Below are 144,179 nucleotides of genomic sequence, written 5' to 3'. Positions count from 1 at the left end.
AATTGATACAATTATTAGACATTTCTGACTTAACATAACCTAACTTGCCACTAGATACCAAATATTGAACTTTAGAACAAAAAATATGTCCTAACTTATAGCGCCAAAGGAAAAAAGATCAAAGATTTTGAACAACATAAACTAATAAGGATTTTTACACGAAAGGATGATCAAATTGACTAAAAGGATGATGTGACACTTGAAGTTTTCTAAAACAAATAATCTTCCAATTTTATGGCTTGTCCCATCCACTTTCTCCGTTAAGCAATCATACACCACGCAACCACAAGAGTGAAAAATGACATTAAAACCTTGATCACATAATTGACCAATAGATAGCAAATTCATGGAAAGTGATGGAACCAAAAGAACATTATAAAAAAAAAAACATTTTGAGAACATGAGACATAGCCAATATGAGTAACAGACATATTTGAACCATTAATAGTATGAATAGAAAGTGAACAAGCAATAAGACTTGAAGAGTTAATGATAGAATTATCAAAAGTCATATGATTAAAAGCTCAAAAATCAATGATCCAATCATTAAAATTAGTACATGTAGTAGTTAACAATGCATATGTAGAAAAATTATTACATATAAAGTTCTTACTCATTCTAGAAATAACCTATTGAATAATTTTTTAAGTTTGATCTGTAGTGGAATGAAAGTTAACATTAAAAGTTTTTGTAGATGACGTTGTAATAGCAACTCGGCCCATTTTATTCAAGCCAAATTTCTTTTTTAATTCTAAAAAATTATGCTTTGTATGTCCCAACTCGTGATAGTAATAATATTCAATCTTAGAAGAATCTTTTTGTTGAAATGAGCTAAATGAATTGGAGATAAAATTTTTCGAACATGCAGTAGCTAGTAAAACAATATCATCCCCTCCTTTAGATTTATTGAGGTTGCCTCTCCTAGTTTCTTCAACCATCAATTCTAACAAAACAACATTAACAAAAGGAAAAAGGGTCATGATGTAGAATAGAAGCACAAATGGACTCAAAATCATCTTGAAATGCCATTATGAATTGTGTAAGATGACTTTCTTCTCTGTATCGATAATATAATTCTGTGTCAATGGTCCATTTAGGTTCCATAAGAGCTAATTGATCCTAAATAATCAACATTTCAGAATAAAAATAAAAAATTGATTGTCCCTTTCTCTGGTTCAAAATAGCAAGATCCTTATCAAGTTTATATCTTTGAGCAAAATCAATTTAACATAATGTAATTCAAGAAAATCTTAAAACTTCTTAGTAAGGCCATATTTCTAAAGTTGCACACTAAATGATGGAGCAACAATATTAGCAAATGAAGTAACAATTTCGCTATTATTAATTTCCTATTGTTCATATTCAAACACAAAATTTTCTAATCTATCAAAAGCTCTCAGACACTTTTTATCACCTGTAACATATTTCCAAAGTCTTTTTCCTTTTACAAAGTTTCATATCAAATAAGACCAATTAGTGTAGTTCGTTCCATCTAATTTCATTGTAATGGGTTGTAATAATTCTGAGAGAGCCATAAGAAAAAACAATTCAAAGTCAATACACTGATCAACCCATAACAAGCCAATAAACTGATCAATTCATAAAAATTGAAATAGACAAGCCAATTTCATAGGTGAACAATCCAGAACGAATAAAGTATTTAGTCAACCCATAGCCAATAAATAAAAATAGGAAAAGACAAAGACAATTCCAATTTCACAAAATCCAAGCTGTAGTCAATGGCACAAAAACTAATTCCACGTAATTTCACAAAATGACAAAACAAAAAAAATATAAATGCAACAGTCACTTATCAAAGAAAAAAAGGTCAAACAATAGCAAATCAAAGTAATCTGAAACAAAGAGAAATAACAGACACCAAAAACTTTGATACTATGATGACTTGAAGAGTGAAAAGCCATTATTATTTCTAGAATTATAAAATACATATATACAAATGTATAAATAAGTTTAAAGCCCATGAGATATATCCAAAATAAAGCTCAACCTTATAAGTCAACTAAACATAATATACATTTTAACAGTAAGAACTTGTTTCAGAGTAAAAATCTAATAACTTATAGTCACAAATAAAATATTTTAAATTTATGCTTTTTTTTAATTCTTATGCATCACATGTAAGTTGACAAAACTTTACAAATGAATTTCAAAGTATAAAAAATGGAATTAAATACAATTTTATTGTAATACTAATCAACAAATTAAAGAAAAGTCTTATTAAAACAAAAATGACAATATAGATATTATACTATTGTGATTGCAATTTTTAGAAATCTTACTAAAAAACTGAAATTTTGTTAAATTACTAAATAAAAAGTAGTTTTGTAAAAAAATTGACATTAATTTGCAAAAAAATTGATATTAATTGCAATTATGATTAAAAACAATTATCAAGAATTCACCCTAAATTAGATCTAACAATTTATGTATTTATGTCATATAAAATATTAATAATTTATGTATTTGTACCCTATTTTATACGAAAATTATGTCGTAACGGTTTTGTGTCCGCCCGACGAACAAAATAAAAAATAACGGAGTCGCCACCAATCTTTTTTGGCTAGGTGTGATTGGCCACCTATTAAAACATATCCTTTTAATGAAATCTTAAAATTAATTAAAATTTATTAAAAAGATAATTTTACGGTCTGCGAAACAGTCTGGGTTCAGGAGTCGGTTACGCGTAGGGAAGGATTAGCACCCCCACAACACCCGTTAAAAACGGTACTAATTAACAACATGTTATCCTTTGATTTTGATAAAAACAGTATTATTTTCAGTATTTGAAAAATAATTTCCTTGATTTTTTATTTATTAAAAAAAATTATTCTCGAGAAAAATAAGTTAAAACCTTTTTATTGAAATAATTCTTAAAATATTTCAGTACGTTGGTAACATTAAAAGAACTCTTTCTCACCTAGAGATTTCTTAAAGCATCTCTACTCGGAATACTTTTAGAATCTCATCTTTGGAGGCTCGAATTTATTTTTCGTAAGAAAATATCATGTTAAAAAAATTTATTCTCGAGAAAAATAAATTAAAACCTTTTTATTGAAATAATTCTTAAAATGTTCCAGCACGTTGGTAACATTAAAAGAACTCTTTCTCACCTAGAGATTTCTTAAAGCATTTCTACACGGAATATTTTTAGAATCTTATCTTTGGGAGGTCTAAATTTACTTTTCGTAAAAAATTATGTCATGTATGCAATGCAAATAATAACATGTTGATGCACACATTTTATTCTTTTTCAAAAATTTTATTAATTGTTTTATTAATTTTTTTGATTTTAATTAAAATTTTGAAAAAAAAGGAATTTAATTATATTGAAGATTTTCTATAAATATTCCAATACGCTGGTAATATTTTACAAAAAATCTTCTCACCTAGAGATTTCTTAAAGCATCTCTATTCAGAATATTTTTAGAATCCCATCATTGGATTAAATTTCTTTCCTTCCTATTTTTATTACATATATTTTTAATTTATTAACCAATTTTTATTTATTATTTAAAAAAAAGAAAATCTTTATTGTATTGAAAATTTTTTTTTAAATACTCCAATACACTGGTAGTATTTTAAAAAAATCTTTTCACTTAGAGATTTCGTAAGCATCACTACTCGGAATACCTTTGAATCTCATCGTCGGATAAAAAATTTTTTTTCTTTCATTTTTTATTACTTTAGTATTATTATTAAATTTATTTTTATATTATTGTTTTTAAAGTTTATTCTAAAAATTAACATAATTATATAAAAAAAATTTAACCACAATTTCATCATTTAATCTAACAAATATAATATTTTAATATGCATAAATATTAATAAAATAATATATAAAACATAAGAAAAATTCAAAAAAAAAAATTTTTTTTACCTGAACCAGATCGGTCAACGGTCCGATCAACGCACGGTTCAGTTCAGCGGTTCGCCCGACGGTTTGGATCGATCTGGGTGGTTCAGTACCGGTTCGGTTCAGTCTGGACAGTTCGGTTTCGATCCAGTCAGACCGGTCAGAGGCTGATTGAGGAAGCGGGTCGTCGGGTTGGGTGTACGGACCCCGGGTCAGGTCACGGGTCGACGCGCGGATCCTCCTTAGTCGAAACGACGTCATTTTGACCCTATGCTCAAAACGACGTCATTTTGCTTTTAATGATTTCTATAAATAACTGAAATTTTTTTTTTTGCTCATTCTTTCGGTTTTTCAAAAAAAAAAAGAAAAGAGAGCTTTGGGGTGAGCTCGTCAGTCGGTTGTCGGACCACCGTGCAGGCCGCCGTCTGGGTCGCAGCCGACAGTCATTGTCAATTGTTTCTGGTCACCGAAAAAGGTGAAAATTCTTTTGAAAGTTCTTTTCGACGTGATCTTTCCAGATCCGGTGTCCTTTTTACCGAAAACAACCCCGATCGACGTAGATCGGGGCTCAAAGTTTCGGTCTCCTTTCCTTTTTTTATTTTTTTTTGGACAGAATCGACAGATCTCTTTTTTTTTTTTAGGTGGCTTTCTGGCACTGGGTTCCCCGTTCCAGGGGACTGTTGTATTTTTTTTTTGCCGTTCTTTTTCGGTTCTCCTTCCGATCCTCCGTTTGCAAATAACAAGCTCTATTTATAGAGCTTGTTGGGATTCAAATCCTAGATCTTCTGGGATTCGAATCTCATTTTTCAACTAAAAAATCACGCTTGCCATTCGTGATTGGCGGCTTGTCGGTCGGCCGTTGACGACTAGCGGCAGTGATTTTGGACTTTAGGGATTGTGCATTTAATGCACTAGATTTGAATCGGATGAGGATGAAGAAGAAGGAAAAAGAAAGAAAGAAGAAGACAAACACAGAAACGGGAAGAAAAGAAAGAGAAGAAGAAAAAAAAAGAGAAAAAGAAAAAAAAATAATAATAATTATAATTAAAAAAATGGTGTTTACAAATTACATGCCACAATTCATATTGTTACGAAAACATGAAAAATATTTTTTCGTTATGTTAAACATATTTATGATTTTTGTTAAAATTTTATACCGTCTTAACTTTATATATTTTATTCATATTGTTTTTGTATCTTATCATCATATTGTATTTGAGATTGTTAGGTTTAACTTACACATATGAAGTTAATAAGAGATTATGGTGTAAAAGCACATATTTAACAATTTGGCATTGTGGAATTATTGTGGTAAGAGAACGAAATATTTAAAATGTTTAAATTAAAATACATTTTAATCAAGTAATTTGATTAAAAAAATTCACATAAAAGGTACTTATCTTAATCACAATTACGTAAAAGATAAAAATATTTATTTTAATATATTGAAAGGTAGGCAACTATTTTCTGCCTCACTAATTAATTTACTTATTTAACTATATATTCTCATATTTTATTTATTTTAACCGACTGTTTTTCTTATTTACTAACAATTAGAAAAAATCAAATTTGTTATAACATACATTGCAAAATTTGTATAACTAAAGAAAATTAATGCAATGTACTTAATTTATACTAAGCCAATGAAATAAAAATTTGGATGAATTGATAGAAAATGATGTGTATTGTTGTTCAAACATTTTCTTTTAATCCACAGGTTAGGTAAAGAATAGAAAATTGTTTGAAGCCTCTTTTCAAATTTTTTTTTCAGTTCGCAGAATTTTTTTTCTTGTTGTGGCCTGAAAGGGGGTAAGGGGTTACAAACAAGGGACAAGTTTAATTAAATGTGGAAATCAAATTTTTCAACATGACTTACCTGAGTAATATAATTGAAAAAAAAATTATGAAATCGTTACTTCACGTTAACATATATATATATATATATATGTATATTTCATTTAAATTATTACGTGTAAGTAATTGATGACTAAACCACATTGATTCATTCATTCATTTTCATAGAAATTAATATTTATCCTATTTGCAAAATTTAAAGCAAATGTTCTTTTTTGATAATTAATCTTCTGCTAGAAAATTTTAAATAAGATTTTAAATAATGACAATGTTATAGTTGATAGAACCATAAGAAATATATACAATTTGGCTCTTGTTTCTATGCACCCCTACTGCTACTTGTATATACAAAAGATTTAAATATGGCTTGAATTAGTGAATTGATTGGCCAAAAAAATTAGTGAAGTCAATTCTTTCTACATTCTTACTATTAAGTTGGAGGAGAAGAAAAAGAAAAAGAATTATATGTTCTCACTTAGTTCTCATGCAGATGCTTATATATCTCCCTTTTTTTATATTATTTCACTTCTTTCATTTCAAAACAAATATTCATATTTAATTTAACATGAAATAGGCCTTTTGTACTTTAATTTTAAGAAATTTTCCAATATTGATTTTAATATTTATAACATCATAATGTAAAGAAATAAAAAAATTAATACTACAAAATATTAGAAAAAAAACTCTACATGTTTGAAAAGAAAATGGTTTATTCTTTTGAAATGTAGAAAAATCAAAGATCATATGAACTTTAATTTTTTAAAATTAATGTAGTATTGTAGAGGATCTTGATCAATATTTTTTTTTTAAAAAAAATGAGATTTTATTTTGACCTTTCAATATGCTAAAATTCGAATTCTGATTCCTAGACATCTTTATCATTTATATCATGAACATTCTAGCATACAAGGTTGAGTTGGTGGTCAATCCCCCCTTTGAAATGGCCTTTTCAAATGAGTTGGTCAACAGACATGGCAATCTCACACAAAATTTACCAGTTAATTAGATTGAAAGCACTTATATTGTAAAACAACTGATAAAAAAAGTTGCAAGATTCAAGCAGAAACCAGGTCAAAAGGCCAAATTATTGCAAGTAGAACCATGCATGATACAGTTATGGAGTTTTGCAGATTCAGGTATGAGTTCCAAAAAAACAAAAGTTGTAAAACCATGTGCTTCTTTTAGGCCATGTAGCATCCGGAAGAGATACTAAAGGGATCAAGGGACCCAATTGTCTTTCCCTTAGCCATAATCCAGGGCCATGAATAATGACACAACACAAACTTTTTCATTCACACACCAAACCATCATTTTCCTTTTACTTTAATAGTTTTATTTACAAACAATAACACTAGGAAAATCACATATATACTGAAGTAAGATTAGAATTCCCGTTGAAAAGAGTTGAAGGCTAATTAAAAAAGTAACGCTGTTTTGTTTGAGCCAAGAGCCAGAAATCCTTGTGCAGCTTAGTGGTGATCAAATAACCGCCAAGTTTTTTGCTTTTCCTTCTCACTGCAACTACCATACAACTGGCATTCTGGATACAGTAGTCGACAAATCCACCAGTTACCCGGTTCCCTGCACCAGTAAGTAGCCAAGAAATATGGAAAAGAGAAACAAATTATTTAAAAATGAAAGGCTCTGACAGCATGTCAAGGATCACCCAATTTAAAAACTTGAATTGATACATAATTAGGAGCCAAAAATGGCTGGTAAGAACTGTGTGTTGTACATTGATCACACCATTTTTTAAAACTGTTTCTCACTTATTATGAATATTTTACCATCTTGGACGCTAATAGAAACAGCTACTGCGTTAAAAACTTTAGGCATCACTCTGTAGAGAATGAAGCATTACTTGAAGTCCATGTTGTGGCTGAAGCATAAGTTGAGGAAATGGCGCATGAATATAGGCTGGGGACAGAGTAATAGTGTAGCGTTGTAGGATCATTGAGAGAGCAGTCTTTGTTTCTGTGGCTGCAAAGCTCATACCCACGCAAGATAGAGGTCCCAATGAGAATGGAATGAATGCAGCCGCTTTGTATTTGGTAGCTTTGGCAATGCCTTCTGCGAATCTCTCTGGTTTGAAAAGATGCACATCATCACCCCATAGTGGAGAGTCATGGTGAAGTGCTTTGATCGGGAACATAACCTCCTAATTAAAAGGAAATAATGAGCCTTACCAATTGAACATCTCTTGCAACATTTCTAGACATGGCAGATACAGGAGGATACAATCGCAGGGTTTCATTGATGATCATGATCATCTGCGAGCAAAATAAATTTATAATTTATTAAATGCTGGTAATGCACGCTATTGAAATGGTCAGAGATTGCGGTTTTGCTTACAGTTTTTAGCTTGGAAATACCGTCAGAATGAGGATTTTTGTCACCAAATACCTCGATCACCTCTCGTCTTGCTTTCTCTTGCCAATCTGTATGGATTGATAAAAGCAGGACTGTCCATGCGAGCAAGGAATTAGTGGTTTCTTGCCCTGCAAACTAGAATGTTTTGAACACATCTACCAAGTCTTCTACGGAGAGCCTGTTTTTCTCATCCGAATCATGAAAAGTATTTACAAGTAATCCTAGAAAATCACTGCCGAAACTGTCAGCTTCTCCAGTCACTATTTTCTCTTCCCTTTTCTTAACCATTTCCATCACGCATTCATGCATTCCTTTAGCAAGCTTTTCTGATTCTATTTCATCAGTAGTTTTCCAAATCTTGCTGCAAAAGCAAACAAAGGTATAAGCCGTATACATGGAGAAAAGGAGAAAAACTAAATCCTTTGGGAACTTATTTCAGATTTTGCACTCAAGTGACTTCTAGGTATTTCCTTTCTATTTGGAAATCAGGGGCAAACTCCAGAGTCTAGATTAATCAAGTGAAGACCACACCTAACCAAGATATTACTCAATTTGACTCGGAAGTTTGGTGATTGTATCTCACAAAAACTTATGAATTTAAATATTTGCATATATCATAGCAGATCTTTATAATGTCTCGACGTGAGGTTAGAACATTGCAGATTAACTTACCTGATGCCAGGAATCCGAGATTTATGAAGATTTCTGGTAGGAAGTATTGATAATTTAGTCATCATTTGAAAAATCTTCTCCCCTTCCAAGTAACAGCTACCAAAAGCTGTTCTAGATATAACTTCTGAAGTCAGTAACCTGAATTGTTCAAACACTTCAATCTCTTTCCCTTCTCGGCCTTTCCACTTCTCTAGCATTGTATCAACAGCAGCAATTATTGCTGGATTCGTGCTCTGCCAAACACGACCATCCATTCTGTAAGAAACTAATTCATAACTCTCAAATGTCAGTACAAAATAGACTTTGTTCGAAGTTTTACTTTTAAGCTCTCCCTATGAAAAGCATGATTTGCCAACGACCTTTTCCTGGCCCATTTTTCACCTTCGGTTGTCACAAGCCCGTCCCCGAGTATCTTATAGATAAAGTTTCAGCCTTCTTTTTCGGAAAAGATCCTCCAATATTTTTCAGAAGGTCTTTGACTAGCTCTGGTTCTGAAATTACCAGTTGAGCTTGAGTTCCTTCCCAGGTAAGATAATTCTTCCCTAATAAAAGAACAAAAAAAGGGTTCATTTTTTTATTTGAAGTTAGAAACATATTCCAAGTGAAAAACATCGGAATCATCTCACCATATATGTTGATCCAGGAGTAAAACTGAGGCAGCACCCTGGGAAATATATCATGAGTCAAGGCAGCCATAGGTTTGCTTAATGCTTCTTTTCTGAATTGGACTGTTGCTTTGTTGTTTCCATGGATGAATTCATATGGAGGTCCCTTGATTCCCTGTAAACCCAGTGCGTACTGTATGCGGAAAGGTATCCACCAATATTTGTGAAGGAATTTGAATAGAGTTATGAGGAGAAACAGGCACAAAAAACTTGAGAGAAGGATTAAAAGCTTTGCTGTGGAATTCATTTTCGTCTCTTAACAATGAATTCAGATGTTTTTATGTACTAAACATTAAGCTTTTATGGGCTGAAGACTAATGCTTTAGAAGCCCGCTTTTGGCTTCATTTGGATATTTTTGATAGAATTGTATAATAAATTTAAGCAGAAAGGAATCAGAAGGAAACAAGAAAAGAAAATTAAATTAAACTCAAAATTTTCTTGCATTGGTATCATTTTTAGAATCTTGTCAGCCGATTCTATTAATTAGATAATATTTTAGAAGTTGATACATACATAATGCACATGTAATTTTTATCTTTAGAAATTTATGTTAATAAATGATTTTTATATACTATAATAATAATAATAAATACTAATAATTTAATTTAAATTTTGATATAATATAAGTAAATTTTGATAACTTTTGATAAATTTTTGGTAACTTGAAAACAATTTTGGTAACTTATGATATAATTTCGGTAACTATTAATATAATTTTGATAATCATTTATACAATTTTGATAATTTTTGACAATTTTAATAACCTTTTGATGTCATTTCTAGAATCTTGTCAGCCAATTAAATAAATTAGATTATATTTTAGAACGTGATACGTGCATAATGCACAAGTAATTCTTATCTTTAGAAATTCATGTCAATAAATAATTTTTTATACTATAATAATAATAATAAATACTAATAATTCAATTTTAATTTTGATATAATATAAGTAAAATTTGATAACTTTTGAAAAATTTTTGGTAACTTCAATAAAATTTTGGTAACTTATGATATAATTTGGGTAATTGTTGATACAATTTTGGTAACCATTGATATAATTTTAATAATCTTTGACAATATTTTAATAACCTCTTGATATAATTTTAGTTATTTTTTAGTAACTTATGATATATTTTTTGTAACTATTAATAAAATTTATGTCATCATATATTTAACAATAGATTCTAGTAGGAAAGTATGAGTTTAGTTTTAGTATAAGATAATTTTCTTTTTATATAATAACATTATTGTTTTATTCAAATTTATAATTTTTTTATTAAATTTTTTTATTAAATAAATTTATGGTAGGTTTATCTTAACCTCCAAAGATGAAATTTTTAGTTCCGCTTCTGTTGGTAACAGAGATCAATTCTTGCCAACTTTAAGTATAAAAAATTTATTAATAATTAATAATTAAGTTATTATTGATTTATTACTATGTTATCAATAATTTACTACTATGCTATAAATGATATACAGCTAAATTATCAACGATTTATTACTAAATTAATATTAATTTACTACTAATTTATGAATGATTTATTACTAATTTATAATTAGTTTATTATTAAATTATTAATGATTTACTATTAAATTATTGATGATTTGTTATAAAGTTATAACTGATTTACTATTAATTTATCGATAATTTACGATAAAATTACCAATGATTAATTAATTTACGATTATCATTGATTTACAACTAAATTATTAGTAATTTACTATTAAGTTATCCTTGATTTACTATTTAATTTTTTTTATTATTTACTAAAAAATCACCATAGATTTATTTCTAAATTAACCATGATTTATTATCAAGTTATAACTAATTTATATTAAATTATCTATAATTTACTATTAAGTTATTATTGATTAACTATTAAGTTATTGATGATTAACTACTACTAAATTATATTAATTTACTTTTAAGTTTCAGTGATTAATAACACAATTATTATTGATTTATTACTATGTTATTTATTATTTACTACTAAGTTTATTAATTAATTACTTTTAAACTGAAATTGATTGACTATTACATTATCACCAATTTACTATTAAGTTATCATTAATTTATTATTAAGTTATCAATTATTAACTACCAAGTTATCACTTATTTTTTACTAACCTATTATTCATTTACTAATATGTTGTTAGACATTTATAACTATGAAATGTGAAATTTAAAAATCCACTAATAATATATGAGATAATGTTCTTTTTATATAATAATATTATTATTTTGTTCAAGTTTAAAAATTTTTCACTAATTTTTTTTTGAACAGATTCATAATAAGTTTATCCTAACTCCAAAATAAAAGTTTTGGTTTCATTTCTGCTAATAATCAAGGTTTATTCTCTAGTAAGTTTAAAAATAAAAGAAAGTTATTAATGATTAAAATTATAAGTTATTTACTACTAAATTATCAATTATTTACTATTAATTTATCAATTATTTACTACTAATTTATGAATGATTTGCTGTTAAGTTATGAATGATTTACCATTAAATTATTAGTGATTTACTACTAACTTTACTGATTATTTACTAAAAAGTTATTAATGATTAACTAATTTACTACATAATTGTCAATAGTTTATAACAAGTTATTATTAATTTACTATTGCGTTACTAATGATTTACTACTAAGTTATCAATTTACTACTACATTATCCAAGATTTACTATTATATTTTTATGTATTTAGTATTATGTTATCATTAATTTACTACTTAATTTTTAATTATTTATTACAAAATTATCACCAATTTACCATTAAATTATCAATGATTCACTATCAAATTATTATTGATTAATATTAAATTATGCATGATTTACTATTAAGTTATCATTAATTAACTATTCTGTTATCAACGATTTACTATTAAGTTATACTGATTTACTTTTAAATTTTCAATGGTTAGCTACTAAATTATCAATTATTTACTGCTAATTTATAATTGATTTACTGGTAATTTGTTTATGATTTACTACTATAAATTAATTACTATTAAACTAAAATTGATTTACTATTAAATTATCACTAATTTACTATTGAGTTATCATTGATTTATTATTAACTTTTCAATAATTAACTACTAAGTTAGCATTTATTTTTTATTAAGTTATCATTGATCTAGTACTATGTTGTTATGCATTTACAACTTTATTATAATTAATTTACCATTATGGTATTGTGCATTTATTATTGTATTATTATTGATTTACTAAAAAGCTATGGATTATTGACTATTAAATCATCATTCATCTACTATTAAGTTATCACTAATTTACTACTAAGTTATTGATAATTATTATTAAGTTATACTCATTACATTTAAGTTTTCAATAATTAATTACTAAGCAATTAATTATTTATTACTATATTATCATGGATTTGTGTATATCCAAAAAAAAATAATCACAATGTATTTTAGAAAATGTAATTTGTAAATGAAATAAAGAAAGAAGAAAAAGTTAAAGTATAAATAACTTAAAAAATATGAATAAATGTTTTTACTTTACTATCAATGATTTAGCAAGTAATAATAAGTTAAAATAATAATTTTTTATATTAATGCAAATATTAAAACAAAATTAAATAAATATATACAAATATATATTAAGTAAATATTTTTAAAATATTCTTTAAATTTTTTAGTTCATGATAAAACAGTATACATTAAGATAAGTTTTATTGATGATTTCATTAAATTATTAGTGTATGTGTTTTCTAAACTGTTAACAAAGTACAATTACATATAAAATATTAAAACTTTTAAAATGTTCTTTCACTAATGGAAATAATAAATTTTGCCTTATGTTTCTATCTTTAAATATATAATTTTATATAAAAATTTTGTTAAATATATGATAAAAGTAATGAAAACAAATGTACTAAATAAAATTTATAAAAATTAAATAGACAATAATTTTAAAATATTCAATTCACAATAATTATCTTCGCATTCTTCATAAAAAATTTCTTCTAATAAACAAAATATAGTATATTTTTAATTATTACTTCATTCCTATTACCATCATTCAAAATGACTTTTTTAATATTTTGATACTAATGAACTTCTCTATTCGAAAAAACTAAAAAAATATTGTAAGGGGTCATAACAATCTAACTAATATTTAAAGCTATGTTGTCTTCCTAAATAAGTATGAATTACAATTTCTCTTTCACATGAAATGTTTGAATTGTTTTCCTCATTCCATTTAGCAACAACTTGATCAACAAATAAGCAATTATAAATTCGTTGATTTAGATTAATATTTTTGCAATATGAATTTAAAACCCTCAAAAGATTATATATTTTTTAATCTTTATTAGAGTTGAACATAAAAATTTTCTTCTTAAATTATTTTTAGTATCTCCATCATTTTTGCACTTAATTAAATTTTCATTGTATTGTACTTTCATTCTATTTTGAAATTTATTATCGATGTCATAAAAATATAGTTAAAAGAATATGAATTAATCATTCAAAATTCAAATTGAGTATAAATAAATTTTTACTCATTTTAAATTTTAATTTAATTAAAAATAATAGAATATACATAATTATAAAAATGAACTAATTTAACTCAATTTCAATTGATTTTAAAAAGTAACAACTTAATATTTATTTAAAACCCAAAATGATTGAACATAACCATAATCCAAATTGATATAGTAACCCAATAAAAATCCAATTTTTCTTATTCATCTTTTGTAACAATTTAAAAGTTATTTATTTAAGTGTTTTTTTTCCATTCATCTTCAATGTCTTATTTTTATTGTTTTTGTGGTTGAATTAGTTAAAGTATACACCAATTATTAAGTCAAATTTGCATAGTTGCATAAATGAATAATTGAGTACTCTATGAATAAAAGTATATAATAAAACTTGACTCAACCTAATTGGTTGTCGATCCTATATCTAAAATCTAACTTGAAAGAATGAAAAGTCAAAATTCAAAATTATTGAAGTACTAAATAAAGATTTATCAAATGAATTTTACTACTAAATGCTCTTATATCACTTTTATGTTTTGTTACATTTTAATTTATAATAATATTTTTATAGTAAATGTAATGTGATAATTAATTTGATGAAATTCAATTCTTTTGAACAAATATTACCTAATATGACAATCTTAAAATTTTGTATATCACAATGAATATTCTTCAACTAACATAAAAGATAAAATAAAGGAGTATACAATGTTTTTCTAAATAAAAGAGTTTCACATTAATCCTAAAGAAATTTGAAATTAATACATTTGTGTATTTTTTATTTAAACATCATATAATACTAATTTTCTTTGTCATATGAAAAAGATAGAGTTATGCATAATCAATCAATCTTTTTTATTTCATTTTTCTACTTAGGATAATTTTGGATTGGTGCTTCCATCAATTGAATGTAATTGTACATTCTATCAATTGAAAGCATAATTTTTTTATTTAAAAATTTTTATTATGCATAAATTTTTATTAAATAAAAATATTAAAAATACATAATTTTTAAAATTAACAACATAGATGCATACTTATTATGTAATACTTATACAATTTATAATGATTTCATTGTCAGTATTAACAATATAAATTTTTATAAATGAATGTAACTTTGACATAAACACATTCAAAAGCTAATTCCAATGAATTTTGTTGAAATAATTCTTCAAAAACAATTAATTTTACTTCACTTGATAATTTTTTATTTAAAATAATTCACATTAAGTCGTTCAATTACTTGGATTACAAAAAAAGTGAGTAATTTAATATAATTAAGAAACATTAAATAATCTTGAGATATCAATCTTGAGATATAAATTAATCATACATATACATATTAAGATAAAAGTTAAGAGAAAATTAAATTAATTATTATTTTGATCATGATAAATAATTCTTATAGCAATTTGATGAAACTAATCGTGAGTTACTTGTAATTCCATCACCTCCTGAATCATCCATCTAATTTTACAAGTGGAAAGTTTAATAAAAAAGTTCAATGAATCACATATTGCTAATTATTAGTGGAGGGATAAAATTTATTTGCTTTTAATTTAATATTATTTTTATTCTTAGGAATAACAATTACAAAATTCTAGAGAAAAAAAAGAAAAATTAATTATAGGGGTCAAACTAAACTGTAACAATAATATGTTAAAAAAATTAATTTAAAGAACTAAAAAGATTTAATTATGTTATCAATGATCAAATGATCAATTCATAAAACATATAAATAATAAAATCATTAACATACATATATAATTAATATATTAAAACAAAAAAATTGAAAGGCAAAAAATAAAAAATAAAAATACTTAATGACTTATTTATGATTATCTTTAATGAATTTATTTATCAACATTAACTACCTATAGAATTATTTTTACAGCAACTAAAACTACCAATTCCATATAATAGCTTTATTCTTATGCATATTAAAATTTGATCTCATTCTATTTTTATCTTTATTTGATGTGAAAAATTATTATACTTATAAAAAAAGGAGGTAATTAAAAAAAAGTCATTTAAATTAAAATTTATAAAAAATTACTAATGATATTGTTATCAATCTTTTTTAATATTTTGAGAATTAAAATCATCTATATATATTATTGTTAATCAATCATTTTTGACACCTTTTTAGTCTAATAATAAAAAGAGTTTATAATAAAAAAATACATTTAAATTAAAATTTATAAAAACATTTACTAAAGATATTTTAGCTAATCACTTTTAACACTTTTGAAATTAAAATTTTAAGTTATTTAATTTCACATAAACTCTATTTTTAATTTTAGTTGATTTAAACTAAACTTAAACAAATTGATAAAAAAATATATATTTAAAGATAAATTTGTTAATTTAAAAATTTATAGAAATATTTAAGTCAATAACTATTAATACTTTTGAAGTTCATATTTTTATATATAGATGATATAATCAACCAAAATCTATCTGTAAAAGAAGTCATAATCATACCCAATTCATGGAACAAGAAAAGAAAGTAAAAAATTAGTCATATCTTCCAATCACCTGGAAAATGTCCTGCATCAAAAGGTTATAAGACAAACAATAATCAACATTTGACTATTCATACTTAACCTTAATATAATCTTTTAATCACCATCAATCCATTTCTTGCTTTTTGTTTAGAGTTTCTAAGGATCCATTGATAAGATGCACATGATAATGCAATGAAAGTCTCCTTATCGAACTCCCAAATGAACTGTTAACCCTTGACTTGTCACAGCTTGCATCATTATGACATGGATAAATGTTTCATCCATATTGTAGAAAGGCATAAAAATGTAGCATAATAATTGTCATAACATATGGATCTGTTGACCTATCTCTAGACATTGACTTAAGAAGTCCCCACCAATCTTTTTTATTTAGGTGTGATTGGCCACCTAAGAAATCTATCCTTTCAAAGAACATCTAAGCTGAAATATCCCTAAAAGAATAGGTTCTAGTCTATTAACCAAAACAAGGTTCGAAAGTTTGGTTACAAGTGAGGAAGGTTATAGCACCCTTACAACGCCCATCGAAAGATGGTACCAGCTTCATTTTATGTTATCCAATAAGACTTAAAAATTTTACCAAGTAATTAATTATTAAAAATTATTTTTAATTAACTCCAATACTTTTGGCAAAAAATTAAAAAAATTTCCTCACCTCAAGAGTATGCAAGAAAACTACTATTTCACTTGCAGAGACTCCATCGTCGGATTACTTAATATTAAAAAAATCTCAAGAAAAGAAAGAAATAAAATAAAAAAAAAAGAATAATGATTCAACTTTTGATATAAATCCTTTTTTTCATTTTATAAAAAAAAAACTCATTTGCTTTTGTATAAGAAAAATTGATACTTTCAACTTTTCCTTAAAATGTTTTTCTTGATAATTTTTATTTTTAAGAAAAATTGGTACTTTCAACTTTTCCTTAAAATGTTTTTTTGATGATTTTTATTTTAAAAATTTTATTTTCAAGGAAAATTGATACTTTCAACTTTTTTTAAAAAAAATATTTTTTAAATCTTTTTATTTTCAAGGAAAATTGATATTTTCAACTTTCTCTCAAAATGCTTTTGAAAATTTTTATTTTAGAAATTTATTTTTTAAGAAAAATTGATACTTTCAACTTTTCCTCAAAAATATATATTTTTAAACTTTTTTATTTTCAAGAGAAATTGATATTTTCAACTTTCCCCCAAAATGCTTTTGAAAATTTCTATTTAAGAAATTTTATTTTTAAGAAAAATTGATACTTTCAATTTTTCCTCAAAAATATTTTTTGGGAATTTTTATTTTAGAAAAATAAAATAAAATAAAATAACAAAATTAAGGAATACCAAATAATTCTAATTTGGAAATAACAACAACAACAACAATAACAATAATACTAATAATACTAATAAATAAATAAATTTAAAAAAAAGTAAAAAAAAAACCTTGGAACAGTTCAGCTCGGCTTGGATTTGGCTCGACTTGAGAGACAGAAGTGGCTCAAAAGTGCTGCTCGACGGGAAACGACTCGGTTTGGCTCGGTTGGAGCCCAGGTAGAGACACGGGTAACTAGTTCAGGTCGGATTACGGATCGGGTCGGATCTTCACAAAAAACGCAAATCTTGGGTTTATTAATGCCCAAAACGACGTCATTTTTTGAAGGTATATAAAGTTTAAATCGATTTTCTCTTTAGATTTCCTTTCCCCTTTCTCTCTCTTCCCTTTATTTTTTCTCCTCCTTCTTTCTAGAAAAACCCAGATTATGGTTGAATGTTTTACCGAAATATGGAAAAAATCATCAAAAACTAGAAATATTGGCCAAAAAATTCAAAATTGACCGAAATCTTCATCGAAAAATTAATCAGATTCTAGATTTTTCAAAAAATTTTCAAAAAAAAAACCCAAAAATTTGAAAAAAATTCCTAAAATTCTAAAACTATCTCAACCCTCCAGAATCTTTTTTTTTTTTTGCTTTTGTTCTCTTTCGTTTTCTTTTCTTTCGTATCCCTCATGTGTTTATGATCTGTGTGTATTTATAGGGATTCAATCTCAGAGTCCCTAACCAATCCAAATTCTTTTTCTGATTAGGTTTTTGATCACTGAATTTATCTAATACATGGTTTAATCCAACCATGATTCCCTACTGCCCTTATTCATGGCAAAATCCATTCCCATTTTAATTATTATCTCCTAACTGAAAATTAATCTAGAAAAGAAAAAGAAAAAAATCTAGAAGAAAAACAAATCAATAAGTTGATAAATCACAAAAAACAAAAAATAAAATAAAAAAATAAAAAATAAAAAATATATATAAACCTAAATCTTTGGGTTTGTCTGACTCCATTTGAACCAGGCCCAATTGATCTGGGCCTAGACCAAATTAGGTATCTATAGTTGCCCCTCTTTGCACGTTTTCTGTGAAACAGGAATTGTGCCAAGACGTAGACACCCATTCAAGACTCAACTCGATACTTTTTCTTTTTTACTTTTTTTATTTTTTTTTGTTTTGGTTAAAATTTCGATCAAAGCTCTTCTAAGCATAGGGGTGTAATCGAGCAGAGTCGAGCCAATATAGTGAAAAGCTCGAGATCGAGTTTGACTCACAACTCGCTGCTCGATACTCGTCTCGAACTCGATCGAGTTTTATTTTTCAAGCTCGAGCTTGATTCGTGATCGAATTTGAGCTACTCAAGCTCGCTCGATTAAGCTCAATTAATATGTAAAAATAAGCTTGATTCGTATACTCGATAAGAGTTCGATTATTTATGCTCGAACTCGAATTCAAAATATTTTATTAATTAAAATAATAAAAATATATTTAAATATAAAAACTCGATTAGGCTCGCGAGCTACTTGAATCGAATATAAGAATGTTCGAATTTAGCTCGATCGATAAGTTGAGCTACTCGAGCTTGAGCTCGAGCTCGACTCGATAATAATCGAATCGAATTCGAGTTTTCTTCGAATCAAACCTAAGTAGCTTGCGAGTACTAATGTATCATTTACACCCTTATCTAAGCAGAGGCTCAGTAACTTTGGAAAAATAAACAAAGCTCCTCTAAACAGAGGCTCAACGACTTTGGAAAAATAAGTAAAGCTCATATAAATAGAGGTTCAATGATTTTGAAAAAATAAATAAAGCTCCTCTAAACAAAGGTAACAGAACTTTGGGAGAATAAATAAGGTTTTTTGACAATCATGTCTAGAGGAGTCAAAAATCGTGTTTGAAAAAATTTCAGGAGATTATGCCCAAAGGCTTTACAAATCGATCATGATACCGAGAAATATCCTTTTTCAAGGATTAGAATCTTACCTCACAAGCTTTTTCTCAAATTTAAAACTTTTACATCGAAAAGTCTTCACATTTATATTTTCCATGTGAGAATCTAGAATACCCCTGCTTTTGAATTTATGCACTATACTTTCTTAAATGCAGTATATGCTATGCGGAATACAATGCATGCTATGCAAATACTTGCTAATTAATTCTCATTTAGTTGTGGTACTCAAGTTTCTCAAGCTATTTTCTTGGGCCTCAAACCCTTTATTCTTTAAAGATCAAGTCAATGTAACTCTTAATCATCTCTTTCATTTGATTCTCACATTGTTTCTGTAAGAAATCCCTTTTCAAATTCAATGCCTTTATAAAAAATTGAACATCTCGAATTTGCCTTTATCACTCTCGATTTTTCCAATGTAATGTAGAAATCTTTCATGCTATTATTTATTTATCAATCATTATTTCAAACTCAAAAAGTAAGAATGCATTCACACATTTCTTCCATTGTAAGGTATTAAGGAGAAAAGAATAGGAATGGTTAGGAAATAGTCAACAAAAGCGACATACAAAAAATAAAGTAGAATGTCTTTTATTAGCAAAAAATATTGACAAACTTTGGCCAAGAAAGAATTACAAAGATAGGTATGGGGAAACAATGCCCAAAAATGAACAATCGGACAATCATGATACCACATCTCAAAGTCCTTTTCAAAAAACTCAACTACCCGATGCCTTTAACAACTTAGAGTTTCTCAGAATATGATGGCCTCCATGCTAATGAATTTCTAGATTTGATGCTGTATTCTCCTTATCTAAGTTACATTTTTAGGTTTTCAATTTAGATAAACCCCCTTTGACTCAAACCGCCCTCTTGGAGTTTTTGCCTTGAGTTTTCTTTTTTTATTTTTTTTAATTTTTTTAATTTTTTCAAGCATAATACTTCTTTACAGCATCGGAATTTATAGGATATGACAAATCATTTCCATCCATCTCAGTTAATATTAACGTTCCACTCGAGAAAGCCTATTTCATGACATATGACCCTTTCCAATTTGGAGTCCACTTTCTTTTATTATCATGCTAGCTTGGGAGAATTCCTTTTAAGATCAACTCTCTCTCTCGAAAACACCAAGGTCTAACATTTTTATCATGAGTCTTCATCATTTTTTTTTGATATAGCTAACCATGGCACAACGCTGTCAATCTTTTTTTCTCACTGAAATTTAACTATTCATAGCGTTCTGGAATCCATTCAACCTCTCCAGTTTAACTTCTTTCAGAATCATCAAGGATGGGATCTCTACTTCTATTGACAATACAGCTTCCATCCCATAAGCCAAAGAAAATGAAGTTGCCCCAGTAGAGGTACGCACTGATGTTCGATATACATACAGTGCAAATGGTAATTTCTCATGCCAATCTTTATAGGTCTCGATCATCTTCTCAAGAATTCTTTTTATATTTTTATTAGCTGCCTCAACTGCCTTATTCATTTTTGAATGATATGACATCGAATTATGATGCTTGATCTTGTATTAGGTACATATTTCTTACATCATCTTGCTATTCAGATTCTTAGCATTGTTCGAAATGATTCTCTCTAGAAGTCTATATCTATAAATGATATCTTTTTTTATGAACTTACAAATCACAGATTGTGTTACATTTGCATATGATGTTGCCTCTACCCATTTTGTGAAGTAATATATCATCACAAAAATAAACCTATGCCCATCAAAAGCCTTTGGGATAATAAGACAAATAATATCCATGCCCCGTATCGAGAATGACCAAGATGGTGCCAAAACATGTAAAGCAGATGATGGAGCATGGATCTTATCAGCATATATCTAGTATTTATGACATTTATAAGCATAATTAATGCAATTACTCTCCATTGTCAACCAATAGTACCCTGCTCTCATGATTTGTCTTGCCATCATATGTACATTAACATGTGCCTCATATATTCCATCATGCACCTCTTCAATGATTTTTTTTACCTTAGACTTACTTACGCATCTCAGCAATACTTGATCATGGCTCTTTTTATATAGAACTTCTCATCCAGGAAAAAGTTCATAGCTAATTTTTAGATGATCTTTTTATCGTTCTCTATTACTTAGATTAGGTATTGTTGGTTTTTAAAGTACTGTAATATATCATAAAACCAAGGCTTGCCATCATCCTTTTCTTCTACATTGGAGTAATGAGTTGGCATATCCTTAACATCTAACTTGATAGGCTAAATGTCAGTATTATCACTAATTCAGATCATTACAGCCAAAGTAACCAAGGCATCGGTAATCAGGTTCTCTTATCGAGGCAAATAATCAAACTAAACATCTTCAAATTGCTTTATCAACTTTAAAATATACTTATGATATGGAATGATTTTTGAATCCCTCGTCTCTTATTTTCCTTTCAATTGATAGATAACTAGAGCTGAGTCCCTAAACACTTTTAATGCTTTAACTTTTCTATCTATAGCAACTTGTAAACCCATGACATATGCCTCATATTCAGTGATGTTATTTGTGCAATTAAAATTTAACGTTGCTGTTATAGGGTAGTATTATTCTTTTAGAGAAATTAGAATTGCCTCAATTCCATGTCCTAAGGCATTGGCAGCTCTATCAAAATACATTTTCCAACACTTTACTTTATGCCCCCCTGTCCTAATTGGGAAATAGTTATCAGATCTTCATCGAGAAACTCTAATCTCATTAGTTCATATTTTTCAGTAGCACGATCTGTGAGAAACTCAGCTATAGTACTCTTTTTTATTACCTTTTGGCTTATATATATGATATCATATTTCGAGAGCATTACTTTTCACCTAGCAATTCTCTCAAACAAAAAAAGCTTCTCAAAGATGTATTTAATTGGAATTCAGTTTTGCTATAAGCTAAGTAGTGTGATAGAGCATGTATTGTCTGAGTCTTTTGGTAGTCTAAGCTAATGCACAACACATTTTTTTTCAAGGAAAAATACTTGGACTCATATTTTGTGATTTGTTACTCAGATAATAAATAGCTCTCACTTTTCGACCATACTCATCTTGCTACCCAGTACACATCTCATTAAATTTTCACACACTGTCAGGTATAAAATTAAAGGTTTCCTTGGAATAGGTGGCACAAACACTGAAGGATTTGACAAGTGTTGCTTAATTTTATCAAAAGCCACTTGGAATTCTTCATTCCATTCTCCAAGGTTATTCTCATAGAGAAGCTTAAAAATGATATCATATTTATAAATAAGTTGAGATATAAACAGCGAATTGTAGTTTAACCTTCCCAGAAAACCTCGAACTTCTTTTAGTGTACTCGGAGGTGACAAATTTTGAATAGCTCGTATTTTCTCTGGATCGACTTCAATCCCTCTTTCACTAACCACAAAGCCTAGTAACTTCCCTGACTTTGCATCGAAGGTGCACTTGGTTGGGTTCAACTTGAGTTGAAATTTTTTTAACCTCTCAAATAACTTTTTGAGGTTGGTGACATGATCTTCATTTTTACAAGATTTTGCAATCATATCGTCCACATACACCCTAATCTCTTTGTGCATCATGTCATGAAATAGCGTCACCATGGCTCTTTGGTATGTTGCCCTAGCATTTTTTAACCCAAAAGGCATAACTTTGTAGCAAAAAGTCCCTTACATGGTTACGAAAATGGTATTTTCTATATCATCTACAGTCATTTTTTTTTTATTATACCCTGACAATCCATCTTTAAAGGAGAACATTGAATGCTTAGCCGTGCTATCTACCAGTGTATCGATATAAGGCAAAGGAAAGTTATTCTTTAAGTGAGCCCTATTCAAATCATGATAGTCTACACATATTCATACCTTCCCATCTTTTTTAAAAATTAGTACTATATTAGCTATCCACTCTGGATACTTAACCACTTGTAAGAAACCTACATCAAACTGTTTTTTCATCTCTTCTTTGATCTTTAGTAGCATTTCAAGCTTCATTCACCTCAGTTTTTGTTGGATTGGCTTACATTCTGGCTTCAAGGGTAATCTATGCTCTACTATTTTCATATTCAGCCCTGACATATCCTGATAAAACCAAGTAAATACATCTACGAATTCTTGAAGTAGATCTTTTAAATGTTGCCTATCTCCTGATGAAAGTGAAGTGCCAATTTTGACTTTTTTATTATTCTCTTTATCTCTTAGATTCACCAAGTCAGTTATCTCCTGATGAAGCTCAATTGACTTACTTTCTTATTCAATCAATGTCATTAGGTCCAGAGATATAACGTACTGTTTAGAATCATCTTCATTGTCAAGTTCATCAGTGTTAATTGAATTCTCAAAACTAACCTCTTGATTGTTATCATAATTATCTTCTTGTTCATTTAAAGACCTGAAATTAAATAAAATGGGATATGTTAGCAAGATACGTTTGGAAAAATGAAAAAATGACAATAATAAAGGCACAAGAAAAAATGAGTGAAAATGCATCCTTCATAATCTTTATTAAAATAATAAAAGATAAATGATCCAAACAAAAAAGAACACCCTAATACCTTGGGCAATAGCTATTAGGATGTATAATTACATTGAATTAGTCTCAAGGGTAAAAGGTATTTCAAGTGTACTCTAATTGTTCAGCTCATAATCTGAAGGATAAAGATAGACCCACCCTTCTTGTTTAAGCCTTGTTTCATGTTCAATAGCATGGATGGTCAGTTGGGCGAATACTTTTTCCATACTTTGTTTATAATTTTCTTCTGTATTTGGGTACATGAATCTTTCAGGTTTGAAAGTCTCATACAAGTATAAGATAACCATTAATCTTATTGTTTTACCTACTGGTCTTCTTTTGATCTTCCATTCTTCTGTTTCATAACCTAAGCCTAGCCTTTCACTGTTGTCCACCACTATTGTGGGCTCTCTTATTCCCTGTAAGTTCTTACCCAGCCATACTCCTAGATATCAGCCCTTATTGATAACTTGGCACATTACTATCTTTGAAAATGGTTGATTTTTAGGTCTTTCATCCACAGAGTTGACTAACTCAAAAGTTCGATAAGAGCATTCCATTGCTTCTTCAGTAGTTTCCATATATGAGACATTCAATGGCTGAGTTACCAACATGTCTTCTTCTCCAAACACTACTACTAACTGACCTTTCATTGAACTTAATTTTTTGGTATAGGGTAGAAGGAACAGCCTTTGTCATGTGAATCTATGGCCTTCCCAACAGACAGCTATAAGATGAAAAAATGTCCATTACTTGAAACTTCACATTAAAAGTACACGACCTAATTTGTAAGAGCATCTCAATATCTTTTAAGACTTTTCGTCTAGTCCCATCAAAAGCTCACATAACTATTTGACTATCTTTCATATAAGGTAGTCAATAAGTAGCCAAAGTTGGCATAGGCATGACATTGATAGCAGAGCCATTATCAATAAGGACCTTGGCTATGATATGGCTTTTACATTTGACCGTGATATGCAGAGCCTTGGCACTTCCCTTTTCCTCTAGGAAAATTTCATCATCACTGAATGATATATAATTTGGCATGACCAGGTTTCTAGCTAAATGGTTTACATATTCAACAGACACATTATGCACCACATATGCCTCGTTTAACACCTTCAACAAAGCATTTCAGTGTGGTTCTGAGTTTAACAGTAATGATAATAATGAGATTCGTGTTGGTATTTTGTTCAACTGTTCAACAATTGAATATTCATTATGTTTTACCAGCTTTAAAAATTCACTTTTTTTTACACCAGCTTCGGACGATCTTCTTCAGGTTCCACTTCGGGATCATTTCATTTCTCTCCTACCTTAGCTTTCTTTCTTCTAGCCTTCTTCAATATTTTTGAAGTGTAACATTTTTCACTTCAGGTAATGCCTCTTACACCAGTTATATTGGAGGTGTCAGTCTTAGAGGTATTCTCCTCTTGCCCTTGAATTACTATATCGCAGTCATATTTTTAGGGTACAGCTTTATCATCTTTATATGGCAATGGAGTCAAAACTTTAAAAGTTATCGGCCTGGAAATGAGTTTGTCTGTGACTGACTTTGACTTATTCCTACAGTGAATTATTACCGACTTTGGAAATAATTTTGTAGGCTTTTCATTCATGTATACTTCAACACTTTTTGAGTTTTCTCTCTCTTTATAGACTTCCATCTAGTATGAATCTAAGAGCTTTTGTACCTCTTGATGAAACTAGTCACAAGTTTTAATAGAGTGGCCAATTACCCCACTATGATATTTACAACTAGTGCCTGCTATATATGCCCCATGATAACAGTACAAACTTATTGGTTGTATCATGTCAACTTTTCATAAAGCATCAAATAGTTGATTGAGAGGTGTCTTAATATCTGTAACTTTTCTCTTCAGATGACGCTCATGTTTCTCACTTAGAGGATTCACATTGTGATTAGGTAAAAGATTGTCACTAATGTTTGGTGAGTTACCCCTCTTGTATCAAAGTTAATCATCTTATCCTTGATTAACCATTGCACTTTGTGTTTTAAGGCAGTGTAGTTTTCAGTGAAATGACTAGCAATCCCGTAGTGATAGTCACAATGGGCTGTGGGATCATACCACTTAGGGTAAGACGACTTGAGTGGCTCTAATTTGCTAAGAGCAATCAGATGACTATTGTAAAGCTCACGATATAACTTTGTATAGGTCATGAAAATTGAGTCGAATATAAGCTTTTCACGAGTAGTTTGTTGCTTTCGTGATCCACCCATTGGACTAGCTGGACGGGTCTGAGGTCTTGAGACAAGTTGAGTGTTAGGACTGTATGGGGTATTTTAAGGCTTAAAAAAAAGTTGATATGTTTGAGGGTAAAATGACTGTGGGATTGGTTGGCATGGGTAAGAGGAAGTGTTATTCACAGCAGGATAATATGAAGGATATCCTTGTGGTAGGTAGGGTTAATAACCCTTAAATTATTGCCTATCAAAGCTCACAGCTTGAGTTTCAATCTCTTTTTCTTTTGGGGCTCTTTTACTTGATGCCTCCCCTACATCTAACTTGTCATTCTTGATGGCACTCTCAATAATTTCTCCTGAAATTATCATGGCGATGAAATTTTTAGTTGCATTCTCTATCATCTTTTTATAATAGAGAGATTTCAGAGTGTTGATGAACAGCACTGTAGTTTCCTTTTCGATTAGAGGAGGTTACACTTGAGAAGCTACATCTTTTTATCTCTGAGCGTATTCCTTAAAAGACTTATTTACCTTTTTTTTAAAGTTTTGTAAAGACAAACGATCAGAAGCCAGATCCATAATATACCGATATTGACTAATAAAGTCATAGGCTATATCGCTCTAAGAATAGATGCAAGTTTTATCTAGCTGGACATACCACCTAGCAGCAGAGCCTATAAGGCTATTTTAAAAAACATGCATTAATAGTTTCTCATTATGAGCATGGGCTACCATCTTCCGATATTACATAGTGATATGAGTCTTTGGGCATTTTGTACCATCATTTTTCTCAAATTTTGGTACTTTCAACTTTGTTGGAATGACTACATCTGAGATTAAGCATAGTCTAACAGCATTGACAGAACCATAAAACCTAATTTTTTCTACAGCTTTTAACCTTTATTCAAGCATACTAATCTTTGAATCTTCTTAAGATTTTACCATATTTGTCTTTTCTTTCTTCTTCTCTTTCAAGTCATCTAGATAAAAAATTTGGATCGGTACTACTATCCTTTTAGTAAAGACAAAATTCACATAGCTATGGTAATGCCTTGGGTTCGAAGCTAATGGCATTCCAGGATATACAAGATATGTGAACTGTTGAGGTAGCATATCCTGTGTGGACTAGGCTTGTTATGAATCAAAACCTGAAGGATATAAAAGTTCGACCACTTCTTGTGATGGAGGGCCCTGTTGGCTTGTGTTCTCTTCTATCCCTTTTCTTTTGTTCAACTTGTTGAGAGCATCCAAAATCTTACTCAACTCATTTTGAATCTTTTTTTATGCTTTTTTCAGTTTCTCAAATCGATGAGAGTTTTTTTGCTCCATTTATCTAGCTCTGGCTCTTATGTTATATCGGTGGGCGGGGTTCTTGCTAAATGGAGTTATCCTTGATCCTTGAATATCATATCTTAAAATTAGTAAGTTTATATGACTATCTCATGGTTACTTTATTAAATGTATTGAATGAGAATGCAATGAATGAAAATGCATGCATGAAGAGAACATTTGCCTTAAGATAATGTTCAACCAAAAGATTTAATTTATTTCAAAGAACTTTCATTTACATAGAATCTATCATCCTAGAGTTATAACCATAAAATTGTTTGATCTGCTTATACTGGTCTCTAGCTTCCTCGATGAAATTCAGCAGGTGCTGTCTATGTTCTCCTACTAGAGCCACCACTTGTTTCAATGTCTCTGCCTCTTCTACCATCTCTCTTGCCTTACATACCCCTTTACAAATTTGGGTCGTTAAGTGCTCAATGTACTTCTGTCTTCTTAGGTTTTCCCTTTTACCATACCAAACTTGGTATGATAACTCTTTATGCTTTCTAACTAATGCAGCAATGTAGTCTTCTTGTTCATTCAACCTTTGTCTCAACTTGCTTAAGTAACTGTTCAACATGTTATTTTTTATCTGTACTTGGGTACTTTCTTTTTCTAATTTAGCATATTCTTGCTTCAATTGCTTATTTTCATCTATCAACTTAACGATTGTTATCTCTTTGGCTTTTACCCTTACACATAACCTTTTATGTTCTTGGTGCAGCTCCGCTAGGTTTTCAACAGTTGTATCACATTCTCTAGCGATCTTGCAGACTTTAGCTTCCTATTTTTCAGCTCTATCTTTCTACTAATTTTTCTCCTTTTGAAGCTTCTGAATCTCTTGCTTTAGTTTATCTTTTTTGGACTCAAATTTTTTTGTTCCAAGCTCCAATTCTGATGGTGTTTCTTCAAGCTTTTCTCTTGTTAGAGGTTGACAGCTTTCATAAGTGAATACCATTTCCTATCTTTGTGTTGCTCTCCAAACCAAGTACCCCTGAATGACCTTATCAGTGAATGGTCCCAGACTCACTCTACGGGGATTTTTTCATGCTTTAATCACCTCATTCATCCTCTAAAAAGCTTTTGGCTCACTGCAAGAAAAATTTGATTGATGAAGCTTATGCGACATGGGAATGAACTGTTCTACCCCAAACTGCCTCCTCACTAGAAGTGGCGCACAACTTATTCCTCCCCATAAACCTAGAGTGGGACCACAGAGTTATCTCCACATTGATAAAGCATAGGCTCACGATTCATCCATGGGACTAACCATTTTACTTTGGCACTTGTCAGTTTTTGTAAGAAAACTACCCATTTTTTTTTAGACTTTCGTTTTAACCACCCACTTTCGTAGAATTCTTTGATCAGAGCTCAATTGTGGACATAAAGTTTCAAGAAAGTACCTTTTCTCCATTTGAAGTGGCTTTTCATCTATAGGTACAATAACTGTATGTAGCCTATAAAATGCCCTCCATTCCGATGATAGTAACTCAAAGATTTGACAATCTTTGCTAATATTATCGTTGAAGGTTACAATCATTGATCATACTTTCAAAAAATTCAATCACTGCTATTTCAATATAACCCAAAACCTTTAGAAATATCACCATTCCGTATATGGCTAAGGCAAATATGTCCAACCCTGATTCTTCGTAGGCATGTTACACTAAGAAATCATGAAAGAACTTTCAAGATAGGCAAACCTGTTCCTGTTTTTTATTTGTATGAGAATCCACAATCTCTTTATCTATCCCCATGAGATGGGCCAAATCTTTACGAAATCCTGACTTGTGTTAGGAGCTTTAAGGTGTAGGCCCAACAAAGTCGAGTATTCTTTAATGGTTGGTGTCATATTAACTTCATTGAAGATGAAACGCTTGTATACAAAATCTCAAAATTGCACTGCAACTCTAATTAGTTGATTGTCAACATTTACTGTAAGAAGGTGTGCTATATGCCCATGTCTCTAGCAAAACTCTTCTTATCTTGATGGACTCATCTTTTTTCATATATCTACCAAACCCTTTAGATTGTTTTGTTTGAGGAGGATAGATGTCTCTTGAGACAAGGTAAAAGCATAGCCAATTGGTAAACAATCCCCCATCTTTAGTTGAATATTTTCTAATTGTACCTTCACCTCGTTGGGTGACTCACAAGGAGCTAATATAGATGAAGAACAAACTAGTCGTTCTGTGGAGTCCATGAAAAACTAGTTGTTGATGACCATTTTTTAGGTAAATGTTCTTTATGCAACTTTATGATACGAATATGGATCATGCAAACATGAATAAGAGAAGAGAAGAGGTTAGTACATCAAATAAAGAGTAATAAATAAATAAATAACTAAATAAATTAAAATGTCACACACAATAAGAGGAATGAATCATATGTTTCTAGTCAATTCTAAAAGGAAGGAGATGGCTCTATCTATAGGTTAGGCACTTCTAAGGTTCTCTATATATGGTTCGAGGTTAAAGTCTAAAGGTTTCCAAATTGCTCCTTACATCATTATCCATTACAGACTAGTAAGACACCCCAATCCTCACCTATTACAGGTTATAAGCGAAAAAAGTTCAATTTGAGTGGGAGTATTTAGCTAACCACTGCAGAGGCATTAAAACCTCACGAAAGCAATAGGTACTTTACTCCCTCCTAGAGGGACGAAGCTCAGGTATAGAGCTCATGTTATGCACATCCATATGAATGACAGAGTTAACGAAGTAAATAAATAGAATGAATAAAAAATTATACAAAAAGTTCAATTTTATTAGGCTTTTGGATAACATAAATTTATTTGCTGGCCTGACTTTTGGCTTATTTTTCTCAGTGGAATCGTCAAACTGTCATAACATATAGATCTGTTGACCTATCACTAGACATTGACTTAAGGAGTCGCTACCAATCTTTTTTATTTAGGTGCGATTGGTCACCTAAAAAATCTATCCTTTCAAGGAACATCTAGGCTGAAGGGTCCCTAAAAGAATAGATTCGGGTCTATTAACCAGGACATGGTTCGGGAGTTCAATTATGAGTGAAGAAGGTTATAGCACCCTCACAACGCCCATCGAAAGATGGTATCAGCTTAATTTTGTGTTATCCAATAAGCCTTAAAAATTTTATCAAGTAATTAATTATTGAAAATTATTTTTAATTAACTCCAATACTTTTGACAAAAAATTAAAAAAATTCTCTCACCTCAAAAGTATGCAAGAAAATTACTGTTTCACTTGCAAAGACTCCATCATTGGATTACTTAACATTAAAAAAATTTCAAGAAATAAAATAAATAAAATAAAAAAAGAATAATGATTCAACTTTTGATATAAATCTTTTTTTTTCATTTTATAAAAAAAAAAACTCATTTGCTTTTGTACAAGGAAAATTGATACTTTCAACTTTTTCTTAAAATATTTTTCTTGATAATTTTTATTTTTAAGGAATATTGGTACTTCCAACTTTTCCTCAAAAATTTTTTTTGATAATTTTTATTTTAGAAATTTTATTTTCAAAGAAAATCGATACTTTCAACTTTTCCCAAAAATATATATTTTTAAACCTTTTAATTTTCAAGGAAAATTGATACTTTCAACTTTCTCCCAAAATGCTTTTGAAAATTTTTATTTTAGAAATTTTATTTTTAAGAAAAATTGATACTTTCAACTTTTCCTCAAAAATATATTTTTTTAAACATTTTTATTTTCAAGAAAAATTGATATTTTCAACTTTCCCCCAAAATGCTTTTGGAAATTTTTATTTTAGAAATTTTATTTTTAAGAAAAATTGATACTTTCAACTTTTCCTCAAAAATATTTTTTGAAAATTTTTATTTTAGAAAAATCAAAATAAAATAAAATTAAAGAATACCAAATAATTCTAATTTAAAAATAATAATAACAATAATAATAATAAAAAATTAATTAATTAATTAAAAAAAAGAAAAAAAAAACTTTGGAACGGCTCAACTCGACTGGAATTTGGCTCGACTTTAGAGACAGAAGCTGCTCAAAGGTGCGGCCCAATAGGAAACGGCTTGGCTCGACTAGAGCCCAGGTAGGGGCGCGGGTCGTTGGTTCGGGTCGCACTACGTGTCGGGTCGAATCTTGACAAAACGCGCGGATCTTGAGTTTATTGACACTCAAAACGACGTTGTTTTCTGAAGGTATATAAAGTTGAAACCGGTTCTTTCTTCTGATTTCCCTTCCCCTTTTTCTCTCTTCCCTTCTTTTTTCTCTTATTTCTCTCTAGAAAAACTCAGATTTCAGTTTAATGTTCTACCAAAATTTGGAAAAAACCACCAGAAACTGAAAATATTGGTTGAAAATTTCAAAATTGGCCAAAATCTTCACCGAAAATTTAATCGGATTCTGGATTTTCCAAAAAATTTTCAGAAAAAACCCAAAAATTCAAAAAAAAATTCCTAAAATTCTAAAACTATCTCTACCCTTTAGAATCTTTTTTTTTTTTTTTTTTGCTTCTATTCTCTTCCATTTTCTTTTCTTTCGTATCCCCCTTATGTTTCTAATCTGTTTGTATTTATAGGGATTCAGTCACCAATCCAAATTCCCTTTCTGATTTGGTTTCTAATCGCTGAATTTATCAAATACATGGTTTAATCCAATCATGATTCTCTACTACCCTTATTCACGGTAGAATTCATTCCCATTTTAATTATTATCTCCTAATCGAAAATTAATCTGAAAAAGAAAAAGAAAAAAATCTAGAAGAAAAACAAGTCAATAAGTTGATAAATCACAAAAAACAAAAAAAATAAATAAATATATGTATAAATCCAAATCTTTGAATTTGTCTGACCCATTTGGACTAGACTCAATTGATCTAGACCTGAACCAAATTGAATGTCTACAATAATAATACAAAACATTTACCTAATTGATTGTTTTTTATTATGTTTAGTTTATCCTTTTAGTTTTTTTTACAAAAATCTTTTAAAATTTTCACTAACCAAAAAACGCAAGACTATAATGAAATGACAAATTGGGAAGATCTCATCATTGGATTTTTTGGCCAATCAAACCATTAAGGTACCAATTTAATTTGAAAAATGGTCCTCCAAACAAAAATAAGAGTTTACTTTAGTACAACATTAATACTTAATAAGAAAATAAAATTATTAGTCAATATTTTAATTTAAAAAAAAATTAACTAAGAAAAGTTTATTTTAATAATTAAAAACTTCAGTGTTAATAAAAAATAAACTAATCAACATTTTAATTTAAAAAAATCATTAATTAAGGATAAAATAATTAACTTAACAAATTATCAAGGATATATGTCTATAACATTACCAAGAATGTGCAACAGTGGCTTGGGTTGGGTTGCATTGGACCAGCTTGATGAAATTGAGAGGATGGAAACAGCAAACATGCTATTGGTAAACTGCATAATTCACAATGGAGGCTATTATACAAAAGCTTCCTCTAAGATGTCACCTCATTTGGCATGTTAGAGAATTTTAAAAAAATTTAATCACTTCGATTTTATTTTAAAATTATTTTAATTTAATTAAATATTAAAAATGTTGTTTTATAAATGAATTATGATTGATTGGATCTTGTTCTTCGTGACTTTGATAAATCTTCAATTAAAATTTTTAACCAATTAAATATTTAATTTAATTAATTAAAAATTTTTCACCAAATCTGGACATGTGCGTGTGTCACGTGACTATTACCCTCTCCCTTAAAAATCGATTTATTAGGACCGCAGGGTTGAATCTCGGCCGTGACACATGCATCTTACCAATTTATTCTAGCATTCACATTCTATTATAATTTGTACAATATGTATCCAAAATATCAGTGCTCTGCTACTGCTATCACTGTTTTGTCATGCATCTTTGATTTGGATATTACCATCAGCTTTCTCCTGCAACAGCAATGCTTGTTCGAGTTTACAGAGCACATCACTTATTGATGGCCGGTCTATTTGCCTACTGGCCAGGCACCTTACTGCAATGTCCACAAACGTGGTAAGGCACTCGGACATGATCTTTCCTCTTAGGTATGGTTCAATCAGGACATCAACTTTTTCACTTCGATAGCAATGAACAGCCCATCTAGCCAAGCTTACGTTCGTCTGATCATCCTCGTTTGGCTCACGATTAACAGCTGGTCTTGCACATAAGACTTCAAATAAAACCACACCAAAAGAATAAACATCTGATTTGCGAGTTAAAGTTCTGTTTCTGCCATATTCAGGGTCCAAGTATCCAAAGGTACCCTTTAGTCCAGAGCTGACTTGGTTCCTAAAGGATCTCGCAGTCTTGCCTACTTTTGACAGGCCAAAATCTGAGACTTTAGCCACCCAATCTTGATCCAGGAGTATGTTTGTTGATTTGATGTCCCGGTGAATGATGGAATGCTCTGTGCCCGTATGGAGGTAGTGTAATCCACGAGCAGCACCAATGCAAATCTTGAGCCTCTGAGTCCATGACAGTGGTGGATTTTGAGTCCCGTAGAGATGATCACGTAGAGTGCCATGAGCCATGTAATCATATATCAGGATCAACTCACTGTCCTCTTGACAATATCCAAGCAAAGATACAATGTTCATGTGACGAAAAGTGGAGAGCAATTCGATTTCAGTTTTGAACTCTTGGATTCCTTGGTGGGACTCAGGATTTTTGCGCTTAACTGCCACTTTGGTGAACCCATCCTCAAGCAGACCCTCATAAACCTTACCGAACCCGCCACAACCAAGCACAAGAGCTTCACTGAAATTGTTAGTGGCAGCTCTTATCTCTTGCAAGGGAATTTGACGGCAATGATCTGAAGATTTAACATTTAGGCTACTTGTCTTCCCAAGGTTTTTCTCGTAACGTTTAGAAATCCAATGAGAAACCAGGTAGACTATTAAAGAGACTAGACAAATTCCAAAAACTATACCCAGAACCAATCCCAGGAAGATATTAGATAGAGTAGTCTTGGCCCGATTCTCTACTTGAGCATGAGCTGCAAGATTGTTACTGGTATCGCTTAACTTCAAGATCTCAACTCCATTCAGTATTACATCAGCAAGTTGTGGCTTTGAATCAGTGTTAGTCGCCAAGGCAAGCCAAAGATCATTTCTTCCTTCTTTCATTTCTGAAACCGTGATTATATAGTCCCTATGCATTGCAACCAAAGGACCACCAGCCATAGAAACTATATCCAGGCTGCTTTCCACTGTCTTGTTGTTGATATAAACGTTGAACACTCTCTGTTTCACTTCTGTTACATATAGTTGAATCTCGCAGAAATGAAGCCTAACAATGTATTTGAAACCTGAGTCAACAGGAAATGTCCATGTCAGATTGTACCCCACATTGGCAGCCTCATCACTACCACCAATTGTCCTGGCTGTACTGTACAGGTCCCCAGGTGCTCCATATTCACTTAATGTCCAAGAGCTTTTATTGTAATCTATATGATCATCATACGCTTCAATAGGAGTGCCATTTCTAGAACCCTGTATGTGTAGTTGGTCATCCAACCCAATCCAGAACGGCTCATTCAGACTGTCACTACCTACGTTGATTCTGTGAAGTATCTCAAGCGCAGATTCGTCTTGAATAGAGGTAGCATTGGAAGTTTCCTTCACTCCATAATCAGAGAGTTTGAGGGACATTGAGTAAATCTCTATCCCATTTACAAAGGCAAAAGCGTCTGAAACATGTGGTGATGGAGCAAAGGTGATATTCAAAGACTGTTTCTTTAAGTTAAGGAGGAAATCTTTAGTGAAATAAGGTGATTTCAAAATGCTTGCCATTACAGAAGAGCTAAAATTGTTTAAGAAAGTGTAATTGCCAGAGGTGACAGAGAATTCGGCTCTGGACATTTGGTCCATGGCAGTGTAAGAAGTAGGGTAGAAATGAAGGCGAATAAACTTGAGGCCAGGGGACATAGGGAAACTATAGGTGAAAGAAGAAGGAAAGAAGCGTGCAGTTGCATATGGATTCTCCGGAACTTTTCCGGTTATATTTGAGATCACACGGCCGATCCTTGTTTCTTCATAATAATCCGGGAAAAGATTTACATCCCCAATCCAAGTTTTACCATTAAACGATGAGTTTCCTGCATATCCGCAGTCAAGAATTACTTGGTCCGAGGAGGAAAAACAATTCCAGGAATTGAAAAAGAAGCTGAGGTGAAGCAGAGAAATAAGTGATGGCCATGAAGCGTAGGAATTGGTAATTTTCTTCATAGAGGCAATGTTGCAACAGCTGCTCAAGGAAGAAGATAGATCGGCATGCATAGCCAAAAAATCCAATAAATAGGTTGTTAAATTGGCAATCAAATGTAAAGGGGTCATTGGTCCCATGTTCCCATTCCAAATTTGTCTGATCTATAGCTATTGTCTTGGTCCTCCTGGAAATTTTGGCCTTTCATTTTCGAATTGACGAGAATCAAGTCGAGAGCATAGTTCCATGCAAAAGCACTCGGATATTTCTTTGATCATTCCTCAAAAGTCCCAATTTCTTCATTGCACTTGCAGCTTAACTTCTATTTCAACAGTCATAACGTAAAAGCAAAGCCATTAAAGAAATGAAAACAAGGAAATTGTAAGAATCTTTCTTTTGCAACTGAGAATACTAAGGAAATTGTTAGAATCTTTCTTTTGCAACTGAGAATACTAGCTTCATAGTTTCATTAATTAAACAAGTCTTTCTCTAGTCTTCCACAGAGGCTAATTGGGTATACTTTTCTTCTCTACAAAACCATTAAAATTCTTGAAAGATTCCGTAAATTAATTTGTGTTGACTGTGACAGGATTACTTCATTGGTTATTATTTTTTCTTTGAAAGCAAAGTTGCACCTGTCCCAAGTCAAATTTATTCATATTATTAATGGTTTTGATTCAAATCTTAATATTTATAATTTATTTTTTAAAGGATAAAAAATAGATCGGATGGCTAAAGAGAGAAATATCTAGCAAGGATCGGATTATCGGAGTCAACTCCAAAAATGTTTTCTATGCTTTGGTCAAGTTAAACAAAGAATTAAAAATTGTTAAGTCTCTTTTCACCTATGTAAGAACTTGTTTTAGAGTAAAAATCCAATAACTTATAGTCACAAATAAAATATTTTAAATTTATGATTTTTTTTATTTTTATGTACCACATATTAGTTGACAAGACTTTACAAACAAATTTTAAAATATAAAAAATGGAATTAAATACAATTTTTTGTAATACTGATAAAAAATTAAAGAAAAGTCTTATTAAAACAAAATTAACAAGTTAGATATTATACTATTGTGTTTGAGTTTTTTGAATTCGTACTAAAAAACTGAAATTTTGTTAAATTACTAAATAAAAAATAGTTTTGTAAGAAAAATGATATTGATTACAATTATGATTAAAAAAATAAAAATTCTCCCTAAACAACTGAAGTTAATAAGAGATTGTGGTGCAAAAGCACATTTAACAATTTGGGATTATGGAACTATTGTGGTAAGAGAACAAGATATATAAAATGTTTAAATTAAAATACATGTTAATAAAAAAATTCACATAAAAGGTATCTATCTTAATCACAATTAATTAAAAAATAAAAATATTTATTTTAATATATTGAAAGGTAGGCATCTATTTAATTACTGCCTCACTTACTAATTAATTTACTTATTTAATTATATATTATCATATTTATTTATTTTAACCTATTTTTTTTCTTATTTACTAAAAATTAGAAAAAATCAAATTTGCTAAACATACATTGCAAACTATGTATAACTGAACAAAATTTTAATGCTACGTACTTAATTTATACTAAGGCAATGTGTGAAGATTCATACCCAATTTGTTATGTATTGTTTGTTTTGATTCAAAAGTCCCACAGTTTTATCTCATAATAAGTATCTCATAAGTTTGAATTTAAATCTCTACATATATATCATAATAAAATCTCATATTATCCCGATATAAGATTAAAGAGTCACAAACTCTCCCATTAAAATTTAACGTTTCCGTCAATCTTAACACAAAACACACAGATTTATCGAATTACATCAAATGTTGGACAAATCTAATATAAAGTATACACAGATTACAGAATCACACAAGATATTGAGATTTTAGAGATAGCTTCCAATGTATAACATTTAGCTTTTGTTCGACTGAAGATTATTTTGATACTATTTGTAACTACCCATAAATAACTTGTGAAGTATTATTTACTTTGACCTAAAAATCTTATAATTTTATTTTACAAAAGATATTTTATAAGTTTAAATTTAGATATATATATATATTATAATAAAATCTTAAATTATTTCGATATGAGATTAGGATATCATACAATAAAATAAAAATTTGGAAGAATTGATAGAAAATGATGGGTATTGTTGGTCAAATATTTTCTTTTACTCTAAGGGTTAGGTAAAGAATAGAAAATTGTTTAAAGTCTCTTTTGAAAATTTTTTTCCAAATTTTAGAATTTTTTTTTTTTTTGTTGTGGCTTGGAAGGGGATAAGGGGTTATAAACAAAGGACAAGTTTAATTAAATTTGAAAATAAAATATTTCAACATGACTTAGGAAAAAAGTGTGAAACCGACGCTTCACGTTAACATATATATGTATTTCTTAGAATTTTTTTTTCTTGTTGTGGCTTGGAATGGGATAAGGATTACAAACAAAGGACAAGTTTAATTAAATTTGAAAATAAACTATTTCAACATGACTTAAGAAAAAAGTGTGAAACCGACACTTCACGTTAACATATATGTATTTCATTTAAATCATGGCAGGTAAGTAATTGACAACTAAACCACACTGATTCATTCATTTTCATAGAAAATTAATATTTATCCTGCTTGCAAAATTTAAAGCAAATGTTCTTTTATGGTAATTAATCTTTCTCTTGAAAATTTTAAATAATTTTATATGTTATAGTTGATAGAACCATAAGAAATATACAATTTGCCTCTTGTTTCTATGCACCCCTACTACTACTTGTGCATATCAAAGATTTAAATATGGCTTGAATTAGTGAATTGATTGGCCAAAAAAAATTAGTGAATTCAATTCTTTCTACATTCTTACTATTAAGAAGGAGAAGAAGAAAAAGAAAAAGAATTATATGTTCTTATTTAATTCTCACGCAGATGGTTATATATCTCTCTTTTTTTAATAATATTTCACTTCTTTTGTTTAAAAACAAATATTCATATCTAATTTTACTTGTAGTAGGTTTTTTGTATTTTAGTTTTAAGAAATTTTTTGATATTGTGTTTAATAGTTTATAACATCAAAATGTAAAGAAATAAAAAAAATTAATACTATAAAACATTAAAAAAAAAAACTCTAAATGTTTGAAAACAAAATAGTTTATTCTTTTGAAATGTAGAAAAGATCAAAGAATATTTGACTTTAATTTTTCAAAATTGATGTAGTACTACAGAGAATCTTGATTAAAATTTTTTAAAAAAAATGAGATTTTATTTTTGATATTTGCATCTATTAAAATTTGAATTCTAATTACTAAAAATAAGATTTTTAGCAACATATTTTTATCATTTATATCATCAACATTCTAGTATATAAGGTGTAGACACTCATTTGTGTTCAAAGTTAATCGGTGTTGATTTTTTGTCATTACTATTATTATTTTTGTTATTAGTATTATTATTTTTATTATTATCATTATTCTTACTATTACTAGTATTATATCATATCATATTATTACTAGTATTATATCATATCATATTATTATTAGATTATAGTATATTATTATTATTATTATTGTTGTTGTTGTTATTATTGTTGCTATTACTGCTACGATTCTTTCTTTTTATTATCGATCGCGATTGAATAAGGAAATCGAATCTGGATTCAAGACTGAAACAAAGGAATTCAACTCAGACGAATTGTTAGGACCTAAGCTTTTAACAGGATCCAATCTTAGGATTCACATTTGGATTGATCCTATTCAGGTAGAATCTAATCTCAAGATTCAAAATAGCCAAAATTTTCTATCAAAATAGCCTATAAATTAAACATAATACTGTGGAGAAGGCATGGGCGAATTTCTAGAGAAAAGAGGAATTTTTGGAAGAAAAGACTTTGTGTTTAGAATTTTGGAAAAAGTTTCTCGGTTGTAGTTTCTGGGATTGTAGTTTTGAAGTTTCTAAGTTCAAGGCTTTGGTGATTGAAAGGTGTTTGGATGTTTGGTTTTTGGTCTGGAGTGCTGGGATTGAGATTTCAAATTTTTGGATTTAAGGCTATATTTTTGGAAAATTTTTGAAGAATTATGGAAAATTTTGGAAAAATTTGGGTTCATGATGAAGTTTTGAATTTTTTGGTTGAATTTTCAACGAAGTTTGAATTTTTCGATCAGATTTTGATCAGTTTTTCAGAAACTAGTGATCAAACCCAATTTTTTGTGGGTGTTCTTGGTTTTTTTTAGAGAGAAGGCAAATGAATTTCAGCTTAGAGAGAGAAGCGTTCGGGTGCAATTGAGGAAAAATCACACTTTGGCCCTTTTATACTGTCCCAATACGACATCATTTCTGAAGACCCAAGATCCACGTGAACCTGAATAGGATCCGCACATCACCTGTGGATCAACCTGACCTAATCGTAATTTTTTTTTATTTTCATTTTTTGATTTTATTTTTATAATTTTCCTTTTTTAGTCTTATTTTATTTTATTTTATTTTATTTCTATTTTATTTATCATTGTTATTTTACTAATTTTAAATTAAACATTTCACTACTTTTTAAATATTTTTGTAAAATTACTTTTTATTTTATTTTTGGAAAATAAAACAAAATATTTTCTTTTCATATAAATTTATGAACACTATCAAACTATTGGAGGATTTTTCATAGATTTAAATTTTATGAAATCTACTAAACTATTAGAGAATTTCATAAATCAATTTTCAAAAGAAAAATAATTTTAAAGTAAAAAATTTGTATTTTATCTTGCCAAACTATTAGAGGATTGTATCTTAAATTAAATCTTACCAAACTATTAGAAGATTTAATGAATTTTTCTCAAAAATAAAATTTTATAAATATTTCTATGTAAAATCTCACTAAATTATTAGGAGATATGTATCAAAGTAAATCCTACCAAACTATTGGAAGATTTTACTAATTATTTTTTTGGATAAAATATATTAATAAATCCGATGATGGAACCTCTCTAGGCTGGGACACTAGTCTCTATGGATATTCTTGAGGTGAGAGAATTATCTTAAATTGCTACCAAACTATTAGAGTAATTTTAAGATTAATTTTCAATATTAAATATTTTTATAAATTATAAACATTTTTAAGGCTTGGATAGTTTAAAATCAAACTGGTGTCATCTTTCCATGTGCGTTGTAAGGGTGCTATAACATTCCTCACATGTAATTGTACTCCTAAACTTAAAATCTGATTTTGTAAATTAAAATCTATTATTTAAAAATACTTAAGTCAATCTTGGAACTCCTATTTAAATAGGAAAAATTCGATCAGGTAGCCAATCAAACTTAAACAAAAAAGATTGGTGACGACTCATTTAATCCATGTCTAGTGGTAGGTCTACGGATATATACGTTATAACAGTTTGGCGATTCCATTGGGCACAATGATAGTCAAACTAGTAAATGATTTCTTATTATCCAAGCCTTACCTAATAAACTTGAGATTTTTTTTCTTTTTCTTTCCTCTTTATTTCTTTTCCTTGCTTATATTTTGTTTAGTTATTCATTTATTTATTTCATATATCTATCATTCATTTGCATGTGCATAATATAAGCTCTACACCCGAGCTCTGTCCTTTATGAGAAAGTGAAGTACTTACACTTTTGTGAGATTTCATGTCTCTATGTGGGCTAGCGAAAGGGGTGCCTTACTAGTCTATGATGGATAATGATGTAAGAAACAATTTGAGAGCCTTTTTAGAAATAATCCAAGCCACATATTGTTAAACTTAAGAACCTAACCCATAAATAGAGCCATGTCCTTCCACTTTCTGAAGTTAATCCAAAATCTAAAGTCATGCTATTATTTTACTTACTTTTATAGTGTTTATTCTTCAATTTATATTGAGATGACTAATCAATTTTTTTATCTTTTTATTTTTTTTTCTCTTGTTTATATTTATAAACATACATACAGATTGCATATTGTTCCTACTTTGAAAGTACTTTCAACAAAAGTCTTCATGAAACCCATAAAACGTCAAGTTTGTGCCTTGTTTTATAATTTTCAAATGTAATTCACCCATAAATGTGAAGATAGAGTTAGAAAAAAAGTAATGAGAAGAAGAGGATTGTTTACTTCCCAATTCTATCTCTACTTTACCAAAGGAAGTTCGTTTGCCCCTCAAACAAAACAATGTGAAAAGCCTATTAGATATATGAAATAGTATGGTTCCTTTAAGGCAACAAGCTTTTTATTAGAAGTTTAGGCATATTAAACATCTCTTGTTAGTGAAGGTTGAAAACTCACTCATTAAAGCTATAACATAGTTTTGAGATTTTTCTTATTATTGTTTCATCTTTAATGAAGTTGATTTGGTACCAACAATAGAGGAGTATTCGACTTTAGTAGGTAGACATCTTCAATATCCAGACATAGTGTATGTGAAAAAGCAAAAATTAAGGTATCGCTAAAAGCTAGCTCATATTTTAAGAAAGGAAAAAGAGCTAATAGATTCACATATCCAAGAAAAGAGATAGCATAAAGGTATTCCATGGGAGGTTTTTTTTTAGATTTCATTGTCAAACATCCTGATGATGATCAAAGAATGAAGGTATTTACTTTAACAATATATGGGATGGTCATTTTTCTTAGGGTCTTAGGCCACATTAAGATAGAAGTGGTAGATTTATTTGAATAGATTGAAAAGGGATGCAATCTTACACTAACAATTTTAGCAAAAATCATCAGATCTCTAAATTTTTGTAAATAGAATGATAAGGCTCATTTTCTGAGTTGTATACCACTATTGTATCTATGGATGAAGAGTCATTTCAAATGCAAGAAGAGTGCTTTCTTTAAACTCTATTTTCACAGTTGAAATCTAGTCAAAAAATTTTGAGAGAGTGAATGGCTAGAAGCAAAGACCTAAAAAGAATGGGAATTTCTACTGCAGAAGCTCACAGTTTGTCAGGTGAAATGGCTTATTCCATAGATGAACTAGAAACCTATGTTTTATCAATATGGAAATGAAATAGGGGTTTCACTCTTAGATGTATAAGGGTTAACAAGTTATACATCATTGGTGGTAAGAAGACAGTATAAAGCTAACAATTCATTCTTATGACACATAAGCTTGACCAATTTGATTGTTCGTATGACAAGCCTAGAACTTTTTAAAAAATTGATGGCATAATCAAGGCCTAGAAGAAACCTAAGAAGATGAGCCATAAACCATTTACTGATAAAGTCACTCCAGGATATTTGATTTGAAAAGCCAAGAGGAGCCAAAAAGTTACGCTTATGTTCAAGGACAATTGCTAGTCAGTAAACCAGAAATTGGATAATGTACCCTTCAAGTCAGAATTTACAAAGGTCGAACATGAAGTTGAGAAAGAGAAATTGAGACAAAAGATTCTAAAGCTTCAAAAAGAAAATGAACAGTGGAAAGACAAAGCAAAAAAGTTAAAAATTTAAGTCCACAAGATTTTCAAGTAATGCAACATGAGCAAGACTCAAAAAGTCATTAGAGAATGGGTTGATGCCCTTAAGGAGCTAATAGAGCTATGACAAGAACACAAGAGGTTATGCATACAGATATAGGCCAAAGAAATAAACAACATAAATTTGGCTTGTGAGAATGAAAAGCTGAAAAAAAATGCTCCCAAATGGAGGATGATTAAATCAAAGCTTAACATGAAAATGAAATGCTTAAAGAGTACATTCAGACATCGAAGTAAAAGTTGAATGAGTAGAGAAATCATATTATGGCACTCATAGAAAAGCACAAGAAATTATCTTATCAGGTACAGTTCAACAAAAGAGAAGGGTTGAAAAGGCAAAGATATATAGAGCATCTTATAACCCAGATAGGTAAAGCAGATATTAAAGTGAGAGAAATAACAAAAGAGGTTGAGACATTGAAAGCTTCGATTATACTAGTAGGAGAGCATAAACAATGATTGCTGAACTTTATTGAGGAAGCTAAGGATTAGTATAAGCAAATTAGGCACTTTTACAAAGGAAAAATATTAGATTTGATGCAAAACAGACTTTTGTGGAATAAATGAAAGTTCATTTTGTTAAAATCTTTAAAATGGTAAATATTTTTCTTCTTTCTTTCTTTTTTATCCATTACATTCATTCATCATGTCAAGTCATATCATGATTACTAATTTCAAATTGTGGTACTAAGGTGCGAAAATAACTCAACATTCCTATAACACCTAGGCTAGAGCCAGAAAAATGGAGCAGGATAATGCAAACCATTTTGAAAGGTTGAAAAATGCTTAGAATGTAATTAAGGGGAAACTAAGCAAGATCCTTAAAGCTCTAGAAAAAATAAACAAAAGAAAAGTAACGGAGGAAGATATCTCATATGAAGTCACTAAGTCATTATATCCTTCAAGTTTTGGTCCACACTAGACCCAAGCCACTCCAAGCTTTCAGCCATAACGAACCACATTCTCAAGTTACAACTACCCAAGAATGCCCTATGCACCTAGCCAAGTAAATGTTCAAAGTTATACTAATTTTACCTTCACTGAAAAGACAATCGAACCAATCAAATCTTCAATCTAGATTATGCGAAAGAAAAGTGAAGTTGTAGACAACTATATCCTCAAAAGACTCTAAGACTAGTCAAACAATGAGCATAAATGAAGAGAGATTATGGGCTATAAAAAATAATGATTTTTATGGATCCATGGATGCCATAAAACTTTATCTGGTGTCAAGTATGATGATACCCTCAAAATTTAAAGTGCCAAAGTTTAAGAAGTACGATGCTACGAAGTATCCCATTACACATGTCACAATGTATTGTCATAAGATATCACTATATTCTAGTAATGAGAAACTACTAATGCATGTTTTTCAAGATAGTTTAACTAGGTCTACTACAAGATGGTATGTTCAATTGGACAAGGCTCGTATAAGATCTTAGAAGGATCTGACTTTATCTTTTATCAATCAATATCACCATATTATAGATATGGCTCATGATCACCTTTCATTACAAGAAATAGAAAAAAAAAGCATCTGAATCCTTTAAAAAATATGCCTAAAGATAGTGGGATGTCGTTGTTCAAGTACAACCACCATTAACAAAAAAAAAAGAATAGTGCTATTTATAAGCACTTTAAAGTCGTTGTACTATGAGAAAATGATAAGGAATGTAACTAAAAATTTTGCTAATATATTGATTTTGAGAAAGATCATCGAAAATGCCATTAAAAATGGTAAACTTGAGGGGAAAAAGTCCTTTACTATTAAAAGAGTGCCCAAAAAAAAAAGTGATACTCAAGTTATGAGTTTCGTAGGACAGTAATTCATAAACTACCCTCAGTTAATCTATCCCAGTTATCGTCCTACTATAAGATATGCTTTTGTTTCACCTTACTAATCAACTACACGACCTTCTTATTCATCCACAACAAGGCTTAATGTTCATCCAACTACCCCAATAAGTGGTATGCGAGAACCACAGAATACTCGAGAAAGACTTACATTTGATCCTATTCTCATAAACTACATCAAACTATACCAAGAGCTCTACAAGAACCACTTAATTGCTCTCATCTTTATAAAACAACTTAAACTTTCCTATTTCAAGTGGTATGATTCCATTGCTTATTATGACTACCATTATAGGATGGTTGGCTATTCTACTAAGAACTGCACTTCTTTGGACATACGGTGCAAAATCTAATTAAAAAAGGGTTGATAAGCTTTGATACCAGTGAAAACACAGTACCCAATGTTAGTGGTAACCCATTACCGAATCATATAGTTAATGCCTTGAATGAAGATAAAAGGCATATGAAAAAAAGAGTGTAATAGATCAAAATGTCATTCGATCAATTATATGATGCTTTATATAACACTAGGATGATACAACCAATAGTCTCATGCACCTATCATGGGAGGTATGTCCCAAATCAAAGATGCAAGTATCACAATGAAGCTTCAGGACACTTTATTAAAATATGTAAATAGTTTCTTAATGAGGTACAAAAATTAATGGATTCTTACCAAATAGAGTTGCATAAAGAGACAAAAGCATAAAAAAATATCGAAGTGATTATGATGGATAAATGGGTCTAAGCCGATCACCATTCATTACGAAGAGAAGTTAAAATCAGTCAGGGAAAAATTTATTCTCAAACTAGTGATCTTTAAAGTCCTAAGTCTATTCCCTTACAAGGATGAAAAGGTTATACCATGAAAATATGGTTGTGAAGAAATAGTCTAAGGGTAAGAAAAAGTTATGCCAAAATCCAAAGCTGCCAACGTAACTAGTATAAGTGGCATAACCAGAAGTAAGAGATACTATACCCTAAAGGCACTAAAGAAAATAAAAAAGGAAAAGATGAAAAAAAAAATTGAGCTAAACTTGATTCTATAAAAAGATATCTCAAAGTTTGTACCAAAAAAAGAAGTCTGCCAGTTTTTTAAATTAGTAAAGCATAGTAAATATTTTTTGGCGAAACAATTAAACAAAATGCCTACTAGAATCTTTTTGCTGTCACTTTTACTAAATTCAAAACCATATCACAATACCTTATTAATGGTGTTGAATCAGGCTTATGTGGTATATAACGTGTATGTGGAATATGTGAACCACTTGATAAGGAACTTAGTGGTACCACATTACATATCTTTCAATGGTGATGAGATTCCACTTGAGGATAAGAAGAGTATCGAGGCTTTGTATATCACTGTTAAATGCAAAAGCCACATAATAGCCAAAGTCTTTATTGATAATGGTTCAACTATCAATGTCATGCCTATGCTTACTTTAACTAGATTACCCGTTAATATGTCCCATATTTAGAGTAATCATTTCAACATAAAGTTTTAGGTCATGGATATCTCTTTATTTTATAGTTGCTTATTGAAAAAACCATAGATTCACATGACAGGTGTTGTTCTTTCCTTCTTATATTAAAAGATCAAATTCAATATAGAAGGTTAATTAGTTATTATGATCGAAAAAGATGATTTACTGGTGACTCAACCAATGAATGCTTTATATGTAAAAGTTGTAGAGGAGTCGTTAGAGTGCTCTTATCGATCTTTTGAACCTGTCAACACAGTAAGCGAAAGACTTAAGGTGCACCAACCAAAGTTCAGTGAAATTGTAATTAATCAGATGATCAATAAGAGTTGAAATATTGGAGTTGGTTTGGAAAAAAGACTGTAGGGGATAAAAGAACCACCGGTGATTGAAGATAATAGTAGAAGACTAGGTATGGGTTATAAAATAGAAAAAAATGTGAGATAACAAGAAAAGGGTAGAAAATAAATTGATGATCATCCCCCATTTGTATGAAACATTTGTTCTTGAAGGATATATGCACCAGAAAGCTAAAGAGAGCACCAGAGGAAAACCAAGTTGGGAAGAAGCTTTTGCTAAATTGTCTATTCAAATGGTAGACGAGGATAGCCAAAAAGAAAGAGTGTTGGTTTACCCATGCCCACTAGACTATGAGTTGAAGAATTAGAGTGTCATCCAGACGCCTGCTATCTCTAATATTCTTTCAATATAATTACAACTTTTAATTGCTTATGCCCACAAGCATTAGAATGATTTTTTATGTTTGGGCCTTTTATTATGTATTATTTCAATAAAAGATAAGAGCATACATTTTATTAATTTATTCTTTTCAATCCATTTTCTCATCAAAACATTTTGCCAATATTTCCTATTTCATTTAATTTCATATCCCTAAATGAATATGAAGATAATCATGATAATAATTAGGGATTTAATTTTGAAAACTTAATTAATAGTGATGAACTTGACACTGAAGAGGACTTTAAAAATACATTTTTCCTCTAATAATTAGATTAATTGAGAAAAAAAATAAATCTATTAAGCTTCATCAAAAAATTACTGAGATGATCAATTTAGGTGATGTCGAAAACAAAAAAAAAAGTTAAGGTCAATACCTCGTTGCTAGTTGTTGATAGACAATGATTAAAGGATCTGTTTTAAGAATTTGTAGATGTGTTTGCTTTATTTTACCTAGGCTCAGCACTGAGATAATGGAACATAGGCTACCCTTGAAGCCTAAATGTAAGCTAGTCCAATAAAAGTTGATAACAATGAAACTTGAAATGCTGCTGAAAATTAAAAAAGAGGTAAAAAAGTAATTTGATGTGAGCTTCCTACAAGTGACCAAGTATCTTGAATGGGTGGCTAATATAGTTTCTGTCCCTAAAAAGAATGAAAAAGTATGAATGTGTGTAGACTATCTCAATTTGAATAGGGTTAGCCTAAAGATAACTTTTCTCTACCTCATATTGATACATTGGTGGATGATATAGCCTGATATGTGATTTTTTTTTTATGGATGGATTCTTTTGTTATAATCAAATAAAGATGGTTCAAGATCATATGAAAAAGACAACATTTATAACTATGTGGGAAACATTTTTTTTTAAGGTTATATGCCCTTTTAATTGTAAAATGCTAGGGTAACCTATCAATGGGCTATGGTGACACTCTTTCATGATATGATGTATAAAGAGATTGAGGTGTATATAGATGATATGATTATAAAATCTCGAAAGAGATAGGACCATGTAGCTAACTTTAGGAAATTGTTTAAGATGTTAAGAAAATTTTAGCTCAAGTTGAATTCGTCTAAATGCACTTTTAGAGCCAAGTTAGGGAAACTATTAGGTTTTATAGTCAGTAAAAGAGGAATACAAATTGATCCAGACAAAATTTGGGTCATTCAGAATTTATCCTTACTCTGAGGTTTCTTAGGCAAAATAAACTACATCTCTCATTTCATTTCTCAACTTACTTTCAAATGTGATCCTATCTTTAAACTCTTCTAAAAGAATAATCCTGGTGAATGGAATAAGAAATGTCAAGAGGCTTTTGATAAGGTTAAATAGTACCTGTCAAATCCTTCAATATTAACACCATTCATTTCAGGAAGACCATTCATTTTAGGAAGACCAAAGTCTTTTGTACATAATAGTGCATGAAAGGTCGATGTGATATGTGTCAGGACAATAGGATAAATATGACAAGAAAAAAAGAGTTATCTATTACTTGAGTAAGAAGTTTACGAAGCACACGTCCAAGTATTCATCACTAAAGAAAATGTGTTATGTTTTAGCTTGGATAACTAAAAGACTTAGGCAATATATGCCCTACCACACAACTTGGCTTATAACTAAATTAGATCCAATCAAGTATATTTTTGAGAAGCCATCATTGTTAGGCAAAATCACAAGATGACAAGTGATGCTTTTAAAGTATGATATAGAGTATGTCAACCAAAAGGTGATCAAAGAAAGTGCCATCACCTAATTTCTTACAGGCTAGGCTACTGAAGATTATGAATCAATGAGACTTGATTTTTTAGATAAAGACTAAATGACCATCTCAGAACTAGAAAAAAAAGGTGATAATGAAAAGTTATGAAAAATGTATTTCGATAGGACTTCTAATGCTATAGGGCATGGGATTGGAGCAATCCTAATATCACCAGTAGGACACTGCTACTTTGTTACAGCAAGCTTGAACTTTAATAGCACAATAATATGGTTGACTATAAGCCCTGTGTTATGAGATTGCATACTGCTTTGGATAAAAAAATTAAAGTATTAAAGGTGTTCAAGGATTTAGCCTTGGTTATCTATCAATTAAAAGAAGAATGGAAAATGAGGGATTCAAAACTCATCACATACCATAAATACATCTAAGAGTTATGCAAACAATTCAAGATAATTTAGTTTGAACATTTGCCTCATGAAAAAAATTGAATTGTAGATGCTTTGGCTACCTTAGTTGTAATGGTGCGAATTAGCAATACTGCTAAAATTCAGCCTATCAAGTTAGATGTTAGGGATACGCCGGTGCATTATGCCATTTTGGAAGATAAAAAAGATGAAATTCCTTTGTATTATGATATTATACGATATCTAAAGGATCAATAGTATCCGAATCAAGCAACAAAAAATGATAAGAGAGTTTTAAGAAGATTGGCCATGAGATTTTTCTTAGAAGATGAGGTTTTGTATAAGAAAAGTAGAGATCAAGTATTATTACACTGTGTAGATGTCTTTAAGGCTAAAAAGATCATTGGAAAGGTCCATGATGGCATATGTGAAGCACATGTAAATGAACATATGATGACAAGATAGATTATAATAGTCGAATATTATTGGTTAACAATGAAGAAGGATTGCATTAATTATGCTTGAAAGTATCATAAATGTCAAATTTATGCCGATAAGATTTATGCTTTGCCCATTGCTTAACATGTTATAGCACCACTTTAGCCATTTTCTATGTAAAGAATGGATGTTATTAGTTTCATCACCCCAAAGGCATCAAATGGGAATAGATTCATTCTTGTGATGATTGATTATTTCATTAAATGGGTCGAAGCAGCTTTCTTCACAACTGTAACTTGATCAATAGTCACAAGTTCATCAAGAGAGAAATAATTTGTAGACACAAGCTCTTGGAAAAGATTATCTCAAATAATGCAAAGAACTTAAATAGCAAGATGATGCAAGAAGTATGTGATTAGTTCAAAATTAAACACAATAATTTAGCTCTATATCACCCAAAAATGAATGGGGTAGTAGAGACTGCTAATAAGAATGTCAAAAAGATTCTAAAAAAGATGACTAAGACATATAAGGATTAGCATGAGAAATTACTTTTTGCTTTACATGCCTACTAAACATCCATATGCACATCCACCAGGGCAACTTCATTTTTCTTGATTTACGAGATGGAAGCTGTATTACCAGTAAAAGTAAAAATCTTATCTCTGAGGGTCTTGAGGGACGTGGGTTTAGAAGTAGCTGAATGGATCCAAGAGCACTATGAGAAATTAAACTTCATTGAAGAAAAGAAATTGGCAACACTCTATCACAACCTATTACACCAAAAAAAAAAATTATAAAAGCTCATGACAAAAAAGTCCAACCTTATCAATTTCGAGAAAGAGAGTTGGTGTTGAATAGAATTTTTTTGAGTCAACATGATGATAGAAGGAAATTTACTCCAAATTGATAAGGATCATATATTGTGAAAAAAGCCTTTTCAAGAATAGCCTTAATTCTGTTAGAGATGGATGGAGATGACCTTTCTAATCCCATAAATTCTGATGCCATGAAAAAATACTTTACTTAAGCAAAAAAAAAAAAAAAAAGAAGTTTAAGTTGAAAACATGAAAGGGCTGCTTGAGCCAAAAAAAATTAAGTTGACAACCCAAAAAGGTAATTTGAGCAAAAAAAAGTTCAAGTTGAAAACCCAAAAAGATGGCTTGAGCAAAAAAAAAAAGCCAAAAGAAAGAGTTCAAAACCTAAAAGGACGGCTTGAACTAAATAGAGGTTTATCTAAGTTGAAAACCTGTAAAAGTGACTTGGATAAAGAAGATACAGCACCATTTGAGAGGCACACCAAGATTAGTGAATTTTGAATAGCTCTAAAATGCTGAAGGCATCATATGGTTAAGTTTTTTAAGGAATCCAAGATTTGTTGTCATGATTATCTGATTGTTTGTCTTGGGATATCGTTATCCCAAATAGCCATCCCTATACACCTTTATTTTGTTTTTTTGCCATCATATGTAATTTACTTCTTTTCCAAATAAATGATATTCATTTTATCCTATTTATGTCCTGCTTTCAATATTTTCCTTTCTCCTTTTTATGCTTTGCCATAATAGAAAATTTGCCTATCATATTTTGAATTTGGGATAATGATTAATAATTGAGTAATGTCATAAAAGATTGTGTATTATTTTAAGAGAATTGAAGAAGATGAGGGCTAAAGATAAAATCCTCAAAGCATGATAAAGTTATTCATTTTGAAGGCTCCATTTGGGAAAGAGATAAATGCTTATCTTGAGTAAAAAAGAATGCTTTGCAATTTCTTTGTGAGAAATATCCAGAGATGAGAAAATAAAAAAAAGCTGTCGAAACTTTAGTACCACAATTGAGGTTTCATTTGCATCATAGATAAGGCATGCACTTGCTTCATGTATTATCACTCGTTTTGAAATCAATTCACTCCAGATCATATTTTTGACTTACGGTTTGATCCCGATCGATCGATCTTAGTTCAGTCTAGATATATTTCTGACTAGCGATTCAATCCTGATCATTCGATCTCAGCTTAATCCAAATCATTTTTCTGACTATGGTTTGATCTTGATCATTCATCTTTGACCTCAACTCAGTCTAAGTCAATTAGTTTTTCTAACTTGTGGTTCAATTCTAATCATTCGATCTAAGCTCGATCTAGATTATCTTTCTGACTTGTGGTTCAATCTCAGTCATTCGATCTTGACTCAATCCATATTATTTTTCTAACTTATGGTTCAATCTCAATCATTCGATCTCGACTCAAGTCCAGATTATTTTTTTTTACTTGTGGTTCAATCCCCAATCACTCGTTTTCGATCTCAGTTTGGTCTAGATCATCTTTTTAACTTATAGCTCAATCTCAGAGGTTTTTGCCTACTAATTTTCATTTTTTGGCCTAAACAAAGTAGATGTTTAGGTCTTTACATTTTCTCTATCTAACAGAGATGTGTAAAAAAAGGCAACTGTAGACACCAATCTATGTCTAGGCTTAATTGGTGTTGATTTTTTGTCATTACTATTATATTTCTGTTATAAATATTATTATTTTTATTATTATCGTTATTCTTATTATTATCACTACTATTATATCATATTATATTATTATTATTATATTATAGTATATTATATTATATTATGCTATTATATTATTATTGTTGTTGTTGTTGTTGTTGTTGTTGTTGTTGTTGTGAATAAGGTAATCGAATCTGGATTCAAGACCAAAACAAAAAGGGATTCAACTTAGACGAATTTCTAGGACCTACACCTAAAATTATGTTAACAGGATCCAATCCCAGGATTCATACTTGGATTGATCCTATTTAGGCAGAATCCTGTCATAGGATTCAAGCCTAGATTGGTTCTATTCAATTCTTAATTTTTCTATCAAAACAGCCTATAAATTGAACACAATACTGCAAAAAAGGCAAGGGTGAATTTCTGGAGAAAAGAGGAATTTTTGGAAGAAAAGACTCTGTGTTTAAAATTCTGAAAAAATTTTCTAGCTTGTACGTTTCTGGGATTTTAGTTTTGAAGTTTCTAGGTTTGAGGCTCTAATGATTAAGAGGTGCTTGGACTTTTTATTTTTAGTTTGGAGTGTTGGGATTGAGATTTCAAATTTCTAGGTTTAAGGTTGAATTTATGGAAAATTTTTGAAAAATTCTGGACAAATCTGAAAAAATCCAGCTTTGGGATGAATTTTTTAATTTTTCGATCAGATTTCGATCAGTTTTTCAAAAATTGGTGATCAAACCTAGTTTTCGGTGGATGTTCTTGGTTTTTTTTTTAGAAAAAGGGTAGAGAAATTTCATCTTAAAGAGAGAAGCACTTAGGTGGAACTGAAGAAAAATTGAACTTTGGCCCTTTTATACCATCCCAACACGACGTCATTTTTAAAACCTAAGATTCGCATAAACCCAAATAGGATCGATGTGCTACCCATGGATTGACCCGACCCGATTATAGGTTTTTTTCATTATTATTTTTTTATTTTATTTTTATAATTTTCCTTTTCTAGTCTTTTTTAATTTTATTTCTATTTTATTTATCATTATTATTTTACTAATTTTAAATTAAACATCTCACTACTCTTTAAATATTTTTGTAAAATTACTTTTTATTCTTTTTTAGAAAATAAAACAATTTTTTTTTTCAAATAAATTCATGAACCCTATCAAACTATTAAAGAATTTTTCATGGATTTAAATTTTATGAAATCTACCAAACTATTAGAGAATTTCATAAATCAATTTTCAAAATAAAAACAATTTTAAAGTAAAAATTTTATATTTTATCCTACCAAACTATTGGAGGATTACATTAAATTAAATCTTACCAAAATATTGAAGATTTAATGAATTTTTCTCAAAAATAAAATTTTATAAATATTTCTACAATAAAATTTCATCAAACTATTGAGAGATCTGCATCAAAGTAAATCCTACCAAACTATATGAAGACTTTACTAATTATTTTTTTAGATAAAATACATTAATAAATCCAACGACATAGAGTCAGATACTAGTCTTCATAGATACTCTTAAGGTGAAAAAATTATTTTAAATTGCTACCAAATTATTAGAGTAATTTTAAGATTAATTTTTAATATTAAATATTCTTGTAAACTACAAACATTTTTAAGACTTGAATAGTTTGAAATTAAATTAATACCATCTTTCAATAGACGTTGTGAAAGTGTTATAACTTTCTCCATATGTAATCATACTCTCGAACTTAAAATCTGATTTCGTAGATCAAAATTTACTGTTTAAAAATATCTAAGTCAATCTTAAAACTCTTTTTTCAATTGAACAGATTTGATTAGGTGGTCAATTACACCTAAATAAAAAAATTGATGATAACCTTTTTAATCCATGTCTAATGATAGATTTACAGAATTATAAGTTATGACACAAGGTTGATTTTGTGATCAATAGCCCGTTTGAAATGGCCTTTTTGAATGAGTTGGTCTACAAACATGGCAATATCACACAAAATTTACCAATCAATCAGATTGAAAGCATTCATTTTCTAAACCCACTGATAAAAAAAAGTTGCAAGATTCAAGCAGAAACCATGTCAAAAGGCCAAATTATTGCAAGTACAACCACGCACGATATAGTTATGGAGTGTTGCAGCTTCTGGTATGAGTTCCAAAAAAACAAAAGTTGTTGAACCATGAGCTTCTTTTAGGCCACTGTAGCATCCTGAAGAGATCCTAAAGGGGTCAAGGGACCCAATTGTCTTTACCTTAGCAATAAATACCAGGGCCATGAATAATGACACGGCACAAGCTTTTTCATTCACACGCCAAACCCTCTTTTTCCTTGTACTTTAATAGTATTATTTACAAACAATAACACTAGGAAAATCACATATATTCGGGAGTAAGATTAGAATCCCCTTTGTTGAAAAGAGTTGAAGGCTAATAAAAAAAATAATGCTGTTTTGTTTAAGCCAAGAGCCAGAAATCCTTGTGCAGCTTAGTGGTGATTAAATAATCTCCAAGTTTTTTGCTTTTCCTTCTTACTGCAGCTGCCATGCAACTGGCATTCTGGATACAATAGTCGACAAATCCACCAGTTACCCGGTTCCCTGCCCACATCATGATGAGACGCCAAGTCATGGACCTTTTTTTCTATCCCAAAACCAGAAGTGCCACTCCTTGTTTTTTGGCCTCTTCCACTATTGTTGGACCTTTCTCTTTTCCCTGCATCACGTTTACCTCAACTTTTACCTGCCAGGCAAAACCCTCCTAGTTAACCAATTTTTACTTATAATTGCTAATAGCTGGGTGGTCTGTTGGAGTAAAGTAATGAACCTTTTTAATTTGAGTGATCAGATCATTCCTGATGAACTCAAGTACCAAACAAAACAATTTGCGTACAATTTGTAAATTGAGAACAAATCTAATTGAAAATTGAGCTTGAGAATACATTACTAGGCAAAAAGGAGAGAATGTCATTACTTTTAGAGATGTTAAACAGGAAGACTTAAAGATATGTCCAACCCACCTCAGGTCTCTTCTGCTTGCACATATTCTTCAAGAAGGAAACTGGTTCACAAGCCCTCGGTGCTCTGTTCTTGCCTGACTCATCATTTGTAACTGGCACTGTATTAGCTATTTCAACCATACTAATAAGTTTATCTCCTTATACATGAATGATTTTAACTGATAATAAAAAGTTTTGAGGGTAAATGACAAGAAAGTGAAGAGCTCCAACCTTGTTTTGAGGGCTTTGTCACATAAAGAAGAATAACTGTATCTTGACATTGGACAGTGTGAGAGAGTGCCCATTGTATAGCTCCCTTAGCTTCAATGCTGGAATCAACCACAATCATGATTTTCCTTCCAATTACCAACCCGGGTTTTTCTCCATTGCTGGATTTATCTTCTCCGACTTTGCCACAAATTTCATCCTTCTGATCAGTTTTAGCAGAATTCACATTAGGCCTGGCTTGTATTGGAGGAGAACGAACTCTAACATGAGGCCTAATCCTGTTCAGGCAGAAGCCTGGCAACCTTGTGCCTATCCTGCCCATCGCCTGAGATGGTTACTGAGGGTAGACACCAAATAATTATAAGAAGGTAAAGAAGAAGAGGAGACACTGAGACAGGAACAATTAGCCCTTGTCTGTTGCTGAACCAAATTTCTAGATGTTGATTTGGCCACGGGTTATTTCTGCTAGCTTTTCTTTTCTTTTCTTTTCTTTTTTTTTCTCTCTTTTGCATTCTTTTGTTTGCTAATCATGATAGCAGGTCTTTGTTTTCCTTTATATTTTCCCTTGTGGGGCTATTCCTGAACCTGCCTATCATGAAGCTGTAGGCCCATCTCTTCTAGACCAGCTGCTTGGCCCCCAGGCATTCTGCCATGTTAGTTGTAATCAGATTATCTAATTATTTGTTTGCATTGCCTTTCCATTTAATATCCAAAATCTCCGTTCTATGGCTAATTAAAAGAATGCTAGGCACTATGTCAAGCTCATAATATGAACTGGTCTTTGAACTCATTCTTTTTTAGTGGTGAGAGGGAGGGGGTACTAAAGATAGAATCAAATATTTAAAAGGCAATGAATGGCATTGAACCTTCCGCTGGCAAGTTGCAGTTTTGGGTTCCTAATCAGTGATCAGCAGGCGCAAAGGCCCATGAGGCCATGATCTTTATATATGTCTAAAATGGCAAAAAAAAATCCTTGCTCTTCCTGGAAAGATATTATACCGTGTTTCTTGATAATTGGAGTGTCTCGGTCAAATCAACTTGTGAGGTATTACGGTTTTATCCCACAAGGATGTAAATACTTATATTATAAGACTAACTCTAATAAACAGTCAATGTGAGATTCATAGATCCTTTCTAGGACCATGACACGGAGTGACAGAGTAAGCCTATTTTAGCTCTGCACTTGAAAATTGATCCCAATTTTTGTTTTAGGCCGACTGATCATCGCTGATGCTTCAGGCAGACAAATCTGCATCAACAATTCTCTAGCAAGCAAATATTCAGCAGCTGTTGAATTAATCCTCCAATAATAAACCGTCTGAAACAGCATGTTCTCATGAGGATGTGACAAAGAAATGGCAGCCCATGGCTTAGCATCATGTGCACCCAAAACAGATTGATCAGACAGTTTTCTGCTTATCATCACTATTTCAGGGTCTACATTAATAATGCAGATTCAGCTCTGATAATTATGCACTTATCATAAAAAGACAAGCAAGCTAATCATATAACAAAATGAGAAAAACATACAGAGAAAATTAGTTTCAAAACCAAATTCACATAATAATCATCAGCCTCATAGTAATATGTGGCTGATGTATTCGTTCTTCATTATATCGATTCACGTATTTACTATGCATAAGGAGATTCTACTGATACCATCTTCTGCAATGATGATTTCAAGATTAAACATTGATGTTTAGGGTAGGGATTTAAATTGCGATAACGGTCACGTTTTCGATCGCATCGCGTTTGTCACGGTTACGGATATAATGGAGAACTTTGCGGTCATTGCGACTATTGCGGTCGTGAATTTTTTTAAATTTTACTCAACTTACTATAAAATATAATAATTTTAATTATTAATCATAAATCTTCTTATTTTATGATTTTTAAAGTAATTTATATTATATCATATGTTTTATTTATTTAAAAAAAATATTTCTAGTAAAATATTCATATTTAAAAATTTATTTATATGATAATTAAAAAATAAAAAGAGATAAATAAATATGTGAAAAATAAATAATCATAATGAATAATATATTTAATTATTTAATTACCGTACTCATCAAATTATTACCGAATTATATTATGCATAAATTAAATAATAAGTGATTATGTATTCATAAATTAAGTAAGAGCATTATTATTTATGAGTCAAAAGAATTACTTTTTATGAACTTACAGTAAATCAAACTTGACAGCCTCCATGTTATGGTCGATTTTCAACAATAATAACCTCAAGTTTACTTTTCTTGTCTCTTAACTAAATTGCTAAGACCCACACAACTTCTTATCCCTTCACTTTACATTCAATAATTTTTTTTCTCCAAACCTTCATCTTCATCCCCATCTCTCAGTTCTCTTTTTATTTGGTGTATGCTATCTGCTTGCTTCTGTAAACCTCAAATTTCACTCTCATCTCTTATCTCTTATTTTAAGTCCCAGCAACTCTTGCCTCCTTCTATCAATGTAATATAGCCCAATCTAATCCCAAACACACAAAATCATGACAAATTTGGAAATTAAAAAAAAAAGATAATTTGAGTGTTGAATTAATTATTTACTTTAAATTGCATATACTTGATTTTGATTGAAGTTGAACTTGAGAGAATTGATTTTTTTGAAAGTTTAAGTTTTGTGGGTTTTTTTTTTTTTAATTTGTAAATTGATGTTTATTTTTTTTCTTGTTGTTTTTATTTTAAATTTTTTTAAAAAATCAAATGAATTTTTTTTTTTTGAATTTTTGAATGAAAATAGGAATACCGGCAATAGCGGTAATAACGGGCAATAGAGGACCGCTATTGCCGCTATTCACCGTTATACCGTAATTCACGACCGCAATTTATCCGCTACAGACGAGATTCAAATTCTCTTCCGTTTTTTCTCCAATAACGGTGGTGGATAGTGGCGCGACCGCGAAATAGCGGTCGCGACACCGCTATCCGACCGTTATTTGAATCCTTGGTTTAGGGATTGATGTTTAGGGTATAATCATACTAGAACTGATCTGCAAAGATTTTTATTTTGTTTTTGTTTTTGGTGGTTTATCTGGCGTGACTCAAACGCTAGCAGCTCATCATTTGAGAATAACATAATTAAAACAAAGAAAAAGAAAAACTGTTTCAGAAATTCTTCGAAACAAAATGATTAGCAACAGCAAAAAAAAGGAGAAAAAAAGGGTCAACAAAGTTGTGATGATTTAGAATAATCTAACAAAGAACAGGTTTAAGACACAAACTGACTTTTTCAGAACACATAAATCTCGTTATGTTGTAAAAGTAAGGTCAAATAAGTGAGAAGTCCTTTCCAAATTCCCAACTTTAATTGCCATTTACATGAAAGAATTTACTACTTTAATCCCCCATGTCTCACCAACGTCAGCCAATCTATTAGTTACATTAGTCCTCAAGCTACTATATGTGATTTCTTTTCTTTTTTTTTTTTAACTTTGACCCTTTTTATCCACTTCACCATTACTGTATGAAATAATTATTTACTCATGAGCGAAAGCCAGCAAAATTTTAAAAAAAATAAAAATAAAAACCAAAATGGTGAATCAAGTTGGAAAGGAGTCGAGTTTTTATCAAGGGGGTCAGGTTTTATACTATAATATTATCTTAATTTTTTGAGAGATCATGATCTCATATAATTGATAAGCACACGTATGATGAGACTTAAATAAATTTAATAATTTTAGAAATATATCATTTTCTAAGTGTTGAAAATGGTATGCCTATAAAAAGAATTAATTGGTATGTAAAAAGTAATAGATATCATGAATCTATTAATAAGATATTGCAATTGCAATTAGAGTTTGATTGTCATCCAAGAAAACTTTTACCAACATAGGTGAAAATTATGATGAGCAACAACTAATGTTTTGGGGTCTTCTTTGTGGTTAACTTTTTTACTTTGGATCCTCATTCTGGTCTCTGACCATTCAAAAGCAAAAGCTTATTAATTCAAGAATTTACCATTAAAGACATACATAAAAAAAATTCTTCATATATAGTTTTCACGAAAAAGCATATTATGTATAAAAATAAGTTCTTGACTAACGATAATTAGATCGTGGGTTTGAACCTTTTATCACTTTATAATAATAATAATAATAATAATAATAATAATAATAATAATAATACATTATTATTATTATTATTATTATTATTATTATTATTTTGACTTGACATTCTCTTTCGTTTGTATTTATCCATTTTTTTGGCCTTTTTTATTTATCCTTTGAAATTTGCTACTTGGCCCCATATTTTGAGCTATTAAAAAAACTGAAAAGTAAAATCTATAGATTTTTTAACAAGTTGTTTTAGAAATTTTTTTTTTATTTTTTTTACAAAAGAGATGATAAGCAAATTAAAGAATTTTAAATTTTAAATTTTAAATTTCGGATATATATGATAATAAAATTATTCGCACAGGTTTTTTTATCTAAGGAAAAGATTGAAATTGAAATTTTTTTTTATAAAAAAAACATATATACTTATTATTAAGTCAAATGTTTGAATATGTTTTCACAATTATACATAAAACCTAAAACTTATTAAATTAATTCTTACACATAATTTTGAGATAGAAAATTTTAGTGTACAATTAAAATTAGATGCTATTTTAATTTATTAAAAATGTATTTCATATATCAATATCTAATAATTATTTTCATTGGAATTGTATAATTAAATTTTTGGTTTAAAATTTGTCAAGCAAAATTACATGTCCTTACAATAAATTCACAAAAATTTTATTTTTCTAAAAAAAGCCTTTTTATTAATGAAGAGATATCATATTATTCATTAACAAACACTTAATAATGAGAAATTGTAACTTCAAACTCAACAACTGATAATTAATAATGAGAAATCCAAGATCCAGAGATATACACTTACCATCCACTTAGAAAAACACACATGAAAGCATGAATTTCAAACAAGTTTGTCCCTTCTCATGCCTTTTTTTTTACCATAATGCATCCATTTATGTCCATATTCACACACCAAAACTTCATATAATTAGCGGCTAACAAGCATTGTTATATAGATATTGTACCAATTTTATGTAGCAAAGCATCCCAGATGGCACGAATAAATGGGTTCAAGAGTCAGATCAAGTTCATTCCTCCTCACTTCTGTTGCTTCTTCCTGGTATGTGCCACTGCATGCATTGGAAAGTAGAAATTAAACTAGCAAGTCATAATCTTAATTCATAAGCGTCAAGAATAAGAAACTTTAAATGAGTGATGTGAGATGTTACCCAATATTCAAACAAGGGTGCGGCTGTGGCAGCAGAAAGGATGATGATGCGTTGAGGCCATGGTCTTGCTGCTGCCCCCACTGCAACTGCTGCGCAGCTGTCTTCTCCCTCTCCTGGATCTACATGGAAAGATAGGCTTTTTATTAACATTTGCTCTCACAAATCATGATTTGATGTAAATATATGAAATCATGAACATGAAATTAAGGGTGAGTCACCTGCTTTGCTAGCATGGTGTTTTGCTCCTGTATTGCCTTCTCCTGTTATAGACCACAATTAGAGATATGGTTATATTTACAAGCGTTTACAAGTTCATAGAAAGCATGCATAAAGTTCTTTTAATTAATGAATATCTCCATGATTGACAAGCAAGTCATATGTTCTAAGAGGCCTTGCCTTTCTCTGAAGCTCAGAGATTGACTCATACATGAGTTGGTTCTGCAAGAGCCAAAATTTCATCAGTAAAACACCGAGAGACAGCTCTATTTGAAGGACTATAATTGGAAAAAGGGCAACCGTTAAAGCATACTTTTTTAGATTGAATGTGTTTAAGAGCAGTATCAAGCTGCTGCTCCAAATTCTGCAGCTCCTTGAGACTCAATGAGTCTAAATCTTCTCCCATATAGTGCCTGGAGAGGTTAAAGAATTGACCAACTAATTTATAAGTAAGCTAAAGAAATTCTAGATATCAGCTAGGAAGACCTATATTCTAGATGGAAGTTCATCTCTCTTAGATTATGTGCATATGTAGCAACCATGCAAATGATCAGTTTATGTAGTACCTGTGATTTTTCTGCAAGAGCTCAACCTTAGCCTTAAGCCTGTTATACTCAATGGACCAGTTTCCCTGTACATGAGTTACCAGAACATTAAGAGGTCGGTTTCAATGCAATTTTTGTAGATTGTCAATTGGCCTTTTCCTACAATGTACTATTCCCAAAAAAAAAAATAATTTGAAAGCTTCATTTTTTATCGTACCAAAAGGCAAAAACTAAGGGTATATCAGTAGCTACGCCTACTTCATTGTACAATCCAAAGACAGCAGCCACCATTAACAGCTATAAAATGTACTAAAATTAGGTACCCCCAAACTTTTTTGTTGTCAAAATGTTATCTGCAAACAGTATAAATAATTATATTAAGAACTGGCAAACTTAAGGATTGAAAGTATTTTACCTGAGAGTCAGACTCAGTAGCAACAAGCTGTGTCTCAGCATAAGAATACCTTTCATAGCGTTCAAGTATCTTCTCCATGCTGTTGCAGAAAAGGAAAAGTCAGTATCAAGGACAATCTTTTCTTTAGTGGTAATTCCCTAGTAAAACTTGTTGCAGCCTTATTACAACTCTTGTTTAAAAAACCAAAAAAAAAACACATTTAATATGGACATGTTTTTCATCTATATTAATAAACCAATATGAAACCAAGCAGACAACTTCTCATTTCATTTTTTGTTTTTGTGGTTGATACAAGAGAAGATCACCAATATTCAATCTTAAAGCCTCAGTGAACTTACCCATTTGAGTTGAAGGAAAAGTTTCACTCAAACATGATGCTGTGCTCAAATTTGATCAGGCTTGGTAATGGTACTTCTTTGACAAAATGGGCTATAATTGGTTATGAAATCAATCCATTCATTTACTGAAGAAGTTTCATCTTCTTTCTGTTTATCATGCTTTCATTTAAGAATTAAGAATTTCTTTTTCTTAAGGGGGATTTAACAAGAAATTAACTTCACCAGAGAATAAAGTTTTTTAGTGACGAATTTATCAACCACACACCTAACCTTAATAAAACTTGCCTGTCCTGCTTCAATTCAACGACCAGGAAATATTTTAGTTATTTAAAAAATGCTAAGACAGACCTATATATATTATGTATTTATTAGCCTCACGTTAGAGAAAAAAAAAATAATGAAAGAGACAGAATCCGCAGTAGGAACAGTGTGCATTCAATAATAAGCTTCTGATTTGCGAAAAGAAAAAACAAAAAATAAGCTCAAGCAATTGTGAAAATTAGTAAATAAATAGCATATGATAACTAATTTTCCATTCCCTAATTGTAAGTAATTGCACATGATTAGCTCAGGATTTCTAATGGCTTCATGTGCCATAGTTTTTCACATAATCATTGCTTTTTAATACAGTCAAGATATCATTTTTTTCGAATGAACTTAAAAACGCACTCTCTCACATCAATTTAATACATTCAGAAATTTCCTTTCGGAATGTTTTTCACAGTAATTGAACTTATCTCACATATTTTTTAAAATATTTTCATCTAATCATGACAGAAAGCAAAACCAATTCAATTATTAAGAAAAAGAAATAAAATGTTGTGAGCTTCAGTTATAAGTATTGCGCATGCTTTTGTTTGTATGAGTTCTTTTATATCTAGATAAAAAAAAAATCCCATTATTTTTCCTAACGATTAATGCCGTAAACATTTTATGCTTTTGCATTACATGAAACCAAAAGAAAAAGGAAAAAGCCTCTTGAAATTGATCCAAAGAAACCCAAATATGTCACATGTGAAATTTATTTCTAGCATTATTACATACAACTAGTAACCCCCCTCTCTCTCAAGCAAAAGTCAAACATGCCTCTATATTCATGGCAGCTCGAAATTAAACCTAATATTTGACATCAAGCAAAGAGCATCGAAGCAAACCTCTTTTTTCCTTCTTTCATTCGCTCTTTGGGGGAGGGGGTTGAGAGGAAAGGAACCTAGATAATTGATTCGTGGAATACAATGTTCTCTAAAATATAAGACTCAATGTTGCCCTAATTTTCTTATATATTTAGACTTTAGACCACAGTGCATTTCATAATTCATTTCATAATTTTTTTTTTATATTATGGATTTACATTTGATGTCATGTCAGTGAAATAATGACATCTCATAAAAATTAATTTTAAATATATTTTTAAGATTAAGTATATTTGCTTTTTAGAATTTTAAAATATTAAGATTAATTTTTTTATGAAGTGTTATTGTGTAATTCATAATCATTGTATAACATTTATATATAAACAGTATATCAAATATAAAGAGATTAAAACTCGTAATAACTATGTAATTTTTCTAGTGCTTAAAACTTAATTAGTTTTATCTGAGTAACATCAAAACTTAATTCCTCTCAGCTACTTCATAGCATCTCTTACAAAGACATCTCTTCTAAATTTGTGAATTGGGGGATTCAAAATTTTTTTCAGAGATGTCCACTTATAATATATCTAAAAAATAATTGATAGATTTATCAATTTTATGGTGTCCAAAAAACATTTTCCTTCAAAATTTCTTTCTAATCATCTTTGAGGATGTCTAAAGAAAAATTTTGAGAGTGTTCAGTGGAAACTTTTCCTTTAAATCTTGTTAGGACACCCTCCCACTAAAAGTGGATCTTGTTCTGAACTTGTTGATGATAAAAGTTTCAAATTTAATCATTGCGATAATTAGGAAATTAATGAAATAAATTTAGCTGTGGTTATTTGACAAAGGAACTAAATATCTTAAGAACAGCTGAGAATTCTAATAAGTGATGAAAGATGTCACTTATGCAAATATTAAAAGATTAGGGTTTTCCATCTCTGAATAAATATTCCAAATGTAATAATTTATGCAAGTAATTAAGAAGAAACACAAAAAAAAAGCTTCTTTTTTTATATATAAAAATGCCCTAGAAGAAGACAGAACATCATAACTGGAAATGAAAATCTTTGTCCAAGCCAATCCCTGATGGTGTTGGAGGTTCAAGAATTGGATTATAAATCCACTAATATATAACTTGAACTTATTCATTACTGACTAATTACCAGTTCAGTTCTTCCTTGGAGGCATTTATTGTATAAGAAAAAGGAAAGTTACAAAATATATAAAGTTGCTGTAATTTGTTCAATGGTTTTAGTATCTATATTTTTTTTTTTATCAATTACATGTATCAACAAAAATTAAAATTATAATCAAACAGTTTTTAACATACAGCAAGAAAAAAATCAACAAATAAATCAAACCAACAATTAAAAAATCAATATTTAACTGGACGAAACCCAAATTTAGTGAGACTTGAACTTAAAATTTTAAAGTTTCAGGGTCTCCTCTTACCTTTGAAACAAGGCTTGATTACCTTTTATCTATAATCTTTAAGCTTGAGAGGTTTGATAAAGAATTTTTATAAATGTTTAATATTCATGATCATCATGTTTGTGAAATTTTTTTTATGTACTATTAATTATTAATTCAATTGTAAAAGTTTTTAAAATATAAAGTTTGAAGTATAAATGAGTGAACTTTTTAAATATTTATGTAAGTAAATTTCTTTTGAATTTAGAGCAGGTAAAAGCTCATCTAATAACTTTAATTATTCTCAATCAAAATTAAAAAAAAAAAAAAAAAGTAGGATGGAATACAGGGATTACTCCAGAACCGATTAATATTCAAATTTGAAAATACTTTAAAAAGACAACATATATAACAGAGGAAAAGATGAAATTCGAATAAAAGAATTGGTGAGAAAGAAATTTTTTTTTCTCAAGAAACAAACAGAAAATGTACTCCCACCCACCAAAAACTGCAAAAACCTAAATCTAGTAGGGGAAAAAAAGAAAAAAGAAGAGATCATTCAAAAATATATAACTTTGGAAACCACTTTTACCTAGTATAGGCAGATAACAACCAACAGGTGTAGTCAGAAGCTGGATTCTCTGGAATCTTCAAAATTTTCAAGTGTGAAAAATCCCACTCTTTGTCCCCTCAAAAAAGTGTAAAATCCCACTTTTTCAAACTACCAAAAAGATACATATACCCTCTTTTAGGGTTGTTACTTTGGACTTGGGTGTTCTTGGATCGCCAGAAAGAGGGTCTAGGTTTTAAGAGCTGGTGAGGGAGAAGACATAGGGAAATTGTAGCTTTGTAGGGAATATAAACCCTCCAAAAAAAATTTTAAGTACCCAAAGTAGATTAGAAGATGACAAGAGGATGCAATACTATAAAAGTATTTCAATTGATTTATAATGTTTGAACAAATTAAACCTATTTCCATTAGAAAGTAAGTTAAAGCATACTTTTAGGTATTTTTCTATCTTTAGAAGAAAATATGTTTCTTAGGTATGATTTTACTTTCAGATGGCAAACTAGATTTTATTGCAAAGTTTTGTATTTTCTCCTAATTGAGAAAGTTAGACCATCTAACTAGAACCAAATGCAATAAATAAATAAATAAATGGAAATTTTCTTCTTCTTCCATTGGTCAATAACTTTGTGACTGAACTACCCAAAAGTTTCCATTCCTTTGCTACTTTGAGGGTGCCTGAAACTCTTCTGATATAAAGACCTTCTTTTGGCTAAGCTGTTATATGCCTTTTTTTCACCCGTTGGCTGTTAGCTTTGTATGAAATCCAGGGAACTGCGCATATCTATTTAAGTCCTTTAATTCTTAAACAAGAAAAAAAAAAACAGGAAACTCAGTAAATTCCTAGGTTAATCTCGACTTATTACTATTTTTCAGTCTGAAAATCTTGGAAAGTACTAAAAGAAGTATATGAGAAGAAGATTGTCCTTCTTTTGTTACAGGGAAAACCTGTATAAGTACATGGATCTTCAAAAGATGTTGCACCAAATTGAAGGGTAAAAAAGTTGTTAAAAGCAAGCAGAAGAGAACCAGATTACTAGACCAAAAAAAAGGGGGAAAACCTGAATGAAAAAAGATGGATGAGGAGAAAATAGAAGAGTTACCAGGAATCAGTGGAGTATTCAAAGAGCTTCCCTTTGTGAGAGAAGACAATCAAAGCGACCTCAGCATCGCACAAGACAGAGATCTCATGAGCTTTCTTCGACAACCCAGCTCTCCTTTTGGAGAAAGTAACCTGCCTGTTGATCTTGTTCTCTATCCTCTTCAACTGAACCCTACCTCTCCCCATCTCTTTCACTCTCCTCCTCAACAACCCAACAGAACACCAAAACAAGCAAAAACCCAAATTCTGAAACCAAAACAGAAACAAGGAAGATCAAGTAAAAAACCCAAGTTGGAATCCTTCTTTTCTTTTCTATTTCCTCTTCCTCTCGTTTAGTAAATGTGAAGTGTGTCGGAGAAAGCAGCACACATATATAAAATTGGAAATACAAGGAACAAAAAAAAAAAAAAAAAGCCAAAAACCTCAAAGAAAAAGTGGTTTTAGGGAAATTTGGTGGGTTTTGGGTAAAACCAGTGTGGTTTTTTAACAATGTGCTGTCGACTCCCCATTGGTTATCATGACTGTGTAGTCGTTATTGTATGGTGTTGGAACCATTATTTTTTTTTCTTTCTTTTCTTTTTTAGAGGGCTTTTCTTGTTATAGGCTATAGATGCTAATACCGTCAGGACCTGTACGGGACCCCCCACTGTTACACGCTTCCTGCTGACGGCGGAGCAATGCATGTAATAGCAAGCGGGTAAAACTTAAAGTGGTAGGAGCCAAATTTTTTTTTTTATGCTTGGTTTTTGAATTTATTGGAAAATTATAAAAAAATGGTTTTCGTAAAATAATTATATTTAATTTAAATAAATTTATTTGTATTAATTTAAAAAAAAAATAAAATTTTAAACTTTGATGAATCTTCGTAACTTTTAAATAGATCTGATAATTTAAAATATAACATTATAACACGATATAAATATAAAATATAAAAGTAATGTAATTTAAATTTTTTTTTTTTTTAAGATTGAAATAAAGATATTATGTATATAAAAGAGTTCGTTACAGCCAAGATACAAAATCACAAGATCTGTGCACTCCTATCTTATTTAGAGAGTCCATAAAATAATTAGCATGTACAGAAATGATGGTTTTAACCCTAACAACGAGATTGAACAGCCTATTCAGCAAATCATTATACTTTCAAGGACATTCACAGACTTTGTTGAGCCAAGTTGTAACAACTTTGGAGTCGCTTTCGATAATGATATCAAACAAGGGATCTAGATTGGCATTAGCCACAATAGTAAGGGCTTCAACTACCACCAACAGCTCTGCGAGGTTCAATTCCTTGACTCCAATATTCTTGAAAAACATTAGCAATAATTTCCCCTTCCAATTGTGGATAAAAACAATTTAAAGTTTTAATAATTATTATTTTTAAATTTAATAAAATTAAAAAATATATATTTCATATTTTTGTATAGATACGAATTATAACACATAATTTTCATATAAATCACGATATAAATACATAAATCATCAGGTTTACTTTTGAGTTTAGATTATTACTATTTAATTTTTTTCAAAAAAAAAAGATTATTATTGTTTAATGATATTATTAGTGTATGTTTATAAAGATTAATTAGTGAATAGGATATCCTATTCCCTTAAAAAAGGTTAATAGTTTAAAACCAAACTTAAATTCTTCCTTTGAGTAAATCAATCACATATGTAAAAAAAAAAAAAATGATAATAACATCGATGTTATTAAAATTTTAATAAGGTAAGATATCATACCTTATTAAAATTTAAGTTTAGAAAAAATAAATACAATATAAATTTACAGTAATAGAAAACGATACGCAAGCTTGGATAAACAAGGCTACCATCAGTCTTTGGAAATATAGTGATGTTCGTAACAAACTGTATAATCTCTACTCTAGAGTGAATAAAGTTTCTTTTGTCCACATTTATAGAGAGACCGATCCTTTTGCTTATTCTCTGGGTGTCCATAGAAAGAATGACTTTATAGCTTGGTTGTAGCTTTTTCTATCAATAATATTAATCTCTTTTACTGTTCAAAAAAATAAATTTACAGAACAGTACTTTGTAAAAGATAAATAAATAATAACTTGCCTCCTTTTTTCTTCAATGTTATTTTATTTTACCCCGTATTTATAACCAAAATATGTCTTGTAGTACAAGAGAAAGGTAAAAAAAATATTGTTTTTCTTTCCTTGTAGTTACTTTTATCAAATACATATATAAAATATGTAATTCCTTTTTTTTTTTCTCTTCCTAGTCAATAGGATATCCTATATATAAGATTAATGGATTTTAGAATTATGGTATGTACTATATATATAAAACTGAATTTATTATGATTTATTGGTATTAATGTCCAGTAACTTTAATGTTATAATTGCGTATGCAAAAACTATGCTCCAAGTGTTAGACTTCAGTCAAATTATTGGATCAATTAAGCACAATTTTATGCATACTTCGATGTATATAATCATATAATCTATATTCGAATAGTTGTCCATCTTGTTAAGAAAAAAAAAAAGAAAAGAAAAACCAATTATCGCATTTATATGTGTAAGTGAGTCAAGTTTATCAGTTAGAACGAGTGATCCGATCCATAAATAGTTCTAGTGATGCCTTTGATGTGTCTTTAAACATTTGGCAATGAAAATCACAATAGTTTTATGGATAGAATTGGGACCAAATTTGAGTGGCTGCTTCTTGTTGATCTGCCAATATTGCAAATGAGAGTGATCGATATCGGCCTCTTTATTGGATGTATATCAATATGCATGCAACTATGCATAGACTGAGCAATTAAGTGGTCCAACATTATTCTGTAACATCAATCAAACTTCCATTATTATACGGAGGCATCATTTTCACTGACAAGCTTGTAAGCGCAAAATATCAAACCTCAAACCTTGCATAAATTCACCTCTGACAAAAAATAAATGAATCAATCGGGTTAAACTTAATATTAAAATTGATAATTAATCAGTTTCCTAATAATTACAAACTCCCCCTATTAAAAAATGCATATTTGTCTATTTAATCTTTTATAATCTAGATTTTAATTAGCCAAATATGAATTTGTTGGTAATTTAAAATATGGTGCATCCCACATTAGATAGAAATATTTAATTATTCATGAATAAAATTAATTTTTGTATTAATTTTATTTATATTTTAAATAATTATATTTGAACATAAACAATTATTATATGACAAATTATCATAATTATTTGAATAAATAGATTATTATTCATAAAGATCATGATTATATAAAATGTCATAAGTATTTGAATAAAAGTTTATATCTGTTCATTTATTATAAATAAAATTTTCAGTATAACCATTTTTACTATTTTTTAATTAGATAGTTTGAGATTTTATTGTATCCTGAGGTATAATTGCATTTAAGAAAATATTTTTCATGCTTCAAAGCTAAAATTTTTTTCTATTATTTCACTTTTCTTATTTATTTTTTCTAACAATTTAAAGGCAATTATGCCTTTATATTTTGTATAAGAAAGATACAAGAAAAAAAAAATTGACAAATCTTTAGAAACAAGTATGGAAAGCTTCAATTATCCAAATAATTTTTTGATGAAATAAAATACAAGATAAGTTTTTTGTTATTATCTTTCTAGTTTTTATATTCTACTAAAAGAATTGATGATTAATAATTCATAAGAAACTTTGGGTCTCATTGAATTTTTCTTTCTTTATTGACTATTCTTTTAATCTTTTAATTCTGAATTAAATTATTTAATTTATGATTGATGATTTTATGGTATGTTATATGTGAGTTTTCTTGATCATGGCATTGAATGGTCATGAACATAAAATGGATAAGGAGAACCTGCTAGCTTTGGTTCTGAATATTTTAGAGCCTTGTTATATTTTGGTAAGATCATGGTTATCAAGTCAAAATGATAAAATTCTCGATAATTATTTTAAGGCATAAAAGAAATTGTGAATTTGTAAATCTTTTCGAAAAAGAAGTATATTTTCTTGTCATAAAATCATATTTTATGGTCAATATTCAATGATTGCATTTTATTGACAAAAGAATAATGCATGATTCATATTATTTGATTTATATAATATTATTTTGACAGGAAATAAATATATTGTCTAAGATAACTTCAATTTAATTAGAGAAGTCATATAATTCTTTATAACTAGTTAAAATGCTTTCTATTTATTGGGTGAAAAAATTTTATGTATTTTATAATTTGGACACAAAATTTATAGTATTGTGTGGTTATACATGAAATTTTGACTATTTTTAATGACATGAACCATGGTGGATATGACTTTAGCATCCATGATAAAATAATTTTATAAGTATCCATGAGTTGGTATAAAAGTCTCAAAAGGAGACAATAGAAAGTATGAGTTTACTAAAAGAAAATAATTTTGAGGATGATTATGTTTGACATCATGTTTATTGATGTATACTCTCATATTAAGTTAAAAATATAGAAGTTTTGAAACTTTTATGAAAAGAAAATATTAAGGTATAAAATATTTACTAGTTATCTTTCACCAAATATGGATTTGGAGGTCTCCTACTAAAAAAAAAACCCACCAAATAGTGAAAAGATGAAAAAAAATGGCAATTTGATATAATATCTTGATAATTAAATAGGACATTCTTTAATAAAAGAATACATATTTGCACGTGGTGGAGGTAATAAAAATCAAAAGAAATAAAAATTTATCACCATAGTGTTGTAAGACTTTAGTATAATTTTATGAGCAAATTATACAGCTAATAAGTTTAGTAAACTTATTAAAGTAAAACCATAAAAAAAAGTCCTTACATATCTTAAAAAGACTAAAATAGTTTGATTTATTCATTGATTTTATCCAATTATACTAAAAGTATAATTATATTAAAGATGTATTAAAGTATGAAAATAGAATGGTTGAAATTTATGAGTATAGAACTGTGGCCACAATCAATACCATCTATTTCTTAAATGACAAGAACGAGATAACAATATCTAGAGCATGTAAATGATATGCAAAACAAAAAATTTGGACATCTTAGCCTAAAGTGATTATATTAGAAATTCAGTCTCAAATTGGGGTAAATACCATAAAAAAAAATTAAATTTCAAGATATTTTGTTAGTAATACTATTAGTAGAATGGATTTAAATCTTTACTATTAAACACCAATAATAGGAACCCAACTTTGAACTAGTAACTTCTAATTTCAAAGTCTAATGAGTAAAAATAAGTTATTGTTATATATTTGTTAAGTACTAGTAAAATTCATTCAAATTTTAACAACTAGTATGATCCATTGCATGAGAATGATGAGTTTTTATACTCTTAATAGAGTTTTAAATGTCTAAAGTAATGAAAATATAATGAAAGTCTACCTATATAAATATAGAAGTTGTGCCGCTTTAACAAAATATTTTTGAGTTTTTTTTGTAAATGTTTATGAATAGGATAAGCACATTGCCATAATAATGCTAAAGCGGTTATAAACCTCTGACAAAAGAATAAATAAGTATTATATATGTTATATCTTTAATTCTAACACTAAGAGTTAAGGTTTAATTTGTGGACACTATCAACTTTGTTAGCATTTTAAGATATATATGCTAATTGAATGTTTAAATCGAAAAGATACTATCTTATATTCATAATATTTATTTGAGTGGAAGGTTAAAGATTAAGCACCATCATTCCAAACTAGTGAAGGATTGTTGATAGTTTAAAATGTGTTGCATCCCACATTAGATAGAAAGATTTAATTATTGATAAATAAAATTAATTTTTCATATTTTAAATAATTATTATATGACAAATTGTCATAACTATTTGAATAAATATATTATTATTCATAAAAGTCATGATTATATAAAAAATCATAAACATTTTAATAAAAATTTATATCTGTTCATTCATTATAAATAAATTTTTCAGTATAATCATTTATACTAATTTTGAATGCATAGTTTAGGACTTTATTGTATCCTAGAGATATAATTGCATTTAAGAAAATATTTTTTACGCCTCAAAGTCAAAATTCTTTTTTATTATTTCTTTTCTCTTATTTATTTTTTCTAACATTGCAAACACAAGAAAATGGATGTTATTCTAAAAGGATACTTCAATGGTTAAAATTTAAAATTTTTCTTCGCTTGAAGAACGGAAATTCAAGTATATATAGCTATAGTTACAAAAAGTTGGCATCATAACAATAAATTTATACGGTTTTGTAACACTTCCCCAATTCGGCAATTTGTAGTAAGTTGAAATTTGTCTTTTTTTTTTTATTTCTTTGTACATGCATCTCTTCCTTTATAATTAGTATCTTGAAACTTGATTTTTAAGCTTCATTGCATTTTATATGTAGAATATACTACTAAACTACAACTAGTGTCAAAATTTTGTACCCAAATGGCATCAATCGTTTCTTAATAAAATAAAAAAAAAGTTTTAATATGGCACAATTTTTTTTGGTACCATACAAAAGAAAAAGCCAATGTTCAAACAAAATTTGTCCTCAAAAACATGTAATCCCAAGCAAAGATCAACAAAATATTGTTAACCACCCTAGAAATTATATATGATTGATTTTGTATATATCCACGTCGCATGAAAACGACTATAGTTAAAATTTATATTTAAATATTTGGTTTAATGATAGACGCATGTATTTCTGAATACATGGTTCAAATTTCTCTTTCTCGAAATTGTACTTTCGATAAAAAAATATAGGTAGAGTTTCAATATTTTCCATAAAATTTCAAACTTGCTAATTAATAAACTCATATCATATTGGTGTTATATGTTTGACAAATGACATATTGGTTAAGCATGTTCTTGGCATGCCTTCTGATGTCTTTATCTTCTTTTTTGCTCTGTTTTTTTCCTCCTCTCTGTCAGCTGATCTTCTTTTTTTCTGGCTTTGTTGTCAGCTGTTTTCGTTCATCAACTTTCCCCCTCTAATAATAATTTTTGCTTCAGCTTTGCCAAAAAGAACAAGAAAAAAATTTTTGGGTGAACCCTTCATAGTGGCATTTTCCTTTTTCTTTCCTATTGAAGCTGCAGAAGATTCGTATTATTGGCAACAAATAACAAATAAAGCGAAACCAAGAGAATCTCATGCTCGTGGGTTTAAAAATTTGAAGCCAGTGATATTTCTTTTACTTCTTTTTGCAAAGTTTTTTTTTTTTTTTTTTTGGTTAACTTTGCCGCAGTAATTTACTTGCACGTGAGGCTGTGGCAATGGCGAAAGCTAGCTAGCCTTTTGCTATAAAGGTTGGGATTCACTGTTTTTGGTTTTCAACATAGGTTATCACCGGTCGAAAAGAAATTCATGAGAAATATGGTTATGGAAAATGGAAAATTAAAGGAATTTTAATTTTGTTAAATCATAGAATTAATTATACTAAAGGTCCATTTGAAAGGGTAATGAGATTGATTTCGATAAAATGAAAATCAGTGATAAAGATAAAATTAATTTTTATAATAATAAGATTAAAATCAATGATAAAATATGTATTTTAACATAGAAACAGCAGTGACAATATATTATATATGTAGTGAAAAGAGAAAATGACTTTTAACAAAAAATGAAAAAGTTACAAAATTTATATGAATAATTTTATTTTAATATTGTCTCATGCCTATATTATTCATATATTTATTATCCAACATTTCACTTGAACATATTTTGTTAAGTTAATTAAACAATGAAAACATTTATTATTAAATAAAATGTTCGAATAAAAAAAGAATTCATTGCATTTTTAAACTAAAGATCAAGTAACAATTGTTAGACTAAGTTTGAGGGTTTAATTTTTGTTCTTTTTTATTTTTTAGCTCTTAATATTAGGCACAAATATTTGTTTTCATTAGTCATTTCTTAACTAAAAAAACAAATAGAAAGCTAAATTTACAATAAATTTGATTTCCCAAAGTCTTTTCCCTTGGCTACTCTTTGTCTTTTGCTTCAAATTGAGGTGTCAAATCAATACAATATTAAGGTAAGAGCAACGGGTACTAGGAATGGTAAACTTATCTAAACCTACTAGGTTTCGATTCAATCTATTTTATAAAGACATATTTTAAAAATTGAATTTCAAATCAAGTTGGGTTGAATTTTTATTTAAATTGAGTTGGGTTGAAGTTGAATTTTGGTAAATTCGTCTCGATTCAGTATGTGTGTGTCTATATATATATATATATATATATATAAATATATATATATTCCTTTATATCGAGTTGAATTGATTATACTTTTATATATATGTGAATCAGATCGAATACGAAAACAATTACACATTGATATTACTTTTGTCTTCTTTTTTCAAATCTCGATTTATTTACATATACAAAAAAAAAAATGGCATAATGTTAATTATTAAGTATGCATTCTAAACAAATTACTTGTTTTGATCAATAGAGAATTTGAGGTAAAATAATTAAAAAAAAAAACTTTTGTCTATGGTAAGATATTATCTCCAAAACTCTCTAATCAAGCAGTTAGCAAAATGGGAAATTAATATTTAATATGGTTGAATATTATGGCAATTCTTCTCAACCATGTGGCAATTTTGTCACCATCCATATTTCAATATTGAACAGAGAAACATGAAACTCACCTCACATCTCCATTAGGTATATCAAACCCTATCAAGCACCAAAACACTTTTCTTGTATTTGTCAAATTAGTAATGCTATACTTCACCATGAAAATTTTCCTTCACTTTTGTATGGAAACTGGCAACGTGGGTTAAGTTTGGTCAAAAGGAAAAGCTCCCCTTAATGGGGAGAAAATAAAGCTAAATTCAGGGGCAGTGGTTGGCAGCCATGAGCATATATGTAGCATTCACATGAAGAACTAAGGGACTTTTCTTTGACAAACTGATTAATAGTAGTTTAGGTTAGTACTCTTACCATTTTTGCGGCCTGAATAATGGGATTTTGAGCTATCTAGCATTCATTTGGGTGCTTAATTAAATTCATTTTTCCCTTTTTTTTTTTTTTGGGGGACTTGGCCTATCCAATCCGGATCCATCGTCAAGTTCCGACTCGAACCGACCTTATAAAGTTAATTTTTTTTAAATCATATTTCAGGTCAAATCATGTTAGGTATTTAAAAAAAAAATTTGGGGTTGGATTTTTATGCAAACTCGTCCTATCTTAACCTATTCAAATATATATTATTTTTTATTATTTATTTAATTTTATATTTATATTTTATATTTAAAATAATATTAAAAATATTTTATATTAAAAATATTTTATTTTATTAATTTTGGATTGGATCAACTGTAGGTTTAAACATATGCCAGTCATATCAAGTTTGGATAAAAAAATAATATTTTTATATTAGGTTGAGTTTGGGTATTAAGTTTATAAAATCAAGTCGATTTAAGGGTAAGCAAAAATCGGCCTCAATCTGATCCATTATCATCCTTAATGCCAAGTTGATTATGGACATTATTAATAATTTAATATGAATAATAGATAACAAAAGAAAAAAAAAAAACTTGTTAAGATATTCACAATGATTATTAAATCCTTTTTTTTTTTTAAAGATAGAAAGATTTTACTAAGAAAATCAAACATACAAGAATATATAGTTCAAGTTAAAAAAAAAAAAAAAAAAAAACAACCCACATGCTAGGAAAAAGTCCATTGAATCTGAAATTTAATCTAATTAATTTATCCAATCAATTTTAAAAGATAATATCCAATAAATTTATAATTCAAATACAAATTCTTGTAATCTATATCTCGTATCTCATATTATGATTACTTTTGTACTAAAAACACCCACTAAAGTCAAATTTAAAGATTGTTATTTTTTAAAAAAAAATTAAATATCCCATTTCTTTGAATTTTCTCATATGTAAAAAATAAAATAAAATAAAATAATAAAGCAAATCCAAGTTAGCTGCCTAGACCAACACTCTCTTCTTGGAGATTTCCAACCCTCCAACAAAGAAAATCCATTACAAAAATTATCCAAAAGAGGACCAGAAAAATTAATTACCATCACAACAACATGTTTTCTCAATCTAACCAGCTAATTACTAGCTTAATTAAAAGCTAAAACCTCAAGTCAATGTATTTTAATGGTTAACCAGATAAAGATGAATGCTACTTATTAATTTTCTGAGCAGATTCATCTAACCGCATCAAATTGAACCACCGAGATCTCTGATAAAGCACATTCAACTTTATTCACGCCTTGGATTCAGATTTGACACCAACACTCTACTTTAAGTTGAAAAGACAAATACCTAGCATTTTCTATGTCATATCTTCAAACTATAAATTCCGTGTTGATTTCCACTGCAACTAAAGACCAATGCTGCTGCACTTTTGCAGTGACTAAGACAATCACCCCATTGCGGCCATAACCACCCAAAAAGTAAAAAATGAAGGACAACCAAACCATCACCACAGAAGATACCTTTGTTTTTTTATTTGGTAACTAGTATTTTTTTTTTTTTTATAAAAAGACGTCGTAATTTGAGATAAGAGAAGGGAAAGAGTTGTTGTCCCGTAAAAGATTTAATATCAATGATATTGGCATATTATAACTTAGCATTCTTAATATTCAATATGTTATCCAGATTATTACATTGGAGCTTCGCCCCACACTTGAACCATCCTTCATAAATAATAGGTACAGCAAAATATAGGATTTGCTTATTTTCTATTCTTATCAGTTATATGAGAAGATATGGAGTCTTTAATCAAAGTTAAAACAATCAAAGCATCCAACCAGGGATGAATTCACTTGGTGCAGAGGGTGTAGCAGTGGCCTGATCTGTTACAGTAGGATTGTAACTGTGCCAAGAAAAGTTGAAGAAAAAATGACATTAGCAGGAAAGAATCTATCGACTATCAAAACCTTAGTTGTCAAAAGGAAACCAATGAAGAACTAGATATAAGATAAGTTACCCAATCTGCAGAGAACTGTTGCATTGTAAAGGCTCAAAAAATCCCTCTGACTGAGGAGGTGGGTGGTTGTACGGAATACTTTGCTCCCCAATTTCCCATGATGATTGTAGTGTTGAAGTACTTTCATCCAACTGGCAAAGCAGGACAACAAAAAAAGAATCACATTTATTTTTGTTACCAATGCAAAATTTTCTTCACAAAAAATGGTGTATGAGAAACACCAATAAAGCTCATTATGCAAGCATACGGCATATAGTCAGTACAAATCACTTAAGATTCTTGTAGATCCAAACCAAAAGGATATCACATTGGAGCCATAGATAGGGTGTTCCAAATCTAAGAAATATGCTGGATGAAACCTTGTATCTATCTATTTTTATCAGAATTTTTAAAATTATTTCATTAAAACAAACACTTGAATTAAGCTGGCTTTTACCTTCCTTTTCAGGATTCTGTTGGTTTCCAGTAGGATTTCTTCCTGTTCAAAGAACACAAGCATGATGATATCTGGATAACAGAAAGTACAAAAATATCTTCTACAACTAACAATAAAAAAGAATCTTCATTTGTATTAATTATATACCTTTCTTTGAAGTTCAGAAAGTTGGTCAAACATAAATTGCATCTGCATACATTAAAAAGAATAAATTTCAGCAAGAGATAGATTGAATACTTGAAGCAGTTTTGGTTGTTTCATGGAAACTGAATATGATATACGGTGATCCCTGTGGTTTTGCATAATTATAAATTTCTCTTCCGCAATTAGGCCATTGAAGAAAACTGGAACCATGAACCATGTTTTCAGCATATTGATGCATAGGTGAACAAGCATGAAACATGAACAACGCCTTTTTATTAGGTAATAAATGCCAAAAAGAAGTGCTTCTATGAAGTACTAACCCCACGTCCACTACCCTTGCAAAAATGTTGCCTGTTATTAAAATTAAAGCTGAATTGCAAATAAATGACACCTAATGTCATGTCTTGTCTTGTTAACTAGTCTTGTCTCTCATGGTTTAAAAGGAAATGAAACGGACAAGTTTATAAAACCAGAACCCTGAATTTCCAATCCCTAGTGCTTCATTTAGAAACATGATTGACATGGTAAATTTGCAAATAGTTTCTCATGTAAATTGTGAGGATTATGATGGATAATAGATGAAGTACATATTTAATCTTATTTGGCTTTTGTTGCTAATGAAGAAAGCATTATTTCCAACTTCCACAATCTCATCCCCAACTGTTCCCAAAAAGAAGGGCAAGAAAATGGGAGGGGGAGCAACAAAAACACTCACTCATTTCTAACTGAGAATGAAAAGTGATTAATTCAATTATATAATCCATTGTCCCATAGGGTTATAGCTTCTTAGAAAGTTCATTGCCTGAATTTAATTTGGTGATATAAAATCACCTAACTGAGAGCAACAAGAAGCATTGAAACTATTAATAACAATGAAAGAAGAAGTTAATTTTGAATACCTTTGATGACCTGATTTGCTTCAATGAGAAGTCCAACTGATGCTCAAGCTGCTCCAGTTCCTTCGAGCCCAAGTCTCCTAAATCTTCCCCAAGAAAATGTCTACGAAATACACAGTATATATATTCACAAGAATCAAGTCTACTCTCTCCACATAGGCTCCATAAGATTCAGACAACTATCTACACTTGAACAAGCAACTTATTTTATAGATAAATTATTGGGAGACAGTTTAAAACTGTGTGTTTTGTTGGTTATATTACCTCTGTGAATGTTGAAGGACCTCAACTTTTGCTTTGAGCTTCAAATATTCCTGGTATTTGCTCTGCTTGATGACATGCAGCACTTTTAGATTTTGTCAAACTTGATTCATATAACAAGTGAGAAATTTTAGTCGATCAAAGATTTAAAAAAAAAAAAAAAAAAGTTCTGGAATTCGAAACCCAATGCCTACAACCTAATCTCCTATTTCCCGGCCGTAGCTGCTATGTACCAAAAAATGGGAAAAACAGTTGCATTGGAGAAATTTTGTTTTTATTCTTCTAGCTGGGTTTTTCTTTAGAATCTGAGCACTTAATGCCCGGATTTAAAGTTTCTTTCCTGCATGGTGCCAATGAATGAATTATGAGTCCCGGAAGCCTAGGCTGAACAGAAGAGATTAACGCACCTGTGTGTCATTTTCTGTTTGACCAGGTTCCAATGCTCCATAGGTGCACCAGTGGTATCTCTCAATTGTCTTAGCCATGCTGCATGCATAAACAAGGCCAGGGAATTAAGGAAGTCAGGATGACAAATCTAAACATCAATGGCAGCATATAAATAGAAACTTTTAGATGGAGTTTATCGAATAGTGTTCCCTAATTCATCAAAATTTGCTAACAAGGCACGAATCCTCCTGCAAGGGAAAAAAAAAAAAACTAAGTGCAGAAAGGCTCTCTGCATTCAGTAGAATATTACATGCTGGCCAAAGTAGTAACAGAAGTCCAAAGAAGATATAAACAGGTTATAGTAAACAGGGATAGATGGTTGCCTCCATCACTATATGATGGATTTATGCTTTATTTAGGAGAATTAAAGGAGAGGAAATGAAGAGAAAGAAGAAGTAAAGGAAAAAAGGGGAATGTTCTTTTTATTTGGGTACAAAATGGAAAAGATTTAGGAGGAATTTTTGGGTAAATTTTTTTTATTAAAAATGATCAAATAAAAATTAAATTTGAAAATTAAAACTAATAAATTGATAAAATTCAATGAAAAAAAATCAATAATAAGAATAAATTCAATTAAAAACAACATATAATCACAAAATTTGATAGATGTTCATTGAACTGTGAAAACTTAGTTAGAATTTTTAATGAAAATTTTCTATTTAAATAAAGTATCAAACATATTCAAATTACTTGAAATTTTGTATACTTCATTTATTTAACAAAATCTTTTAATTTATCAATTTTAAATTTAATTTTTATTTGATCATTTTTTATATAAAAAAAAAAACTCACAAATTTCACTTAAAAATTTTCATTTAAGTTTCTCCCACAAAAAAGAAAAGGCATGATACCAATTTTATTTGATTATAGAGGGGGAAAGGGTAAGAAATGATAAAATATCATATTATTTCCGATTATATGTTCTTTTTTTGAAACATCACATGATATGTTTATATTTTATAACCATTTTTTTTTTATTATTATTATGTTTATACAATGAAAGATCTTCAGATAAATTTTTGGTTAGTAATTAATAATTTTGGAGATCATAAATCACCTTACTTACTTGGTAACAAAAAGAATCAGTGATTAATTATTTTGTAGAAAGTACCAAAAAAATCATATTATAGTATTCAAGAGTTAATAATTTCAATTTTTTATTATTTTTTATACAATACACACAGAAAAACATACACATGTCTATGCATGGAGTAAATAGAGCTTCCCTATAGTGTAAAGTGCTACATTTTTCATAGCAAATTACTTGCAATAACATATGAAACTTAACATAATACTATGACTTGTGTGCTCTTGCAGTGTTTGAGATTTGTCACTCTGATGCTACACTTGGATGAGGAATTTTAATAAGGGATTTCATTTGTTAAGAGATTTTTTAAATTTTAAAATTAAAATATTTTGCTTGGAAAAATAAAATTGGGAATTATCAAAATTTTTAGAATTTGAATGAAGAATTTTGAAGGATTCAAATTTTCTTTTCAAATTTCACCTAAAGAGATGGAATTTGTGAAATTATTTGATTTTATAGTAATTAAAAAGATAACGTTTTCTATGTTTTTTTATTTACGCAACTTTGGTTTTTTCAATTTTAACAACAAGAACTCATTTTAATTTTTAGAAGTTTCTATATTGTTATAAATATCTAAATATTTTTACAAATCTAATGATGCTCATATTACATATATTTTTTAATATTTTTCTTTTCTATCTCTAATATCATTATGTATTTATTAAAATTTGTAAATACCCTATTTGATTTGGGCCCGAAATAATTGGGCCCAAACCAATTAGACCCAAACCAACTGGATCTAATTTGATCAAACCTCAAATCAAGCTCAATGCAATTATTATTATTATTATTATTATTATTATTATTATTATTATTATTATTATTATTATTATTATTATTATTATTGTATTTATCTTATGTATTTTTTTTCTTTCATTTGTTTTTAATATATTCTTTTAAGTAATTATCTTTGTTTATTATTTTTAGGATTAACTTATCTTATTATTATCTATTTTAAAAAAAAGTAGAAATGGTAGAAACTTAGTTAGGGAAGGATTTAATCAGTTGGATAAAAGGTTTTCTTAAAAATAACAGAATTTAGTCTCAATCCAACTATCAGAAGTTTAATCTGACTTGAAGAACCGTTTAGACTAAGGTTCTCATCTATAAATAGATTCTAATTGACACAAGAAATGACACGCCAAAATCAAAGGCAAAAATAAAGGAAGCAATCAAGTCCAAATTTTAGTTTTTTAGAAAAGTTTTTGGTACAAGTTTTGTTTTAGTTTTGAAAAAGTTTGATTTGGCCTTTCTAAGGTCCAATTGGTGATTTTTGAGGAGTTTTATAAGTTTCTAAAAGATTCTAGAAATTTTGAGAATCTGTTGAATTTTTTTATGCTATTTTTCAGAATCCAACGTATATTTAATAGGAGTTCATCTAGTCTTAAAGAGAGAGAACAGAAGAAAAAATAGGAGGAAAAAGAAAAGGCTAGGGAGATCTAAAGGAAAAAGAGAATTTTTAGCTTTTTATACTTATTAAAAACGGTGTTGTTTTGAATATTAAAAAAGGTTTAAGGATTCGCAAGTTTTCATTCAAGTTAACCCGATCCAAGTGCCACAACTTGCAAACCCATAAAGTGACTTGCTCCCAGCCTCCTTAGCTCCAGCCAAGTCGAGCTGAGTTAGTGAACCAACCTAGCTGGACCCGTTTTTCTGTAGGAGTGCCAAACAAACCAGCTAAGTCGAGCCTATTAATTTTTGTATTTGTTTCATTTATTATTTTTATGGTTTTCATTTATTTATTTATTTCATCATTCATTTATTTTTTTTGAAATATTTTTGCATGGTTTAATTTTTAGGAAATTTTTGGGAAAATTTAAAATTTAAAACATAAATTTTTAAATAAAATTTGGGGAATTAATACTAATTATCAAATGATGAAATTTTTTAGAAATTGCAAATGGTTAATTTCTATAAAATTTTTAGGTGAGAAATTTTTTCTCAATTTAACCCAAATGGAGGAAAATTTAGATAAAAATTCAATAATAATAATTAATATTATTTTTAATTTTTTTAAAAAATAAAAAATAAAAAAATTAATAAAAATTTAGGATTGAATTAACTATTACCCAAGGATGAAATTCTTAAAGATTTCAAATGCTAAATTTTCTAAAAATCTCTAAGTGAGGAATCTCTAGATTTGACCAAAACAGTGGAATAATTTAGATAAAATTTCAATAAAAGTAATTGTATTCTTTTTCAAATAAAAAAAATTAAAAATTAAAAATATAACTTAAAATTTTGAGTGAAAATATTTGACAATTTTCCAATGATGATTTATTTAAAAAATTACAAATTGTTGAATTTTCATAAGATTTTTAGGTGAAAGATTTTTTCTAAATACATTCCAAATGGTGAAAAAATTTAAATGAGACTTCAAAAAATAATCATCATATTATTTTTTTCCAAAAATTAAGAAACTAATAAGACTTTAAATTCTAAATAAACCCAAACGATGAAAAATTAAGAAATAGAAATAAAAATAAAAAATAAATTCTGATGATGAAATTCTTAATAATCGTAAATAGATGATTATCTAAGAGATTTTTAGGTGAGAAAATTTCTCTAATTTAAGCCCAAATGGTGAAAAAAATTATATGTATTTCAAATAAAAATTTGATTAAGCTTTCTAATGATGAAATCTCTTTAAAAAAGCAGATGAGATTCTTGAATACTTTTGAGGTGAGAAAATATTTTTAAAAATTATACCAAATTGATGAAAAAATTTTAAGAATTATCTCCAATATTTAAATATCAAAATTAAGACCATTAAAATTGTAAACTTTATGATAGTTTAACATAAAATGGTATTGTCCTTTATATGAGCATGTGGGGATATTATAACCTTCTCTATATGTAATTGAATTCCCAAACTATGTTTTAATTAGTAGACTAGAATTTATTCTTTAAGGATCTTTAGTCAAGCTTAAGAGCTCCTTAAAAAGATAAATTCATTAAACGATCAATCATACCTAGATAAAATATTGGTGGTGACTTTTTAGATTGTGTCTAGTAATAGATCCACAAATCTATATGTTATGACATAATTTCTTTTATCTTATCAAATTCCAATATTTAAAATTTTTTTCTAAAATATAATTATCCAAATAATATAATTAAAAATTATATTATTTTAAATAAATGCATTTCAAAATGCTAACATTCTAAAATTTTTTTAAATTTTCAAAATTTTCCATCCTAACACATTAGGGTTGTTTTATATATTGGTGTTAATGGGGTTCTCGTTTGGAGGTTGAGTTTCAAATCATTGCAAGGATGCTTCTATTCCGATTTATGCCTTAGTTGGAGAGTTTGTCTGTTAGGCTAAGTCTTTTTAATATTGGTTTATTCCCTTGTCTTGTAAGTCTTTTGCTTTTGTATTAAATCCTTTACCATAATGTTTAGTTTGAAACCCCATTTTATTAAATGTCAAAATTGAGAACTTAAATATATATATATATATATTATGATTTATAGATACCCAATTTGATCCAGGCCCGATCAATTGGGCCTGGTCCAAATGAGTAAGTCTATTTTATTTTTTATTTTGTATTTTATATTTTTATCTTATTTTTATTTTATTTTTATTATTTTTATTTTATTTTTATTTTTTTATATATATATTTTTCTTTTATGATTATCTTATGTATTTATTATTTATTTATTTATTATTTATTTATTTATTATTACTATTTATTAATATATGTATATCTTTATTATTATTACTATTTTGTTTCTTTTTCTTTCTTTTCTATTAATATTTATATATATTTATCTGATTATATATTATAATTTATCTATTATTTATTTTTAGTTATATGTTAATATTATTATTTATTTGATTATTTTTTTAAATTATCTACTAACATTTTTATTTTTTTTTATTTTTTTGGCTGAAACTTGAAGAATCCTACCTTGAATGAGGATTTAATCAGAGTCCATATTGGATTCAATGATTGAATCCCAATCCAAGGAGGAGTTGGGATTGATCAGAAACTCTTCTGATCAATCCCTATAAAAGGACCCACGGATCAAAGGAAAAATATACAGAAAAGAGTTACTGGCTGAGAGAAAAGGCAGACACAGAGAAGATTTAAAAGCTAAAAGGGTTTTGGTGCGTTTAGAATAGCTCTAGGAATCGGTAGGAATTTTTAGAGAATTTTTACGAATTTTTTTTCAAAAATTTTTGGAAAATTTTCAGATTTCGGTTGAATTTTTTGACAAATGTTGAATTTTTCGGTGATTATTCCGATCAAGTTTGAATTTTTCGACTAGCTGCCCAATTTTTGATAAAATTTTCAAAAATCGACCAACTTTTCGATGAACTTACGATGAAAAACTCAGATTCCGACGAAAAATTTTTAGAATCCGATTAATATTCAACCGGAGTTCTTCGGGTTCTAGAGAGAAGGGAGAGAAGAACGAAGGAAAGAGAGAGAAAAAAAGAAGGGCTTCTGCTAAAAAAATCAACTTTTAGCCTTATATACCCTCCCCAAAATGACGTCGTTTCTGCGTTAAGTAAACTAGAAGATCCGCGCGTTTTGCCAAGATCAGACCCGACCCAAGCGTCGACCCGCTTTCAACCCGAGTGCGAGCCGTTTCTCGAGTCGAGCCGTTTCTTCGAGCCGTTTTTCTTTCTTAAGCTGAGTCGTCAACCGTGCCATTTTCAGGTTTTTTTTTATTTTTTTTATATATTTATTATTATTATTATTTATTGATTAGATTAGATTTGTTTAATATTTTTTCTCTCTATTTTTATTTATTTTACTTTCTTTTTATTTTTAATTTTTTTATTATTCTTTTTCTTTAAATAAAATTCAAAAAAATATTTTTGAAGAAAAGTTGAAAATATCAATTTTTCTTGAAAATCAGCTTTTTAAAAAAATGTTTTGAGGAAAAGTTGAAAGTATCAATTTTTTTCGAAATTAAAGTTTCCAAAAAAAAATTTTTGGGAAAAAGTTGAAAGTATCAATTTTTCTTAAAAATAAATTTTCATAAAAGGTTTTTTTTTTTAGGAAAAGTTGAAAATATCAATTTTCCTCGAAATTAAAGTTTTCAAAAAATATTTTTGAGAAAAAGTTGAAAGTATCAATTTTCCTTAAAAATAAATTCTCAAGAAAGGTTTTTTTGAGGAAAAGTTGAAAATATCAAATTTTCTCGAAATTAAAATTTCAAGAAAAAATATTTTGGGAAAAAGTTGAAAGTATCAATTTTTTCTTGTACAAAAGCGATCATTTTTTTTTCCTTTTTTTTTCTTTGGAGTTTTTAATGTTAAATAATCGGACGATGGAGCCTCTGCAAGTGAAATAGTAGTTTTCTTGTATACTCTTGAGGTGAGGAAATTTTTTTAATTTTTTGCTAAAAGTATTAGAGTCAATTGAGAATAATTTTTAATAATTAATTACTTGGTAAAATTTTAAGGCTTATTGGATAACATAAAATTAAGCTGGTACCATCTTTTGATGGGCATTGTGAGGGTGTTATAACTTTCCTCACACGTAACTGAACTCTCGAACCTTGTTCTGGTTAGTAGACCTGAACCTATTCTTTTAGAGACCCTTAAACTTAAGTGTTCCCTGAAAGGATAGATTCCTTAAGTGGCCAATCACACCTAGATAAAAAAGATTGATGGCGACTTTTAAGTCAATGTCTAGCGATGGATCCCTGGATCTAGACGTTATGACAACTTGGCGACTCCGTTAGGGAAACTCTGAGAGTCAGGCCAGCAAATAATTTGTGTTATCCAAAAGCCTAATAAAATTGAACCTTTTTGTATATATGTGTTGTTATTCATTCATGTTTATTTACTTTGTTAATTATGTCATTCATATGCATGTGCATAACATGAGCTCTATACCTGAGTTTCGTCCCTCTAGGAGGGAGTAAAGTACCTATTACTTTCGTAAGGTCTAATGCCTCCGCAGTAGCTAGCGAAATACTCCCACTCAAATTAAATATTTTTCGCTCATAGCCTATAATGGGTGAGAATTAGGGTGCCTTACTAGTCTGTGATGGACAAAGATGTAAGAAGCAATTTGAGAACCTTTAGACTTTGACCTTAAACCACATATTAATAATAAATTGAAGAAAAAAGGAAAAAAATATGAAAAAAGGAAAAAAGGAAAAAAATATGAAAAAAGGAAAAAAGGAAAAAAAAAAGTGAATGAAAAAAGAGGACTCAAGGCGAAAACCCTAAAAGGGCGGTTTGAGTCATAGGGAATTTGTCTAAATTGAAAACTTGAAAAGACAGCTTAGATAAGGAAAATACGGCATCGAATTTAAAAATTCGCTGGCATGGAGACTAGCAAATTCGAAGGAGCTTCAAGTTGTTAAATACATCAGAGGGTTAGATTTTCAGAAAAAAAAAATCTTGAGATGTGTTATCATGATTATTCGATTGTTCATTTTGGGCTTTGTCCCCATACTTATCCTTGTTATTCTCCCTTGGCCAAAATTAGCCAACATTTTTGCTAATAAAAGACATTATATTTCACTCTTTGTGTTTTTTTTTTTTTAGTGACTGTTTCTCAACCATTTTTATTCTTTTCTTTTTAATACCCTACAATGGAAGAAATGTGCAAATGCATTCTTACTTTTTGAGTTTGAAATAATTATTGATGAATGAATAATGGCATGAAAGATTTTTACATTACATTGAATAAGTCAAGAATGATAAAGGCAGGATTGAGATGTTCAGTTCCTGATAATGACATTGAATTTGGAAAGAGATTTTTTACAGAAAGAATGTGAGTGGAAGAGATGATTGAGAGTTATACTGGCTCGATCTTAGAAGAGTAGTGTAATTGGGTCTTTGAAGAATCAAGGGTTCGGGGTCTAAGAAAAAAGCTTGAGAAACTTGAGTACCATAATTAAATAGGAAGTAATTAACCAACATTTGCATAACATGCATTGAATCTCATATGCATTGCATAGCATATACTACATAAATTCAAGAAGCATGGGTATTCCAAAAGCTCACATAGAAAAGACAGATGTGAAGATATTTTCAAATTTGAGAAAAAGCTTGTCAGGTAAGTTTCTAATGCTTGAAATATGATGTCTCTTGGTATCATGGTTTATTTATAAGACCTTTGGGCATAATCTCCTGAAATTCCTTCAAACACGATTTTTAACTCTTTTGGACATGATTGTCAATGAGTCATTTATTTTTCAAAGTTGTTGACCCTCTGATTAGAGGAGTCATTTACTCTTCAAAAGTCATTGAGCCTCTGTTTAGAGGAGCTTTATTTATTCTTCAAAAGTCGTTGAGCCTCTGTTTAGAATAGCTTTATTTATTTTTTAAAATCGTTGAGCCTCTGATTAGAGGAGCTTTATTCATTTTCAAAGTCGTTGAGCCTCTAATTAGAGGAGCATCTTTTATGTTTTTTAAAGTCGTTGAGCCTCTGCTTATAGGAGTTTTGATCAAATCTTAAACACAAAAAAAATGAAAAAAAAATATCGAGTTGAGTCTTGATTGGGTATCTACATCTTTGTTCAATTTCTGTTTCATAGAAAATGTGCAAAAAGGGGTAGCTGTAAACACCCAATTTGATCCAGGTCCAGATCAATTGGGCCTGGTCCAAATGGGTAAGCCCATTTTATATTTTTATTTTGTATTTTATATTTTTATTTTATTTTTATTTTATTTATATTATTATTTTTTTATTTTATATATATATTTCTTTTATGATTATCTTATGTATTTATTATTTATTTATTTATTATTACTATTTATTAATATATATCTTTATTATTATTATTATTTTGTTTCTTTTTCTTTCTTTTTTGTTAATATTTATATATATATTTATCTGATTATATATTATAATTTATCTATTATTTATTTTTAGTTATCTATTAATATTATTATTTATCTGATTATTTTTTTAAATTATCTATTAACATTTTTTATTTTTTTTTCTTTTTTTGGCTGAAACTTAAAGAATCTTATCGTGAATGGGGATTCAATCAGATTCTATATTGGATTCAATGATTGAATCCCAATCCAAGGAGAAGTTGGGATTGATAAAAAATTATTCTGATCAATCCCTATAAAAGGACCCACGAATCAAAGAAAAAATACACAGAAAAAGAGTTACTGGCTGAGAGAAAAGGTAGACACAGAAAAGATTTAAAAGCTAAAAGGATTTTGGTGCGTTTAGAATAGCTCTAGGAATCGGTAGGAATTTTTGGAGAATTTTTACGAATTTTTTTTCTGAAAATTTTTGAAAAATTTTCAGATTTCGATTGAATTTTTTGGCAAAGATTGAATTTTTAGGTGACTATTCCGGCCAAGTTTAAATTTTTCGATCAGCTACCCAGTTTTCGACAAAATTTCTAAACACCGACAACTTTTTGATGAACTTTCAGCGAAAAACTCAGATTTCGACGAAAATTTTCAGAATCTGGTGAATATTCAACAGGAGTTCTTCGAGTTCTAGAGAGAAAGGAGAGAAGAAAAAAGGGATGAGAGAGAAGAGGAGAAGGGCTTCTATTAAAAAAACTGACCTTCAGCCTTATATACTCTAAAAAACGACGTCGTTTCTGCGTTAAGTAAACCAGAGGATCCGCGCGTTTTGTCAAGATTCGACCCGACCCGAGCGTCGACTCGCTTTTGACCCACGTTCAACTCGAGTGCGAGCCATTTCCCGAGAGGAGTCGAGCCGAGTCGAGCAACGTCTCCGAGCCATTTTTCTTTCTTAAGTCGAGCTGTCAGTCGAGTCGTTTTCAGGTTTTTTTTTTCATTTTATTTTTTATATATTTATTTATTTATTATTATTATTTATTGATTATATTAGATTTGTTTAATATTTGTTCTCTCTATTTTTATTTATTTTACTTTATTTTATTTTTATTTTTATTATTATTTTTCTTTAAATAAAATTCAAAAAAATATTTTTGAGGAAAAGTTGAAAGTATCAATTTTTCTTGAAAATAAGCTTTCTAAAAAAATGTTTTAAGGAAAAGTTGAAAGTATCAATTTTTCTCGAAATTAAAATTTTCAAAAAAATATTTTTGGGAAAAAGTTGAAAGTATCAATTTTTCTTAAAAATAAATTTTTAAAAAAGGTTTTTTTTTAGGAAAAGTTAAAAGTATCAATTTTCCTCAAAATTAAAGTTTTCAAAAAATATTTTTGAGAAAAAGTTGAAAGTATCAATTTTCCTTAAAAATAAATTCTCAAGAAAGGTTTTTCTGAGAAAAAGTTGAAAGTATCAATTTTTTCTTGTACAAAAGCGATCATTTTTCTTTTCCTTTTTATTTCTTTTAATGTTAAATAATCCGACGATTGAGCCTCCGCAAGTGAAACATTAGTTTTCTTACATACTTTTGAGGTGAGAAAATTTTTTCAATTTTCTGCTAAAAGTATTAGAGTCAATTGAGAATAATTTTCAATAGTTAATTACTTGGTAAAATTTTAAGACTTATTTGATAACACAAAATTAAGCTGGTACCATCTTTTGATGGGCGTTGTGAGGGTGCTATAACCTTCCTCATACGTAACCGAACTCCCGAACCTTGTTCTGATTAGTAGACCTAAACCTATTCTTTTAGGGACCTTTAAACTTAGGCGTTCCCTAAAAGGATAGATTCCTTAGGTAGCCAATCACACCTAGATAAAAAAGATTGGTGGCGACTCTTTAAGTCAATGTCTAGCGATGAATTTTCGGATCTAGACGTTATGACATGATTTATAATTAATTGTCAAGTTTTTAGGGGGAAATGCATATATAAAACGGATATAGGATGTAACAGTCTAAGAACAAAGAAAAAGACTGTAAGTGTTAGGAAACAAATTTAAACTTATTAGATACCACCTGTTAAAGGTAAAGACATAAAACAATTGAGTTAAGTTCCAAATTTATTGTCCTAAAATTTCAAACCTCGTACTATATATTGTTCTAGAGATGAAATAAGCACATCTAACTCTACCTCAGCCACAAAGAAATAAACCACTGTTGAGCTACAATATCAATATCTAGACCTTAAGAGCTATGACAAAATGTTTATCACCAACAATTTGATCAATCATAATTAAAAAATGTACAATCTTTTTTAAGCAGTTCTTATAGTAAGTGAACTATATGTATATTAACTATCATCAATTGTTCGGGCACATCACAACAATTAGTGCAAAAATCAATCTTATTAGGCTAGCTTGCTTCTAAAGTAACATCAAATGATTTGAAATCCCACATGCTGGTATAAGGTGAATGGTGTTTGCAAGTAAATCAGCTGCAAAAACTGTCCAAAAAAAAGAAATTTTTTTGAACCCTTCCAATTGAAAAATATACTCTTTCAAGTAATGTCAATGTTGCAAAAACAATTGAGAGGGAAAAGAGATGGAAAAAGAAAAGGAAGTTGGGGAAGAAACACCCAACTTTTGTCTCTCACTGAAGATGGCATGGATTATGATTAAAGCAAGGCTTTAAGGATAGAATATCAGCCATCTTATCCTTCTCATGTGTGAATTAAACAAGAATGGAGAAAGGGAAATTACGAGAGGGAGCTCTGAGAGGCTGCCCTAGGAAAAGCAAAAACTTGAAGTAAGCTTTTAAAAGAAAGCTGAATTTTGGGATGCAAATGGATCTTGTAAAAATGACAAAGAATTATGAAAAATTCAGTCACAACCATAAGAAGACAATGTATTGTCTGTAGAGAATGTGTCATGTATAGTTAAAGATACTGTCAATTAGATCATTTATGCATACATGAAGTACATATATATATATATATGTTCCAAGTTTTAATTCCTAAGAACAAAATGCAATGTCAATTGATAGGATAAAAATACCTGAAAGTTGCACTGGATTATCACATTTAATTAGGAAAAGAAAGAATTTCATATTTCAAAGATATTCAGACTAAATCCAAAAAAATTAATAATAATACCAGTGCTTTTAGAAATTAGAGAATAAATTTCTCAAAATAAAAAAAAAAAAAAGAAATTAGGGAATAAAAATTCACTATGATTGAAGATTTCCATGTTATAAATCCTGTTGATTTAAAAGAAATTAATGGTGCCCTGCAATTTGCCGAATTAATGCATAACTTTAGTAGGTAATTAAAGATAAACAACTAAACAGTAAATTAAAACAATTTCAACCATGTTAATCTTTTTTATATCATTTCAATTTTTTCTTTGAAAGGCAAAAGGAATTTTTACTAAAATTCATATACATAAAAGCAAGTAAAGAAATCACTGCAACAGATAAAAGAAACCAAGGCACATTAACAGTGACTTGATCTTAATAAATAAATGTATGAACCATTGGACATTTTCAAACAAGGAATGGCTGGAAATGCTATTTTCAAACAAGTAATTGAGTTCTGTGAAATTTAATATCTTTCTTGGCACATAAAAAGAAATACTAAACTAATTTATCTCCTAAAATAATTATTTTTGATAATCAAACAAAGTTTTTAGAAATAGTAACATCTTGTTTTAGCAGTTCACAAAACTTGCCAAATAAATCACATATGAAACTATTGTTGGACCAATTAAAAAGAGACACATCAAACACATTCCAGCAACTTATATTCTTGACTAGAAACAAAAGAATCACTTTTTTCCCATGATGTTTCAGAATAGGAAGTTTTTCAATGACATAGATCTCTGAAAACCTCAAATCAACACACAACAACAGCTAAATCAACATATCCATGCCCATCACTCAAAATCAACAATACCAACGCAAGAAAAAATAAATGAAAACAAGAAATCAAAGAAAGAAGATCACCCAGATCCAAATTTTTAAAGAAACAAAGAAAATATATGTGTTGATTGACATTAATATGAAATAAATATATCTAAAGAGGCATTAAAATTACCTAGAAGTGCTGCAAAACTCATAGAGCTTGCCACGGTTAGAGAAAATGATGAGAGCAACCTCAGCATCACAAAGAATTGAAAGCTCATAAGCCTTCTTTAGCAACCCATTCCTTCTCTTTGCAAATGTCACCTGTCGACTTATCTTGTTCTCGATCCTCTTCAACTCCACTCTTCCTCTCCCCATTACCAAAAACAACAAAAATTATATTATAATTCTCTTTCCTTTGTCTTTAAAAAAAACAAAACTATGGTATTTTCAGAAACCCTTTCCTCTTCCTTTAGGGCAAGAAGCTGTTGTTCTTTTTATGAGTATAGGGTGATTCTCATTACATAGCTATTAGGTTTCCATTGTTCCTCCAAATACAAAAGAGAAAGAAGAAGGATCGAGAGAGTGGAAAATGAAAGTGGGGCACTAGCATTTATCTTCATCCAGGGTTTTGCTTTTGTAAGCTTGTTCAGATAAAAGAATAAAACTCCATCGTACTATCACCCACTACAGTTGCTCTATTTCTTTGCTTTTTTATTTTTCTCTTTGCATTTATGGTCAAGCTCCTCATCTCCTCTCTTAGCCTGAATTTTTCTTTCCTTTTTCAGATTTACAGATACAATAATCTTAATTACATATGCCAATTATAATGGTGAGATCGTATAAAAATAATATAAAAGCAATATTATTAAAAATTTTAACAAAAATAAAAATTTTAATAATTTTTTTCAATTATTTTGAGTTGACAACGTGACGTCAACATCAATCATTCAATCTAACATTCCTCACTTTAAGTGTTTTACGTGTCGAAATAACAGCACGGGAAGCATAAGAACAGTGGCCGAGTTTGGAAATCATCTGACAATTATATCCCTATCAATATGTTTGAATTACTAGGTTTTGTAATTTTATAATCGATTAGAAGGGTTTAGGAAATAGGGGTTAGAAAGTAAATTTGAGTGAAGAAGTAGGAATTGTTTCTGACATGGTCCTAAAATCCCAATTGAGATCGTGTCAAACAAAAGAAACAAAAAATTAAAGGCACAAAAAAAACAAAAGTTGGCCCAAGGATGCTTATTTTAGTCGAATCAGATCCACATTTTATATATCATTTTCGAATTTATATGCGATTAGTTGTTAATATATATATATATATTTATATATTTTATTAATAAATCAAAAAATATTATTTTATTAATTAAATAAATTAAATTATACTATTTTATTAAAGAATAAATTTTTTTAAAAGTTAAATTTTATGTATTTATTTTAAAAATTGATCTTTACTTATTAAAATATTATCATTATTTGATTTATTGATATTTTATAAATTTATATATTAATAATGTATCAAATATAAATAATATTTGTATGTAATATTATTAATCAGATATTTCAGACCCTAAATGCACTCTTTTTTTGTCACATAATAGAATATTTTGTGATGTTTTTGTCTAGATTTTCTTTCTATACTTTTAACTTTTATGACATGAATGTTAAACTTGATTTTTTTTTATATATATATAAAAGTTATCTAATATAGATCAAATAATGCTTTATTAGATTGTAATTTTTATTTATACATAATTTCATAAAAAATAAAATAAAAGGTAAAATTTTCAAACAATCATACAATATTAGCTATTGTTCATATTTTTGGTTTCTGTTTGATGAAATGTGTGGAGTTAGGATTTGTAATTTTCGTTCGATTTTGGGTTTAGTTTTTGCTGTTAGGTTGCTTTTTCATATAATCTTTCTTGATTAATTTAGATTTGCACTGAAATTCTGATCTTTCTATTCACTAGCTTTTGCTAACTTTGTAATCTTATGGTTGATATAATAAATTTTGGCTTAGAAAAATAAAATCATACAATAATAGAATTCACAAGAGGAGTAAATAGTCACAACACCCAGCTTACAATTGACAAACCTATAAGCCAAATCTAGACCAAGCTATACATTCAAAAAACCAACAAACCCTAAACTGCATTAAGCTATAGTAGCTCAAACAAAGAAAATAAAGATAGCAAATACAAATAAAATAAATAATGATAATAATTTCCCAAAATTTAAAACACCCAAGAGGAGGCTACTAGCATTTCTTTTCTCTCCTAACAAAAATGACATTTGAGCTAAATTTGAGAATGATGGGTGCAATTTATTTCCCATCTCACCCTAAAAGAATTAGGTTTTTTTTTTTTTTTTTTTGCAATTTTGAAGGCTTTCAATCTATTTTGGTAGGCAAGTAGCAGGTAATATTCAATGTGAATGTATAGTATGGATGACTTTTATAACATGATGATTTTTTTTCCTTAAAAATTTTAATGCATTTGGGTTGAAAATGTATTGTAACCTAATAATTTAAAATATGATACAATGACATGACACAAACATGAAACGAAAGTAGAATACGAAGGTGACGTGACTTAAAATTTTAATAATAACTATATATGAGTTTAACAAAAAAATAAATTTCATATTTTCATATCAACACAAATTATGATATATAATTTTTATATAAAATATTATATGAATACATAAATTTCAATATTTTGCACAATACTAATACCTACCTGAATCGTTAAGTCTACCAATAAATCTTGTAAGTAAAATATCATTTACTTATAAGTTAAAGATTTTGTAATTATAGTTAAGTCAGGTTAAAATTTCATAATAAGATTCCAACCTCCACTCAAAATAAAATTTAATGAAAAATTCTACATATAACGATCAAAACGATTTTCCTTTAAACAATCACATTAATGTCTAACCTTGTAAAGCTAGGTCAAGTTTAGGACATCGAAGATGCTTGATGCCTGATGATTGGGGCAAACAATTGCCATGCATTGTACCCATCTGTCTGACTTATTTTATGGCCAAAATTGAGCTAATGGTCACTCTCGGAAAAAGATAGGAGAATCGATTGAAGAACATCGGCTTCGCTACATACAGTGTTTCCAAATCTTAGGACTATCTTTTTATCCAATAATACGAAAACAATATCAAAGTTACATTGTGAGATGTGATGATCATGCATTGCAAACCAAAAGTTTTTTTGTCCTAGATTTTCATCCTGATCCTACTCAAATGTTTTGCAATCCCAAAATAACCATATAGTTTTTGTATATATTCTCTCAAGTGTACCAAATATCAAGCCTGGATTCAATGTGTCTCCAAGCAAAAAAAAGCTGAAATAGCCATCCCAATCAGGCGGTTTCCCAGGGCCCTTGACTGCTGAAATTTCTCCAAACCACCCAACAGGTTTGGCCCTTTGAACACTGCAAAGCAAAGGTGACTCGCATTAATTTAGATAGCAAGATTCAAGGCATCAGCCTTTTCTTTTGGGTGCAAAGCTGATAATGTGAGTCACAACATGTCTCTAATCAATACACAACATCGCAAAAGAAAAAGGAAGCCAAAGCTAGAACCAGAAAAAAAAAGAAAAACATTCAAAATAATGTCATCACCAAGATTCCATTTCTTTTGATCGAACAATTAAAGCTATTTTTTTTTTTTAAAGAGAGAGAATCATCTTTTAAAGTTACTGTTGCAAACATGGGGTTATTACAATTTACAACTTCGAAGAAATATGCCAACGTTGAACTGGAAAAACAAAAGCATGCAGTCACAATCAAGGAGACAGCCATTCAGGTAAATCAGGAAATGCGTCGAGTTCTCATTGGTCAAAACTGTTGATCGAATATGTCTTTTTTTCTTGGGTTTTGGGCTTGTTTTACAGGGCAAGAATCAACAATGCTGTTTGGACAACTTAACGCCAGCTGGTACATACACTTGTCGACTGCACAAGCATGAACCAGGGTTTTGAATATTTCATGACTTAAAATAGGGTTCATGTCTTCGTGTTCATGACAGGTTTTTTTATTTATTCTCTATTTTTTTTAAATTACTAGTATGATAATTATTGATAAGTTAGTCAAATTAAATTTGATTTAACGATATAATAGATATCTTTAGTCAAATTAAAATAACTAGTATGATAATTATTGATAAGTTAGTCAAATTAAATTTGATTTTACCATATAATAGATATATGTATGCTCTATTTCAAACTTTCGACTTAAATAAATTTTTATCAAAAATTACTTGTTATTGAAAATTTAGTCTATCAATAAGAAATTTAAACTTATAATCTTATCTACATTGAAAATTTGTTAAATTAGCAGTGATATGAAAATAGGCCTCAATTATATGACAATAATTAAATGACAATTGCCCCAAACTTAAGGAACTAAAAGAAAGGGATGTTTAGAAAAGTCAAGTGACATTTAAATCTCATATTGAGATTTTTTAAGAATTTATTATGATATATAAGTAAAACTTTAAACTCAAACTTATAAAATATGTTTATGAGATAAAATCGTGAAATCGAATAATATTCTATAGGTATGATACGAGTCTTCACAAACCATGCCCTTATTCCTCCATTGGTATTTTTCTTTCTTTGCCCTTGGCCTCCTTTGTTCAAAAAAACATATATATATATATATATAAATTATTTTCTTAATCCTTGAGTAGTTTTTAAAATTTTTATTTGATTTTGTATAATTTTTATATAAACATACATATGAAAACATTGTATTTATAGATAATTTCATTAAGGCCCCAACCACCATAGTGGCTGGATTTCTTTTGGATAATACAAGGGGCTGCATTTAAATGCAAGCATTGCAAAATTAAAGATCCCTTTCTTGAGAAGGCTACCTATAGCCTTACATCAAAATTAGGACAATCTCCAATCTTTACACTATGTTTTGTAGTAAAGAAGAAAAATAGAGGAAAAGAAAAAAGCGAGAAAAGAAAAAATTTTACAAAAAGGGAGGAAGAAATTTTATTTATTTTTCTTTGTATTTGGTACAAAGAACGAAAAATATAGAGAAACAAATAGGTTAGACGTAATGTTGTAAATAAAATTATTAATTTAAGTTGAATAAAATTTTCCTTTCACATTTGAAAGGATTAATTCGAAGAGAAAAGAAAGGTGCAAATTTACTCATTTTCTTTTCGTATTTTTATTTTTCCCCATATCAATCCAAGGAAATGGTAGAAAAAAATAGTTTTTTTTTTCATCTTCTTTCCTTCCCTACTCTTTTTCTCTCACCAAACGTAGTGTTAACGTTGAATGCGATGCGGAAGAAAGCTAATTAATTAATTACCAAAAACAAAATTGATTGAAATTAAGGTCCCTACCTAAGAACATGGAACTATGGTTATGGTATATAAATATGCAAACCAAAAAGTAGATGAAATTGATTGCACTTTGTGTAAAAGAGGGAAACTAGAACCAATACATAGAATAGATTATAGCCTTGTTACAACTTACAATGTAAGTAACAAAAATTTTCAATTGTTCTTATTCCAAAAAGAAATTATATCTTTTTTCCAATCAATTTCAATCACTTGCCCTAAATAAAAAGTTATAATTTCAAATAATGAGGAAATTCAATTACAAGCTCTAATTAAACTCAATTTAATGATAATTGGATTTGTTAAAATTTTGTCTGAAAAAAAATCATGCAACTATATTATTTAAAGTAATTTTATTTCGTGTATTTGGAGTTAAATTTTATGGTTATAGGTAAAATTATGATCTTAATTATATATACCGAATGCCGGTGATGGAGTTTTCAAATTTAACAAACGTAATTAAAATGTTTTAATTATAAATTTTATATATTCTCCATGGATGTCAATATACAGGAAACAAAAGGCTAAAAATCCTCATGCAATGATAATTAATTCAATTGATTATTGCTTAAAAAATTCTTGATGTTGCTTAGATAGGCCTTTCTAATCTAGTAACCAAAAACCCACCCCTATGCATTATGTCAATGTTCATACATATAGGAAATAAATTTGTGGTTATGGATCATTGGGGTTGCGGCTATGGTGCTCAGCTGAGAGTACTGTTCTTTCGTTAAAAAGGTAAAAGCATAAGGCATATCACATGCAAAGCTGGACATATACCCTAATTAGGAAACCCTTGCCTATGTGAACCGTTGATTATTCGCTAAAAGAACTTCAAATTTCAAATTTTTAATCTTTGAAAATAATTATCTGGTCCATTGATATAAAATATTAAACTCTTAATTTTAATGATTAAAATTTAATTTTTGATAATTTCAACTACTGGAAAAAAAAAAAAAAAAAAAACTCATTTACGGATATATTTAGGCTTTGTTTGTTGAAGCACACCAGTGTGATGGAATGGTTTCCCACCTTCATTGGATCTTAAAAAGGTTTAGAGAAAAAGGGAATTGAAAGCAAACGTTGGACCTTGAATATTGCTGCTAGTCTTAAGGTCAATAATAATAAGACTTTTTCCTAGATTTTTTATATTTTCAACTTTTCATTTACCCACTTGTTTGTGATTTAAGAAGTAAAAAAATAAAATAAAATTGGATATTAGTTTAGAAGCAGACCTAATAATTTTAAACATGATACAATAATATAATACGAAAATGATACGAATAAAAAATACGAAGATAACATAATTTAAAATTTTAAAAAAATAATAAATAAGTTTAATAAAATCAAAAAATTATATTTTATATTTTTGTATCAATATAAATTATAATATGTAATTTTCATATAAAATACGATACGATTATTTTATCTCATCATTAGGTAAAGTTAGCTTTAGTATCAAGCATAAGGTTGAAAACCAGTGAGAAAAACTTTGTGACTCTGTGGTTCTCAAGAGAAAAGAAATGGTGTTCAAAATCAGGCTTTTGAAAACTTTGCACAAATGTGTTGAGCCCAAGGAGAGCAGCCCATGTTCTTTAACCACATTTTAGTTTGGGTTCGATTGTATGCAGAGACCTTAAAAAACATAGGGTAAGTATAATTTTTTCACATAATTTAGTTGCCCATATTTTACTTTGGGCTCCTTAGAAGCTACAACATAAAGACCGTCAAAAAAACATAGGGTAAGATGAGGTGGGACTCACTAAAGAACCATGGCCATGCAAGGTAACTTTAGGAATGAATGGTGCATAACAAAAGAAAGCTACCCAACATCAAACATGAATCCATCCAATATCATATGAAACTTTGGCTGGAGGGATGAAGAAGACACTAGCTAACATTAAGTAACGACAAGCGTTTAACGGAGATTGGAAGGTCTATGCTAGCTAGCAAGCTGCTGAGGATCATGTTTCTGATCTTAACTAAAACAGCCGGACAGGGCCAAATGCATGCATGTGCTCACTATCCAATTGGATTCGTACTTATTTCCCTTATCTAGGACCTTCCTGGACCTAAGATTTTACAACTCACAGCCCCAAAGGCTGACTTCGCTGTGGCTGTTCTTGTTAGAAAAGAGGAAGGGGCACCATGTATTGAAAATTTTTCATATCATTAATTCACTGAGACCTATAAGTGATGTTAATGCAACTGTCATGATCATCAAACTCAAACACTTGGCCTTAGTTGATCTATCAAAGGTTCTGAAAGAAAGCTAACAAATAAAACAACATCATGAAAGCTACGTCTGGCCTTCCGGTTCGAGACGTGTTTCATGGCTCATATATACCCACACACGCACATGCTGGCTGCAACCACTGGCCCCAGCAGGAAGAGATGGGGATTTTGTTTTGATATAGGCCAAAATAATGAGTATTGACTAAAGCAATATCTCAAGCAAGGATTGAATCCTGAAACACAATCCACTGTTCAGGTTCTGACCAATGCCACTTGCTCAATCAACTCGAAGGTTTAAACCACAGAGCTTCCCCAAAGAGGGGGCAGCCAGATATTACCGGGCCACGGTTGATTTAGCAACCTTATATTGAAAGAATCTATATCAGTAAATCTATCAATTAAAGACAGACTTAAAGCTCTACAAAAGAAGGTTTGCAGGAGTAAACGACATTGAACCATGGCCAACAACCACTCAAAAGCCAATCCCACTAAACAGAGTAAAGTCCCTAGAATCCAAGGAAACACAGTTCTTGGCCTCCCTACCATTCACAACGCTAGCTCTGGTGTTCACAGTATGAGAAGGATAAAAGCTCGTTTCCCTTCTACCCCACTTCATTCTATAAAACTAAATCACTAATTCACATCAAGGTGGGGACTCTTCCTAAAACGTCCAAAAACACTCTTAATCATAGTATATTATTAGACAGTACAATTGATTATTATCCCTCCCCCAAACCCGTCCTCTCTTGATACAATCTCACCACATCTCCTTTGTATGGTTTCATTCCATCCCTTGGTTTATTGATCTCTTCCAATAAATACCTTGAGCACCTGGTGACATAAACCCCATAGCAGAAGCATTAAGGTACCGATCATGTCTGTTACAGGAGTTTCAGACCCTGATAGGATGTTCAAGAAGTCATTCCATCGCAGGAATGACTCTGGCGATCTTGATGTGTTTGAGGCTGCACGGTATTTCTCAGGGTACAATGAAGCAGCTAACCATAATTGTGCAACATTCACTCAGAAGATCATGCGGGACGAGAGGCAGCCCTGGAGAGGAGGCAGGATCAGCTTGGACGTACCGATGAGAAACCACCTTGTTCAACAAACTCATGTGGTGGAAAAACAGATTAAGGAGAAGAAATACAAGCAACCAAGCTCTCCAGGTGGAAGACTTGCTAGCTTCTTGAACTCTCTTTTCAATCAAACAGGTTCTAAGAAGAAGAAATCAAAATCTACCACACAGTCCATGAAAGATGAAGAAGAAAGCCCTGGTGGGCGGAGGAAACGGAGAAGCAGCATAAGCATTAGCCATTTTCGTAGCTCTAGTACAGCAGATACAAAGTCCTTTTATTCTTCTTCAAGTTCTGGTTTCAAGACACCACCTGCTTATGCACACACGCCTGCAAAAAGCTACAAGGATTTTAGAAACTATTTAGATAACAAGCAGGTGGTATCTCTGTCAAAGAACGATATTGAACAAACGAAATCTACAGCTTTACCAAATGATCTCTTGGATGACAAAAGGAATACAACAGACTATTCTTGGTTGGATGAGAAATTCAAGTTCAATGACGGCTACTCAGAAAAACACAAAAATATCGGCACCAGTCATCAGGAGAAGGATAGGAATTGGGCTGATCGGATCATAAAGCTCAGTGAGGTTGATGATGGTGCAGATAGTGATTCAAGCTCGGATCTTTTCGAGTTGCAAAACTATGACTTAGGCATCTACTCAAGTGGTTTGCCTGTGTATGAAACTACACATATGGACAGCATCAAGAGGGGAGCACCAATTTCCAATGGTGTCCTATGAGACTACATTTTCAACTTGTCGATGGGTTCATTTGTTTTCATTGTCCTAGATTTTGCGCTGTTTTTTTTTTTTTTTTTCTGTATGTACAGTTTGGAATGTTTGTTTGTCTTTCCTTTTTCAGTTTTATTTTCATTTTTTCTTGCTTTGGACCTAGCTGTTTCATTTCGTGGATTATTGCATTAAAAGTCCCCCATTGGAATGGTTTGCTTAGATTGTGCCATGATTAGTGATTTTCCACTAAATTAATGGAGAAACATCACAAAAGCCATCATCACATCACACCATGTGGATTATATCTACTCTTTTGACTTTTGGTCAAGAAACAATAACAGGTAACACATTAATTAATGTTCCCTATCTGCACGTGTGATTCATGTAAGCTTTTCTCTCCTGTTTCCTTTCTATGTTCTTTTTTCATGGAAAACAAACATTTATGTAAAAGAAATTCATTAAGATTTTGCATGCTTGATGATTAAGCCATGCACCTCATCAAAAATCTGTCTGCAAATTTAAGGGGTCCCCCATCCTCTAGACTTGATCCAGCTGGAACAAGGATATATTTAGATGTTGAAGTTGAATTCGGATGTCAAACATTTTTCTGCAAATTCAATAAACTTAATTACAGGCTCCCTAGAATTCATCATTGCTCATGTAGAGAAAATGTATGATATATGCAATGATGCAGAATGGTGGTTTCAGCAGCAGGAAAGTTGTAAAGCATAGAAGGGTAAAATGTTGTACGGATGTGTCCTAAACCCCAAATTATTAAGAGTTTGATTAATGCTATATATAAATGTCTGTCTAATCAGATAATCAACATAGAAAAGCAAGCATTGTTTCTATAAGAATCTGATATAATCGATTCAGTTAAGCAATTAAACTTGACAGTGTATTAGGGAAAACAAAGGTGAATTGACCTTAAACAGAATCAAATGATGAATTGCCAAATTTAAAGGTTGTAGCTCTGATTCTCTCTATGTGAATACATTCGTATAAAGCTAAAAGTGTTTTGTTTTTTTTTTTCACTCTCTCAGTGCTCTTTGGCGTCAAATAAAGCCTAAAGCAAAATTAATCATGAAACCTATTGATAGCCTTTAGAAAGAATGATACATAAAAATGATGTATAGAGAGCAAAAAAAAGCCTATAAGAAGGCATGACACACACACAAATGATGCATGGGGCACCAGAAGGGTCCAGCAGAGGGCCTGGATGGGCCTAAACCAGTGATTTTTCAAATTTAATGTGATTACCAATTTTGATAGGAAAGAAAGAGGTGACAGGAACAAGATTAGCTTTTCTTTTAGGCAATGAAAAATCTTTCTTTTGTAAAAGCTGATAATTACCTATGAAACACAAACAAAAACTGCTATTGCTGTGAGATTAACTCCGATATTCTTTCCTTTCAATGACCGAAAAGTTGATTGTATCGATCTAATTAATCTATGTATCACATCAGCTAAGGAACCAAAAATTGATAGAACTCACAAGCACCACCCAAATGTCATATTAAGAACATTGCCAAAATGGCATCATACCATATTTTCAAGAAATGAAAGGGACTTATAGAAAATGGTCACAATTTATGACCAATTCTGACCATTAAGATCTCTTAGTGCCATCACATTAACAGGTGAGAACTATATGCTAATTATCCTGTAGAGAAATTAGTCTGTTACATGTGTATCCTAAACAACATAATTATACATCATGTTTTCGGTATTTCATGATGTTTTTGCCTGTCAGATGAAAATAATAAGAAGCCTAATGATACCTTACTAAACATGAAATAAATGTTGACCTATACCTTTTCAATAGAATAAAATGTTTGGCTTGTCAACCAACTCAGGAATCAATCATCATTACTACATTAGATATCAGAAAAGCATTAATTCTGCTAAGAAACTGCCAAAAGATTACAGTAGGTCACAGTAGCCTCGCACTTAGAATAAATCAAGTGGCCGATACAAATCATAGAAATGTATTATTAGTGAAAGCAGCTAATCAGTAAGCATGCTCGACGTAGATAACAGGAACACTTCCAGGACAGCCATCAAATTGTTATTATGAGCCTACCATAAGTTTCCAACAGTGTCTAGTTGCTTTACAAAAGGTAATTCTCAAAAAAAAAAAAAAATCAAAGGCACTGTGTTTTAATGAGAGCAACTGAAGCCTCGATGTAAGTTAAACCAATGATATTTGGAGAGGAAAAAAAGAAGAAAAAGAAAAAGCTAAAGTGCATAACAAATATAAGGTTAAGACAAAGAAATGCAAGGATAAAGGTTTTTTCAGAAAAATAAATAAATAAACCATCTTACAAAATATTAGAAAAAATAAATAAGAGAATAGAAATAATAAAAAAAAATTTTAGTATTAAGGCGAAAAGAATACATTCTTAAAGTTAATTATGCTTTTAGAATACAACAAACCCTTAAACTCTTCAATAAGAAGTAATGAAAATAGTTATACTGAAATATTTATTTATAATTAATAAACAGACATAAATTTATATTCAGATGGATATGACATTTGGTATAATCATAACTTTTATAAATAATAATATATTTATATTCAAATGATTATGACCATTTGTCATATGCTGTGTTTAAACATAATTATTTAAAATATAAATAAAATTAATACAAAAATTAATTATATTCATCAATAATTAAATCTTTCTATCCAATGTGAAATGCACCATATTTTAAACTATCAACAATCTCCCACTAGTTTGGAATATTGGTGCTTAATTTTTATCTTTCATACAAATAAATATTATAAATATAAAAAGATGTCTCTCGATTTAAGCCTTCAATTAACGTATATATTTTAAAATTCGAACGAAATTGATAGTTTTTGTAAATTAAACCTCAACTCTTAGTGTTAGAATTAAAGATATGATACACGTAATACTTATTTATTCTTTTGTCAGAGGTTTACAATCACTTTTAGCACTATTATGCTATGTACTTATCCTATTTATAAACATTTACAAGAGAGACCCCAATTTATCTTGTTGAAGCGGTACCACTTCTATGTTTATATAAGTAGAGTTTTCATTATGTCTTTATTACTTTAGACATTTAAAACTCTATTAAAAGTATAAAAACTCATCATCCCCACACAATGGATCACACTAGTTTCTAAAAGTTGAATGGATTTTACTAATGTTTAACAAACACATAAAAATAACTTGTTTTTACCCATTAAATTTTATAATTAAAGGTTACTAATTCAAAGTTAGGTTTCTATTATTGGTAGCTAATAGTAAAGGTTTAAATCCATTTTACTTGTAGTACTATTAACCAAATAATTTAGAATTTAATTTTTTTATGGTAATTATCCCTACTTAAAATTGAATCTCTAATATAATCACTTCAGGCTAATATGTACAAACTTTTTATTTTGCATATCATTTATATGCTCCAAATATTTTTGTCTCTTTCTTATCATTTTAAGAAATAGTTAATTTTGGTTGTGGCCACAACTCTATATTCATTAATTTCAACCATTCTATTTTCATACTTGTCATAACGTCTAGATCCGGGGATCTATCGCTAGACATTGACTTGAAGAAGTCACCACCAATCTTTTTTATCTAGGTGCGATTGACACCTAAGAAATCTATCCTTTTCAGGGAATGCCTAAGTTTAAGGGTCCATGAAAAAATAGGTTCAGATCTACTAACCAGAACATGATTCGGGAGTTCAATTACGTGTGAGGAAGGTTATAGCACCCTCACAATGCCCATCGAAAGATGGCACCAGCTTATTTTGTGTTATCCAATAAAACTTAAAAACTTATCAAGTAATTACTTATTAAAAATTATTCTCAATTGGCTCTAATACTTTTAGTAAAAAATTAAAAAAATCTCCTTACCTTAAAGAGTATGCAAGAAAACTACTGTTTCACTTGCAGAGGCTCTATCGTCGATTATTTAATATTTAAAAAATTCAAGAAAATAAAAAGGAAAGAAAAATATGATTGCTTTTGTACAGAAAAAATTGATACTTTCAACTTTTTTTCAAAATATTTTTTAAAAACTTTAATTTCGAGAAAAATTAATACTTTCAACTTTTTCTCAAAAATCTATTTTTGAAAACTTATGTTTAAGGAAAATTGATACTTTCAACTTTTTTCCAAAAATATTTTTTAGAAAGCTTATTTTCAGAAAAAATTGATACTTTTAACTTTTTCTCAAAAATATTTTTTAAATCTTTTTATCTTCAAGGGTCATTTAAAAGATGCCCGACAAATCAAAATTCCCTGTGAAATAGTTTAAACTTGCTTGTTGTCCAACATGGGAACAAATGAATAGCTTCCTGCATCACATTTGCTTACGAGATGGTAACGGATTTAGGTGCATCGATTCTTGGCCCTTTAAGATACCGATACATGTATAATGTTCCAACAGAGTCACCCATCTCCTTCTCAATAGTAAACTTAGTCACTTCAACCACTAGGCGAGGCGTAGCATGGGCAATCTCCTAGCAACCTTGGTGAGTTAGTTTATAGAAAGACATCCAAAGGAACCTCATGATATAGTAGCGATGCAAACCAGAAAGCAAAGCTGCATCCCTAAATGGGCTATCCTAATCTCAAGCTTTTGCAATTGTGGGCAGCTCTCAAGTACATATTTCACTCCCATGTCATTATCTCCGGCAAAAGCAACTGACAATGTGCGTATCAGTTACCCGTATTTTTCAATATAATCAAAAGTTTTATCTACTAGTAAACCAGAAATAGCAAGGCGAGTAAGCTTCTTACAATTCATAACAATGGCTCCTAAACCATCATCCATAAGAGCTTCAGTCACAGCATCAGGCTTGTGACGCTTCATTATGCATAGCCGGGAAACAACAAGATCTGGACAGTTCTTGAACATTGCTATGATAGCAGCATTAGTCATCCTCTGGCAGAAATACAGAATGGATGGCAATTTCTGACAACCTTCAAAGATAGCTTAGAGGTCCACTTAAAAAACGAGGCTATCACTATCCTCACTAGCGTCAATAGGGAAAACCCGAAGCTCACGTAATTCCTTGCATGTTACAGCCACTGCTTGAAGTCTTCCATCACATATTGAATCAAGGATCCAAAAAACCTGGAGCTTATGGTAATTCCCTATAATTGGCTTAAGCTGTTCTGCATTGATGTTGACATGGGCTTCCCTTTCAGGTGAAGAGCCCTCACCCTGATGAACCTGGCCATCGCTCGACTTGATGAAACCGCCTAGCAATTCCTCATGAACAGCTCAGATCGCGTCAGTGCCTCGACCTTGTACCACGACTTGCACACCAATGAGGCAGCGTTTCGGTCCCACCTCGACGTCACAAAGTGGAGTGCATCTTCCAACATGTTCTCCAGAACTTGGTCCAGGTACGACGGGCTGGAACTTCGAGTGACCCATCCAGACGCGGTGGCATTACAGTTTCGTGCATTGTTGGAAGTGAACTCAAGATCTGACGGAGGAGATTGATACCTTTCGTCGTCCTTAGACATTTGTTTTCCTAAACACCTTTTTTAGGTTATGTTTTCTCTTCATTTTCTTTTCGTATGCTTTTTGTGTATACTGTTTGTGTTGGTGTATACTTCTTTGATCACTTCCCCTTCTTGTCCTCTATTGTTGTGAATTGTAATGATATATAAAACCAAGTGATTGTGTTTCAGTTCAATTTTGATTATCATCCAAAGCTAAAGATTAGCATCTCTAACATTTTTTTATAACAATCATCACCAAGCTTAATCTCATTCTTTCAACTTTTCTTTTTTTTTTAAAAAAAAAAAAATTAACCTGATAATGGAGAAAGAAAAAGAAAATGAACAATAGATAGACCATAAAATAAAAATAAAAAATGATAAATATGAAATAAAAAAATTTAAAATAAAAATGAATAAAAATCCCTACAACCTAGCTTAAATTAGTCTCGATTGACAAAGAACTCCGGACAAAATAAGGTGTCTACAATACTTTTATATATTTTTAATACAATTATACTTCTAGTATAATTAGATAAATTCAATGAATAAACCAAACAATTTTAGTCCTTTTAAGATTTTTAAAGGCCTTTTTTATGATTTTACTTTAATAAATATCTAAACTTATTAGTCTGTATAATTTGGTCATAAAATTATACTAAAATCTTATAATACTATAATGATAATTTTTATTTATTTTGATTCTTATGACCCCACCATGTGCAAGTATGCATTCTTTTATTAAATAATATCTATTCAATTATTCAAAATATTATATATAATTAATCAAGTTGTCATTTCATTTATCTTTTCACTATTTTGTGATTTTTTTTCAAGTAGGAGGCCTCCAAATCCACATTTAATGAAAGATAACTGGCAAATATCTTAATATTTACATAAAAGTTTCAAAATTTTTATATTTTAATTCAATATAAGAGTTTACATCAATAAGTAGATTTTCAATATAATCATATTTCTATAGTCTACTTTTAAGGCTTTTATATCAATTTATAAATATTTATATGAATCTATTTCATCATGGACGCCATTAATAATTTTTTATTATCATGAACAAAACCATTTTCATCACCCAAATGGATTAAATAGCATTCTTTTTTATATTACAAAAGTTTTTAAATTCACAAGATCTTTGAATCACTCATGGCGTTCAAAGTAAATATACTTTGAAATTTTCACTATATAGAACCATAGATGATAAATAATTTGTACAATCCATGAATTAGACCATATACATAACAAAAAATTACCACAATGTGATCAAGATTATGGTATCAATTTTGGCTTTTGGTTATTTAAGCCAACCATAATAATCCACCTTATACCTATAAATCATGTAGATTTGACTATTAAAATTATCTCATTTATAATTATAGCTTTTAGTGAAAACCAACTATCTCAAATGTTATCATGAGTTTTCAATGCATATAGTAATTGTCCGATAGCCAATTTCAAGTTCATGATTATTGAAACCTCTAAACTTGATTTTAAAATTTTATGAGAATTTTATTTCTCCACTATTGTGTAGCCTATAAATCTCTATTATTTACCACTTTTAATTGATCAAAATATTTTTGAATAAATAATAAATTCAAACTTTATTCATAGGACCAATATGCTTATATACAATAAGAGTCTATAATGTATTTAACTCCAATTTTAAATACTTTCACAATAATTTTGTTATCAATATGCTCATATTTAGTCACTATATCAATACAAGTCATGAAACATGAATCCAAATAATCATTTTCATAAAATATTATAAACAATAATTATAATACGAGTTCTACTCATATTTCATGCAAAAAATTCATGATGAATTTGCATTGGTTATATCATTAATTGGCTAACTCCAAGGCTTACAACTTTCACAAACTAACATTATTATCTAAGCTCATATGTTAATATGATATATAACCAACCACATCTTTGCCATTGTCATGAAACCATTAAAAACCTCATAAACTTATTTACTTTTCATTTTAACAGCCTGCAAAAGCCTATTTTTCCAAGTACAAAAAGCAAAAATACCTTTATTGTCCTTAATTAATAGTGTATTAGTTAGATGATGGCATTCTATCTCCATAGTCCATATCTTTCTTATATGTATAAGAAAGAAAATTTTATCCCATTCAATTCATTTTTGTAATATATGATAAACTGTACCAATATTCTCCATGCCATCACAAAATGGAATTAAACACATACATCTATTGGTGCCTTTGGAACACGAAATTTGAATTTTCTTTTCTAATTTTATAAACATGCCTAATTAGACATTTACGAGCATCTTTCAAAATGCTAGTAATTGAAAAATGCTTCAAATTTTTTAATGGCATGCCTTTTTGTTTAATCAATATCCCATATACAAAAAGTAACAATGCTTTTTTGTAACCATTAATTAACTCTTTGACTGCTTTTTATGATTTTCACTTTGTGATTGTTTATAATAAAATTTTATTTTGTAAAATCACTTCTAGTGTAATACACCCAACAAGCAAAATATATGTCACACTGTCCATGTTTATGATAATAATCAATATTTTGTTTATTATTCACCAATTAATCCATGAAACACCATATCTTAATAATAATTATTCACATATATCAATTTAATTATAATTGGTTTTTATGAAAATTAAACACTAGTCAAATTTTGAATCAATAATAAATTTTAAATATATATATCAACATTTGATTTATAAACGACTAACAAAGATAGAATCATACAAATATCTTGACTCAACTTATTATCTCAAATTTAGTGCCATGATTTAATAATAAAACTAATCTTGTAGCCAAATTTTATTTCCTGCATATATTCTTTACTTGCATCTAATTTCTCATGGTAAATTTCTTTACCTATTTTTTATTATTTTCATAGAAACTGAGATAATTTGCCTGTTCTATATATAATCATGACATGACAATTAAACAATTGATCATTCCATTAGAACCTCAAATTCGTTATTTGATAACAAGTGATAAGTCTTTTGGTCATAAATCAATTCAAGTCTTTCTCTTTTATATTGTCAGGCTATTTCTCATTCCAATCTTTATAAGCATCAATTTTCAAATGGATATAATACAATTCATTAAACCCAATCGTGAAGTCAATATGCATAAACTTATACAATATAATCAATTTTTTGCATATTGTGTTTTGACTTTACACACTAATAAAATAAATTATTAATGTGTTTATCTCATTCAGTCAATTTTTTTACCAATAATTATGCAAAAAATAAAATACATATCTCTAATGAAGATTTTTATGACAAGTAACATTTTGGTCTATAGAAACATTAGTCCTTTGATGCGTTGAGCTTTCTCTAATACCGATTTCCAAATCATGCCAATTTCTTTTCCTTATATCTTTCTTATGCAAAATATAACTTTCTCATAATTACCTTTAAATTGTTAGAAAAAAATAAATAAGAGAAGAGAAACAATAGAAAATAATTTTGGCTTTGAGGGCAAAACACTTTTTTAAAGGCAATTATATCTTTAGAATACAATAAAACCTCTAACTCTTTAATCAGAAGTATTAAAAATGATTATATTAAAAGATTTATTTATAATGAATGAACAGACATAAACTTTTATTCAGATGGTTATGACCTTTATATAAATATAACATTTCTGAATAATAATCTATTTATATTCAAATAGTTATAACCATTTGTCATATGATAATTATTTATGTTCAAACATAATTATTTAAAATATGAATAAAATTAATATAAAAATTAATTTTATTCATCAATAATTAAATCTTTCTATCTAATGTAGGATGCACCACATTCTAAAATACCAACACAAAAAATTATGACATAAGTTTCCAATCCATCTTAAAGCTGACCTCAAATCCCTCTAAAATGGAAGCTAAATTGTCTGCTTCATACTGGAAGGAAGAAGATGATAACCATAGCTGTGAAAAGTTGGTTTAGACAATACATAAATCATCCAAAGAATCATCTCAATATCGCCAAAAACACACATGCCTACTACTATTATACTATAAATAACAGAATCACATCATATGCTTCTCAAGGAAAGGAAAAAAAAAAGTAGGAAATCCTCATGTTTATGTGTTATCACTTTAAATATAATTATGTGGAATTTTGGCTCCACAGGCATCTAAGAATCAATTTCTATTAAGTCAAACTTCTGATTCGGAAAATTAGGGAACAATAGCATTGTCAAAGAAGAAACAAAATTAAGGATTTTGCTCAATATGCTTATGAAAGAAAACATTTCAAGTAAAACATGGCAATATTGTTAATAGCAGTGTTTATGCAGCTTAGCAAACATAAGGGAATTGTTAAGTAGGATACTGTCTCATAAAAAAAACATAAACCTCTTCAGTTTAAATTATATTCACTTAGCAATCATGAGAGTACTCTAAATTGATTGGTTTGCACCTGCCCTGTCTGGTTCTTTTTTTGATACTTGTCAGTTCCGCCCAGTGCAATAGTGCGGTTCCAATTTTCAAATCCACTGCTTGTGGCAAGGCCAGCTGCAAACGAATTCTCAGAACCTACAACGAAAAGTTGGGTTAGCTCTCTTAGAAATAGTATTGCTGTATGAGCCTGGCCCTGGCTGGGACAATTGAGGGTCTAAGCCCAATTGCTTATGAGACTTGCTCTTCGAATCAACAACTTGTTCTCTGATTCTCAGCTTTTCTTTTTGTTATTATTGTCATCACAATGCAATCATAATGATTATCATCTTTTGCTTGACAACGACATGCCAAAGCTCCAATCAGCCAGCTTAACGTATGGGAAGTGGCACTGCAAAACTCCAAGTTGTAATCAACTTCACCTATCGTAACCTTTTGCCATTTCCCTTTCTTTGCTTTTTCAAGCTTTTAATTCTGTACAGGGAAATCAAAGGGCTACACCACACTTTCTAGCCATAGAATGGAGGGCATGCTAGAAGCCTAAAGCCTGCCAATATTGCTCGCCAGAATCAAGCCAAAATTGGAAAAACCGGAAAACAAAAAAAAACAACCCAATCTATCTTAAATTCCCACAGCCTCTAATTGGATAAAAAATGGCAATTTGTTATTGCAAACTTAATGGGGGTAGAGCTTACTCTTTCTGATATTCTCAACACATGGCAACGTTATAATGGAACTTTGTTTTGTAATGTAACTTTGTTTTGTTTTTGTTTTTGTATTTTTTTTTTTTGTAATTTCAACAGTTCATCTACCATTACAATCGCCGGTGCAGGATGGGAGAGGCAGGCGGCTTGTAAAAATGGGGATAGACATTCTCCATGATCAAACCCATTAACCCACCATTTCCATCAGAACAAACCAGGCCAAAGACTATTGTCTTTTCCTGTCTTTTTAATTTGTTTGTGCCCTATTTATGAAGATTTCAGGTACAAAAACGATTGCAAAATGCCTAGCTAAGTGGCACTTGATAGTAATGGGCTGTTTTTTTCCATAAAGCAAAAATAGCAGCTTTTGCCTCACCTAAATTCCTAGGAGATTGCATTCAAGATTTCTGTTATTATCCATGGTTAGGGTTTGGTCCGGGTAGACATCGCATTTAATTTTTGAAATATTATTGACTTTGAGTTTATAATATTATAATTTTATTTGATAAAAAAATATTTTATAAATTTAAATTTAAATTTTTAGTTATATATTATAATAAATTTTTTAAACATTTTGATGTTTGATTGAGTTATTATAAATTTTTTTATTAAAATTTAATGTTTTTGTCAAGCTTAATATAAAATATATATAAAACTAAAATCATATCATACATTAAAATATTAGATGTGATTATTTTTGAGACAGTTCTTTAATATAATATGTAATTTTTATCCGATCATTAATTATTCTGATATTATATATAAAGATTCACATCTAATTTTAATCACAAAATTAAAATCACAACAAATATTAAAATTTTAAAAATAATTTTTATCATATAACATTTAATTTCTTAACAATTCTAAAAATAATTCTTATAATATAATATTTAATTTTTATTCAATTAATTATCATTTTAATATTATTTATAAAAATTTACACTTAATTTATAAATTATAATTCCCTTTAATTCAAAACTTTTATAATTTTAATTTTATAAAAAATATCTCTTAAATTTGAATTTAACCCCAATTTGTATAAGATAGTAAATTTTTAAAATATCCTGAGATTGGAGTGAAGATTCAAAGTGAAAGTGCCAGTGCCAGTGCGAGTGACAGTGCGTTGCTGCACGATTGACAAGTTGTTGGAGAGGGGAATGGCTGGCAATTCATGCAAGAATGGTAATTGTTTGTAAAATAAATTTAAAAAAAGTGCGTGTCAGCAAAGCAGAGCTAAGCAGGTTTTCACTGCCTAGTGTCCCACTTAACCGGGCTTCCCTATATATTTTTGACACGTGTAATCAGCAAGCTATACAAGTGAGAAGCAGGGTCTTCTTGTCATATCCAACATAATATCATACCAGGAAACAAATTCAATTTCAATTAATTAAAAAGAAACATATAGCTTTCATAACCCAAAAAGAATAAAAAGAAGAAAAGGATATAAATGTCCATTTTCGGTGTCATTTTCTTTGTGATTACTAAAAAAAATTGAGAAAAAGACAACTAAACCCTCTTTTAACTTTAACTTTTAACCCAAACCAGAAGGCCGGTGACCCTAAAAGAATGACAAGTGGCAAGAAAATGGAAAGAAATGCTGCCCAGATTAGACAGGCTTAAGCAAGAGAGGGAAGGGCCCGAAACCAAAATTTCCAACTTTTGATGGATGGATTTAAACAAAACAAAAACTATGAAAAACTATCAGACACGTCAAAATCAAATTAGATACAGACTTAATTTTATCATTTTATAATTTAAAATACGATATAAACACGTCAATTTTAATATTTTAAACGAACAAATTAAACAAAATACTGTTAATCATCTCTATTTAGATTGCTTTGTCTCTGTAAGTTGTTGGGAGGGTCAAGAATGGAATTTCATGATAGAAACAACAGCACCTCAAAAGCAACAAAAGACCTGGACATGGTTTTCAGACAGAATGGGTTAGTAGTGGCAATCATGTTGACTCACACAGTGTATCTGCTTCGACCTCACCACATAATTAATAATAATAAAACTTGTCTCTTTCTTTCTATCAATCCCTCTATTTATATCTGTTTACTCTCTCTCTCTATCTTTTTATCGTTTAACATTGCTTTCTTCTTTTCTCTGTGGTAAGCCAAAGAAAACCACGATAACCCTTTTTTTATTTTGGGTTTTTTTGGTTTTTCGAGGGTCTTAGTTGTTGGGTTTTTTTTGTTTGGTTTTCGGGAAAATTGTAGGGAAAGAAGAGAAAGATGGAAACTTGCAACATCCCAGATTGTTTTACTAAAGTTTTTAACAAAGACTAAACGTACCCCTGTGAATCCTTTTTGTCTTTTAATCTCCGAAAATGGGTACTTTTTTTTTTTTTTGGTTGATTAAGCTTTTGGAAAACAAAGAGTGAGATTTTCTTACCACAGCTCCGTTTTCTTGGGATTTGGAATGTGAAAGAATTTGGAGGTTTTCTATTCTCTAAGCATTGGGCGCACTTCTGCTTGAGCAAAGATTCACTATGTTTTTCTGTACTTTGTCTTATGGGATGGCAATATCAAAGAAGAAATATGTGAACTTGTTCATTTCCTCCCCTTAATATTTTTCCCTTGTTCTTTGAGAAACACAAGAAAGAAACATCAACCTTTTGGGGGCAATTCAAATCATCATCTTTACTCATTTAAATTCTTGTGAAGAAGTTCATTGAGTTAGATTATTTTGTTTCTCGAGCCAATGAACAAGACAAGCATTCAGTTTCCTGTTCTTTTTTTTTTTCCTTTTCTTATTCATTTTCTCTGCAAACAAACATAGCTTTGACTCTCTCTCTCTTATTTTTTGAACCTCTTATAATGGACCTGTTATTCAATGCTCACGGGGATGTCTTTAGCTTTCCTTTTTATAATAATGCAATGTCAAAATTGAAATAAAATACTAAATGAAGTGATTAGCCTAATTATTCTTTTTTTTTTCTTCCTTTTATGAATTATGCCTAGGAACTTACATTATTCATACTGATGGAGTCTTGGAGCTATGGTTCTGAAGGAAAAGGCCTTCTTTTTACTGATGAAATGGATTTTCCAGTTGATGCTTTTGCTAGAGGTAGAAGAGCACTGATAGGTTGGGACCTCAAGCCTTCTAATGATTTTGAAGCTGTTGAGAGTATGGAATTAATGGATTTTGGTTTTGCTGATATGAACAAAAAACCCTTTTATGGTAACCCCAGTATGGGAACTTTTGCTGCTGAGTTTGGTAATGATTCTGGTAAAAGGGTAGCTTCTCCTTCTTGTATGATTACCTCTAGTTCATATTATGAAGAGGAATCTGGTTCCAAGCATTCTAGTTCTTTGATGGAGTCTAACAGTCAAGAATCTTCACTCATTGATTTGAAGCTAGGGAGATTGACTGATTATAGAGATGCACAGGCTGGCAAGTTTATAAAGGAAACTTCTGTTGTTTCCTCAATTCGTCCCGCCTTGATGGCCAAGAAAGCTCGGACAACAAGCTTTTGCTGTCAAGTTTATGGTTGTAACCAGGATCTTAGCTCCTCAAAAGACTACCACAAGAGGCATAAAGTTTGTGAGGCTCACTCTAAGACTGCCAAAGTTGTTGTTAATGGAATTGAACAGAGATTCTGTCAGCAGTGTAGCAGGTTGGGTTTTTATTTTTTTAGTCTCTTTTCCCCTTCTATTTGATCTGCTTGTATGTGAAATTTCTTAGTTAGCTAACCTGTTTGTAATTTAAGATCATTTTCTTATAATATTTGGATGAGCCCATGTACTAGCCTTGAGGATTCTTCTCTATTGGTGTTATAGTTTTTGGAAGAAGTAATTGGTGATAAGATATAAAGGATGTATTTTAACAAATGAAAGGGGCTTGCCCATGCTCAAAGGGATACTCACAGTTTCAAAGGATGCAATGAAACAAATTCAGAAAAGTTGCTTAGAATTCTAAGATATGATTTTATACAATTTGAACCCTTATTTCATGGAAATTTCTGCTTAAAGTTTAATGTAGTCCAGTTTGTTCTATTTAAGCTTACTGATCCTAATTATTTTAGTTCATTGTTTTGCACTTTCATGGTCCATATTTTGACATTATTTCTGGTAGTGATTGTAATTCCTATTGCTTCATCAGGTTTCATTTACTGCCTGAATTTGATGATGGTAAGCGCAGTTGTCGTAAACGCCTAGCAGGGCATAATGAGCGCAGAAGGAAGCTTCATTTCAATACTTTTTCTGGAAAGTCACATAAGTTGCTGCAGTCATGTCAAGGTATGAATAATCTCTTACTTTGCATCTCCCGACAAAATTAAGTTACTCTTCTTAACTAGCAACTTATTTTCTGCTAGTAAACAAGGTTAGTACTAAATTGATGTAATCGTTTGCAAATTTTTTTATTTTCTGCAAGTTTAAGAGCATAGGCATATATCCCATGATTCGAGATAACATTATTTTTCTTGGGTCCTTTCAAAATTCTTCACAGCTTCTTGTAATAATTCTGTTTTGATACTGCATATGTATATATATATATATATAAATGAACAAAAATAAAGCTTTTCATCTCAGGATTTTCCTGGCTGCAGATTCTATTAAATTGAAAGGGGGAATGGCCATGTCATCCAGTCTTATGATTTCTTGAAATCGTTCCAATTGTTTTGAAAAGGTTCCCTTTAGAAGTCATTCCATTTTCAGCAATATGATTAACATTAAACCCATTTAAGGGTACATGTTATAGGAACTTTTTCATGTTCAGCTACATTAAGTTTTCTCCCTTTACAATCTCTTATAAACTAATATGTGCATACAGAAATCAGTTTGATTTGCTAGTTAAAATGAGAAATACAGAGTTGAAGCAACCCTATGGTCTTAGCTTGCTTTGCTTCCTTAATTGGCTATAGAATTTCATATAGCAAAATTTTAACATATTGTCACCTATGTGGACTCTTAGGTACCAAATTTCCGAGGACATCCATACCAAAAGGAGCGCCTTTTGTCGTCCCAAACATATTTCAAGATGACTTTGTTTATCCAGAAAGATATGACCACACTAATCAGTGTCAGCAGGTTAAATCTGAAGAGAAACTAGTTTATAGTCCTCAGTCAGCAAAACTGATCACAAATGACCGGTTTCTACCGAAATCTTTCTTTCATATGCATGGCAGTGGGAAACAATGTATTCCTGGAACTTCTTCATCTGCAACTGAAGCCTTCAATACTCCTAACGCAGCAGCAACAGTTAAAGAGTTTCCTGGGGTTTCATGCACAGATTGTGCTCTCTCTCTTCTGTCAGCTCAATCACAGAACTTTTCAAGCCATGGGACAGGAATTCAAATGAGTAGGCCCTTGATCGGTCAAGCTTGCCACGCCCATCATAGCTCTGGGAAATCTGCAGCAGTGTGTTCTTTGGAAAAAGAGAAAGGCTTTTATTCATGCGGAATGAACCCTATGGGAGCAGCGTCTGTTGTGGTCTCTGATGCTGGTTATACTGTTAATTTTGAAGGCCAAGCAGAAGGATATTTTCAAGACTCAGATCTTTTGAGTGCAAAGTATTGTCTTTCTCCTGAAAATGGATCCACTGTTGATTTGCTTCAACTTTCAACACTTCTCCAAAGAGTGGAGCGACAAAGGAATTCCATGCAAGTAAAGCAGGAAAATGAGGACCTTTGTTCTTTCCTTACCACTTACTCTGTATGAGAGGGACAAGGTAAGTGCAAAAACCATATTTTCTAAATTTTCATCTTTTCTGTTTGATTAAGCTATCAATGCAAGTAGGAAGGCTATTGTTGGGGAGCCCACAAGACTGTCATACAATCATATTGAACTTTGAAATGTAAGAACAAAGCAGACAGCAAATAAATAACTAAAGAAACTGCACATTTGATTGAGTTTGTTTTTAATTTTCTTAAAGTGGCCAAACTGTGGATTCTTCGCTTTCAAATGTTCTCCATAAATCTAGAATTGTTTAGGTCAATAATGGTTTCAAAAGTTAGGCGTAGAGAATATGTTGAGGAAAGAGGAAGGCCACATGCAAATGAGAAACACCATGAATGGCCTTGATTTCAATCATATCTATTAAACATAGCTGTTTGAGAATTAGAAGCGAAAGGTTAATATTCTATTCTTCTTGCAGGTTTGCAGGAAGGTGCTGCATCAAATGCTTTACCTGATTGATGCCCTCCATGATACATTGTTAGAGATTCTGATAACATTGGTAGTACATTCGTTTCTGATAGGTATATAACAGAGTGAATTCTGGACTTTGTAACTGTAAATTGATGCAAGTTCAGTAGTATTTTTTTCCTTTTGAGAACTCTTGTTCTCTGCTGATTTTATTTAGTTAGCTGGTTCAATGATTCTGTTACTATATGATCCTATTTGAGACATTGTTGAAGGACTTTTAGCTGGTTTAGTGATCCCATCACTTTGGTTGCACTAAAGGGGCAAGTTCAAAGGGACAAACTAAGCGTCAAGTTGGAATAAGACCCCTCTAAAAAGTTTAGAATGGAATCATGTAGCACAAACAGCTTTTTATTTATAAACCTTTATACTGTGTAAAACTTTAAGCCTTTATACTGTATAAAACTTTAAGTGGTTCATGCTAATTGGAAGAAGAATGGTTGTCAGTGGACTGCATATCTTTGTTCAAATATTTTTTGCACCTTTAGTGCTGGTTGATATTAATGTAATCTTTGAAGCATAATAGCTTTTATGCATTTGTTTTCAGCCACCATGTTTTGTGGTATAAATTATCCCAAAAGTCTTGGAGTTTTGACTGGATTTGTAAACCTTTACCAGTTGGAACAAATGAGTGGTTGCCACTTCATTCACCCATCAAATTACCTTTATATTTTGCTCGGTGCTGTGTTGGACAGTGAGTTGCAAAAACCTCCCATTTTCAAAAGCTACAAGAATGAAACCACAATTCCCACAGGAATCTTATTTAAGAATTACAACTTGGGTTTAAAGTGATTTCTAAAGCATGAAGAGCTGATGCAACATATCTTTGCTGCTTTTGTCTGATTGTTGTGTGCATGATGTGGCTGATGCTTCCAACTTGATACTCTTTCTATATTTTTCTCATCAAAATGATGTCATAGATGACAGCATTGTGCATGGAATTTGATGATATAATTATCAAAATCTGCTTTGATTTCCGTCTTAAATGTTGCTGTCAAATGCATGTCTTTTGCAACTTTGACTAGAAAAATCATTGGGCGCTTTTCCATGGGTTAAGTTATTGAATTTAAATAGGGATTCTGGAGACCAAATTGGCTGTATGCTGAAATGATTACTTAATGCAGTGAATTGATAATGCCATTGAGAGCATATTATAAAAATGCAGAGTACAATATTTTAGTTTCAAGTGAATGATCTTTGATCCTGATCATGACTTGAAATATTTGAAAAATGTGTTGCTTGAACTGGTAAAATAGGTCCCCAATTAGAGTCCTTTTCAGGAATTTAATCAAAATGATATGTCACATCTACTCAATAATATTAAGATCATCTAAAAATTGGGTTTTTAAAGCACCATTAAAATAATGTTATCTCATTCTTATCATATCAACTCTCATTAAATCAATTAATTAGACCTTTGCAAATATTGGTTATTAAATGCTCGTTTAAATGATAAATACCTTAAAATTAAAATTTTAATATTTTATCAGTTCACATGATTGTTGACAAAATGGTTTCCACACTAAAAGAAAAAGAAGCTGAAAGTAACTAATTGAGGACGAGGATCAACAGGTTTCAAAACCCTCTGTTACATACAAACATAGAGTTTGGCAAGAAAAACTTGACCCTGCTCAGAAAGTTGATGACCTTCCGGTTTTGATGCAGCTGGCTTGTCCAAAAACCATACCAACTTCCCTTTTGTTGGTTGGACTAACCGTGCAGGCGGCGAAGGGCGGTCGGATCCAACATTATCAATTGCCAAATGCATAGCTTCGGCTTTGCTCTCACCTGTCACAACGATGCAGAATTGATGACAGGCAAAGTGAAAGTTATCCTCTTTGGTGGCGGTTTAGGGGAATCGGTGATAAAAGTTACCCACTCATCTGTCTCATCAAACACTGAATAATTTGGAAATAACGACGCAATGTGACCATCAGGGCCCATCCCAAGAAGGATAAGGTCAAACTTGGGGCAGTCACTAATGTCAGAAAGGCTGACCATTCGTGTTTTCACTAACTGCCGAATAACAAACATGTACTCATCAGCAGCCTCCTCTGCCGAAACTGAATCGTTGATAGAAAAAACATGGCTGGGAACAATCGGCACCTGCAAATACAAGGGCATAAGTCATAAGAGCATATACCATATGGCGTAAACTTATCAAGACAAACTGAAGCAAAATTTTTCGATAAACCTATCCATCGAGGAAAGCATTGCTAAATTCAGAACTTTAAAGTGGTGAAACCATGATACCGAATGTGGATGGAAGGCCAGGAAACATACAAATGTTTATATAATGATTCAATACAATTGTATTTTTCCATAACTTTCTGAAAATTAGATGAAAAGAAACAAAAAATGGTAATCTAACTTTTATCATAATCAAGCTAGTTTGATGCCAGTTACGTCATTTTGAAGACTAGTGACTCCAAATTAAAGGGATACGAAGCATGATTAACAAGCTAGTTAGTTCATTTCATGTTTCATATAACACAATGAACAACATTCATCAAATTTATGTAAGATGTGAGAAACGTTAAGAAAACGAGAGGGGACAAGGGATAGACAAAGAAGCAGTAACAGATAAGCAAGTCCTAAGAATTCTCAAACTTGTCTAATTACGAATATCAAGAAAAATTACTTAAAGGCTCCAAATATATGAACTCTTCATCTTTGAAAAAACGAGTCTACAAGGATACAAAAGATAAAATGACGGTTTCACTGTAAGGCCTTTAGCTTTTCAGAACCATCAGTCGTTTTGGTTGCTTCGATCATATCTGATATTCTGAAGATACATGCCTGATGCTATCTTCAGCAAGATAATGGAATTAGTAACCGGAAGAAGTTCAAAAGTTCTTAGAAGGGTAGGACTACCAGAGAAGTCTTCAAATTATGTGGAAATTTACACTTCCATATTGTCCTTATAACGAGTATTTAAACCCCCAACCTACCAATACTTCCCTCTTAATAGAGAAAAAACGCACAGTTGTTTCATGTATTTGTTTTTTATATTGTGGTGGTGAGTCAAGATGGCACCATGAACAAATGAAATTCAAGAAGCATGATTGACTATATAAAAACAGGAAGGTGAAAATAAACCTCAGCTGAATGAAGAAATTTCCAAATATCTGATAAATACTAGAACCCAGACGTAAGAAGGTTTTTTGTATTTAAAACCAAACATCTAGTTCAATTGAAAACAAGATAGACGATACTTAATACATTCGTGCCAGTAGACACTTTCCCAAAGAGGACAGAATACTCAATTTCACACCTTCTAATGTTAAACTTGACACTGCATCAGATGAAAAAAAAGTAAACAAACAAAGATAACTTGGGTAATAAGACAATCCTAATACTTCGTACTTGCTAAGCATATATCTAGTTTAATATCTTAAGATAACCACAACAAAGTGAAGATGAATTCGAGGAGCAAACAGAGGAATCACTGAAAATAAGGAATCCATTAATGAATAATCAGATGCTGGGATACCATAGGTAAACTAATACTACCAGAAAACAACATCATAGCAGACGGAGTTTAAGCTTAAATACCTTCTAACAAAGGCTAATATTTCAAGATCCAATGCGTGGATCAGTCTAATCAGTGAACAATGAAGGAACTAATCTACACTTTGAATATTTAACTAAAGCAGGGAAACCAGGAAAAGGAGATAACAAAGAACACATCATAATAAGATATCAATATCAGAACAGTAAACAAATCTTCCTACCACAATTTCCCATCATTTGGTTCTTGGAAAGCAGAAAGGACACAAAAAAAAAATAAATAAATAAAGTGTGAATCCAGATACCAACCTTGGAAAGAAGGCCATCCTTTGCAAGTTTATAATTGCTATAAGAATAGTTTTTTGCCACAACACGTTCATCCGCCCAAAATATGTACTATTTAGCCCAGTCTACAGTCCTGTTATAAGGAGCTTCACAGAGTTTTCTGTTTCCCACCAAAAACTTTAAAGGAAGAACACCAAAATCACAACACCAAAAAAAAAAAACATGGAAAAGGAATGCATTGGTACCCCATTAAGCCAACGAGAGAACCTCCAGACAACGCAATAGCAAAGCTGCCCCTCTCCTTCACCGCAGCCTCTGATAGCTCAGCAATATAGTCAGCCAAATCTGTCCTTAGCTCATCCAAGTTTTCATGAATTCTCATTTCTCCTCTATCATTATTAACCCTAGAAAGATCCATGCTTTTGACAATTTTACCAATTCTACCAATTCTAATGTAAAAAAATAAAAATAAAATTAAAATTAAAAATCAGAATTAAAAATATAACAGACCCAATAACGCACAAATCACCAAGAAGAACAATGAAAAAAAAAAAAACAACTCAATTTTAAAAAGAAAATGTAGCAGCTGACAATAAAGCCATTAACTTTGGCAGCTCACAGGCATTAAGTTAGAACCAATGAAACATCAAAATTCAAGATCATGCAAAACAGTTAAAAGAATCTATGACTCAAAAGGGGAAAAAAAACTCAATAACACAGTTTAAGATAAACAACAAGGTGATACTAGCCAAAAGCCCATCACTTCATGCATGGAGTTAAAAACTTTAAATTGGACACAAGGTCAATCCAACAAAAGGGTGATCATCACAATCCAGAGATCAAGCAAGACCAAAACTTTAACTAGTTTGATAGTTTCATAGTGTTTTGATTACTGAAGACATCGTGTCAACCATCATTTTTCTCTGGTTTCTCCACCACCATAAAAATAAATATATATCAAGAGGAATTTTGGAATCTCATGCAATAATCAAATACCAACGTCAAAGCAAAGGAAGGAAGGAGAGGGTGTTCAACAGTTGAAGCAACAAAAAAAATCAAACCCCCAGATGATGACAAATCAAGAGTTGGTATGGTAACCCCAGTTGCAGGAATCTTAGCATTATCAGAGTGGTGAAGTCTAAATGTTTTTTAACTCCTTTTGGGAAGCAGCAAGAAGGCCATTGAAGCCATTTTCTTTCCAGACTGATTGATGTACATGTACATCAATTCATCTTTTGATTCTATGTTCTAACTTTGACAAATATATATATATATATATATACACACACAAATACCACCTTTTTTTAAAAAAATTTGTCTTAGTTTTTTTCTGAAAAGATTTTTTACTTGATACATTCATGACTGAACTATGTAGATTCTCACTTTCTCGGTTCAACTTGTTATTGAGAGCTACTTCTCACCTTTACCACTAATCTAACTGTGGGAGACAAAAAAAAAGTGTTTAATGTTTTGCTTTTGTGTCTTAATTTAATCATATATATATATATATATATATACATATATATATATATATATATAAACTCAATGATTATTGTTAAGAATGATAACAATTAAGATCAAATCGAATTCAATTCAAGTTTTCAAATAACGGATAGTATTATAAATTTTTAAAATTCAATCTAAATCTAAATCAAATTTTTTTTTAAAATCAATACAATCTTTTTAATTGAATTCTAACAACTTGATTTGATTTAGTTTATTGATTTTTAAAAAAAAATTTTTATATATTTATTTAATAAAATTTTTAATGTATTTAAATAAATTTATATATAAAATAATTATTTTTATTTTATAAAAATTTAAAAAATATATAAAAATTAATAAAAATATATAATCTTTTTTTTTATTTTTTTTTATTTTTCATATTCTAATATAAAATTCAATTCGAATTTAATATATATATTTAATATCTAAATTTTATTCAAATTAAATTAAAAAAAATCGATCCAAATTAAATCAAATATTATAATTTCGAATCAATTCTTGATTTTCTTAATTTTTTTCAGACTGATTGATGGTTCTTTCATCTTCTTTATAATAATAGCCTCGGTGTGCTTTTTCGACATTAATTTTGTAATTAGTCTTTGATGAAAGCCAAATTAACCACATTTAGCCTTACAGCATCACCATTTTAGTTTTCTTTTGACCAGGTTTTTATTCCACTCTTGAATTCATGATTGAAGTAAACTATTCCATCATGATTTTGTACCCAAAAAAAAAAAAACAAAAAAAAAACAAAAGATGCCCTCTAACATGATTGAATCATAGGCCAAATATCCTGGAGCTGAGAGCTTAAACTAAACCCAAACAGTGGCCAATTTGGACCAAGATTTTAGTGCCTCCCATCATTGCTCTTAAATTGACTCGCAACAGCTAAATTCTCTCCCCTTCTCTCTCTTAATGCTAAATTATTGTTTCAATTTAATCTATGCATGCAAGAAATTAAGCTACTGGCACTACACATGCGGTCATCTCTAATAGAACATAGACATGCTTCAATATAGATCTCGACATTATATAAATTAAATTTTTATGATAAAAATTTTTATATTTATTAACAGTGAAATATTTAGATTTTGCAAATGGATTAACATACTGTTAAAGACATATAATGGTCAAAAGGGCATAGTAATTTTTTTTCCTTTCTCAATCGTCAGTAGACAATTAAGTGTATCTTGATCATTTATGCCGACTTGACATGACAAATCGGTCTGACATCTTCAATGCCACTTTAGCTCGACCTTATCCTAATTGTTCCTTTTTTATCTGCTTAAGCTTACTTATAAATATGGAGACTCAGGTACCATGAAGCCAGGTTAATCTAATTCATATCTTTCTTTCTTTTTTACTTTCTCACTTCATTTCCAACCTGATTCTTATTGACTTATGCATTGGAGTGCAAACGTAGGGAACATCCTTACCTTTGTCGCTAACTGTCCTTTTTTTCTGCATTCACAAGAACACCCTTAGGTCGAAGCTCGACACCAACATTTGATGTGCCAAGTAGAGGCACATTTCACATTAGTCGAGCACAAAATAATGTTGTCAAGAAAAACAAAAAAAAAACTCAAAAAAAAGGAGAGATAATCTCCTCAATTGGAAAAGAAACTCATCTAAGCTAGCATTCTGCCTACCTGGTTCAACTACAGGCAGGACCAACCATGGAGTAATATCAAGCCCTAATGGAACAAATACAAGCTCTTAAGTAGATACTGCAAACTATAACCCACCATAAGTCTTTAAAATGCCAAACTTAGTCACACTAGGCCGATAAGCTATTATCGGACAAGTAAGTTACGAAGAGGTGAAAGCTTTCTCAGCCTCTAGAGAAGAAGAACACACTAATCCAACTCATTACCGTCTTAGCTACAATTCTACATATGCCACAACCCAAAAGTCCAAACAAACAGAGTATGAACTTCAGCCGAACAGAGTTTGAAAGCTCAAATGCAAGCTATAGAGAAAGAGCTAAAAATGAAACCAATAGCAATTGAGGATGAGCTCAATTCTTGAAGACCTCATGCTTTACTAAAGAGATTGACAAAGCTATGCCTTTCAAGGGATTTAAAATGCCAATCTTGGAGGCATATGATGATATTTTTTACTCCTTTGATCATTTGTAACTTTATAGAACTAACATGATGATATATATAGTAAATGAGGCTATAATGTGCAAAGGTCTAGCCACTACATTGAAAGGCGCAGCTCGATCCTGGTATAGCTCTAGAGTCGAGGTCAATCGCTACTATCAAGGAGTTCAGCCACTCATTCCTATCCCAATTTGTGAGTAGCCGAAGAGCTAAGAAAATAACCCTAAGCCTAATGTCAATTCATTAAAGGCGAAATGAAACTTTAAAAAGCTATGTCACGTGTTTTAACATGAAAGCTCTATAGGTTAAAAACCTAGAATAGATGGTCACTATTGCCTTATTGACTAGTAGACTCAATGGTAAGGAGTACAATTTAAAGTTAACATTGTCACTGGAACCACCTAAAACTCTAGTCGACACCTTGCGAATAGTAAAGAAATACACCAACATCGAAGCTATTATGAAAATAAACTGAAGTGAGAGAAACTCATCCCCCTCATTGACAGTCAAGGTAAGAGAGTCTCATCATTCCTCATCAGTCATAAAAAAAGCAAGAAATTTTATGAACCCAAGAGGGAGACAACATAGGGCTAAAAGTTTCAGCAAAAAAATAAGCTAAACTGCATTAAATACCTTCCGAGAGAGGATTTTGATGTAAATTAAAAAAAATCTTGACCTCAGATAGCCTAAGCCATTGAAATAGAACACAAGGTGGGATCTAACAAAAAGATGCATTTTCTTTTAGGAGATCGGCCAAATATCGAAGACTGTGTCAACTTGAAAAATGATATTGAAGCTCTGATAAGGTAAGGTCAGCTGAAAAGATTTATGGCATAAAAAAGATAAGACTAGTTTAGAAAAAACTATAAAAGAGACCACAAAGTGCCCCACCTAGGGCAGAAAGAAAAGATCATATCAAGGAAGAAGGAATGCTTGAGGAGAAGAGCTGAATTAGAAAGAGGTTTAAGCTGACAATAGCAAGCCAATCACCATGGTGACTAACGTAATTATAAGAGGCAACTCTACCTTAACGAAAAAAAAGTTTAATCAAGCCTAATAATGGCAATAGGCATCTCGACTAAAAAAGAAAAAGATTAGAGAAATGAGTCGATCTTATTCAGCTCAAAAGATTTAGAGGGGATCCAACACCCATGTGATGATGCCATAATGATCACAGTCTTGGTGTACAACTATGTAGTCAAAAGAATCTTATTTGACAATAGGAGTTCAATCGACATTATGTACTATGACTGTTTCAAAAAAATGAAGATTGGCAAATATCAGTTGAAGCCAATCACCATAGCATTAGTGAGGTTTGAAAATGAACAGGTGCCAATAAGAGAAACTATCAAGCTCTCAATCTCTTTGAGGATAGAGCCAAAAATGATTACCTCGATTATAGAGTTCATGGAACAGATGTCCCATCTGCCTATAATATGATATTAGACTGACTTAGTCAGTATGTTATGCAACTTATAGGCTCAACTCCCCATTTGAAAGTAAACACTTACAAAGGCTAGAAAAGTACAAAAAGACTAATCTATAGCATAACAATGTTATGTTACAATGATAAAGGGTAAGACTGAGAAGCAGACAGGTAACTCGACTAATACCAAGGTGGAAAACAAAGAGAAATTGACATAGAAAATTGGCAAAGAGTAGGAAACCGCTGATAAAAACATAAAACATAAGACCAATCTAAGAGAAAGGCACTCTTAAGCCACTCTGAGCTCTTAAGCTATGTAAAAGTTTAATTTTTTTTAATTTTTTTAATTTTTTAAAACAACAATAAAAATGATCGAGCTATTAAGTTGACGCAAAAAGTTGATGTTACTTGGACTAAGCTAACACTTCGACCAAAACACAGTATTAAATGAAAAATATACTTCACTTCTACTAATATGTTTGACAAGTTATTCAATATACTAATCATCATGTCAAGACCTATTTTCGTAAAAAATAATCTTGACCTAATAGAATAAAAAGATATAATTGATCAAAGACCAAACTCAAATGTAAATTGACCCGAACTAGTTGAAGGCTTCATGACAATTTCATTTTAGAACAACATTCCTAAAAAATACATGCAGATCAAAGCCAAGCTCTAGCCTAAAGACCAACTGATTCAACTTATAAGGATAATGTTGACCTACTTACTTGGACACTGTCTTATATACATGAAATTGATATCGAGTTAATGGTTCGTAAGCTACATACTAATCTCGAGGTCAAACCAGTTTGACAAAGAAAAAGAACTTTTACCCCTAAAAGACAACATGCCATTAAAGAAGAGCTTAACAAACTATTACGAGCTGACTTTATCAGGGAGGTCTATTACTCTAAATGGATAGCCAATTTGTTCATGGTCAAAAAATACAACGAAAAATTAAAAATATGCATAGACTTTATTGACCTGAATAAAGCTTGCCTAAAAGATAGTTTTTCCTTCCATAACATAGATTAACTGGTAGATGATAATGTTGAGCACGATCTCTTTAGCTTCATGGATGCTTATTCTAGCTATAATTAGATCAAAATGTTGAAAGAAAATAATAATAAAATAGCTTTTATTACTAAGAAAGGCTTTTACTGTTACAAGGTCATATCTTTCGGATTGAAGATTACAAAGTTAACCTATAAAAAATTGGTGAATAAGGTATTCAAGGACCAAATTGATCATAATATAAAAGTATATATAGATAACATGATAGTCAAAAGTAAGAGTTTGACTGAGCATCTAAAAGACCTTAGAGAAACCTTTAACACTTTGAAAAAATACAATATAAGATTTAACCCAAGCAAATGTGCTTTTGGAGTTACATCAAGTAAGTTCCTCACTATATGATCAACTAATAGAGGATAGAGGCAAACCCTGAGAAAGTTCAAGCGATCTTAAAAATGAAGGCGTCGACCTCAGTAAAGGAGATGCAAAGGTTAACAAATAGAATAGCCACACTAAGTCGATTTATGTCCAAATCGACAGAATGATATTTATCATTTTTTAAAATTTTCAGAAATGTCTCTGACTTTAGATGAACTCCTTAATGCCAAAAAATTTTTGACAAAATCAAAGAGTTCTTATCCTCTCCATCTGTCTTGTCTAAATCGAGACATAGTGAAACACTGTACTTATACTTAGCCAATAAAGCTTAAGTTGTCAGCTCAGTTTAGTTCAAGAAAAAGAAGAAAAACAATGATCGATCTATTTTGTAAACAAAGTATTGATAGAGTTTGAAGTTAACTATAATAATATAGAGAAATTGGCCTATGCCACGGTCACCTCAGCCAGAAAACTCAAGTCAACCCACATGATCCACGTTCTGACCAATCAATCACCGAGGTAAGTTTTATATAAACCTAAAATATCAAAAAGGCTAATTAAATGGGTAGTGAAGCTCAATGATCTAAAATTCTTGTTCAGATCATTAAAATCATAAGTGCTAGTAAACTTCATAATAGAGCACACTTCAGCACAATGTAAAAGATAGTTAGAAAAAAAAACCTCAACTAAAAATGATTGAAAGCTATATGTCGATGGATCTACTACAAATTACGGTGGAGGAGTCGACATTATTCTGATCGATTCAAAAAGGCTATAGTACCCATATGCCTTGAGATTCAAGTTTAGGACATCTAATAATGAAGCAGTATATAAGGCATGAATAGTTGGCCTAAAGTTGGCAATTAAGCTGAATGTTCAACACATAACTACTTATAATGACTCCCAACTGATGGTTAGCCAGATAAGTGGAGAGTTAAAAGCTCGAGAAAATGGAATTCAAAAGTACCTTGATAAAACACTAGCATTGATAGCTGGCTTCAAGAAAGTTGAGGTGAAAAAATACAAAGGTCAAAAAAAATCAATAGCAAACTTTCTATCTAATTTGGCTTTAAAACCAGCAATAGAAAGCCTAAACCAAGTTCTAGTAGAGGAACTAGTTCATAAAAGCATCATAGACAAGCTTGTGGGATAGGTCATAGAGAAAAAAACCTTATGATGCTAATTAAAGTATACTTGACCATAAGAGTGCTACTCAATGAAAGAGTTTGAGCTAAAGCATTGATGAAAAAGGCCTTCTGATACACAATGATTGAAGAAAAATTATACAAAAGATCTTTTAGTCTACCTACTTAAGATGTGTTGATGAAGAAGAGGCAAAGTATGTCCTAGTAGAAATCCATGAAGGAATATGTGGAAATCATCTTGAACCTTAACTTTTGACTTATAAAGTGTTGAGGCAGGGTTATTATTGGCCCACCATTATTAAGGATACGATCGAACTGGTGAAAAAATACAATAAATGTCAAAGGTTTACCCATGTATAATATCTCTCCTCAACCAAGCTCACTCTTATCATTAGCCCATGGCTATTCATGCAATGGGAGATGGACATTTTTGGACCATTCACCCCAGCCACAAGTTAGAAGGGATTTATCTTAGTGGTAGTAGATTACTTCATAAAATGATTGAAAGTCAAAGCCCTAGCCACCACTATAGAAGTATAAGTTGAGAAGTTTGTATATAAAAACATAGTTTACAGATTTGGATTACCTCGATAGATAATAACGGGTAATGGCAAACAATTTGATAATCCAAGATTCATGGAATGGTGCTCAAATCTTTACATGAACCTCAAGTTTACATCAGTTGCCTACCCCTAATTTAACGAGCATGTCAAAGCTATGAATAAGACAATATTAGAAGCTCTGAAAAAAAAAAGCTTAACGAGCAAAAAAAAAGTAGGCTGACAAACTACTAGGAGTTTTATGAGCCCTACAAACAATTATGAAGGTGCCCACTGGTGAAACCCTCTTTCACTTGGCATTTGGAACAAAAATCGTAGTGCCAATTAAGATCAGCTTACCGAGCTTAAGAGTTGAATTAGCATAAAAAAATGAAGAAGCACTTAGAGTTGATCTCAACCTCATCAAAAAATAAAGAGATATAGTCCTAACTCGGATCGTGGCCTACCAACAAAAGGTAGCCAATTATTATAATAAAATGGTCTAATGTAAACACATTAGGAAGGGTGACCTGGTACTCAAAAAAATTGAAGCCTTAGAGGTAGATGATTGAGGTGGCAAGTTGGCCTTAACATGGGAAAAATCATATATTGTTAAAAAGTTCATCCACAATGCGAATTACAAATTGCAAAATCTAAGCGGTGATGTCATTCCAAGGATGTGGAACACAAGCAACTTAAAGATTTACTATCAGTAGCTTAGTTTTTACTGAGCTTGCACTTGTATTATTTTATCCTGAGAATATTAAATACAAATAAAGATCTATTATCATTAGATCAATTCTAACCAAGCTCACACATGAAATTATTTTTAATAAGCTTGTGTATAAGTGATTTGAAGTTATTTGAAGAAATCTGACCTAAAACTTGTAATTACATCAATATGATCTATAATAATTATGCAAGTCGTTGTCCAATTATCCGTCTTTAGATTGGTAAAATGTTCTCGAACTAATGCAAATAAGAAAAAAACGATAGTAAAATGGATTTAGAAAAAAAAAAATTTATTTCAATGTAACGAAGTACATCAATTGGAGTATAGCAGTCTTTATAAAAAGTTGGCTTAAAAAGTTTACAAAATAAAAAAAAAATCATCAAATTTATTCATTAGCAGTGTCATAACGTATAAATCCATTGACCTACCACTAGACTTGGAATGAAAAAAAGTCACCACTAATCTTTTTTTGTTAGGTGTAACTGGCCACCTGATTGAAGCTAGTCTACAAAACAGAGGTTAGATTCGAAAGTCGATTATGTTTAGGGAAGGTTGTAGCACCCCTATAACGCCCATTTAAGGATGGTATCAGTTTCGATTTCGAATTATCCAAGCCTTGTTTATTTTTATAATATACCATATAGTAAATTTTATATTTTTCCTTTTTTTTGTTTTTGTCTTTTTTTTTGTTTTTTGTTTTGTTTTGTTTTTTTTTTTTTGAAAAAGTCTCATTTTTCTTAAGAAATGACATAATAATTTTTTTATTTTTTTTTGTTCTTCTTTTTGTTAAAAAAAAAATAAAATATGGGTAAAAATAAATAAATTAAAATACAAATCAAAAAATAAAAAGAAAATAGAAAAAGAAAAACTTAAGGTCGGGTCCGGTAGGGACGTGAGTTAACGCACGGATATTGGCTTAGCAAAATGGCATCATTCTGGAATGGTATAAAAGGGCTCTTTCAGTGTTTTGTCTCAAAAACCTCATAACCTTTCTTTCCCTACCCTTCAAATCCTCTGACCTCTCTTTAAAAAACCAACCAAAAAGTTCCACCGAAAATTAGAAATCCTACCGATTTTTGAAAACTTCGTCAAAAAATTTAATCAAAAATTGAAAAACCCACCAGTTTTTGAAAAACCTATCGAATTCTAGAAATCTCGTCAGAATCTTGTTGGAAAATTCAAACCCTGTCGAAAAATTTGTCCTTCGTTAAGAAATTCATCCCAAACCCAGAAAAACTTAGAAAAATTCCAAAAAAAATCCTGAAAAATTTTAAAAAATTCCTACGTCATCCTAAACCTCCCCAAAACCTTTTGCTACTTTAAAATCACTTTCAAAAGCCCAAAATCCCTCTAGAACTCCAAATCAAAACCAAAGTCCCAATAATCAAATCCCAAAAGCCCTTTCTGCTAGAATTTCCCCAGAACTTCCTTAATAATTTTCTTTCTATTTTCTCTTTTGTCTTTGTGTGTTTCTTTGTGTCAAAATCAAGCCAATTTATAGACAGCCTAGGATCAAATTTAAGAAACGGACAGAATCAATCCTAGGCTTGATTTTTAGGATTGCATTCTATCCAAACGAGATTTTAGGTCTAAAATTTTAGTTGTATTAATTTGATTCTATGTTGACCTAAAAATATGGCGATTCTAATCCTCATTCACATGCAAATTGAACAAAAAAAGAAACAAAAAATAAAAATAAAAATAATAATGGTAACAAAATCTAATTGGACCAAAATGAGCCTAATCGGGTTTGATCGATATGGGCCCAACTGGGCTTGAACCAAGATGGACCCGATTAAGCCTTGACCAAAATGGGTCCAGTTGGGCCATGGCCAGAATGGGTCCAACTGGGCTTGGACTAAAACGAGTCCAACTGAGCTTGGACAACAATGGGTCCGATTGGGCTCGGACTAAAATGAGTGTCTATAGTTGTCCCTCCTTGCACATCTTTATTAGACAAAGATGCTGCAAAGACCTAGATACCTCACTTTGGGTTTTATTTTTTAAAAAATGACCTAGACTGAACCAAGGTTAGGAGACCGAGATTAAATCACGAGTCAAATAAAGTGACCAAGACCAAGTCAAAGTCGAAAATAATGATTAGGATGAAATCATGAATCATGTGATCGAGATGAAACCACGTGTCAAAATAAAATGACCAAGATTGAGTCGAGATTAAAAATAAATAATAAAGATGAAATCACGAATCATGTGATTGGGATGAAACCACGAGTCAAAATAAAGCGACTAAGATCGAGTCGAGGTAAAAAATGAATGATCAAAAAGAAACCACGAATTATATGATCGAGATGAAACTACGAGTCGAAATAAAGCGATTAAGACTAAATCGATGTCAAAAATAAATGATCAAAATGAAATAATAAATTATGTGATCGAGACAAAATCACAAGTCCAAATAAAGTGATCAAGATCGAGTCTAGGTTTAATATAAATAATCAGGATGAAACCACAAACCATGTGATCGGGATGAAACCACGAGTTAAAATAAAGTGACCCAGACCGAGTCGAAGTCAAAAATGAATGATTGGGATAAAACCACGAATCATGTGATCAAGATGAAATCATAAGTCAAAATAAAGCAACCAATATCGAGTCAATGTCAAAAATAAATGATCAGGATGAAATCACAAATCATGTGATCAGGATAAAATCACGAGTCAAAATAAAATGACCAGGCCCTAATCGAGGTAAAAAATGAATGATCAAGATGAAACTAATAATCATGTGATTGGGATGAAACCATAAGCGAAATAAAGTGATCAAGATCGAGTCGAGGTCAAAAATAAATGATCAGAATGAAACCATGAATCATGTGATCGAGATGAAACTACGAGTCAAAATAAAGCAACTAAGACCAAGTCCAAGTAGAGGTTGACAATAAATGATTAGGATGAAATCACGAATCATGTGCTTGAGACGAAATCACGAGTCAAAATAAAATGACTAGGACTGAGTCGAGGTTGAAAATAAATTATCGAAACGAAACCACGAATCATAAAAAATGATTTGGACTGAGTAAAGATCAAGTGAGTGACATAATGCAAATGTATGCCTTGTCTAGGATGCAGACGAATCATTAATCATGGTGCTAAGGTTTTTGTATTCTTGTTTTTGTACTCCTTTAGTAGAGAAGCCATCGGACATCATCATGTATGTTTACTTTCACTGTGCACTCTGACAGAGAAATCTCCTTTTATATTTGGTAAAGAAGTTATTTTTCATCAACCTAGAGGTGCATTTTGGCAAAAAAACCATCTTTCATTAGCCTAAAATCATGTAGAGAAACCATCAACATAGAGACGTGTTCTCTGTTAAAGGAGTCTTTTCACCTGTCTATTGAAAAAAGCCATGGAAGTCAAATTCTCCTTTTTTTTTTAGGTAATCTTTTGCCTTTACCTCTTTTAATCCTTTAAAATAATACACTTCTTATGATTTTGTTCAATTATTAACCATTATCCTAATTCTAAAGTATGATGATGCAAATTATGCATTTTTTCCATTCATGGTAAGGCAGAAGGAGAATAGCAATGTAAAAGATTTAGAGAATGATAAGATGGCTTTCATTTATGTGGGTAATCAATTACAAATGCCAGTGTGAAGAAAAAAAAATGTATAGGAGTGGCTATTTGGGGTAACAGTGCCCTCAAAACAAATGATTAGATAATCATGACAACAAATCTCTGATCTCCTTTAAAAACTCAATTAAAACTTAATGCCTGAACATTTCAAAGTTCTTCAAAATTTACTGCCTATGATGTGCCTTCCCCAGTAGTGCCAATTGAAGCCACCTCAGAATCTTTTCCTTTAAGTCCAAACCATCCTTTTGGGTTTTCAATTTGACCTTTTTTTTTAGTTCAAACCATTTTTTCGGGTTTTTAATTGACCTTTTTTTATGGTTTAAACTGCCCTTTCGAGTTTTCAATTTGACCTCTTTTTTTTTTAAGAATCAAGCAAAATACTTATTTACTACGTTAGAGTTGATAAGACCATGGAGTTCATCTTTATCTATCTTCAACAAGATCAAAGCTCCTCTGAAAAAAGCTCTTTTTACCACATAAGGCCCCTCTCAATTTGGAGTCCATTTTTTTTATGGTTATAATGATTTGAAAGGATCCTTTTCAAACCAATTCTCTCTCTCGAAACTGCCAAGGTCTGACCTTTTTATCATAAGCTCTCATCATTTTTCTTTGGTATAATTGGCCATAGCATAAGGCCGTTAATCTTTTCTCCTCAATAAAGTTCAATTGCTTATAGCATTCCCAAATCCATTTAGCTTTTTCTAGTCTCACTTCTCTTAAAACCCTCAAAGATGAGATTTTTATTTCTACTGGTAATACAGCTTTCATCCCATAAACCAAGAAAAAAAAATTGCTCTTATAGAAGTGCGCATAAAAGTTTAATATGCATGTAAGGTAAAAGATAGCTTCTCATGCCAGTCCTTGTATGTTTCAGTCATCCTTTCCAGAATCCTTTTGATGTTTTTATTTGCGACTTCCACTGCACCATTCATTTTCGAGCGATATAGAGCTAAATTATGATGTTTGATTTTGAACTGAGCACATATTTCCTGCATCATCTTGGTATTCAAATTCTTGACATTATCTGATATAATTCTTTTTGAGAGTTCGTATCTATAAATTATTTCTCTTTTAATGAATTTACAAACCACTGATCTAGTCACTATTGTGAAAGGGGTAGCCTTGACCCATTTGGTGAAGTAGTCAATCATCATAAAAATGAACCTATTCTTATTTGAAGTTTTTGGTGTGATAAGACCAATGACATGCATCACCCACATAGAAAATGGCCAATATGGTGCTATAACATATAAAGTACTAGGCGGAGTATGAATCTTATCAGCATAAATCTGGCATTTATGGCACCTTTAGGCATAATCGATGCAATCTTTTTTCATTGTTAACCAATATTATCCAGCTTGCATGACCTGTCTCGCCATCATATGCTTATTTGCATGTGCCCCACATGCACCATTATGCACGTCTTCAACAATTCTTTTAGCTTTAGATATATTTACACAATGGAGTAACACTTGGTCCTTGCCTTTTTTATACAAAGTTTTCCCATCCAGAAAGAATTCTATGTCCAATCTTCGTAAGACTCTTTTATCATTTTTCATTGCTTGATATGGGTACTGCTAATTTTTTAAATACTGCATGATATCATGATACCAGAGGTAACTATCCTCATCTTTTTCCAAGTTGGCATAATGCACTGGCATATCTTTGATGTCTAATTTGATTGGTTGGATTTTAGCGGTATCACCAATCTGTACCATAACGGCCAAGGTTGCGTAGGCATCCGTAATATGATTTTCTTCTCGAGACAAGTGTTCAAACCGAATTGTTTTAAACTATTTGCATAGTTCTAAAATGTATTTATGATAAAGGATGAGTTTTGAATCTCTCGTCTCCCATTCATTTTTCAATTTATAAATGACTAGAGTTGAGTCTCCGAACACCTTTAATATTTCAATCTTCCTATCTAAAGCTGCATGCAATCCCATGACACAAGCTTTATATTCAGCGATATTATTGGTGCAGTTGAAATTTAATCTTGCTGTGATAGGAGTGCTTCATTGGAGATATCAAAACTGCTTCGATTCCATGCCCCAGGTATTAGTAGCCTCATCAAAATACATCCACCATGCTTTTCTTCATTATCATCTTTTTCTGATTCTAGAATGACCATCAATTCTTCACCTAGGAAATCAAATTTCATGGGTTCATAATCTTTGGTAGCCTTATCTGTCAAAAATTCAGCAATGACACTTTCTTTAATTACTTTTTGACTTACATATGCTATGTTATATTCAAAAAGTAACACTTACCATCTTGCAATCCTTTCTGATAATGAAAGCTTCTCGAAAATATATTTAATGGGATCCAATTTAGCTATGAGCAAAGTGATATGGTATAGCATGTACTGCCTGAGCTTTTTAGTCGTTCAAGCTAAAGCACAACACATTTTCTCTAGTGATGTATACTTAGACTCATATTCTATGAATTTTTTGCTCAAATAATAAATAGCTTTTTCTTTCTTACTAGATTCATTTTGTTGGCCCAACATACATCCCATTGAGCCTTCTTATACCATAAGTATAGAATTAGTGGTTTTATTGGGATAGGGGGTGCTAATATTGGAGGGTTTGATAAGTACCACTTGATCTTATCAAAAGTTTCTTGACATTGTTCATTCCACTCTCCGGGATTATTTTTTCGAAAGAATTTGAAAATGAGATCACATTTAAAAATGAGTTGAAAAATGAACCAAGAAATATAATTCAATCTACCCAAGAACCTGCGAACCTCTTTTTGTTTACTTAGTGGGGATAGATTTTGAATGGCCCAGATTTTATCTGGATCTACTTCTATCCCTCTTTCGCTCACTATAAATCCTAGTAGCTTTTTTGATCTGGCTCTAAATGTACATTAGCTAGATTTAGCTTGAGTTGAAACTTTTTTAATCTTTCAAATAACTTTTTGAGGTTGATTACATGATCTCCTCCTTTATGGGACTTGGTAATCATGTCGTCCACATACATCTCAATCTCTTTGTATATCATATCGTGAAAAAGTGTCACCATAGCCCTTTAATAAGTTGCCCTAATATTTTTTAGCCTAAAAGGCATAACTTTGTAGTAAAAAATCCCTCACATGATGATAAAATAATCTTTTCCATGTCATTCGAGGTCATTTTTATTTGATTGTACCTAGAAAATCCATCCATAAAAGAGAATACTTAATGTTGGATCATATTATCCACTAAAGTATCGATGTGAGGTAAAAAAAAATTATCCTTAGGGCTAGTCTTATTCAAATCTCTATAATCTACACACATCCGTACTTTACCATCCTTTTTGGAAACATGTACGATATTAGCTACCCATTCGGGATACCTGGCCATTTGCAAGAAGCCTACATCAAATTACTTTTTAACTTTCTATTTGATTTTTAATTGCATCTATGGTTTCATTATTCTTAGCTTTTGCTGTATCGATTTGCATCTTGGCTTCAATGATAACTTATGTTTCATTATTTCAGTGCTGAGTCCAGGCATATCTTGGCAGGACCAAGCGAAGACATCTATAAATTCTTGAAGCAAATTCTCTAACCGCTATCGATCAATAATCCAAAGTAAAGTGCCAATCTTGACTTCTTTCTTATTTTTGAGATCACCCAAATTGACCAATTCAACTACTTCTTGATGAGGCTCAATCGATTTATCTTTCTATTCAATCATCCTCATTAAATTCGAGGGTAAAGTATATTCTTCAAAATTTTCTTTAGTATCAAGGTCATCAGTATTAATTGAGTTCTCAAAGTTAAACCCCAGATTGTTGTCATGATTATCTTTACATTTATTTGAGAACCTGAAAGTTAATAAAATAAGAAATGTTGGTAAGAGATCTCGATGGTGGAATGAATGGAATGGAAGAAATGAACAAAATGCATCATCCTACTTTTATTGAAATAATGAAAAACAAAAGGCCTAAACATAAGATTTCATTCTAATGCTCTTGGGCATAAGCGATCAGGAGATATGATTATATTAAAGGAAAATTAGAGACAATAGGCATTTTGATAATCCTTCAATTCCACAATTCATATCCTAGTGGGCAAGAGTAAACCATGGCTTCCTCATATTAGCTTTCATCATCCACCATGTGAATAAATAGCTTGGCAAAAGCTTTCTCTCACTCTGGTTCCTTTTCTGCATCCTCTTCAGCTTTTGAAAACATGTATCCTTCAGGAATGAAAATCTCATTTAAGTGGGAAACAACCATCGACTCATTCCTTGCCCTTCTGTGAAAGCTTAGTACTTCTTCTATCTTATAACCCAATCCTGTTCTACCACTATTGTTCTCAAGCTTCAAAAATTCTCTCATCCCTTGAAGATTCTTACCCAGACCAAATCCAATACTCCAACCCTTGTTAAGCATCTGGTTAATCATGATTTAACTGAATTTGAGCCCTTCACCTACTGCATTGACTGGTTTAAAATATCTGTATGAGTATTCTAATGATTCTTCTATCGCTTTTACATATGAGGCATTTATGGTTGGATTACAGTAAATATTTCTCTCCAGCCATAATCACCAATTACCCTTCTACATTAAACCTGATTTTTTGGTGCAATGAAGAAGGAACAATGCTTGCCTTGTAGATCCATGGTCTTTATAATAAGCAGTTATATGATGGAGAGATATTCATAACTTAAAATTTTATACTGAAAATACATTGCTTAAATCTGTATGGGTAGCTTGACATCTCTCAATACTTCTTGCCTAGTCCCATTGAATGCTCAAACCATCATTTAACTATATGAGACATATCAAAGGGTAATTTTGCTAAAGTGGATATAGGTAAAACATTAATGGTCGACCTATTGTCAACAAGAACCTTGGCTACTATATGGCCTTTGCATTTGACAATGATATGCAATGCCTTAGTGCTTCTTCTGCCTTTTGGTGGGATTTCATCATCACTAAAAGAGATATGATGTAGCACTACCAGATTGCTTGCCAAATGATTCACATACTCCACGAAGACATTATAGGCCATATAAGCCTAATTCAATACCTTTTAAAAAGGCATTGCGATGCGATTCAAAGTTAAAAAAAATGATAACAAAAAGATTTTAGCTGGCATCTTTTTCAATTGCTCTACCACAGAGTACTCACTATGTTTGACTAGCTTCAAGAACTTGCAAACCTCTTTTTTAGTCATAAGTTGTGATGTATTTTTTTCTGGGATTTCTAGTTCAGTTTGCTTCTCTTTTTCTTTTTCTTTTTCTAATTTATTCAAAGTTTTTGAAGTATAACATCTCTCACTTCTGGTTATGCCCCATACTCCTGTTCTGTAAGAAGTTTTAGCTTTCAGCATATTCTTCAGCTACTCTTGAATTGTTACCCCACATTGATAATTTTAAGGTACTATTTTATTGTCTATATAATGAAATGGACGTAAAACTTTGAGGGCTACTGGTTTGAGAACAAACTTATTCCCAGCTGATTATGGTTTCTTCTTACAATGTATAATGATAGGTTTCAACACCTACTTGTTTGTCATAGCCACCTCGATGTCCTTTAAAGCTTTCAACTCTTCATACAACTCTATTTGATGAGAGTCCATTAGTTTCTGAACTTCACCATAAAATTGTTTGCAGATGTCAATTGAATGACTTAATGCCCCACTATGATATTTATATATCTGAGTTGGGCTAAATTATTCCAACTTTATGTAAGGCCTCATACAGCTGGTCGAATGGCATCTTAAGCTCCTCTACTCTCCTTTTCGCATGCCTTTTATATATGTCCAAAGTATTAATTGTATGACTAGAAAAAGGTTCCCACTGACATTAGGTGCAGAATTTTCACTTGCATTAAAGTTTACCAACCCTTCCTTAATCAAATTTTGTACCCTATATTTAAAAGAGACTCAGTTTTTAGTAGAATACCTCGCCACTCTGCAATGATAGTCGCAATAGGCATTGGAGTCATACCACTTGGGATAAGGAGGTTCAAGTTATTTTATAGTGATAGTAGCTATTAAATGATTTTTGTAGAGCTTTTAATATAACTCCATATAGCTCATAAGTATGGGGTCAAAAGTTGATCTTTACCTGGTTCACGGTTATTTAATATTGCTTGTGGTACTGGCTGGGTGAGTCGAAGATCTTGGAGAAGATGGATAAGATGGCCGAGTAGTTGACTGGCATGAAGATGCGAAAGTATGGCTTACTGTGTGATGGTATGTGGGGTAGGTAAGTCAAGAATAGCTTCTAAATTGCTGCCCCTCAAGACTCACAGCCTGAGTATCACTTTTTTTTTCTTGGGTGCTTTTTTAGAAGCCTCACCTCCTTCAAGCTTACCATTTTTTATAGCATTTTTTATGATATCTCCCGAAATCACTATGTCTGTAAAATTTTTAGTTGTATTCCCGATTATTTTCGCATAATAAGGTAATTTTAAAGTGCTTACAAATAGCACAGTGGTTTTTTTTTCTTAAAGAAAATTGTACCTGGAAATCATATCTCACCACCTTTGAGCATATTGCTTAAAAGACTCAAATGCTTTTTTTTCTATTACTTGTAAGGAAAAATGATCGGGAGCTACGTTAATGATGTACCGGTACTAGTTAACAAAAGATCTAGTCAGATCTTTTCATGCCTTGATACGAGTCCCATCTAATTGGACATACCATCTTGTCGTAGATCTAGTCAGACTATCTTGAAACACATGTATGAGTAGTTTTCTATTATTGGTATATGCAACCATTTTACGATAGTACATAGTAATATGTGTGATAGGACACTTGGTACCATCATACCTTTTTAACTCTAGTACTTTAAATTTTAGTGACATCACTACATCTGGTACCAAGCAAAGTCGCACTGCATCTATGGATCTATAAAATACTATTTTCTCTATAGCCCTTAGTCTTTCTTCAAGTCTGTTCATTGCTTGATCAGTTTTAGAGTCTCCCAAGGGCATAGCTGCTTATGGCTTCTCCTTTTTTTTTTTCTCATATACAGCAGGGAGTTGAATGGGCTCAGCTACTTTCTAGGCAAAGATAGGATTATCATGGCTTTGGACATTCTCGTAACCTGGTGCATAGGTCATTCCTGGGTAGTTGTACTTCAGAATAGCTGTTTTTTGAGGCTAGAAGAATGGTGTGGTTTGATGTTGTGGTGGGCCAAAGCCTGAAGGGTATGCCAAATTAGTAGCTTCTTGTGAAGTATTTTCTTCCATTGATTTTCCCTTATTTATCCTTTCAAAAGCCTTTAAAATTTGGCTCAACTTTTCTTTTAATGCTTCTTAGGCTTTCTCTATTTTTCAAAGTGACTTGTATTATCTTGTTCCATCTTTCTAGCTCGAGCCCGAGTGTTGTATTGATGAGAAGCTATTCTTGCACCTTAACACCACAATTAAAGATCTAATGACAATGTTATGATAATGAGTGCATGAATGAATGTAATGCAAATGAAAAAAGATAAAAAGTAAAAATATTTACCCCTTGAAAAAGATCCAACAAAAGAAAATTTTTATTTATTCCACAGAAGTCTGTTTTACATCAAACCTAATATTATTCCTCTATAGAAATGTCTAACCTGTTCATACTGGTCCTTAGCTATCTCAATAAAGTTCAATAATTTTTACCTATGCTCTCCTGTTAGTGTGATCAATACCCGTAAAGTCTCAGCCTTTTTTGCCATTTTATCTGCTTGGATTACAGTTTTACCTATTTGAGCAGTAGGATGTTCTATGTACCTTTATCTTCCTAACCCTTCTCTTTTACCTCACCATACCTGATGGGATAATTCTCTGTGCTATTCCATAAAAGACCTGACATGATTTTTTTGTCCCTCAATTTTAATGTTAGAGTCAGATGTGATTCGAGAGCCATTGATTCTCCTATTCAACCTTTATGAAAGCATTTTCTATGTGGTCACGCTACTCCTTCAACTCTTCATTTTCGCAAGCCAACTAAGTATTGTTTATTTCTTTGGCTTATACTTGTATAAGTAACCTGTTATGCTCATGTTGTAACTCTTTTAACTCTTTTAGGGCATCATCCCACTCTCTAACAATTTTCTGGGCCTTATTGTATTCTTTGGAAATTCTATGGGCTTAGACTTCTAGTTTTTTGCTTTGTTTTACCATTGGTCCTTTTTTTCTTGCAGCTTTAAGACCTCTTGTCTCAGTTTCTCTTTCTTTATCTCATGCTCTAATTTTAAAAGCTATTTATCAGGTTGTTCCGATAAGTGATAATCCTAAGGCCTAGATGCAATCTCTTAACCTTTCTTTCTCCTTTAAGCCAAATATCCTTAAGTAACTCGATCTGTGAATGGTCCTGGGCTTATTCTTTTAGACTTTTTCCAGGCTTTGATTATGCTATCAATCTTTTAGAAGGTTATGAGCAGTCGAACTAGCCGAGCTTATAGGTCATGAGTATAAAGTGTTCAGCTTTGTGCTGCCTCCTTTCTATTAATGGGGCATAACTTGTTAACCGTCATAAGCCTAGAAGTGGGACCCTTATCTCATCTCTACATTGGTAAAGCATAGGTTTTCTGTCTATCTATGGAGCTAACCATCTTACTGGCTAGTAATGAGTCCTTATAGCAAACATTCAACTCCTTTTGAGTTCTTGCCTTTGGCCAAGTGCTCTGGCAAAATTCTCTAATTGGATTTCGAGTATGGAGATAAAGTTTGGTGAGGGCACTTTTTTTGCATTCAAAATGGCTTTTTATCCACACATATAATAAGGGTATGTAACCCATGAAGCGTGCTTTGTCTATCTACCTACAAACACTCAGAGATCTGATAATTTCTGTCAAGATAACTGGTGAAGGGTTGTAACCTCGTTCAATATGCTCAAATAGATCCATCACTTCTATCTCAATGTACCCTAAAATCTTAGGAAAGATGACCAACCCATATATGGCTAGAGTAAATACTTTCATTCCCTAGTCATCATCCGAGTGCTTGGTAATGAAATCCCGAAGGACCTCTCATAGAATACCTTTATGATCATCTTTCTCTCGAATGTATGAATCTATAGTCTCCTTTCCCACCCCTAGCATCTAACTCAACTTCTTATGACTCTTTAATTTGTATTTCTTCATGTATGTTCTGTCTAGATATAATAGATGCATACCCATCAGAGTTGAGTACACATCAATTGTTGGTGCCAAATTAACCTCATTGAAGATAAAACACTGGTATGAGGG

General features: G+C 30.4%; 5 protein-coding genes and 5 pseudogenes across 8 annotated transcripts; 2 read left to right on the top strand and 8 right to left on the bottom strand.

The window, feature by feature from the left end:
* Window positions 1-7,520: 7,520 nt before the first annotated feature.
* Window positions 7,521-9,682, bottom strand: LOC149518644 (cytochrome P450 CYP749A22-like; annotated as a pseudogene).
* A 23,751-nt stretch (window positions 9,683-33,433) lies between these two features.
* Window positions 33,434-36,086, bottom strand: LOC111282502 (receptor-like protein kinase FERONIA pseudogene; annotated as a pseudogene).
* Window positions 36,087-54,846: 18,760 nt separating this feature from the next.
* Window positions 54,847-56,205, bottom strand: LOC111283045 (uncharacterized; annotated as a pseudogene). Its single transcript, XR_016342061.1, has 3 exons — window positions 55,750-56,205; window positions 55,540-55,613; window positions 54,847-55,262 (listed from the first exon to the last, which is right to left on the bottom strand). The product of XR_016342061.1 is annotated as an uncharacterized LOC111283045 (transcript).
* Window positions 56,206-60,582: 4,377 nt separating this feature from the next.
* Window positions 60,583-67,199, bottom strand: LOC111282197 (agamous-like MADS-box protein AP1). 2 transcript variants are annotated; one of them, XM_022870187.2, is made up of 8 exons: window positions 66,746-67,199; window positions 62,191-62,269; window positions 61,797-61,861; window positions 61,544-61,643; window positions 61,411-61,452; window positions 61,233-61,274; window positions 61,015-61,133; window positions 60,583-60,915 (listed from the first exon to the last, which is right to left on the bottom strand). In XM_022870187.2, exons 1-8 carry the CDS (start codon window positions 66,928-66,930, stop codon window positions 60,816-60,818), a joined length of 732 nt encoding a protein of 243 aa, XP_022725922.1. In that variant the 5' UTR covers window positions 66,931-67,199; the 3' UTR covers window positions 60,583-60,815. The 2 variants fall into 2 exon arrangements, with proteins under 2 accessions (XP_022725922.1, XP_089616660.1); XM_089760534.1 differs by having other exon boundaries at window positions 61,015-61,127; window positions 66,746-67,092.
* Window positions 67,200-77,269: 10,070 nt separating this feature from the next.
* On the bottom strand, window positions 77,270-93,246 carry LOC111282115 (agamous-like MADS-box protein MADS2). Its single transcript, XM_089760533.1, has 8 exons — window positions 92,764-93,246; window positions 79,808-79,886; window positions 79,404-79,465; window positions 79,143-79,242; window positions 78,247-78,288; window positions 78,100-78,141; window positions 77,664-77,794; window positions 77,270-77,549 (listed from the first exon to the last, which is right to left on the bottom strand). The coding sequence occupies exons 1-8, from the start codon at window positions 92,946-92,948 to the stop codon at window positions 77,471-77,473; spliced, it is 720 nt and encodes a 239-aa protein (XP_089616659.1). The 5' UTR covers window positions 92,949-93,246; the 3' UTR covers window positions 77,270-77,470.
* A 7,342-nt stretch (window positions 93,247-100,588) lies between these two features.
* LOC111283031 (protein BIG GRAIN 1-like E) lies at window positions 100,589-102,304 on the top strand. Its single transcript, XM_022871384.2, has one exon. It carries the CDS (start codon window positions 101,065-101,067, stop codon window positions 102,007-102,009), a length of 945 nt encoding a protein of 314 aa, XP_022727119.2. The 5' UTR covers window positions 100,589-101,064; the 3' UTR covers window positions 102,010-102,304.
* A 4,040-nt stretch (window positions 102,305-106,344) lies between these two features.
* On the bottom strand, window positions 106,345-112,211 carry LOC111281475 (transport inhibitor response 1-like protein; annotated as a pseudogene).
* A 2,366-nt stretch (window positions 112,212-114,577) lies between these two features.
* On the top strand, window positions 114,578-119,220 carry LOC111282352 (squamosa promoter-binding-like protein 6). Its single transcript, XM_022870398.2, has 5 exons — window positions 114,578-114,729; window positions 115,582-116,237; window positions 116,723-116,859; window positions 117,536-118,291; window positions 118,718-119,220. Exons 2-4 carry the CDS (start codon window positions 115,603-115,605, stop codon window positions 118,279-118,281), a joined length of 1,518 nt encoding a protein of 505 aa, XP_022726133.1. The 5' UTR covers window positions 114,578-114,729; window positions 115,582-115,602; the 3' UTR covers window positions 118,282-118,291; window positions 118,718-119,220.
* A 988-nt stretch (window positions 119,221-120,208) lies between these two features.
* On the bottom strand, window positions 120,209-123,974 carry LOC111281474 (putative 6-phosphogluconolactonase 1; annotated as a pseudogene). Its single transcript, XR_016342451.1, has 3 exons — window positions 122,805-123,974; window positions 122,584-122,719; window positions 120,209-120,870 (listed from the first exon to the last, which is right to left on the bottom strand). The product of XR_016342451.1 is annotated as a putative 6-phosphogluconolactonase 1 (transcript).
* An 11,851-nt stretch (window positions 123,975-135,825) lies between these two features.
* LOC149518643 (uncharacterized) lies at window positions 135,826-136,158 on the bottom strand. The gene has a single exon (XM_089760360.1). It carries the CDS (start codon window positions 136,156-136,158, stop codon window positions 135,826-135,828), a length of 333 nt encoding a protein of 110 aa, XP_089616486.1.
* Between the last annotated feature and the right edge of the window lie 8,021 nt (window positions 136,159-144,179).

The sequence above is a fragment of the Durio zibethinus genome, chromosome 5 (assembly GCF_047325235.1).
Source record: "Durio zibethinus cultivar Kanyao isolate XHJ-2024 chromosome 5, ASM4732523v1, whole genome shotgun sequence".
Classification (NCBI taxonomy): domain Eukaryota; kingdom Viridiplantae; phylum Streptophyta; class Magnoliopsida; order Malvales; family Malvaceae; genus Durio; species Durio zibethinus.
This window is presented reverse-complemented; position numbering and strand designations above follow the sequence as displayed.

Bases quoted from the DNA above. Each gene is read 5' to 3' on its own strand.
- LOC111282352 (XM_022870398.2), top strand. From the start codon at position 115,603: ATGGAGTCTTGGAGCTATGGTTCTGAAGGAAAAGGCCTTCTTTTTACT. The intron at 116,238-116,722 runs GTTGGGTTTTTA...TTGCTTCATCAG, and splicing joins TTCTGTCAGCAGTGTAGCAG to GTTTCATTTACTGCCTGAAT. The intron at 116,860-117,535 runs GTATGAATAATC...GTGGACTCTTAG, and splicing joins GTTGCTGCAGTCATGTCAAG to GTACCAAATTTCCGAGGACA.
- LOC111282197 (XM_022870187.2), bottom strand. From the start codon at position 66,930: ATGGGGAGAGGTAGGGTTCAGTTGAAGAGGATAGAGAACAAGATCAAC. The intron at 61,862-62,190 runs GTAAAATACTTT...ACTCATGTACAG, and splicing joins CTACTGAGTCTGACTCTCAG to GGAAACTGGTCCATTGAGTA. The intron at 61,644-61,796 runs GTACTACATAAA...TAACCTCTCCAG, and splicing joins CTCTTGCAGAAAAATCACAG to GCACTATATGGGAGAAGATT.
- LOC111283031 (XM_022871384.2), top strand. From the start codon at position 101,065: ATGTCTGTTACAGGAGTTTCAGACCCTGATAGGATGTTCAAGAAGTCA.
- LOC149518643 (XM_089760360.1), bottom strand. From the start codon at position 136,158: ATGATTGACTACTTCACCAAATGGGTCAAGGCTACCCCTTTCACAATA.
- LOC111282115 (XM_089760533.1), bottom strand. From the start codon at position 92,948: ATGGGGAGAGGAAGAGTGGAGTTGAAGAGGATCGAGAACAAGATAAGT. The intron at 78,142-78,246 runs GTATATAATTAA...TTCTTTGAACAG, and splicing joins TTTCTGAACTTCAAAGAAAG to GAAGAAATCCTACTGGAAAC. The intron at 77,795-78,099 runs GTAAAAGCCAGC...CTGCTTTGCCAG, and splicing joins ACAGAATCCTGAAAAGGAAG to TTGGATGAAAGTACTTCAAC.